Below are 144,179 nucleotides of genomic sequence, written 5' to 3'. Positions count from 1 at the left end.
ATTTCACCTGAGGCAGAAAAGCCTCACCAAAGTGATACTACCTGAAAATGAGAGTGAGCTCTCTGGTGCCAAACGGAGATGTCAGAAGAGGGACACTTGCGATATCAGAGAGATGCTGCCAAAAGAGGGAAAGCTTAAATACAGGTATCATTTTCTTTCCAATGAAAGCTACAAGAAGTATTTTCTCAGCAGGGAGGGAACAGAAAAATAAGGTCAAGTAATTTCTGCCTAAAGCCTTCAGAGCAATGTAGTGGCAGCCTAGAACTGATTAACAGAAAACAAAATCTGGTAGATTCAAGGGCTCTTTACCACTAGGACCAAGCTGACTCAAGTGCTTGTTGTCCTGAACTTGTAACTTTCTTTTTCAGCTTGTAACTGAGAAACTGAGAAGCTGAAAAGCATAAGAGGTCTGTTGGAGATGCATGTTTAGCACTACAAATCCCTCTGACCTTTGAAGAGCAGCTTTTCCTGCTAACTCCTCAGAGAAGTTTTTTTCCCCTCCCTTTTTCAAGGATATGTGGAAAGATGGGAGTTTACCTGCTCCATTTAGACTATAATGCTGGACATTACAAGTTTGAAGGGAATAATTAATACACAAATTGATAAACAAGCTAAACAACATCAGCTGAGCAGACTAGGGATAAAGGGCACAATATCCAAGACTAAAACTCTCCAGCCACTAGTTGATGGTGAAACTTCAGACTACCTCAAAGAGATTCACCCTGGACTTCGCAGCTAAGAGGGAAAGAAGATTACTAGAGATTACTAGGAACATTATGGGATACTCAAGGGGGTACTGTGGGACTATACAAAAACTTTTAAGGAAATCTCCCTGATTGATATATCTGATCAAGATATAGATCTCTAGATGCTTATGCCACCATTAATACCATGTGTGTGTAGGAAATACTATGTTTTTGCAGCCAGAGGGACTATGACACAGTTTTTTATTTGATTGACCTCTGCTTGAGATGCAGCTGATAAATCAGGAGAAAGGGAGTAGGATCTGCTGGTGTGGGTGAGTTGCTCATTTCAAGTGTGTCAGGCTGTGGCTTCTTCAGGGGAAGAACATAAAACCTCACAATGGCCTGAAATGGTTTTGTGCCTGCTGGAAAGGGTAAGGCAAAGAGAACAGTGAAAAGCAGTGGTTGTTGTAGTGGATGGAATGCTGAACAGTTTTGCTTTTAATGAGGATCAGGGATGCTTGGAAGGACACCCAAGTGACAGCATGATGTGGCTGCCCCACCCTCACCCCTTCCTGCCTTACCTCCAATAACATCACTGTGCTTTGGGCCCCAGGGAGTCCAAAACACAGCTTGGTCTTGTGCTGTAAAATGCCACTGGGGATGGGTGTCAGGGCAGCCACCAAATGCACACAGGGACATATACTGGATACTTTGAACAAGAAAAAAAATTAAAAATAACATCTCATGGCATTCAAGGGCCATTTCAGGCTACAGGCTAACAGAAAGGGCATGAGCTCTTCTGGAGAGTGTAGGAAAACACCTGTAAGATATGAAAGATTCCTCACATTAATGCATAAAAATTATTTTTTGTGCAAAAGAATATTATTTCTTTTGTTTTTACAGAAAAACACCAGCTAAACATAAAACCAGATACCAGTTAAATGTAAACCAGCACACCTTGGGATTGCCTTGCTTTATGGTGGAGAACAAGAAACCTTGTAAAGGCAGTGGTAGGTTTTGCATATATTGTGCTTTATTTCTTATCTTTTTTTGCCTTTTCTCAGTTCTGTTGTTTGAAGGACTGTGCTGGAGTTGCTGATGGTGTTCATAAAACTGTCCCCTATTGCCACTGCCTTAGGCAACTCTAACTGAAAACAGCCCTACGGCTCATAGAGTGATCAGCAGTGTATTTATGCACTGTTTAAACAAGAAGCAGGACTAAAAGCTGCCTCTTTTTCCTGCTGCAGGGCTGGCCCAGGCAGGGTGAGCCACACTGTGATAACCCCAAGTGTCGTGTGGGGACACAGCTCTGTGCAATGCTCACATGGATGATTTCCTCCAGGGAGTACCAGCAGCAATGAACATACTCTCTGATCTGTTTCCTTATTTTTTACCCCTTAGAGGGTGTACTGGGTTTGACTAGCCTGGCTTTGGTAGCCAGGGGGCTACAGGGATGGCTTCTGTGAGGAGCTGCTAGAAGCTTCTACCATGTCTGACAGAGTCAGTCCCTGGCAGCTCCGAAGATGGATGTGCTGCTGCTGCAGGCTGGGACACCACAAACAAAGCGGTGGTAACACCTCTGTGATAACACATTTAAGAAGAAAGAAAAAAAAAAAGTTATTGCATTGTTGTAACTGTGGCCAGAGTGGGGTGGGAATATGTGAGAGGAACATCTCTGCAAACACCAAGGTCAGTGGAGAAGGAGGGGCAGGAGGTGCTCCAGGCACCAGAGCTGGGATTCCTCTGCAGCCTGTGGTGCAGACTGTGGTGAGGCAGCTGTGCCCTGCAGCCCATGGAGATCCATGGGGATGCAGAGATCCACCCACAGCCCATGGAGATCCATGGGGATGCAGAGATCCACCCACAGCCCCTGGGGATCCATGGGGATGCAGAGATCCACCCACAGCCTGTGGGGATCCATGGGGATGCAGAGATCCACCCACAGCCCATGGAGATCCATGGGGATGCAGAGATCCACCCACAGCCCATGGAGATCCATGGGGATGCAGAGATCCACCCACAGCCCCTTGGGATCCATGGGGATGCAGAGATCCACCCACAGCCTGTGGGGATCCATGGGGGTGCAGAGATCCACCCACAGCCCCTGGGGATCCATGGGGATGCAGAGATCCACCCACAGCCCATGGAGGAGACCCATGCCACAGCAGGGGGATGCCTGAGAGGAGGCTGTGACCCTGTGGGAGGCCCATGGACAGAGGAGCCCAGGCTGGAGCAGCCTGTCCTTGAAGGACTGCACCCCACGGAAGAGTGACCCCGCTGCAGCAGTTTTGGGAGGATGCTGCCCATGGGATGGACTCACACTGCAGCAGTTCAGAGATGCCTCCCACAGAAGGGAGCCCAGGGTGGAGCAAGGGAACAACTCCTCTCCCTGGGCAGCAAGAGCTACAAGAGGTGATGAAATGACCATAACCCCATTCCCTCTCTCCCTGTGCCCCTGGAGTAGGAGCTAGAGCTGGGAAGGAGGGAGGGGTGGGGGGAAGGTGTTTGTAAGGGTTCATTTCGCTTCTCATTATTCTACTTTGATTTTGTCAGCAATAAGTTTAATTGATAACTCTAATTAAAGCCTATTTTGTCCATTGTGGTATTTGATGAGTGATATCTCCTGGTTCTTAGTGCAACCCATGAACCCTTAAAATTTCTCTCACCTTTTCACTTGTGGAGAGGAGTGAGAGAGTAGCTTTGGTGGGTGCATGGACTCTGGCATTTACAGAGGGTAAAACTTTAACACAGTCTGCCAAGAGAGTGAACTGAGAGAGTGCCTGTGAAATCTCTATGTTCAGCACACATTTGTATGCTGGAGCTAGGTTAATTTGCCTTATCTGACATAACCTTGTAGCAAACTGGACATAAATAGGGAATTAAACATAGCTGTGGGTAAACAGCTTTTTGTGCACAATTGCAGTAATAATTTAGTTATTTCTTTTGATATTTTCTTGTCAGGTTTTCACATTTGTGAGCCATTTAAAATGAAAAGACACACCTAGGGGAATTTGTTACAAACATGCCTCAAGATGCTCTTTAGAATGAATTCTGTAAAAACCTTTCACAGGCAGGAGGTAAATAACATTTTACTGAAACAGGAAATGGCCACAATGAAGACCAACATTAAATGACTGTGGGGAGCAATATAACAATCACTTACTTCTAATTCCTTTTGGTGAACACACAGCCTCCAAGCATGGCATAATTTTGCTTAAAGCACTGGGTTCTGAACTAAAAGAAGCCATTTAAGGGGGGAAAGAAAAAGAAAATAAAAAAGAACTGTCAATCATATTCAAAACTCAGATTAAAAAAAATAATATATATATATATATAATTTAACATCTCAATGTTTTAATACTGTAGGGATGCTTCAAGATCAGGGAGTGAGAGAATATCTGGCTGTGGTATTTAGTGGGGCTTTGTTTTCTTATAGGCTTTGTTTTCACTTTTCATTTTGCCATTGGAAGTCTGAAATCCACTTTCAGAACTGCAGCTTTAGGTGAGTGAAGAAGAAAATTTCAGCCACGAATCTTTAGTAAGTATTACAAGCTTTTCTCTATACCAAGCTAAGGGACAATTTTTATTTTTTTTTTCCTTTTCTTTTTGGTTTTACAAAAGCTCTTAATAGCCCAGGAGCATGGGAAATAAGTCACAGAAAATGCCATTGATACTCCCACTAACACCTATTCTGTAATTTTTGTGTGCACATTATGGAAAATTGGTCTTAATTTTTCCCATTTGTCTAGTTTCCAGACAGAGTAGGAGGGAAAAAAGGCTTTGCAGTGATAGGAGGGAAAAGATAATGAAGTTGAGCAGTTCAGTTCAATCTGATCCCTGTTAGTTTTGGAACTTTCAGTGAATCCATTAAATAAATTGCTTGAGACACTGGAAGGAAAATTGTACATCAGCATCAGAGTACTAATGATTTGTGAGATTTACTCTAAAACACTATCAATGCCATCCTTTTATATAAATTACTTTAAAGCAAAGAGTGTTTTTTTTACATTAAATGGTTTGTACCAAAAAACTGATATGTAATCTTGAGAGTAAGAAAAAGGAGCAGAATTTAAAAAAAAAATGGGGTTAAAGTTTGTGGGCCAGGTTTGGCAAGCTGTGAAGTTCCAGTATTGCAGTGGATGTGGGAACAGCAAAGCTGACTGAAGTCATTGCAGCAAAAATACACATGGAAGGCTGCAAACCAAACCAGCAAGTCCAGCCCTGAACCAGAACAAGGCTGCTTCAGGAATAAAGAGAGGGTCAAACCAGAAATTGTGTGGTCTGAAAGTGGAGAGAGCAAGAATGAGGTGGAGGGGGTAGGATAAAAATAAATGATATCAAAAGGACCAATTGGTCCAGATGTCTCAAGACCACTTGGAACATGTTGTTTGGGCTTGGGCTAACTGCTGCTGGGCTCTTGTTCTAACATAAAGCAAGAGCTGGAAGACAATGGAAATGCAGATAACAAGTGACATGGAGTTCTCCCCTCCCCTGCTCCCAAGGACAGCAGGATACAGTAGTGGCAGCTGGGATCAGGAGTCAGTGAGAGGAGCATGGACATCTGCAATCACCAGCACCACTGGGCCAGACCCTTCCCCAGGGAGCTGGAACCAGTTGTGGCCATGGCCAAGGAATGCAACAGGACTAGAGTTATACCATGTGCCTGAGAGCTACAAGGAGACTTAAAGGCTGCTTTTCTCCATTATCTCCCTCAATTCAATTTCCTCTCCACAAATGAGAATTAATATTTTCTTGGCAGATCCTTCTTAATTCCTTGACTCAACCTGCCAGGCATCAGAGAGAATGTGTATCATCATGGAGAAAAGGGGAATTAATCCTGAAATGCATCTCATCCCAGGGTACTTGGTTTCTTTTTTTTCCCAGCTGTCACTGGGGATCCATCTCTCCCTAATGCACCCTCTTTAAATCACACAGTTGACTGCATAGTAACAACCAACTTTCTATTTTTTTCTTAGGGAGTCACAAAATAATGCCATGTCTAGAGGATCAGGCAGTGACCCCAGGGCAGAGCTGGAGAATTTGCCTTGAGTGTTTAGGAAATCTTCTCTAAAGGCTGATGCAATGAATTCAGAGTAAATTATAACTGGTTTCCTTTTGTCAGCTGCTAGACTCGCAGTGATTCCAGAATGAAGTTATTTCACGTGCTTCAAGAAGTCAGACTGTTCCCAGAAGTAATCTGAGACCCAAAATTTTGCTCAATGAAAAATACTTGGTGCTCAGGCAGAATCAGTGCAGGCAGATATTGGGTAATTCTGCAATGAATGCCAAGGGACATTTTTCATGTTTGTGTTGGAAATGATCCAACTTTAAAATTTTTAAAGTAACTTTAATAATGGGTTTGTTCACCTTTGCCGAGGGGGAATTAAGGCTTCGCTTTAAAAGACTGTTCACTGAAAGTTTGAGTTTTAATGGGTGAGGCCTGATGGGCTTCAGTCAACAAAAAGATTCCTAGACTCTGAGAGTTTAACATCTACAGATTGGGAGTAGCCAGAAGATACAGAAGAGACAAACAGACATTAAGAAACATAACTCCCTGGGGCAGTCAGAAACAGCTGGTTTGGGAAAAGGTTTATAAGAAAACCAAAGAATGAGGGCCAAAATAGCATTGAAGGCAAAGGGACCAATAACTAATAGGAGACTGAATACTAAGAATTGTGTAATATAGAATCAATGAATAAGAATTTGATTAATAAATTAATTAATTATTATTAAATGAATAAGATGATTAAATGAATAAGAATTTCTTTAGTTTATGTATAAATATGTGAAAAGTCTGCTAAATAATATGCATGATGTCATTTCCTGGTCAGGAAAGAACAGTAACAGCTGCTGGCACCAGAGACAGGGAGGAGATGCTGTGTGCATTCTGGTGCTTCTGGGGAGGAAAGACACCCATTTCTGGCTCTCTTCTTGCTCCCTTTTTTTGGCCTGTGGGGCCAGGAAGGGCCAATTAGCTCTGATTGCCAGTTTAACCTGGGTGGCAGGTGCCTTTGGCAGCTGTGAGGGTCAGGGTCAGCTTTTCAGATTTGCAGGTGTTGGGAGATGTGTGGTTTGTGGTCTCACTCATCCTCCTTTGTGAAGGCTGTCCTTAACAAGACCCTCACACTGAGCCACTCCTGGGGCAGAGGCAGGAAAGGAGTGGGGGTCTGAGCCATCCCCAGTTCTCTCCCCAGCCTGCTGGAGGCTCCTTGTCCTGTTTTCTGTGCTGGATCTCCCACTGTGTTCCCCAAAGAGCCAGCTTGGCATATGTGGACAGCTGTTTAGTATCATCCAAAAATGTAAGTTTTTCCTTTTGCCCCCCCTTTTTAGGCTCTTCTTGTCTCCCTCCCCTGATTCTATTGCTTCATTCATTTGGGGTATTTCTTCCAGCAGCAATTGCACATCTCCTCTGGCTCTTGTTTTCCTTGTTCAGTCACAGGAATTCAGACTATTTCCTACACGGCTCAGGTGGAGCCCAGATTCAGTTCAGATGCCTTTCCACTTCCTTTCTGCCCCAGGGAAATTTAAACACCCCCACAGAAAAAGCTTCCTATTCTTTTTATCCTGTATGTAAGAAAAGACCATTTGCTTTATGAGACATGCTATGGCTTTTCTCTCCTCGTATTATGAACTCTTCAGTGAAAAAAACTATTTATTTTCTCTCTCCTATACTCTGAAGTATATTATTGATCCCATCAAAGTTATATATATCAATTACTATGTTTTTCACCCAAAAAGAAATGGGAAAAACCTTAAGGTTGCATGGAAAAGTTTGGTCTGAAATATTTCATTCATCAAAGACATTCTGAGAAAACAGAACTGTTCCAGTGAATTTTTATTGTGGTTTGAAGTGCCAAGGAAATAGACACAGAGCTTGAAGCTTCTGAATCAACTTCTTAAGAAATGTTATTTCTACAGAGACTAAACAGGTATTTCAATTTTAAGCATTTTCAGGGTGACAAGATACAGACATATCAGAGTATCTCCAAAATGTTCTGTCCTTACAAATTAGCAGTATCATTAAATAATGAGGTGCATGGATAGGTTCCATCCTGTGCCCCAAGTAGGGGAATATTAAGTGCTGAAAGGAATGTGATGTGCAATTAGCTCAAACTCTCTTCTTTCTTTCTTGAGTTCCACTTTTTTTTTTTTCCCAGGAGGTCTGAGTTACTCTAAACCACCTGTCAGAGATCTCATTTATTTTTTGAGATGTTGTCCATTGCTGCTTTGTGCATTATTCAGAAAGAGAAAAAATAATGAGTGGATAGATTAAAAAGAAAATAGAAAATTAAATAGAAAAAGAAAATCCTGAATATTTACCCGATTTTCACATCTGATCTTTGACTGAAAAGGCATCTCTCAGAGTGGCATTTCTTCTGGCTCATAGTCAAAGTGAAGGGAAAAAAAATCTCAACTGGATAAAGCTTGTCTGCCTATCACTGCAACCTGAAAACTTAGTTGCTTACTATCACAGACTCGCCAGAACAAAGCAGACACAAATTTTCCACCGTTTTAACTTTGTTTATGAACACTACAAAAATTAACAATGTCATTTTCTTCACTCTAATTCCATGCCCATCTCTCTGAAGGGCAAAACTGAGCACCAGATGTGTGCAGCAGACTTTCTCCTGGCCTGATTTCAAGATGGGATCTTAGAAAGGGATCTGTCCCAGCGCTGCTGTTACTTTGGGGTATTTATTTGGGCTGGGGGGAGATGTGTACCTTTATATCAGCACATCCACCTCTGTTAGGGGACTCATCCTGATCCCAGCAGGATTTGGTTCCCTTGAGCAGAAGTAAAAGCTTGTTGCAGCACACCTACTATTGCAATAAGGACAAAACCCAGCTTTTTTCATACTTCAAAGCAAATTCTCTGCAAGAAACTCTGGGGTTGCTTATGTCAGAGACTGACACAGTACTGAATCTCCAACCCACAGCCTGCTCCTGCTGTAGAGCTACAGCCCTCTGGTGGCACCAAATCACTTATTTTGTGGAGAGCTGCATAATATTATAGGGAAAAACTCACCTTTGGGCTCTGACCAGTCACCTGGTGCTGCCTGGAGGAGTAAGAATATCTCTGGGGGAAGAGTCCAAGAAGCAGGGTGCAAGTCAGCATCCATCTGCGATGCACTACATAGACAAGACCCCCCAGATAAAAATTTCTAGAGCAAATTCAGTGACTGAGTGAAAGGATACTTAAGAAGTGGGAGGGTATTTACCTCACAAAGACTAGGAGAAACCTTAGAAATCATTGTCCTGAAAAAATTATTGGCCCTGGGGACGAGGTTAGTAATGAACCCCTTAACAGTGTTCTGACAGTCAGCAATAAACTCTTCTCTCTGCTAAAGGAGACTGAATGAAACATCCCTCAGTCCTGGGTAGTGTTTGTTTAGCTTGATATTTAAAGTGTTCCAATGACTGAGATCTTGTGATATTTTATTCCCTCTACTTCATTAGAGGAACAATTAGCCTATTTGTCTTCTATTTCATTCATAGCTTATATTGCACAGTTTAAAGTCATTACCCCTTCACCTATTTACTGTGATCATGGAAAAGGAAAAAACACACAAGACTTTTATTTATTTTTTTTTTTCACTGTGCTGGTCTCTTTCATATTTGAATATATGTTCTTTGAGTCTTCCTTAAAGCTAATCAGCACAAATTCATTTCATCTCTCTGATCAATCGTATTCACAGAAAGGTTCTGCTTTGAATGTCTTCACAGCAGTTTTTTCAGATAGGACATGGCTCTTGAGCATCAGTTTTCAAAATGAAGAATTTTAACCTCAATTTCCACCTATGAGATCTCAGCATGAAACACTTGTGACACATTTCATTATCGCGTCCTCTCTGAAGTTTTGTTCTGGACCAGAGGGACAGGAAACCCTGGGCTATAGCATCAGGCTCTGAATAAAGCAAGAATAACTTGAAAAGACAGCAAGGGTGAATGGAGTGCCTCAGCTGGGCTGTACTGGTAGATGAGATCGTTTTGTAACAGCTGAATAGTTGTACCAACAAGCTGTCATATTATTGCTGAGAAAACACTGAACTTGGAGGATTAATTTGAAAACTCTGAGCACACAGCTTGGGGGGATCTATTGGACTCTTACCCTGTCTTAACCCACCAATGTAGAAAAGGTTTTTGCCACGAGAAAAGAAACAGAACTGGAAGTCCCCAGGATAGGGAGGATACAGGAGCTCCAAGGTTGCCCCACAGCAATGGCCAGCAAAATGTGGCCAACCACAGCTGGGACTGGATGAGTTCTTATCAGAAAGATATGGTTCCTTTGGATTTTGGCATTTTTTAATGCATTTTATGAAATTTTATTTAGTTTGAGAAACTTGTGTTGACTTAGGCAAGCAGTAAGGAGTGCAAGCAGGCTCTTGGCACTGCCAAAATATACTCAAGTTGTGCACAAGGGATATAGCCAAGATAGTTTGCAAAGTGGTTTATAGCAACACAAGCAATTAAAAGAGAAACAAATCACCCTCTTGTACCAGAGATTTACTGAGCTGTGCAGCAGCAGGTAAACACCCACTCTGGGGTGATGGTGATGTATCCTATACTGCATTTACACAGCAAAGAGCCAGCCTTCAGATTTCGTTGCTGGAAGGAGTCACACATAAACTGAGGACAAAGAGGGAAAGTGCAAATTGTTTCTCTGTGTTCCTTCTTGTTTATACTGCGGGCATTAGGGTAAAAAGTGTTCTTTATATAAATGTCTTCAATACTCATTGATTTAAATCTAAAAAGGTTTCAAGCAGTTGGTTAGCTGTTTCATTAATATCTATACAGATAATCTTTCAGTCTTTGGGCCATCTCTAAATAGGAGTGAGTGTACAAGATCCCTGGGTAGGTAATTCACCTTTGTGGTCCATTAGATGAGCCAAATAATTCAGTGCATAACAGAAGCAGATTGATTTTTCTGGGGTGGTTTTGATTCTTTAATTTTGAATATAGTAACAGCTGCAGTCTGTCCCAAACTGGTTTTCCTTTTAGGCTACCTTACTCTGATTTGCTGCATTTGTATTCAGTTTTGGGCTCCTTGCTCACAAGAAGGACGTGGAGGGTCTGCAACACAGGTCTGATGAGGAGGACCTGAGGGAGCAAGGAGTGTTTAGCCTGCAGAAAAGGAGGCCTGTGGAAAACCTTATCTCACTCTACAACAATATGAAAGGAGGTTGTAGTGAGGTGGGGTGTGGCTCTTCTCCCGAGTAACAAGTGACAGGATGAGAGAAAATGACCTTAAGTTGTGCTAGGGGAGGGCTAGATTGGATATCAAGCAAAAAAATTTCGCCAGAAGGGTTATCAAACATTGGAACAGGCTTCCCAGGGAAGTGGTGGCATCATCATACCTGGAAATGTTCAAAAATTTGTGGATGTGACACCTGGGGACATGGTTTAGTGGTGAACATGGCAGTGCTGGGTTCTTAGAGGTCTTTTCCAGACTTAACAATTCCATAATTTCTGTGATCTGTGTGTTCACAAGCTGTCTGGAGGCTAGGCTGACTCCTCAAGTCACCTCCATCTCAAAAAGTCACTAACACAGGGCCTGAGTCATGTAAGCTTGTCTTGGCCCTGGTAAAGCTGCATCTATAGCAAGTCAGCAACAGAAACTGCCCAAGTTTGGAAGCAGGGATCTCACCCTAGAGACATGCATGTAACAGCAAAGCATGATATACCAAACCCAGATTTTCCCAGTAGAAGGCATGGGATAATTTTCAATAACAAAAACTGGGACTGCAAAGGTTCCTCTGCAGACAGACCACTCAGTTTAGGGACATGGTGAGGCCCTGAAAAGCCTATCCTTTTACTATCTAAGGACTTCAGGTCAGCTTGGACTCAGTGCTTCTTCCAGCCACCAAGAAAGAGATGCGATAGCACTTCCATGGGCTTTTATTTTACTGAAAGGCTGACTAAAGCCATAAAAACTCTTGCCATGAAAATATACCGCCCACAATCCAGCAGAATCTACTTTCTGATCTCTTCTGGAAGACTAACTTTGTTAAAAGCTCAGCTGCATTGTTGGAGTAAGCAGGCTGGTCCAGCCAAAGAGCTGCAAATGCCGATATGTTTGTGCAGCATGGAGACCAGTGGTTTCACGTTCACTGGTTCATAAAGATCCCAGACATTTCTGAAAGATCTGTCTCTGTTTTGCTGTTTATATAGTTTGGAAGCAGACTGTGGAGCTGCACAGTCTGTGTGCACAGCCTAATTTAATTTTGTGAGAAATCATTTGATATTTCCTCATGGCACTTCCAAATAATCTGAAGCAGAATAAGAAATACGGAGGAAATGTCTAATGATTTTCCCCCTTTAATTCAGATTTAGTAGCAGAGAACCCAGACTTTAGAGTCACCTGAGCTCCAGCTGCTTTCTTCACTTCTGTACTTGCCAGCAGTGACTTGAGCTCTGTTGAGCTTCAAAATACATGTGATTTAAATATTCATTTAAGATATTACCATTAAAAAGGGAAATTGACTTTTATATGAATTATTAACAGACATCTCAAAATTGGAGTATCTGGGTGTTGGGCTTTTTGTCTGGGCAAGTAGATTAGGGAAGAACTGGTCCAAGAAATGGGATTTTTCAAAATGAAAGACAGGAAAAAAAAATACTAGAGGAGATGCATTGAGAGGAAATTAAAGCCTCTCAGGGAATGGCAGCACACAAGACTCCATCACAGTGGAAGTAAAGGAAGAATGGTGGCTCTCCATGGGATAATATGGAAAGTCCACCATGGGATGGCATGGCTTTGGGCTATCCCCAAAGAAAGTGGCTTGCCAAAGAGGCTTTATTAAGCCTGGGGTTTTAGCTCCTCTGCTGCTTGGGTGCTTCTCATGCCAGGTGGAATTAACCTGCAGAAAGGCCTGACATGAAGCCTGAAGTGAAAACCAAATGCCCAAATCTTGCCCATGGAGCTGGAGTAATAGTTATTTTTATATACTATCCCGTTATTCTAAATGATCACAGAACTCAAATAACAGAAATCAAGGCCTGCCATCCACTCACACCAAAATCCTGTCTCAGCAGAAGGCCTCTGTGCACAGCTCTGGGGACACCCCCGTGGGACAAAGCTTTCCCCCCAGCACAGCCATGAAAGGCTTTGAGCTCAGCCTCTAAAACTGCAAAGCACTTGTTTTGTTTTCCACGGATAATGCTTTAATCCAGCGGGTGAAAGCTGGACGTTGCTCTCTTTTATCCTGGCTGTACACAATTGCAATGCTGGAAAAGAAAAGCCCCTCGCCCTTCTGTGCCCGCTGCTCCTCCGAACTGCTGACGCCTGGATGGGCAGCTCCAAGGCGGGGCCATTGGGATTTATTTAGTTCACTGCCGCGGATGCTGCCTTTAGTGCCACAAACCACCCTGGAGACCAGCCCTAATCGTCTGGGGGTGTGATTATGTTCAGCTCTTCCTCCCCAGACCCCCCAGACACAATTCAGATCCAAACTGGAGAGACAGGCAGGCACACAAGAGGGGACCCCGGCACTGCACAGCCCCTCTGAAGCCATGTACAGGAGCAGCTTCCTGCGCGAGGTACGCAAGGAGAAGTACGAGCGCTCGGATGCCTACGATGAGCTGCGAGGCTCCCCGGAATTCGACAGCTTGGCCCAAGCCCGGGGCTTGGAGAACCTGCAGGAGCTCAACGAGCGCTTCGCCAGCTACATCAACCGGGCGCGTGTGCTGGAGCAGCGCAACAGCATCCTGCGCAAGCAGCTGGAGACCTTCCAGCGCATGGATGAGCTGGTGGGCTTGGACGAGGCCTTTGCTGGGCAGATCGAGTTCAACCGCCAGCGGATGCGGGAGCTGGCTTCTGACCGAGCCAAGCTGGAGCGGGAGGAGAAGGATGCCCAGCGCATGCTCGACGAGTACCGCAACAAGTAAGGCTCGAGATCCGTGGAAGATGGGTGGTGTCGTTTCCACAGGGAGTCTCTGTAGTGAGGATGGGTTCGGTGTCACCAGCTCCTTCTTGTGCCTGGGTCATGCCTCTCCAGGTGTATCAGGCTTGTCAGGAGGGGCCCCACGGAGAAAAGTAAGGTATCAGGAGTTAGGGAGCTGCAGCTCTGCCTTTTGTGGTGTCACTGCTCCTAGATGGGAAAATGCCCTCCCCGTTCCACGGCAGCAGCCCTGGCACACGCTGGCTGCAGTTGTTCATTAGCCTTAGGAGAGCTGTGCTCTGAGCTGCAAAGGGGAAGAAACTCATTTGACTACCAGGTGTCTCAAAGCAAGCCTTGTGTCTGAGCAGCCCAGAGTTACACCATGCCAAACATCTCCTGACATGTGCAGGATGCCTCTGAGAAGCTCTTACTTACAGCCACTATAAGTCTGTGCCAGCCACATCTGTGTGACATGAAAAGAAAGAAGATACGTTTTTTCCCTGGTGTGTGAAATTTGCCCTCCTCTTCTTCCTTGCATTCTGTATTTCCATCTCATGCCACTAAAACAATAAGACCAGGCTTCCCCTAACTTCACCTCTTTAGCATCTGTGGCACCATAAATCAAAATGCAGGAGCCTCAGATGCTGATAGAGATGAGTTCCTTCCCTCCAGCAACAGGCAGTTTTGGTCACATGGCTTAATTACACGAGAGTTGGTAAACATTGCTCATAAAAGGGCTGCTCACAGGACAAAAGGATCTAATCCTCCTGTTTCTTATTGGTCAGGGATTTTTTTTTAACCCCCCAAATGTCTGTCTGGCTACTTCACCCATGAGAATTTGCACGCTGCCAAATGAGCAGCCACCTGGGGGCTGTGAGCTACAGCACACCTATAGAAATGCCAAGCCCTGGTCTCTCTTTCTCATCTGACAGGAGAGAGCAGCCCATCCAGGTGCACTGAGGCTTATTGCTGCCAGTTGTCAGATGTCCACAGTGTCCTGACTCAGGCTGGGTAATAAGCACCTGATTAGGCAGGATTGTATTCCAATATTTATGAGCAGGAAATTCAACTATGAGTCAATGCTGTAATTTAACTCTGAACTTGACTCTGGAGCTTGCTCACATGTTTTAATTACACGGTGTCCATGAGTATTTGACTAAACTCAGTACTTAATTTTCTAGCTGCATATTAGTTGAAAATCTGTGTGAATACAGGATACCTCTGTGTGAATACAGGATTGGTAATGTGACATAAAGTAATTTACTTTTATTAGGGCTGCTTTATGCAAACTATAAATAGGCAGGGAGTAATACAGGACATTGAAAAATCCAGAGGAGGAGACAACACTCAGAAAAGGAAAGAAAGATGCTAAAGGGGTAGTTAGTGGCTTCCTAGAAAAAAAGGGATGGTACTTTGTTGTACAATCCTGGGATGCTCACTCAGCAGCTGTAAACAAACGTAAGAAGGAAACTTTGCTTATATCCAAGCCAAAAATTGCAATTCAAAAATTAAAGATACATAGGGCCATGACAATGGAAGGACAGTGGCTGCTTTTTAACCAAATGGCACCAGTTGGTTTATACCAAGAAGTGAATTTTGGTGGGTTTTTTTTTTCTTGGGAGCTGCTGAATTTGACTAGAAGACAGACGTGAAAATTTCTTCAGTGCCTGAAAAACTTGGTCTGGTTTTAAGCTGCAGGTTTTAAAACAAGGCCAGTGCCCTGGTAACTTGTACTCTGCCCTCTTGTTGGCTCTGATTTCAGCTCCTGAAAGTTATAAATAAAGCTCCCCAAACAAAATCTGGGAGGAATAATCTTCTGTGCCCTCTTAGGGGCTGCTGAAACCAGAACCATTCCTGTGCTGAAGACTTACTCTCCTCCCTGAGTCTGCATTCTGTTGGCAACAGGCACTGTGGGTTTCCTGCTTCATCTTGAACCATAAAGCTTTTGGTGCACTAGGATTAAAAAAATCTCTTAGAGGGGAGCATTGTGAATCAATTAATTGACAAATGTCTGTGTCCTTAAGGAAGGCAAAGAATTTTGACACTTAGAACCCATTCTTTCACTCACCTTCACAACTGGAGAAATAGATTTATATCTAAGTAAACCTCTTAAGCTGCATTTATATAAGTAGGCCTTTAAAATTTGGATTTATATAGAGTAGGGCCTAAGAGTACAGGTCTGTACAATTAAATGTTCATATACCATAAAAAAATAGAACTTACATTAAAATTTATTTTAAATTCCCTATGGTCTCATTCATAGCTTTTCTCATTAACATAAACAGTTCAGACTCTGTACCAGGGGAGAATTCTTTATCTTGAAGTTGCAATGCTGGGAATAGTTTGGCTGCATCTCATCTCATAAAAAAAACTAATTATGCTACTTTTATTGACCATCACTGTTATAGCAACATTGCCTCTGGCTGTGGGAAAGGACTGTATTTCCCTCTCCATGATATTGGGAAAGATGCTGGAATCCAGATTTCAGTGGCCTTGACTTCAGAAATTAAAATTGCTAATCAATTGTTTCATTAAAAAATTTGTGAACTGCTAATACAGTGGATTTTGAACATGCAGTATGATTCCCTGGAAGTTGTTGGACACAGTAATTGGCACAGCTCTTCCCAAGATGAGCTGCACGGTGATACTCTGATGAGCTAACACCCAACACGTGTGAGAAAACAAAAGGAAGTGGGGAAACACAATAGCTAGGATATGGGGACTCCACTGGCAAAGCTGCCTTCCAGCCCTGTCTGCAGGGATTGTCTCAGCACTGCTGCTGCTTCTCTGGGGATAGGAAAGACTTTATCCTGCTGCAGATGAGGTGAGGAGCATTTGCCTGCCCTCCACACTCTCCACAAACTGCCAGGACCTTGTCCTGTGGCTGTCAGCTGCTCAGCAGTGGCTTCTTGATAACACAGGTGGAATCTGTTCGTAAATCAGCAGAGCACAGCCCTCTTGGGCTCATCTGAGCACTCAGGGTATGATGCTGAATGACAACTATTAGTGGCCTGCCCATCATCCTTGTAGGAGCTCTGTTTCATAGTCTGTGCTGTCCTTGGCACCCAAATTGCTGCTGTCTGTTGAGAGAAGGTCAGTGAAGTGCATCAGGGAAAGGGAACATGACAAAGGCAGTAGCCAAGAGGAGCAAGAGCTCAGTAGGATTCAACAGAGAGGCACCATTTTTCTCCAGATAAAAGGCTCAGGTTTGACACCAAATTGAGCATCTGGCCATTGTGCTTTGCTGGGATGGATTGTTACTGTCTCCTCTTTGGAGGGCAGCGAGCCCTTGAACTGCAGCAGAGGCAGCGTCAAAAAAAATGGGGTGATGGAAGTCTTTAATCCTCTGGTCTGCTTTCTTTGAGGCTGGCACCTCCATCCCCTCCATTTCCTTTCCCTTATGCAAAAAAAGCCCAAACCCGTTAACATCCCTTTTCTTTCAACACTCCAAAAACATTTGTAGCTGACCTAAAGCTACCTGACTAGGTGAGAAGGTTGATGTTTTGTTGGCTTTTTTTTTTGGTTTTTTTTTTTAATGAAACAAATTAACTTCATGGCTCTTAAGCTCCAGGAAAGTCTGACCACTAACCATCTAATAAAACAATTTTTGGACATGTCTATCTAATTACCAAACATCAAAATCAACTTTGTAGCATAACGGGGCTGCGACTTGTCAGCCATTGCATTTGCAGATACATTTCAGCAGGCACAGGGGCATACTGAGGTCTCTGAAGCATTTCAAAGGGGTTCATAGCACTTTTGCACTGATCTGCTGGAGAAGATTGAACATCACTTGAAAGAAATTCTCCTTCAAAGGATAATCACACAGTACTAACTGTCTCAAGCTGCCAGGTGGATTTACGGCTATGTGGCACAGCACATATTTGGGTTATTTGAGAATGAAGGAAAATGTAGCTGAATATTTTAGTCATTGAAAGCTATTTTGAGTGAGGATCTAGCAATGAGAGAGATCTGAATTACATTAGGGCTGAGGTTTGCACACTGAATCCATAGATGGCTTTTATTGTAACTGTGTGTTTGATTTTCACAGGATGCCACAATTTGCTTCATTCTTGCTCAGCTGTCAGAAACTATCTAAGTTAGGAAAGTGTTTACTGCCAGCTGCACACAAAATAAATTTAAATAGATAGAAAGCTGTTTGGAGGTTAGCTACTTGGTAAAACAGCTGAAACAAAGGCAGTCTCACTTTGAAGCTGAAAAATATTGTATTCTTAGAAGTGGAACTGGTGTTAGTACTGTACGCCAAAAAAGGACATTGTTTTAGTCTTTTCAGCAATTTGTTAGAGTGATAATGAAATAAAACCTTGCCATTTTCACTTGGTTCTTTGCTCCTCATGTAAGAACTGAAAACAGACCAGTGACCAACCCTGCTAATATTATGGGATTTCAGAAGAAGTTATTAAACCAGAGACCAGGTTAAATCCATTTCCTTGCTCTGCCAATTTCTTCCTTTGCGGTCCTGGTCAGTTTTTCAGTGACATCATCCACTCAGCTTTCCAGGATGTGTTGGAAGACATGAGAATAACATTGATTGTTTGTCCTTCAGGAGATGAAAAGGAAGAACTGAGGTTGACATGATCATTGTAACTTGATCCTTGATGTGTTCAGTCCAGGAGCTGCCAAGTTCCCTGCTGACTGGAGCAAATCCCTTTGATGTCACCAGCACATCTGGGCTGGATCAATGATTTCAGAAGACAGACAGGGACTCATGTTCAGTTCTGAATTTTGGTTTGTGTTGGTGTCCATTGCTTTTACTGCAAATGACAGTCCCTTTCCACCAGAGCTGGCTTGTCACCCACCAGAGTGTTTCTTGTAGAAAGTAAGACAATGACAGCTTTTTTATATCTCTGTACCTCTATTTTTTTAGGGGAAATAAAGTGTTAAATTCAAAGGGTTAAGACTGTATTTCTGCAGCTGTTGGAGTTTGATAAGCCCCTTGTTCAGTACTGATGGCAAAGTTTTGTTGCCTTGTATTACGCAGTTGCTTCTGGCTGGTTGTTTTTCAGGGGCTTTTTGTTTGTTTCTTTGTTTGTTTTTTAATGGAGTCTCATTAAACCACATCTACCGTTAAACATTTCATGTGAGGTTTACTTAAGGAAGGGAATTAATTACAATAATCAACAATTAAGTTTTGTACTCCTTGGCTAAAAGGATTTTCTAGAAGATAATTCTATTTACATACAAATGCAGAGCCCTAATTCTTAAAGAATACATGCAGTTTCCTCAAATCAAAGATAAACACATTACACATCCATCTCAGCACCAGGAACATGCACATTAAGAACTTGTGGACATTTTATAAAAGCATAAGGATAGTTGGTGAAATGCAGCTCTCACTAAGGCTTCTCTGTTGTTTTGACCAAGCTAAAATACAAGTTACCATTAGAGGGGACATAAAGCTTGACCCATCTAAGCTTCCTAACGCGGCGTCGCTCCTGCACAGTCGATATGTGAAATCACAATCTTCGTGTTTAATGTGCCTGTCATTAAAGTGCTTACTGAACAGCAGCAGGCATAATAGGTAACCAAGAACAATGTAATTAAATGGTCATGTGCCAATGTAGCAAATCCTCACAGAGTAACCACTGCTGGATGGCTGTCACTGTAGTCCAACACCAATGGAATATGCTTTTATTATTTAGGTAGGTCACATATTCTTGGCCATTCTGTGAAACATCGATAGAAAATGTATGGCATTTCATTGTACTCTGTTACATAAGCTGAAGACAAGAATTTAGGCAATTCTGAAATGACTCTCAGCATCTGGGACCAAAAAATAATTAATGCTAATGCATGAATAAATCTTTTGGGCCCTTTCAAGATTCCTGTTCTCCTTTAGCGTGAAGCACATCTTGTGCATGGCAGAGCAGATAAAAATGCAGTTTGCAGAGGGATGAACTGCTGAACTTTATCTCTTTTTCTCTACTTGCAGGTATAGAAATGAACGTGAATATCAGCAGAGGCTAAAAGAAACCCTGGAGCGCCTTAATAAAGTAAGTCTGGGAAAATGCCAGGGGAAAGGTGCATAATTTTTGTCCTTTGGTTTCATTTACTACAGCGAGCTGCTTTGAGGAATCAGTGGGAAGATAAAATGTCAGAGCAAGGCATTTCTTGTCATTGTGCCCTTCTCCATCCTCCCCCTTCCTAAGCCTCGTGTAAGTGTCTGAGCCTCGGCATGTGCGTACCTTGTCCCCACGCTCTTAAAATAGAGACACTGTATTAAAATACAGCCAGTAGTGACAATCATGCCATGAAAAATTGCTGATTAAGTTCATGTTTTGAAGCCTGGAGTGTCTCAAAGCTCCTTAGTCCCTTGAAGGATATGGTCAGCCCTTCCCAGGACAGACCCTCAGCTTCCCATTAGGTTTCCAAATAAAAGAGAAGTCACAACTCCCCCTCATTTATATCAAACTACACTTTCTTAAACTAATACCATGGGAAAAGCAATAATAAAAATAACATTTCATATACTATAAAGCTCAGAGAAAGATAAAAGTTGGCTGAAGTCTTTTGTAAGTCTCCAGCCCAGGTCTGTAAAACTGAAAAATCCTGATTCATCCTCTCTTGCTGCTAGCCTTCATCTGGGTGAAGAACATATTATTATGTCTTTCCCCAGTTCTACTTTGCACAGGCTATCCTTCATCTTCTGTATTGGGAAACAATTAAAGGTGGATTAAATAGAGATTATTTTTTTATTTCTTTGTTACAAATGGCCGGGCCTGCTCTGCTGGAGCATTGTCATATCAATGATATGCATGTTTTATGTTAAGAAAAGACAGAAAGCACACTTTAGCATTTCTATCTCCAGTGAACTCTTGACATCCTGCATCAGTTCTGTTCTCCAGAACAGCCTGCTCTTGAACACCCTGCAAAAAGCCCTTAAAAAAAATTGTGAAGGTAAATCTTTTGTATAGGGGTTGTTGGAGCTGGTAAGTCTGTATTCACAGATCCTCTCAACCAATCATAGCTAGAGAAAATTTGGTTGATTCACCAGTCCCAGGCACAGCTCACAAAATCTTGAGGCACAAAGGTGTTTTTTATCCCAGGATGTCCCTGGCCACCTCTGTCACAGCAGCTCCTTGCACTAGAGCACCCAGTGCTGGAGGGAATACAGCTGGATTTCTGTACAGGGCCCAAGATGTAGCCTGAAAACCTGCATGTGCAAACTCATTCTTTGTCTGACAGCTGGGAAAATACTGGTTCTGGAGAGATCTAAGGAATTCCTCTTCCACAGTAAACAAAAAACATTGCTCCAGCACATGGATCAGTGTGTTCTGGAATCATCACATGAAGCAGAATGGCTTTGCAGAAGTTGAGTGATTAGCAGATACTGCAAAGTTCAAAAGGAAATGGGCAGACGCTGCACTGTTCTGACACTCAGCTCCACCAAGGAAGCTGGTCTCTTTGAAAGCATGGAATAAAAGCAGAAACATTTTTCCCCTTTGAGGGGACGTTTGGAAAGCCGAAACCTGCTTTTGTTTATCGCCTGCAGAAATATTTGCTTATAGGTATTATCTAAGGTCCTGAGGGCTCTTTTTTGGCTCCCTCCCAGCATGGCCATTGTCCTGCTGATCTTCCTCTCAATAGGAAGGGAGAGGAGTGCAGAAAAGCAGCGGGCATTCCTGATGGCTGGCTCTGAATGTGCTGGGCTGGATGTGTCTGAATCAGCCCCTGGCTCACAAAGCAGAGCCTGCTGGAGAGTTCTCTGCCTGGGAGGCTTAGCAGCACAATCAGACAGCCAACATCTGCACATTTTTGGAGCAGCGCGTGCTGTAGGCATGCAAAGGGAAAAATCCTCTCCTACCAGTCATATGCTGCACCCGCAGATCTCAATGGCTTGTTTGCAACCCGTGATAACGCTCACAGAGGTGTTTTTACAGCTGATAATGGCACATGGGTCATTTGAAAGAGATGCCTTTACACACTCCTTTTTTAATTCTTAGAGTTAAATGCGGAAAGCAGGACTTTCTCGAGGCAAATTGCAAACTGGTGGAGGAACTGGCAAGTTTTATAGAGTTGCAAGGAAGATTCTGTTAAAATCTTTTGAGATGCTTTCTCAAAAATTATATTTTGCAGTCTTAGTTAACACCAAATCTAAAAAAGAAATAATGTATTAAATAGAAAAATAAAACATATCATTACTCTTACATGTTTGTAAAATATATTGCCAAGTTCCATGGAAATGATCCTAAATTCCTGGGTTTGTGTTAAATAACATAACGTAGGAAAAATCTAAATTAGGTCTTTGAAGAGAAATGGAGATTTCATTGGATTTGAAGACCAATGCCACTCATACCTATGTACTCTGAGATCATGATTGCTAGTCAAATAATTTGTTCTTTGAATTAATTGAGTGTTAGGAACTTTTGTCCTCACAAATCCCAAAGTATTATAAACCTATGCAGCAAGATGGTTTTTTCTAAACCTCATCAACTGTCATTTTTATTTCCAGAAATGGCTCCAAATTAACTGTGCAAATATTTGTGGCGTTTGAGAACATACGAAAGAGAGTGCAAATACTTTGGACCCTCCTGGGTTTTTAGGAGGACTTCTTTACTGGGGATCTTAAAGAGGCATCAGGATACCTCAGATCTTGTCATGACACCAGAGAAATCAATGCCTTAGTCTGCTGATGTCATTTGTTTAAGACTCATCCACCCTTTCAAGATTTTAACACCAAAATCTGGTATTTCAAAGGCCCACTGCTTGTCTCCCAGCATTATTTGGACGGTGCCAGTGCCAAACTGTATTGTAAATCACATTAGTGCAGAACATGGTGGATGACACGCCTCCTGTTTGCTGGTTTTAGGATGCTTCTGCATCTCCCAGTCGGCTCTAACGCTGCAGGCAGGCTGGCCTGTGGGGCTGCTGCTGTGGGCTCGGCACTCCAGGCACACCAACCACCCTGCCACATGTTCTCTGCATTGCAGGAAGCTGATGAAGCCCTGCTGTGCAACCTGGAGCTGCAGATCGAGTCGCAGTTCCTGCAGGATGACATTAACGCCACAAAGGACAGATACAAGAAGGTAACTGGCTGAATCTGCCCTCTTCCTTGTAGAGAGATGTGGAACTTTGCCCTTCTCCGTGATCAAAGGGTGGCAAAATAAAGAAAATGTCTTTTGTGTTTTGGTGGGTGCATCCAGCACTGTTTATTTTCAGTGGGCACAGCAGCTGGAGGATGGTTTCCAGCACCCAAACTCACTTCTCAGTGTGCAGTCACTACAGCTGCAGCAGAGTCTTGAATTTGTCAGCCTGGTATCATGGTTTAACTAAAGTGCTGATGAAGCTGTCTTAAATTTCACATCGCTTTCATCACCCAATTTTTTGGGACAGGGCACCCCAGCTGATCAGCAGACATCCACCTGTGGATGTATGATTCCACTGCAGCTGACTTTAATGTGTTGCCTCCTTCCTGGGAGAAGTGTGAGTCTTGGGATGAGGCCACTGTCCCATCTTTGCTGCCTTTGAAAAAGCATTCTTGTGCCTTTTTTTTCAGGCCACATGCAAAGGTATTCGTGATCCTTATTTTGAAAATCTCCTGTGAAACTGGAAATCATGGAATCTTTAATTCTATGAACTGTATAGTCCTTGGACAAAAGTCTGTGATATAGCCCAATATGATGAAACTCTTAGCACTCCTGCACTCAAAAGCAGGTGTAAAATTGCTTTCCAAACCCAAGTCTGAACATGAATTGGACTTTTATATGCTAAAACATTACATGTCTAGAAATAAACCCCAGGAGCACATGGAAATGTCTATCTTACTATGGCATTTTCTAATGAAAATGTTCTTACCTCATCACAGAACCTCATGGAAATCCAGACCTACGTCAATGTCTTGCAGCAGATCATCCAGACAACTCCTCGTGTGTCCCCAATAACCACTGGCATATGTGAGGCAAGTATTGCTGCTGGGAAATACATGCAGCTCTAAGTAAGGAAGAGATAATGTTTATCCCTCAAGCGTCCCAAATCCTTTAACTTCCACACCAAGGCTAGGTGAAAACTGTCAAAACAATGTGCAAGTATTGAATAGTGAATAAAGGAGAAAAGAAATTAACTGTAGCTTTGAAAAACTCTATCAATGAGGAAAGAGAGATTAGCTTTGTCAGGTGCACTCCAGCATACATATTAGCCCCAAAAATGTGTGATACAACACATTGTTGAAGTAGTTCTGCTTCTTCTCTGAGGAGGAGATGGCAGGATACATGAATGTTTGAAGAGAAAGGAAATCTTATCCTGAAAGGGTGAGATGTGGTGAAAATTTAATTCAAATTAATTGATACAGATGAGGTGAAAACTTGATGATTTCCACCAGTATGAGTGGCTATGCCAGGAATGTTCATTACTTGGAGGAAGATATGAACAGGTGTATCTACAAGGTCTAAGCTGTATTTTTACAGCCTTGCCATCTGATATCTCTATTCTTAAAGCCATGCCACCATTCAACAGAATTTGACTCGAGGTTTAGTATGTCCTTTGCTGTTTTCTATTTGTCTTCACCGTTGATTTCCAGTAGTGCAATTTCTTTTGGCTCTTTTTAGGAGTGAACCATACTTTCCTGTACACACATTGTTTTCTTCCAACCAGGAAAAACTGATAGCTGAGAGGAGGATCCCTGTTCTGCAGAGCCAGCTGGAGGAATACAAGAGCATCCTCTGCCAGCTACAGGCACAGAAATACAAGCTGCAGACAGAGGTATTGTAATCACTAGCTGTACACACAACCATGCTGCTCATTGACTGCTTTTTTTATATGGTTGCATGGTAAAACATCTAACATGGCTTTAACACGGTTACGTTAACTTGGTGGACTTGGAGGTGTGTTTTCCTTTTAGATTTCCATCTTTTTCTTCAGCTGCTTCATTCCCATTCTCTCAATGGAACAAAATGTCAGGTTTAGAAGGCCAGGGAGGGCTGTAGGTATTGTAGGTGCAATGAAGCTGTCTTTGCTTACCAGAGTGGCTGATGAGGGAAGTTTTGGTTTCCATGATGCAAGTGGATTCCTGCAGGACAGAATCAGCAGGATATCGTGGATGGAAAAGTCTCACAGGGCTCCTATGACTTTCTTACTTGCTGAGCTCTGGCTGGAAATTGGCTCCATGAAAAGTGATGGGGAACCCTCAGGGCTCTGCCCAATCCTTTCTATCACTGCCACATCCAGTGCTGAACTTGCTGTGGGAAGGACTGGACGGGTTTGGGGAGGAAAACTGAGAGGGCTGCTGAGCTACATTTGGCTTTCTGCCTTCATCCAGGTCACTGCTGAGCATTAAGCCAGCACCTCTCCTGTGCTTGGACACTACCAGCAGGAAAAACCACATGCTTTTTGCCGAGCCCTGATTTGCAGAAAGTGTCTGGCCAAGACTTTGACTAGTTGTCCTTGCCCACCTCCCAGCCAAACCTGCCCTAAATCAACCTTCTGTCTCCAGCCAGTGCCTGCAAACATGAGTGCAGTGCAGGGCCAAGGGTGACAGGAGGTGGATGAGCAGCTGAAGGCTGCAGTAGATAGAAACCAGATCTGAATAGTTGCCAATGGCATCTCTTCCTCTACAGAGGTGAATATATTTTAGCAGATGGGGTGGAGAATGACCCCAAATATAGCTTCCTTTGTGCCTCTAGTTGTCCATCCGGGTGAGAAGAAAAAAATATTGACAAAAACATCTTTTGGTGGGATTTTGAGCTCCTTTGGACAGCCATAGCAGCAGCTCATAACTTCCTGAGCATAACTTCTTTCATTAGGGGCAGGACAGTGTATTTTCCTTGATCTCTTTCTCATGTCTGATGCTCTGGTGGAAAGGACACACACACTCTGAGATGGACAAGAATCAATAGGGAGATGAGATAGTGAATCAATACAGAGAAAAAGGGGAGGAAATCAGCTGTCTGCTGGCAGATGGAGAGAGGCAGCCTTTGGGGAATTAATCGTGCTGCTTTCAAAATCAAATCTTCCCACCCCGTCTAGAAAGAGATTATTCATTCATTCATTCATTGATCATTCATTCATTCATTCTTGTGCTTTGAGATTAGAAGAGTGAAAAAGCTTTGTGTGGAGGTCAGTAACACAGTTGCTTGTGATGGTGAAGGCTGGTCTGATGACAGGTGTCATAGAATTTCTTTGCTGTCCTGTTTCTGGACCTGATAGCCATGTGCCTAAGAGGTCATGAGCACTGAGCAGAAAAGAGTCTTAATCCACTTGTACACTACAACATCACCAAACTAATGCCAAGGGACAACACTCCTATATTTAGGCTCTTATTTTTTTTTTTAATCTTGTCTGAAGCATATAGAGATAAATCAATTATAAAATAATTCATTAGTCACTTATTGCCCCTTTAACTTTTAGTGAGTTCATCTCTCTGAAATGTAGTAAAAAAAAATAAAAAAGATTAAGTAAGTATAATAATTAGCTAAAATAGCAGAAGAAAGTGAGAGCAGAGTTACAAGGTGAAATATCTTACCTGAAACTCAGCCCTTATTTTTGGAAGGCGACTTTTGCCACCTCCTGGTCGATGTGTTCCTTGGTTTTATCACTGAAGTAAAAAGGCTGAGGAATTGAATTCAAAAGAAGAGTTCTTTAGTTAAAATGAGAACTTAGGTGTAATTTTCCCTGTCTGCAGACCACAGAGAAGGAGGAGTGGGTATTTCTTGAGCTCATCTTCCCAGTTAAGAACTTCTACTGTCCTTGATGTTTTTTGAATGATTGAACAAAGGTAGTGAAATTGCTTCTGTATTTCAGCAGTGCAGCATCACATTGTAATAAAGCATCACTTGCCTTTCATTATGCTTAAAATATGGGGATGGTGAATTTTTCAAAGCTGCTTCTTTCACCACCAATTTTATTTACCAGACAACCATGCTGGAGCAAGCAATTAAAAACACCCAGGAGAGTTATGACGATGAAATTCAGCTTTACAATGAGCAGATTGAAAACCTTAGGAAGGGGATAGAGGAGGCTGAGAGGATCTTGGAGAAGTACACCACTGACTGCCGCCAGCTGGTGATCTACCAGCAGTCCCTGGAGAATGAGCTGGAACGGTACAAACGGATCATCGAGAATGAGGACAGCCGGTAAGGCTGGATGGCTGGGCACTCACAAAGGGAACAGTGGCCTCTTTCATTTTGAAAAATGTGTGTTTAAGGGCATTTGGTTCACTCAAAGCTATAGCATTCTCACACCTTTCACTGGTTGATATCCAGGGACAGAAATCTAAATTGATGCAAAATCTGGTCAAACTTCTGCCAAGGAAAGGGTCAGAGCCATTTTGGGCTTCTCCTGTCCGTGCAGTCTCTTTTCTATGTGCTGTCCTGGCATCAGTGTGCAGAGGTCAGGAGCACACAAAAGCAATCTGAACATCCTTTCCTCAGACTGGGTGTTGGTGACACTTGCTCGACATTACCAGCAGGTTGATTTTTGAACGGTGCAGACAAAACAAATGTCCTGCAAAGCAAAACATTCTTCACAGCAAAGCCATTCTTCAGGCATGGGGAGAAAGAGGAAAAATAGAAGAAATTGGTAGGGATTTGAGTCGTGCTTAAACCTACAGAGGAGTACTGTCTCCCTCTAATGTCAACCATCAGCCACAGTGGAGAAAAGGATCTTTCACAACAGCAGAGCCAGACCCCTGAGCACCCAAACTACTGCTGCAGGCTGTGCAGAAGGTGCAGGGGAAGAACACTCCCTAAATACTCCATCCTATATGTGGGGAAGGGGAATTTAATTAATTTTCAGAGTCTTACTTTGGACACTGAGTTCTAGTTAAAAGTATCTCAACAGGGTAATTCTCAGTGCCAAAAAATATATCAACACAGGGTCTCTGAGAGGACAAAATATCTCAAATTCCAGCAGAGCAGACTGGGGAGGCCAAAGATACAATAACTGTTTTGCAATAGGCCTGCCTTTCAATTTTAATTTTTAACCCTTAATACTACTGACTCCTCAAGTGTTTTCCAAGGAAGAATGCTCCAAATTTCCTATTTTACCAGCCAGCATGGTAAAAATGGATTCACAGTTCTTGCTGACCTCTGGTAGTCTTGGATTGACTGTTTGCCCATCTAAAACCTTCCCATCTTTTCAAAGTGCCATGCTAAATGCAAAGCTGTTGCTGCATGTTGTAATTGCTGGTGTACTTTACCTAATGGAGTATCCCATGTCTCCTGCTGGCAGAAACCAGCCTCACTCCTGTAAAGGTGCTGTGGCTGTCTTAACTTTCCCCAGACAAGAAACAGCTTCCTGTCATGCTTTTTGACTCCTCACCATAGAGAAGTACATTTCTTTAACCTCTGTGCTTCGTTTTGCACAATTTCACTTGCTTTCACTGAAAACGGTGGGGAGACAACTGATGGATGCACGTGTTCTCCACAGGTTAAACTCTGCTATAGCAGGAACCCCAGTCACACTCTTCACACAGATATACCGACCTGCCCAGCCTCAGGCTTCGAGGGGAAGAGGTAAAGCTGTGGTGTGTCTTTTCTGTGTCTGTCAAGAGAAGCATCATTGTATTTTAAGCTGTTTGTGCCACTAGTCATGACAGCCTGACTACTGTCTTGTAAATGCAAGACAGGTTACCTCAGCTGGCCTTGAGACAAGCTGTCAAAGGCCAAAACCACCAGCAAAAGCATTTCTTTGCTAATTTCTACAGTCAGTACTCAGGCCAATCAAGAGTAAAATCAAAAGGCACCTGAAATGGTGGGGAGAGCTGCAGGTTTTGTGCTGACTCATTCTGAATTTTTTGTTTGCGCTTCAGTGATGTGCAAAGAGCCCCAAGGTGTGTTGGGTGCCACAGGCAGGCAGAGGGTCCTTTTTGAGGCTTGTTTTCCTATGAATGATGTCTCCTCTATGCTGTGTGTTGGCTTGTTGGAATGGGGATACTTCTAAACCTGGTACCAGGGAAATGGCCAGGGCTAAATGAGCAAGACTTCTCTTGACAAAAGAGTTGGTATGATAGGTTTTGACATATGGGATGACTTATATCCAAGGCTCACTGGGGTTTTACTAATGACAAACTGCCTTGAGAAAGGAGACAAACCATCGCATGAGGGATGTTCTTGGAATGCAGCTGTAATTTTTCTAACTGCTGTGTGAACTGTAGCAGTTTTATACTAAATGGTTCCATAATGCCCGAGGCCAGATCCTCAGCAGCTGTAAATAACTGCTGTTGTGCAAAGTGGTGTTTTATACCTGCTGAGGATTTGGCCTGTCTCTAGACACACCACTGATTTCACCTGCTTGACGGGCAGGGTATTTCATGTGTGTTATTGTACTGTGGCAGGGGACAAAACAGCTGCCTTGGGGAAAGTATCTTAATATCTGTCTGTCCCCATGTTCTTCTTCTCAAACCCTGCCTCCTCTGCTCTAGCTGCTCATGCCATGGAGATCATAGCCTGCCTGTGCTCCTCCTGCTGCTAGGCAGTCATGGGATCCGTGGCTACTGATTGTGCAGGAGGTCAGAATCAGCCTGTGGGCAGGGGGTTCTAAGAGCTCAGTGACAGTGTCTGAGTGAAGCCATTGTGGGTGGGTGGCTTCTCAGCTCTGTGGCCACCAGCCACTGCTGCTCCCTCCTGACATGACTCTCAGCATCTGTCCATACTCCAGATTGTCAGGAGTGGAGATGCCTGGCTTGCTTTCAGCCCCCTTGGATACAAAGGCTCTCCACCTGCAGCAGTGAGGGCAAGAGGCAGCTCTGGCATTTGCAGTGACTGTACTCAAGCACTGTTTGTTGTCTCTTTTACTTTGATTTTTCTTCAGATATCACCCAGGCCATGCAAGACATCGCCAGTGTAAAGCCCAGACAAAAAGCCCTGACAAAGAAAATTGCCAGGAAAAAGGAGCTGATGTCAAGAGACATAACCGACAGTCACTCGCCTGAAAGAATGTACGAAAGAACTCTGGAAGGTTTTGACCAAGATCAGATGGAGTTTAGGCACGAAGGCTCAGTCAGGTGTGAACCTGAGCAGGAAGGACCAGAATTTGATGAGAAAGAAATGGGCCCAGAGGACGTACCTGACGGAGCCCAGATAAGCAAAGCCTTTGATAAATTGTGTAACATTGTGAGGGAGAAAATAAGAGTCTACAAGAGACCAGAGGCTAAGCCTGATGCCCATCCCAAAGGGCGTTACGTACTGGTGACAGGGGAGGAAGGCCGTGAAGAACCGTGCATCTTGGCCCCCTCTATCCCGCCTGGGGGAGGGATCACAGTTTCCACTGGCAACGGGAAGGTGATGAATGGTGGTGACGTGGAGCCCATACCAGAGCTGCCAGAGCCTGCTGAACCATCTGAAAAAGAGAAAGGGGAAATCTGTGAAAGGAGAGAAGAGTTTGAAATCCCAGATAAACAGAGAGAGGAGGGGAAAGAAGACGTGCTTGAATGGGGGAAAAAAGCAAGAGGAAAAATTGAGCAAATTGCAAAGTACCCGGACATCTCTGAGCCTGAGCCAGCTCCTTCCCCCGGTCTGATAAGCCCAACTGAGCCAGGACTCCTTCGAGAGGCAGAATATGAGCGAGAAGATAAGCAGGGCCTTTTGTTCAGGGAGGCAGCCTTACCTGGCTCTATGAGCTATGAGAAGGTGGAGGTGGTGGAGTCCATTGAGAAGTTTTCAGATGACAGAATTCAGACGTACGAAGAGACAGCAATGATTGTCGAGACAATGATAGAGAAAACAAGCAAGAAGAAACCAGGTGACAAAGGCTCCTAAGTGACACATACCCTCTGATAGTCGACTTGTCTGGCATAGTTATTAAATGACTGTGTTTTTTTCCTGACCGAATGATACAGTAGTGAGATTTTTGCTGTTTGGTATGGAACAGATTGAAACCTTGATGGCAATTCTGTCTGATGTAGGCTCACCTTTGGTGCAACAACCATTAGCACTCTCCAGGGCACATCCTATGCAACTGATTTTCATGATTAAGACACATGGAAAGTAATTATTATGACAGAGCTGCCTGGCTTTCCACAGTATCCGGGACAAATTTGCATATTCCTCTACTGCTCCCATAACTGCTGTACGACCCCCCATCTTTGAGACAGCTGCAAATGTCAACTTGTCACATCTGGTTCATTTAATAAAAGTTTTGCCTTCTACTGAAGATTGTCACTGTGGGTTTATTTTGCCTCTAACATTGACTCACAGTTGCTACTTGTAAACATCACATGAGTGGTGTGCGGGAGTTTTCCAGGGAAGGGCTGGATACCTCTTAAATAACCTGTTCCAAATATCTCCCCCTTTCAGTGACTTTAAATAGCAATGAGCTTGGCAGACCTTTCTTTTTGGAAATAAAGACAAATTTCCTGTATTCAAAATATGTTCTTACTGCAGATCTTCTCAGAATAAAATTCCCTGAGATATCCCTTATAAAAGCTACTATTTGTCCTTCCCCAACACAACTAATTTACTTATGGATGCCAACGAGCATTTTGAGCAGACTGCAGCCAAAGACTGTGTGTTTAGGTATTTTCTTAAGTATTTCTTTGGACTGCAGAGTTTAATACTGCCACAGGACCCTGTCTCACTCCTGTTACTTGCAGTCACACAGAGCTCCACAGGATTGTTGGAATAAGCAGTGCCTTTCCACCTCCCCATGCCTGGGGAAGCAAAAAGCAGCACTTGCAGCAGCAACAGCTTCTTGCAGCACCCAGAAACCTTCAACTCAAGAAAACAAACAAACAAAAACACAAAGAAAAAATCAGGGGAAGGAAATCTTTCTCTTGTATGTGTGTAAATAGTGAGCTCAACTTCCAAGTGCTCATACACCAGTCAGGCCTCAGCTTGACTCCAGGCACAAAAATGATCCCACTAAAGCCCAAGACTTACTGAAGGGCATTACTAGATTAGTCTCGACACATTTCTTGTCCAATCCCAGTTCTCTAAGTTTTCATTTCAGCTTCCAGCATTGCTGTGCCTTTTCTTTCTGCCTGTTAACTCCTGTCAGCTGCAGCAAGGCAGGGCTAGAAGCCATTTGAGCTGACAAGCCTGAGCTTCAGGGCTAACCTCTTCATTAAATGCAGATTCTCAATGAAGTGTTTAAGTGTTAAAGTTTTACGGTGAAATAGTTGCAAGCATCTATTCAAGAAGAGACTGGAATGATTCTCAGGTTACTTCAGGCACATTCTCACTTCTGAGGCAACCAGAACTATATCAGGAGGTTCCCTGCCAGACTGTACAGCTGCAGACATGGCAGGACATTATAAAATGAAATGTACTTTCTGCCATGGGAACACAGGAGCTAAAATGTACTGAAAAGGTATGGATGGGAAGTAGAGATGAAAAAGGAAACGGGGTTTAATGTGGTGGATCAAAGTGCTCCAAACAGCAGAGGAAAAAAATCTGCTACAGCATTTCTTTGGGACCACAGCTGCTTATGAGCTGCAGTGCAAAACTGTCACAGTCTCAACTCCTGAGCATCCTCCTGCCAATGCAGCTCAGCCCCTGCACTGCTGCTGCCTTTGCAGAGCTGACCTTGGAGCCAATGGCTTCAAACCATGTAAATAATGCCATGCAAATTAAAAAAAAAAGCTCCTCCCAGCCTGTGGCTTGGATCTTGTATGTGCCAGATTTTCAGAGAGTTAACATAAAGCACTTTACTCTTTATCTCCTGCTATCAACTCTTTTGGAGTACCTTTATCTTCTCTGTGTCCAGTTTATGCAGGATACACATTTCTTTACCAGTGTAAAAAGCAGAGAAGTAGGAAGTCATCCTAGTGAGAGCAGCATCTTACCTCCCGTGTACCCTCGGATAAGCAATGATGATAGGACCTGCTAGTTTGTAACAGCTCTTTATTTTACTGATATTATAAAACATCATCACAGGGCTCACCTGTTTTGCATCATGAGCTTAATTTTCCCTTTTATTATAAATACTGACAAATTAAGTTTATTTTCCATCAGCAATACCATAAAAACTCAGTCTAACTGGACATATTTTTCAGTGATCCCTTGAAGTGAAAATCCCCAAGGATTTGAAGTAGATCTCTGTATTGTATATAAATGTAGTTTTATATATATAATTATATCAAAATTCACTATTTCTGTATATTACTCATTATTTTGATTTTTCAATTACTAAATTATGCCAGCATTATGAAAATATGGACAGCCATCTAGTTATTTTGCTGCTTTATAAGATATTTAATAATTGAACAGACAATTGCAAAATTACATGAATGCAATGGAAAGTCATGTACATGTTCATTTAAGAATTCCACATGGACTTTTCTTATTCCAAAACTTTTTCACATTTTTAGAAGTCCAGTAAAAACTTTCAGTAACCTCTTTCTTTGATCACATACACACAGAAAGTTACGATGTATGTGTATTATACCTTACATACCATATGTAATTCTAGACATATTTATATGCAAATATATGTAATGTACTCTGAATATATATATTGTATGTTATATATATAAAATTATATATATATATAAAATATATATAATTTTTATATATATAATTTTATATATATATATATATACAGGTGTATGCATAAATATATGTATGGTAAATTTTTCTGATGGGATTGCTGCACACAGTGAGAAACCTGTGAGTAGTGTGAGGCTGCTTGGCTTGGGTTTAGAGTGTAATTTGCATCGATTTTGAGCAGGTTGAGCTGTTTGTTTTTCATCTGGAAAAGGAAAGAACAGGCCTCTCATGGAAAAATAAAAGATGGATAGTCTCTTGAATTAACATTATTCTTATACATTCTTAAGTGAAACATGTCCACCACAGAACCTTTGGGTTATGTTTTTAATTTGTTAGATAAATATTTACTTACTGATTGCGTTTCTACTACTGTGCACCAGATCAACCAGAACAACTCTTATTAAAACATCTTAGATTAATACTCTGCATATTAAAAATACATAATAAAATTCTGAAACTAGTTACTGCTAAAATGTAGATCTTGGATCCGGAAAAGATCTGAAATACCTGCTTAAAATTACCATTTGAGTAGGTTCACTGATGGGCTTTAGTGCAAGTGCCTAAATATTTGCAGAATCAAGACCCTTTATTTCTCCAAGGTTAAATTTGGTATCTCACACCTGAGAACATGGAATGGTTGCTTCCATCAGTAATTCCCACCTGGGAGAATGTTATGTTTTGCAGCAATAGCCAGAGCATACTCTGAGGGTGAGAGAGATGGACTTTAACTCACGTCCGAAAAGTCAAGGTGGGACCGACTTTAAACAGCAAAGAACAATGACTGCCAAGAAATCTTCCCAAATATACTACATTTTATTTTTCAAGAAGGCCAACTTTGCATTACACTTTAATAACTTCAGCATATTTTTCTCCTTAAATATATTTGTATAACATAATACCAGCAAATATATAGCTTTAAAAAAAGAAATAAATTAAAAATTGCTTTGGGACTGAACCTGCGTGCTTCAAATTTCCCCCACAGCACTTTACTGGCAGCTGGGTTGTGAACCCCAGAAAACAGGTGTCTGTGGTTGGTAATGCTGACATAGCCTCATTTTACAGTGCTGGAGAATATCTCAGTAGAGAGACCAGCAGATGCACACAAGCTGCCAGAAATCCTCATCCCTATGTGCTTGTTCTGTTCTAAGATGGTAAATTGATTTAAATTGTCAAAATTACAAAACAAAGGAAAAAAAACCACCCAACAACAAAAATCCCCCAAAAACACACAGGAAAAGAACCCCCAAAACAACCAAACTAAAAAAACTCCAGTAAAACTGGGACTTGTGCTTCTAGAAGGCCCTGACCCGGTTTGCAAATCACTTCTCCCTGCCACCCAGCTTTGGCATCACTTTGCCTTCCTTATTGCATATCTGCTGATCCATCCTGTAGCTGAAGTATGTAGTGTAACTGTAGTATGAAATAAAACTCTCAAAATAATTCTATTTCTGCAAATTGGATTAGTGAATTTCCCTTACCTCTGGATTATTTCTTTTTGTGGGGTCTAGTGCTACTTTGGTTGAACCCAATGGAGAAAGTCCCACTGAAGTCAGCGATGCAGAAAGAGCATGTTCAAAGACCTCTCCAGACAACCTCTCGGTGATTCCCTCTCTCACAGTAATTTTTTTAAAATGTGCTCATTATCACCAACTTCCAGTGTTAAAATTCACTCTTCTTTTAATACAAACATTTTCCACAGAAATATGAAGGGAAAAGCCATTAACTTCTTTGCAGGTTATTACCTATTTGTCTGACACAAAAGAAAAATCATAATTTACAGTCACAAACTGTACATAGTATTTGGTAGGAGTATATTTTGTGGTTTAGAGATTAAAAAATGGACTGCTTCAGTGGCAATTAAAATAATTATAGACAAGACATAAGACTTTAAAATCAAGAAAGGGTGATAATTTGTCTACAGAGACAATCATTGTAATACGTCTAACACAGAGGTTTGGATAGTAGAACGGTGAGTAGAGGGGTCTGGGGAAGGAACGACACCGTCATGCAACACAGCACTAGTTCTTGCTCAGTATACTCTTCAGGCTTCTCTCCACTGCTTCATCTAACTCTTCTTCCAGCTCTTCCTTCTTGGACATGGCCAGTTTGGACTGATAATCTTTTACGATTTGGTCTATATACGGTGCACTCTGAGTCCCGTGCAGCATCAGTGTCCACTCCTTCAGCACACCCCGCTGGGGCTGGCTGCCAACAAACCCAATCTCCAGAGCCCAGGTGCCTCGGGGGTCTTCTCCCCAAGTGTGAGTCGTCATGAAAGGCCATTTGTCAAAACCCACCTTGGAGTCATCATCCCTGGGGCGCCGGCTCAGCAAAATGGACTTTGTTCCCATTGGTGAGGTCATGTTGATGTTGAGGTCTCCTCGCCGAGTGGAATTCACAGTTATGACTGCCTGAACGTGTTCAAGGTACCGGACAAAGTTCTCCTTCCCCTCACACGCATCAGTTGTCAGTGTGAGGAACAGTTTGCCACTTGGTGGTATCTTTCTGTGGGTCAAAAGACAATTAAGTAATTAAAACAGTACAATATGGCTTATGCTAAAACTACTGGGTTCTAGTGCCTTGCAGAAAAACACTGTATTATCTTCTTTATTCATACATGAAGAGGTAAGGAAATAATAGTTGCAAACTTAGCCAGAAAGTGAATGTTCTCCTTTTAGAAAATTATACCAAAACTTTAATTTGAAAATAATTATGAAATATACACCTACACAAAGAGACAAGTAATACAATTTTAGAAGCACATACTGCTCTTTAAGGACTAACATTAATGGTTGTCTTTACTTACTTACCTTTACTTTACTCCTATATTGGGTAATTTAATAATAATATGCATGTTCAGTAAAAGAACCATGAGTAGTCAGTCGTGTCAGCTTCCTTAAATGACAGCAGCAAATGGCTCTCTACTGTTGGAGGAACCAATTGCACAGAATTTCAGTGCAGTCACATTAAAGCCTATCTCCTTGTTCTGCTTTGGAAGCTGCCACAAATGTGGGACCTTAGAGTCGGCTCATTTGGAAAATACTTTTCCATGAAGATTTCCACCCTCAAACAGCTCCTGTACATGAGCACACACACCAAGGAAAGAAGTTGCACGCGTTTATTAAGTTGCCGAAGTGCTGTCTGGCCTGGGAGCTGAGGATGTAAAGTGCCTTCTAAACCCGTTGGGGTCAGGATGCAACTTCAATTACCCACTGCCTCAGAAACTGGCTGGCAAAATACATAGAAAGTGTAAAAAATGCTCTACATCTTCACCACCAGTGTTCTGCAAGCAGTGTGACATTTTCCTCTGTCTAAAAGAAATAATAGAAAGACAAGAATTACAGCAATCATTAAAAAAGGGACCAAGTCTCAAAAGACTCCAGCCACCTTGTAATTATCTTGTCTTCCAGTGGATTCTCCCTGACCTCAGCTGTACAGTTAAATTGAGTCTTTTGAAGGGCATTGACTACACTGTGGTAATGAATACCTTCTTTTCAAAAGAAATCAGTACCAGCTTTTTCTGTCTGTTAATGAAATACTGTGTTCTTTAGAGACCAGTGAAAGCATTTCACTCAAGCCTAGCTTCCAGGAATTCTTTTTTTTCTTGAGATGAGCTCCAGAAATTACACTTGGTACATCATTAAGTGTCTCAGGACAGTCTCTGTCCCTTTAATACTCCATAGAGTATTACCTTCTTGGAAGTACCTGCAGAGCAAAACATCATTCAGATCCAGGTCCTCAAGGCATTTGAACACTTTCCTTAAACTGAAAAAAACTGTGCTTTTTCACAATAACATAAATATTGTACAGCTAAAATATTTGAGCATCTAATATAATACCCTTGAGATACTTAATGTGCTGAAGCACGAGAAAAATGCACTACATGCAGACAGAGGTGAAGGATTGTAATTTCACAGTTGCCACGTGCTTGCGGTTTCTCTGCATGGGAAACCTCAATCTCAACTCAATCAGAACTCATGTTGTCTCACAGCCTTTTCATACAGTGGACAAAGCTTTGTCAAACACTACTTCATTCCCAGATATGTGGTAAGTGTTTTATCTCCTCCAGTTAATGAGGAGGGACATCATAGTGTGAGTCTTTTCTTCCTGTCAAGGCTAAAGCCCAAAAAAACAAGAGCAATGTGTTCCCACTACTTCTGCCCTGCAGAAGTTCTCTCAGCTCTCTAAAAACATGAGAAAAGGCTTCCTCTATTTTCCCCTTTCCTATTAATTAGGATCTAATAGTCTCTGCTCCACTAGATTAATGACTGTAGTCCAGGTGAATTTTCCTAAAGAAACAAAAAGAACCAGGGGTGGTGGAAAAAAAACACACACAAAGGAGCAGAAGAGAAAACGGATTTTCCACAGCCTTACCATGTGCCACTGCACATGTGTGGCAGAGTGTGTGTGTGTGTGGGTATATATATACACACATATATATATATAGTGTATCCATGGCATAGATGTCCTGTGGGAGATTATATTTAGTATATCCATTTTTGCATGTGTAGTACCTAGTGAGAGATGAGCAGGGGGAGCTCCTGTTTGCTCCTGTTCCTCAGCTAATGTACTACAATGTCTTAAAACTTTGTATTTCCCTAAACCAGCCAGAACTCTTGCCAGGAAAAGTTCCTATTGCTAACAAATGGTTTTATTTTAATTACTGATTGCTTTCAGCACACAGTATATTATGTCTGTTAGTTATTTCCTGGCCTTCTGCTTAATTGACAATGCTGCTCTGAAACACACCTCCATATCAACTACTCACCTTCATAAATCTATATTAAATGCATATTTTGTGTATACAAATATCTATACTTAAATAAGAATATAGAGAATATATATAGAAAATGTTGCTTCAGCAAACCAAACTGAAAGAATAACCCAATTATCCACAGCAGACATGCAGAGTAGAAGTGCAGAGTTTTCAATTCCAAGGAATCTCTGGAGATGATGGGACTTAGCTATCTTTTTTTATTTTTACAATGCAATTCAAAAAACGTACATGTTGCACTTCATAATGCTTATTATCTCCTGCCAGTGATATTTTCATTGGGGAACACAAATATTACAGCAGTGCTGTTAATATATAGCTGTGTCAGGCAATTGACAGGGGGGCACCCTTACAGCCTACAGAAAGAAATGTTCTCTCCTCCTCTAGGATGATCCCCTTTGCAATAAATGGAGCTGCCCTAAGATAGATGAGATTATTATCCAGTTAATTATTACTAAACTAGAGATATTTTAAAAATAGCTTTGGCATTCTCATTTGGTTTTTTACCTGTGAGTATGCATAGGACAGATAAATTAAAACTCAGAGCTCAGCTGTAGGATCTTGAATCATGCAAATTCAATCTGCAAGGCTGGGGAAAAACTCACTCTTTTCCTGGCTGAGTTTTGTGCTAGGATGGCATCCTGGTTTATTTTCTTTTTTCCAACAAACATCCTAGTTTGTTTTCTTTTTCTATTTTCCAAGTAATAATATTGCCTTCAAAAATGGCAGTGAAATGTCAAAATTCAAATGGTATAGATATAATCTAGGTCATTATTAGGTTAGTATTTCAATTACTTAAATTAAACTAAAGCTGTTGTTGTCAATTAGTATTAATTCATTCACTTGTTGACTCATTCACTTTAGCACATAAATGAAAATCAGAAAATAATCTGACTACCTACCCTGCAATTAGAGATCTGAAGAGCTTAAAGCAAGTGCAATTAAATGTTGTAGTGGTCAAACCATATCACCGGTACCTGCAGATGATTGTTTCAGTCTTCTGGAGATAAAATTGTCTGCTGAAGAATCTCACAATGAGATATGACCTGGCTGATAGATATTTCATGTGGCAGCAGTTTATATAATTTACAGTGCCAGTCTCCCAGATTTCATCTGGGGATAGGCTCTTTATTTACAGAAACTTTAGCACAAATATACCTGTGAGTGCCCAGGAGAAATGGATGTTGTTATTAACACTACTGGCACTAGCAGTGAGGGTACAGATGTGCTATAGAATGTACTGCTCGCCAGGAACTGAAAGATTATATAATTTCATCAAGCATTGTTGATAAAAAATGTTTTATCTACTTAATACTGGTAATGTTAGGGTTTCTTAGGAAAAAAAAACCCTCATTAAATTTCTTTAACTGTCTATGTCAACATAATTGTATGCTTGCAGTCTCCCAGATGCCTGGGAGAAGCCAAATACCATCCACTAGAATATTCACTTACTCAGGTTCCTGTATTGACCCCCCAACACAATGGAATCTCTCAGGAACAGTCTTCCAGTCTTTTGCCATCTTAACCATTGCTCCTGCATCTAGGACACCGTAGCCAAACAAATGGTTGAACTCCAGCCCAACGCCATTCCTCCGCCACCTGTGAACCTCATCGTGGAGCTGGTTCCTCTTGGAGGTGAGCACTGTCAGATGCTGCATGTCTCTCCATGTCAGATGTGAGCTATGGAAGAGCAACATGAGAAACAAACATTACTGTGTTTCCAAGCAGATCTCAAAAAAAAATAAAAAAATAAAAAAAATCTGTTTGGGTAAAGCTTTGGGTAAAATTTGCTTCTGTGAATAACACTGAAATTGTAACTACACATATATCAATAATAAAGCTTCTATTGATCTCAGTGGGAACAAGAATAGGTTTGAATTATATAGTACTTTTCCAAATATGTTCTCCAAAATTGCAAAATCATTTCTGATTAAAAAACACTTATTTTAACTAGACATTATAGATCCAACATGCAATTCTTAAACTGATAAAATGATTAAGAGATTATACCAGATACTGAGAGAAATATAAAAAATTCAAAGATGATAAAAATATTTCACCTAGCTTTCCTCTTGGATCTTGCCCCCTTTTTCTTGCCTGCTCCTCCTGCTTTTCCCTTGGACCTTCCAAGATCCACCCTGAGAAGCCCTAATCTGATGAAGCTGATGAGCTCTAGTGACCCAGCTGTTAGTAATGTCAGGATTCTGTGAATATGGATATATGGGCTGTGGGTGGCTGCAGCTTTGCAGTATAGTACAGGAGAGGTTTTTCACCCATGTTGTATTAGCATGGATGGATGCATTCACGTAATATTTGCCTAGCTGCAATGGTTAGCTTTCATCATCTTCTCTTGTCTTCCTAGATGTACAGTGATTATGATAACAGGAGGGGCACTTATTATTCTAAAAAGCTTTAGAACTGACATTCTAATTCTACATAACTACAACTATTCCAGTTGTTTTATGATGAACTCTTTCAACATCACAATATGTCTGATTCAAACTATCAGCCTAAAAGGATCTGCTTTTTAGCTTTCTGTGCCCCAAGAAATAAGCATGTGTGCATGCTGAATGTACACCAGAGTAGCCAATTACCGTTGTTCCCCCAAGGTGACACAAGAGAGCTGAAAAGAAGATACCACTTGCATCATTCTTATTGAAATCTTCTAAGAGGTTGCTACGTATCTTAAAGCTGTACTTTCTATTTCATAGATTGGTCTGGCTTGAGAGACATGTCAGTCCTATATTGTGTATGAGCTGGCAGACATAATGCAGGCAAGAACAGGCTTCATGAAAGATCATCAGTGATTCCTGGGAAGGCTCATCCAGCATAGCTCTGCAAAATACAATTCAATACAGCCAGAAGGATACAGGAGACACTGACAGTTCCTTCTCTCTCTTGCCGCCTTCTCAGCAAAGCCTAGAAATTCTAGTGCAAGCCAGGGGTATTAAGTCTAATTCCTATTCATGATAATTTGGCAGAATAATTCCAGTCTTTTTGGGTAGCTCAGATGAAGAAGAATGATAATTATTACTGAGATATTTAGGTTCCAGTCCAGTTTAAACATTCAGTGGTCAGAAAATTCATTAAACATTTATATTTTTGTTTGCCATATAAATATTTTACATAGTGGCTGTCCCACTGAATGAATTTGATAGTAGAAGGAATGATCATCCCAAGCTAAACATTTGACATATATTTTACATGTATAAAACCTGGAAAATGAGACTTGGACCAAGTCATGTTCTGAGCATGATAGTCATTGCTCTGCTAAGGTAAACTTGGCCTCCTCTCACAAATCTCCTTTATTCTGCACTGCTGAAGGAAACTGCACACAGTACTCACTTCATGCTGTGGTTACAGCAACTGAAACTCTGCAACAATACAAATGTTGCCTCAGTTCATGTAAAGTAAAGAGGTGGTGTAAGTTATTGTAAGGAAAACTTTTGCTAATCAGTTGAGAAGAAGATAATGACTCCAAGATATTAAAAAGGTTCCAGTGCCAGAAATACCATAGAGATGGTAAATAGACAATGGATATTTATTCCTTTGTGTAACAGAGCAATTACACAGCACAGGAGAAAGCTACCAGCAATGGGTTAAGAAAACATTCCACACCACCATTGCCAAAAAAATATTGAGGAACTGAATGTTACTGGATGACCTAGGTGCCAAATAGAGACAATTTGAAAAAGAGTTAGATAACTTCAAGGAAGATCACTCTGCCTGTGGCTTTTAAACAGGAGAGACCCACTGCTGTCTCTACAAATCACGGATCGACAAAGCTCTTGAAAGATCATTCTTAATCCCCATTCTCTGTCCTCTTCCTAAGCATCTGTCATTGCAGACATTGCCATTGTCACAAGATGAACTCCTGCCTCATATTACAGCGTCATTCTTATGTTTTTGTAGGCTGGGCATTTCACAGAGGACATGTGGAGAAATTAAATAATCTCCTCCTCCAAACAGTGCTAGAGAGGTCTAATCCCTGGATGCAAAGGATGGGGAGGACACAGAGAGAGCCAGACAGCCAAAACAGACCTGCCATGCAACTTTGGCAAGGCTGTTGCTCCATCTGCAAGCCACCACGCATGTCACTACTGCACGAGGTGGCTCTCGGGCTCGTTACTGCAGCCTCGTGCCACAGCCAGCCAGCTGAAATGATGAACACCATTAAACAAACCACAGGTCCTCTCCTCTCTAGAGCTCATGAGGAATTTCTCAACAGCATACTTAGCCTCCAGGGCCAGGGCGAACACTCCGGCTGCTTCAGGGGCGGCTGCAGACGTGCCCGAATGACGCAGGGTGCAGTTGCCATACAAATCTGTTGTAGCCTGCAATGATATTAGATGTAATTAATGAAACCAGCTATCCCATCTTCGTTGCAGCTACAGACTTGGAAAAATACAGAATGTGGAGTTTGTGCCCTTGCTCTTTAATTGTTTGTGCCCATGATCTGTCTTTGTTTTTGGAAGAGTGCATCAATTTAAAACCGCAGTGAGACTCATTTAGAGCATATATTAAAGAGCAAGTTATCACGAAATAAACCAGGGCTCATTATTACTTAAACCACATCTATTTCTTATAAAAACAGTTTAACCAAAAGCCTTAAATTCCTTTCTGATTATCAAAAAGATTTGAAACTAGAATTGTTAACACTATTGAGCTTTTTAACATTTGTCCAACTCTGAGACCAGCAGCAGCACCAGGCTGCTGTCTTCTGTGCAGATTAGTCACTAGCAGAGACCAGAAGAAAACCTTTGAAATGCATTTTATGGCAATAATTACAAAGATGCCACAGATCATTTTAGCTGGTACTATCACAGAGCTGATAAGAAGAGAGAAACCAGAAAGTGTTCTGTCTGCTACTGCATGTGGGCATTTAGGATTGCACAATATGTCTTGGGGGGTTTGAGACAGAGCCATGGAAAATGTACAATAGCTTTTGGCAGAAAACTAACCTTGAGTCAGTACAGCTGCATTTTCCACTCTGTAAACTGAATTAAGTCCTGGCTAGTCTGGAGGTGCTGAAGAGCTGAAGAGCAGTGATCACTACAGTGGAAGAGAATCCCAAATACAACCGAACAGAACCTGCCTGTTTTCCAGATGTAGGTAAAGCCCTGCAGCAACAGCAGGCTCTGGTGAGCTGAACCCCCATACGTCCTCTGTGGGTGACTAATTCTGCTCTGTGCTGCTTGTACAGCAGAAGTCTGCCAGTACAAGTAAATATTATCTCAGATGTTAACTTAGATTTTTACAGAGACCTTTTGTCACACTGTCCTCCAGAAAGAGGGCAACTGAACTTAATAATCTGGTTTCTGATAAAGGAAAGCACCAACTTTCCTCTGAAGCTCTAAAAGATGTAAGATCATTGCTGTTCTCTGTAAAAAATCCCACATCTTCTCAGCTGACAGTTTTGGCACCATCACATACTGCAAATGAGAAAATATTCATCTCAACGAAGAACCATCTGCTGCTCCAAAGTACACAGAGCTGCAATAGGTCATGCAGATAGACATACATCATGCACAAAGACAGCAACAACAGCACAATAGTATCAGGACTCACCACGCCAGCCTCCGGATTTCTCTTCCTGCCGTTACTAAAGGTGGAGGCTAAGGTTGAAGAGCAGCTTTCATCATACAGAGCTGTCCGTCCATCGTTTATGGCAGAATTGATGGAGATTGTCCACATGCTCGATGCATAGCCATCACAGTTACAGTCATCATAGCTGCCTCCATCTCCAGAGGCCCAGACATAGATGCTGCCTTTTCCACCCCGGCCCTGTGAGAGGGGAAAATCGACCCTCTAGAGTTAAACAGCAAATAGGAGATAGCAGCAACTTAAAACTTCTGAAGTGCTCAGGCCTGAACAACAGGCCCAAGCCAAAGCTGGCTTAGATGAATCCTGAAAATCATGTAACAGATACTGTGTTAGCCATTTAACAGAAGAACCTTGCATAAAGACTGACCAAACCACTTTAACGTGAAACCATCTGCTATAAGAACTTTTACAGAACCTTGCGTAATTATCAGCAAGATATGCTAATAAATGGATCATTTTAAGAAACCTTCCCAGCTGACATCACCAGAGGTTTCTTTACAAGAAACCCCTACCCCCACAGTGGGCTGGGAACTGGCCTGGTCCCAGCTGGTCAGGCAGTGTGCTTTAAAAGCTGGAACCCCCCCATTTGCAGTGGCTTTGGAGACCTCACTTAACGAGTGAACTCACTTCTTGGACCTCCCAATTCCCTGGGAAGTTCTCCAAATCGCCACCACAACACAACCAGCGACTGCAGGCTCTGGATAATGGTAAATACTTGGGCAATTGGTGATGTGTGTCTCTCAATCACGATTCTCCCTCTCCCATATAGTACTAATTAGGTGCATTATCTTGCTTATTATTTTTGTTGCTGAAGCCAAGCGCACAGTAAGTTTATTGTTTTATTAAATGTATCATTTTGCATCTGTGTTGCCTTAGTAGTAAAATAAGACCATCTTTTATTGGTGTCTGTGTCCCTTAAATTGCCCCCATCAATTGGCAAAACAACTGCACATCTAATTGTAAAGCTGAGCATCTATAAAGGAGAAAACTGGTACAAACTAAACATATATGAACCTTCAGCTGAAATGGACACACCTATGCAGGTTATTAAATCCAGGTAACTGGCAGCCAAAGCCAGCTCTGCAACCCTGTGTACACAGTGCACTTCCATTTATCTCCTGGTTTGCTTCACACCCTGAAGGCAGCTGTGGCAGATGCTAAGACATTTTATGTATGCATTAGCATTTATGTCATGGTCTAAGTGCCATGAAGAAAACTGCTTTTTTAAAAGGTCATCTCACAGGCTGGGTTTTTAAGATTCAGTTAGGTTCAGACAACAGCTAAAAAGCTCTACCAGCACCTTTTACTCTCAAGAAATTTCTTTTTCCAAAGATATGATTGGCTCAGAGATGCTTTTCAGACAAACCAGCTTCTACTTCTAAGGATAAACTAAAGTTATGAGGCCATACAAATAATCTACAGAAAAACAGCCCAGCAGTTATGCTGAGATGGACAGGAGTGACTGAAGCTGAAGGGCCCCTATAAAGGCTTGCCATTAATTAAATGAAAGAAATCCATACCCTCTCCCCAGCTTCCAGAGAGGCAGGCAGTGGGAAGGCATCAACTCAGCCCCTTCTAATTCCATAATCAGAAAGAGGTAGGAGCTGCCTGAAAGAGTCAGACCTGAGAACTCCAACTCTCAAGGAAAGATCAGTGCTATGGAACTCAAAGCTCAGATCTCCAACTGATTCCAGCACAGCCACTATTTCTCTCTGTGTTTAGTTCAAGTAATCCAACATTTACTTCCAAGAGCACCTGAAGTCTGCAAGGCTGGAATTTAACACACTGTTTAGATGCACTGAGCAAAAGATTAAAAAATTTCTTCTGGTCTTCTCATTGCCCAGCATGAAATGGAGGTTAATGAATATACAAACTTAGTAACCTGCAGTGGCATTTTAATAGGGAACCTTTTCAGTCAGGATTTTAAATCAAATCTGAGTTCCCAGCAGTAGCTTCTATTTTTCATTGCACCCCACTGAACAGAGCAACCTCATTATTTCAAGCACGTTAGTGAGTTGCATTATAATCCACTGAATTGCACAGCAGGATTGCTGACACTGGGATATGTAACATCTCAGGACAGAGATTTTCATAATAAAGATAATGACTATGAAAAAGCTCACTGAAATCCATCTAAGAACTTCCACAAAGACTCAGTATCACTCGAGTTTTAAGGGAGGATGATACTGTTGCAAAAATACATACTTTTAAGAACAAAATCATGGTAACAATTTATTTTAAAAAAACAAAAAAAATCACTAGAACAAGAAACGTTTTTTTCTTTGATTTTTTTCCATATCCCATCTTGTTCTCTGACTGCCATTAGTTTACAGGGCCCAAACCTGGTCTTTGGACTGCCTTCAAATCCCAATCTTGCCACCACCATGCCCACTTACACCACCACACCACTTTGCAACCCTCTACCTGCTCTGGACAGCCTCTGTCCCAAAAAAGCAGGTGGCTGTCCAACACAGAAAGCAGGTGGCTGCTGCTGGCAGGAAGAGGATGCTTGTCATGTATGGAGCCATTCTTAAACAATCTCCCTTCTTGTCATTTGAAAGGGGAAGGAAACACTTCAATTTCACGTGAGAAATTCAGTGAAGTGCTAGCAGAAGTTAACCTGTGCTGTGGCCAGCACAGAGAAAAAGACTCAGCCCTGCTCAGCAGGACTGCTCTGTGCTGCCAAGTGTTTTACCCCACAGATTTGTGGGATTTGTGGCAGAATGGCAGAAAATGCATGTAACAGATTGTTAGTCTGAAGGAAGGGGAATTCACAGAGGAACTGAAACTCTGGGATGGGTTTTATGCCTGCAATTACTGTTACTTGAGAATGGCCTCAGGATATCGCTTTCATGGGAGTCGCATTACAAGTGGGTCTTAGTGTTAAAACCTGTAATTAATCTCTTAATACTCCAATTTCAATTGCCTTTCCTTCCTAGCCAGGACTGGAAAGATGAGCAAACACTGCTGGAATAAACTGACAGCAGCCCAACTGTGTTATCTGCAATGATGCTGAGGACTTGTTGCTTACATGTCCCACAGCCAGACCCCACAGTGGGACTGCCTGCACAGGCAAACTGCTTAGTGGCTGTTCTCAGGCATCATGTCAGGAAGAAATACACAGCTTCAGGAGAAGTGCATTTTCAATTCTCTGGATGGCAGAGAAACAGATAATTAAATTTTAAAAATTAATAAAATAATAATAAAATAATTTTAAGTAATAAAACTGATCTAGTCCTGATCTAGTGGGTGGCATCCCTGCTCATGGCACAGCAGGGGGTTAGAGCTAGATGGCCTTTAAGGTCCCTTCCTACTCAAGCCACTCCATAATTCTATGATAAAGCAGAAAAAGAATCCAGCTGGGTTAACTAAATATGATATTTAAAGCGATCTGAAAGCTCCAATTTGCATCTCAATCTTATGTAAACCTGAAAAATGTTACTAGTGGGACTCAGGCTGCTGTACATTTGGAACAAAATCGGGATTGAAGCAGGTAGTAACATACACTATAACCACCAGAGGGAGCGTGAAGGAAGAGTCAGGAAGAACACAGCACCAGCAAGATTGTAAAATACATTTTAAAGTGTATCTTTCCTCCAGAATCCTGAAGAAACCTGCTCATTTCCTCCAAAAATGATGCACAGGCTGGCATTCCCCCTTCTGAGCCATCTGAAGATATATCTCACTCAGAGCTGAAAATGGATCTTGGTGCATTTAGTACCAGCCCAAGAGAGGCCCAGTTCTCAATTCAAGTCAAACCAGAATTAAATTTTGAGCAAGGCTATATGTTTAGTAATGCACAGACAGTTCCTGTGAAGCTCCCTTTGAGAAAACAGCAGGTTTTCTATTCCCACTGTCCTCAGTGGGAAGCTGCACTACGAGGAAAAAATCCCTGAGAGATATTCTTACCCCTTTTCTCATCTTCCACAAGTGCACAGTCCCAGAGAGATGTCTTTACTGAACTACCATGCAGAAGTGAGCTGGCAGAAGACTTCAGCCTTTCTCACTTTATGTAACTTCAGGCATATCTGAAACTATGCTTTTCCCCCTTGTTTTCTTCATTCATCATGCCTGCTGGGCTAGTACCTGAGCCAGTGTTTCCTGAAGCTTTGACTGGAACACACCTTCCAGAGAAAAATGTGTATATTTGACAAATAAATCTCCTCCAGCTTCCCTGACCTTTCTCATCAAGGCTGGCAAGTTCCCATGAGTAACAGTCCAGCCTCTAACTCAGCAAGGCCCCTGCAATGGCTCCTCCAGTTTTCCCACTGTCACCCAGCCTGATGAGGGATGGAAGGAACCTAACAGTCTTCAGAGCATATTTTTCATATGGACTAGTGCTTCAGCTGTAGATCAGGAATAACAGATTCCAACCAATACAAATTAAAAACAAAGAACAGGCTCCTGCCCTGAAAAGCAAAGTAACAGGGAAGGACAGAATCAGTGATGCCTTTTCCTGGTCTTAAAAAATTAAGACCCACAGTTAAGAGATAAGGGGTTTTACCTCAGTATTTAAAAAAGGATCCTTATTAAAATACTGAGGTAAAAACCCCCTTATCCCTTAACCATGTCTGGCTCTCAATTTTTAAGACCAGAAAAAGGCATCATCAGGACACGAGGAGGCAGGTAGGAGTGGGGTAAGAAGAAAAGAAAGCAGCACCTGACTGTGAGGAGGTATTTTTTTAGGTGCAGTGAAAAGGTAATTCAGGATAAGGATAGCTAAATGGTCTGCTGATGTTTGTGGACTGTTTCATTCCTATGGAAGCAAATGCAGATGGGGAACATTTGAAAAAAATGTGAAAAAATTATAGAACTGAAAATTTCTTTATGGAACAAATTCAAAGCACGAATTGTTGTATAAGCATCTTTCTTTCTGCTTGACATATGATAGCTGTTTTGTAATTCTTCCTCCTAGGAAAACAGAAGTGTTTCAGCACTTTCTATATAATTTAATAGCAATTTGTGTGCCTGCTATGTCAAGAGATAAACTGGTTTTCCAGGAAAAGCAAAAAACACTACAGTTTCTTCTCATCTTTTTTCAGGGGTCCTACTGAGTTATGAGCAGGACACAGTTTCTGTCCTCTATTAATTTTGACTACATTTTCCTCTGAAAAGAGGATTCCTTTCTCTTCTTGACTGAATTATTTGAAAATCCTCACACATTTTGTAATTAAAACCCACATCCCTCAGTAATGATTGCTAATTATTGCAGAAAGTATAGTTTGCAGCCTAGGCAGGTAAAATGAAATCACAGTTGTACTCCCTGGCTGGGACACACCAAGGCAAGGACAGTCTGGAAGTGCTGTGGGACCATTTTTCCACTGTTGTGAGCTGGTGGGGAATATCAGACTGGGTTCCCAAGACCTCCCTCCAGATTACACAGAGATCTTATTCTGCCCTAGTCTCCCCAACCTTCCAGTTCACCAGCAATCTGGCTATGCAGCTATAAGCCAGCTGGAGGCAGCGAGTCCTTGGCATCCCTGAACTGCTGCCCATCTTTTGTACTGCCAGGGTTTTCTGGAGCCTGCCTGCAGGTTCCTGCATCCCTGACATCCCTCACTCCCCTGGCTCCTCCAGCTGCCAGGATGATTTGCCTAGAGCAATCTGGTAGTCTGTGACTTCTTGGATCCCTCTGCTCCTTTCCTATACTGATGACTTGGGCACTGTTAAAAACCTAAAGCAAAATCTAGGCAGAAACACATTTCTGACAGCCAGCCAAGCAATCTTGATCTAACCTCAGAGATACCCCAGAGAAAGCTTAAGCAGGAAACATATTTTGGATTGCCAAAATTTGCCACCCCACAGGTTCAGGGGGACAGCTGCCTTGTGTGAGCTGAATGCCTTTGCACTTCTCCTGCATCCAGATCCTTCCAAAAGCCTGGAGATGCTGAACTGTAACCCTGGCAAAGCCCAGCACAGCCACAAGCCATGCAGTTCAGCTCAGAAGAAACAGCAGTGGGGTTATCCTCTCAAGCTCACCACCAATGAAGGCCCTGTCCCTTCCCTGCTGGCCTGTCTAACCTTGCTGTATCCCACAGTGGAAGAGGAAAGGCTGTGTTGGAAGGAGCAAGAAATTAGTTCAACTCTTGGCTACTGTGCAGAGGACAAAACTGTCACTTGGAACCACATTTGAGCCATGCTCCTCCTGTTTGTGTCCCTTTCATATTTTCCTGTCTTAAATAACTGTCTGTCCAGTTTGTCCTAGCAGACTTCTGAAATTATTTGGGTCAAGGAATAACCACCGAACTCCAAGACTGCTGCATATGAGACTCTCAAAAAACCTAAGCTGTGTAATTTGTAAATCCTAATAAAAGGCTTTCTGTAGCTTATTTTAGAATTGATCACAGAAGAGTACTGAACTCACATCCACCAACCCACAATTAGTTGCATAATTGTTAATACCTCCTTTGGCTAAAAATAATGTTTGAGCCATTTTCTACATCTAAATTGCTACTTAAATTGGATGGACTTCTCTTAGCCAAGAGAAATGGATGTAAAATTATACTTTTGGTGAAGAGAGGCAGGTTTCAGTGAGAGTTCAGTTTAGCAGGGCAGTGATGAGGGAAAATCTTTGAAAATGCTGAGGGAAAATCTTTTAATTAGCCATTTCTTTTTTGCTGGATGCTGGGCTGTGTACTACAAGTGATAATATAACAATTCCACAGGCTTAATTCTAGTATCAATAATATTTGCAAAAAAAATCAATCTCACCCTCTTCTCATTATCTCTGAGCTAGATTATCACTGAGAAAGACTCTAAACACCCACTTTACTCTTTACCAGTGACAATGCTGGTTTCCCTTCCCAGCATTCCCAAGCGGTGTGATGAACTCTGGCCTCAAAGATTCACCTGTGCCCCTGGAAGCACTGTGCAAAGGCTCCCAGTTTGCAGCATCAGCCTTGCTGGGAAGCTAAACTGTGTATCTGCTGAGCTGTGGCAGAGAGATTAGGCAAAAAATACTCCTGGGGGCAGAGTGAGACAAAAAATCAGCGTTTTCAGGCTTCATTGTTGTCTTGCCTCCTTAGAAAACATCCCTGTCAGATGACCAGAGTTCAGAATTCCAAGCAGATACAACATGTGTGGGGTTTTAATAAGGTCTGATTTTATCTTAGATGATTAAGACAAGGCATGGAATTATAATGCATATTTCAGACACAGTGGGAATATGATACTAAAGGACTCCCAAGTTATAAAGCAGCTTGCTGGGCTTCCTCCGAAATGGAGTAATCAGATGGTTGCATATCATAAATTTACCTGTCCTCCCTTAGCTGTTGAACACTAAAATGATATTAGAGGTATCTAGCTGTATATACTTTGTTAACATGATATTTTCAAAGACAATAACACAATTTCTGTGCACTTGGAAAAGAGGCAAATAAGAAATATTTCCTTTTGTTTTTTACATTGTCCTTTCTTCCTTCATTGGTGAGTCCAATTACAAAGCCATGATGTGACTACAAATTCTTAATACTGCTCTCCTAGTAATTTGTACTTGGGCATTGTTTTCTTAGGTAGAACTGTAATAGGGAAGCAATAATGTTTTCACCAGCACAAGCACAAATGGCTCATATCTTATATATTCTGGCTGAGACGGTGAAGTCTCAAGGAATTAATTCAGTCCATGAGCAACCCCTCACAACCTCCTAATATAAAAGCTCATATCGTAAAAATGCAATAGATAGGAGACCAGTTTATTTGATTACTTCTTCTTGTTGCCTTAAATTCCAGCAACTGAAGCTGGAAAGAACTGGACTAACAAAATGACAAATAAGAAATGTTTACTGGACACTACACTAAAGACAGGATCTACCATAAAATATAAGTGGAATTAGTCCTTGATCTAAGTTGCCTTTTCCTGTTTAAAATGACAGCTGATACAATTCTGGATACAAGATACTAGAGGACAAAAAGTCTCTATTTAACAGAGATGTGTTTTTACAAGATTTCCACCTATCATCTCTACCTCCCTCTCCAAGCCTTCCAGCCCCCAAAGAGGGTAAGCACAGCTGAGACAAGGGATATGTAAATCACACAGCATTGCTTTGCCCAGTCATACTATATGTACAAAGTTCCTCATTATACAAAATGTTCCTCATTAGGCAAGTACTGTATACATACAAGTTTCAGCCTAATCCTTAAAAACCAGAAGTTTTTTAAAGTGCTTTCCAATTACATCTCAAATATGTCTTTTCTAGCAGCTGAAAGCTGCATTAGGTAAGTTTTCACCTGTGCTGGTAATTGCCAAATACTTGTGGACCTTTGTGTGTATGAAATTCTTTTCAATCCCCATTCCCAAATTTTTCCTAATTGAACTGTGTGTGTGTGAGCTCATTTACCTTTGCAGTGCAACCACCACTACTCAGCGACCCAGTCATGCTGCTGACTACTGTCCCTGAACTACAGCCATGAGATAACACAGTGAAGCCAGATCACATTTCAAAAACAAGAGTGGGATTGTGTCCTAGTAACCAAAAGCAGCTTGAGTACCCTTCCCAATAACTTCTGAATACAAGGGTTATGCTGACACCCAGTTCAGGCACACACCATCCCTTTTGTGCCCAGCCTTAGATATACTGCTAGTAAAGGAGCCCATAAAGGAGATGCCAGTGTGATGGCAGATTGTGTTGCCCTTAATTATGTTATTTAGTGCTGCCTCTATTCAAGCTATTTACCTTCCAAGTGAACAGCACACCAAAATGAAGGTGTGATTAAGACAAAGGCAAGAATGCATTTAACATATTCCAAGAAGGGGTAATGGAAGAGGAAAGGTAGGAAAATAGATCAGAGAATAGCTTGGGTCAGAAGGGACCTTTTAAAGGCCAACTCCACTCTGCACTGAGCAGGGACATCTTCAGCTAGAAGAATATCTATCAGAAATAGAGGACATGTTGGCCTTAGCCCGCCTTGTTATAGCTGGGTGGCTTCAAGACATAAAAACAGACATATAAACATGAAGTTCCACAGTTTCTGCAGTTTTTATCATACTGTCATTATCAGGTGGCTAGTTACCCCCACATCTCAGCAGCTCTGGAAGGAGGAATTCTAAAGTATATGAGAGTGAAATGGAGATTGTGGGAAGGATGAAACACATGGCAGTGAGTTCCTCTTTGAGCTGGGGCTCCCAAGTGTGGTGGCAGGAAGGCAAATGTTACCTGTGTTTGTCAACTCAATTAAATGCATATTCTGTGTAAGAATTCTGTATCACTCCTACTTACTGGTTTTTATTTTATTACATTAGAAGCAAAGATATTAATCTTGCTCCATGCAAGAGCTCTTATATTGCCTTCTAGGACATTTGGTAGTATTGCTTTTAGTTTAAGAACACATTTTTATTCTCAGCATGTTGTTTCCACCCTGCCAATATTTCAGCTTCATCATTAATTCATGAACCATAACTCTGGTGAGAATCAGCTCTAGGCTGATAAAAAGAATTCCTACATTTCTTTGTCTCTCAGTTTACAAAAGATGCTTTTTAATAAGACAGGAGGGTTATATTGAAAAATAATCATAAACTAGATTTACATTTTTACAGTCAATAGAGAATGTGATGCATATATTATAGACCTAAAATAGGTAAAAGGGTATCATATCAAAGGCTTGTTAGTCTTCCTTTACATCCAGCCAACTCTGTAGTGGGTTTTTCAGAGTGCCATGGAGAATACCCAGCATCCACTGACAGCTTGAATATATCTCTAGAAAATCTGTCTCTCAAAAAAAAAACAGATCAGAACAAACTATACCCAAAAAAATCATTATATCAGGAAACGTAATGAGCAAAAGAAGGGTAGATAAAGCCATGATCACAACACAAAGGGAGTTATTTGGGGAGGAACTGTCTCATCTTCTGTCCACACATTGCGAGGAGACAGCTGGGATACTGCCACTACAAGATTAAGTGTAATTGCCCTGGGACAACAATTTTTTTTTAGGTAGAATCCAGTACCATTCCTCCTAATTCTGCAATGGCTGACAGAACTGGTTTAATAATGCAGGCTCTCCTGTTAATTCTGTGTCTCCTGATAAGAGACACATGTTTCCTGATGAGAGCAACCCCTGCCAGAGCACAGCTCACTGTCACTGTTCTCTCTCTTTCCTGAGCCTTCAACCCAAGTGATCTCAGGGCCCTTTCTGATCTTAATACTGCAAATTATTTCTTGAAGAGAATCACAAACACTCCTGAGGGCACAGTATTGAAAAGCCCAACACTCTCCAACCAAGCAATAAAACAGAAAAGAAAAACCTCTATTCCAATGTTTAACATTCAAAGAGGAGGTTAATTCCAGTGTACCTCCACAAATTAAAGCATAGGGCAATATGACAGCAAGTTGATTCAAAGGTATTTTATATACCAAATTGCAAAAAGTCCCCATGATTATGATTTAAAATCTGCTTCTCTTGAAGGGTAAAATAACTCTAGTTCAGTTATCATTCCTCCACCTTTTTTTCCAACTTTTAGACAAGTTCTCCATCGGAGGAGGGCAACACAAAAATTACACGGAAACTTTTCTGTGTTCAGAGTTTATATCTGCTATTACCAACACTAGTGGAAGATAGATCAGACAACTGTAACACATGAAGGTATTGCTAAAACTGTGACACACCTAAGAAACATTCTCCTCAAGACCAAAATGTTTAATGGGATCTTTATGGAAACACTAAATAAATGAAAATCTCATGAAGAAACACAGCCTGTGTAAGGTGACTTCAGAGGGGGTCTGAACTCATCAGAGGTTTGTATAGTTTATACTACAAAACTGAGCAGACTCAGAAGGAATTTGTGACAAGTCTTCCAGTGTTATTGCAGTACATTGCCAATTTTATGGGTGGAAGCATGAAGATGACTATAATCCCTCTGTTACAGGCAAAACATCTGAGGCTCAGCATTTGAGAAAGCTTTAGATGCTTCACTACTTGTCACAGTGGTAGATTTAATTATCATGTCACAAAACATGGTAAACTGAATGTTCTGCTTACAGTGAGCTGATGATGAAGAGTGGGAGACTTTGGCACAAGTAAAAGGAAGAAATAATTTGGATGGAAAGGTAAGGAATTGTGGAGCTCCCACATAAAACCATCCCAGATGTTCTGGGTAATTTCAGATCTCATCAATACAGAAATCCATCTATAATCAGCCAAGGAGAGGAGATTTATTCCCTACAGCACCAGGAAGCAGCCATGGCTGTCTTGGCTGGGTAACACTGAAGAGTTGGACACAAAGCCATGCAAGGTTGGTTTGTTTGAGCTAATTTATTTTATTTTTGAGTTGCAGCACACACATTTCCCCCAACTGTTTTATAGTGCAGGTTAAACAGATTACAGGATGATATTCAGTGTCTTTTACAAAGATCACAGACTGTTCCTAGAAGGAGCTGGAATCATGGGAATAAACAAGGAGGCTCCTGGATGATATTAGCCCATGGACAGCTGAACTGTTGCAGCTCAATCACAGCTATAATAATGACCATACCTGAGTGACCCGGGAGACACTCCATAGCCAAAACAGGAATTAAACTGATAACACACCAAAGCAGATACTGCAGTGTCAGTAGCTCAGCTGGCATGTTTCAACCTGGGGAATATTTACAGGTTCAGGCTCCTCCATTTTGACTACAATGGCCTATGAAAAGCAGCTATAAGGTGACTAGAGATAAACACAGTATGCTGAGACTATACAATAAAATCAACACCAAAACATTGCAGAGAACCTTGAAATCGAAGAACCTTGAAATATGTTGAAAGTTGGATAATTTGTGCAACTGCATTGTGTTCCCAGGTCACTGGTTTCAGCACAAGCATGTACACACTAATCTGCCCCAGAACCCAGATATTAAAACTGTTACCTTATTCACACCATCTGCCATTGCTTGCAGCGTTAACTCTCTAGGTCCATCCACAGTCTTCCCATTATCAGTTGGTCCCCAGCTGGCACTATATATATCTATGACTTGAGGCATATGACTGATGGAGGAAGCCTCGATGATGTCTGTCATAAACGGCTGGTCGAGCATTCGAATACCTGTAGTTTTAATCAACATAAGCATGAAATATGCATTACCCAGCACAAAATGTAATCTCAGCACCTGCAGAAGGCCCCCAGTTACAGGTATTTTAAGTAACTGGCAGTTTCACCCATTCAGTAATTCTGTATTTGACATTCCCATTTCACCAGGGTGTGCTTACCCAGCGGTAATAGCAGCAAACCTAGCCACCATGGCAGCATGGCCCAGAAAGACAAAGAACTTTATTGTTAGCTTTCTAATTACACTGTATTTTCCATCTACTCCTTGAGAACACTTTAAAAATACCAGAATCCAGCAATCTCAGAAGTTCAGTGTTTAAATAATATGAATGGCATTGAAAATAATATTTTTTAAGCTAGCAAAAAAGAGTAACCCTCCTCATCTAACTTACATTCAGTCTTGTGTTCACATTGTCATTAGTTTTTCAAGTAATTTTTCTATTTATTTTGGTGCAATTCCAGAATTTAATCAGAGGAGGGAAACAAGCTACATAGCAATTTCCTGGAAAAATATCATTCTGTCAACATGCAGACGCAATAGCAAAATATGGCCAGCATGTGGACAAAAAACCAGACTAAACCCCACTTCCTTAAACCCATACTGCAGTAGAAATTAAGAGTTTAAATTATGCAATCTCAGGACATGTCAACTTCATAAAACCTCCAAGTGTTGACTCTAAGTGAGCCAGAGTGCAACAGACAGCAGTGGAAGCCCCACACATAGGACAATTTCACCCACAACCTGTCACTTGGCCTCTGGATGAGACCTGAGTAACCAGGGATTCATTCCAAGCTTAATTTGTATCCCTGAGTGGAAGTTCAGCTTTTCCCAGTGGTTTAGGACACAGATGGGACAGAAATCGGTGGCACAGTGCCAAACAGTGTGAATGACAATAAGGATCCTGATTTAGAAGCCAGAGGCTTTACTATATTCAATAGAAAACCAGTGTGTCAAATATAAGGCTGGAAAAAAGGTGGCATAAATTTCAAATAGAAATCAGACCAAGGCTGGATGCTCTTGATGGGCTAACTCGAGCTAGAAATGATGAAGTCAAACTCAATGGGTGAGAAACTGCTTCCCATACTTATAAAATGCAGATCTGCACAGAAACCACTGTCCCAGTTTAAAAGACAGGTGTTGGCCAAGGAAGGTGGGAACCCTTCCTGGAATGGAAAGATGATGCCCTCCCCTCCAAATTATTGTAACTTTGAATGGGGCTTCCAGGCAAAAATTATGGGAAAAAGAGTAACAGTTCTTTACTAGAACATATATGTGTCACAAGACAGAGAAACACCACCAAGCAATACTAGTAGCTGCCCACTCGTTAAGCGATCTTTTTTCTTCAGCCATGACCACAAGTGGCTGGGAGCACTGGTGGCTCAGGTGGGGCAGAGGGGCTGCAGTGACTCCCCCAGCTTTGAGGGGTGCTCTGGTGTGAGCCCTGAGCCTCCCCAGGGCTTGATGGAGACCCCACCACAAGAGAGAAGGCTGGAGGTTCGTTTCCTCGGGCGCTCACACACGATGCGGTATCCTGGCGGGTTCCAGTCAAACAACCAGTGTGGAGTCTCTCTCCAGAGGGAGGGAGGAGGGAGAGGGCCCGGAAGGTCTCTCCTGGAGGGGGCAGATGCTGAAAGCTCCCAGTCAACTGGCAGCTCCTGCAAGCAGCAGGCTCACCGATGGGCAGCAAGGAGAATTCTGCAGCAGCACCAAGCCCTCGGAGAAGCAGCAGAGGAGCACCCAAAACCATCTCCCCTCCATGGCGGGCAAAAAAATCCGTCCCCCCTCTCTCTGAACCATTTAAATGGCATGTCAAGGCATGTGGCTACTGCTTTTGTCTCTTGATCACTGTCCATTCACCATCTCCCTGACAACAAATGGGAGGAAATTCCCTAAGAAACCCAGCACCGTACAACCACAAAATTAATTATTGACTCTGAGGAAAGTGGGGGAACAGGAGGAGCCAAACCATCTTCAAGGGAAAAAAGAGGTACAAGGAAAAAAAACCAAGTGATGCACTAGATCCTTGGCAATCAACTTCCCTCTCATTCTGTAGTCATGGGCTCCAAACCATGACAGCAGCAGAGCCTCAACTTTCATGGACTTCCACTGCCATGGACCACACAGAAGTGCTGCCAGTGCACATTGTCCTCAGGCAGGGGAGGCTGGCTGGCACTTCCAAAAACTTGAGGGAATTGTACTACAAAGTGCACAAACACAGAAGATTATTTGTAGGCTGCTGATCATCAAAAAGTTCTTCACACCTCTTGATTTTTAAGCAACCAGCTTGAAGTTGCAGAGTTGTATGAACAATACAGTCCAGACAAAACCCCATGCCTCAATTCAGATTTCTTGAAGAGTAACTCTTGAAAGAATGTAAATTTTGTGGAATGTCCCATCCCTGAAGGAGATGCTACCCTTACTGAAGGAAAGAGACATTCATTAGACCTGCCCAGCCAGTTATTAACTCTCAGTGATATTTCTTGGGTAAGAGCTTAGCAAACATTGCTTGGTGCCCTTCTCTGTCGGAGATCCACCTTTCAGACCTGTAGGTGCCAGGTGAAATGTATCCCTCCTCACATTCTCCTGACACTACAATAAAACAGGGACAGGCCAAGCAAAGCAGAGCTGTCCATGAACACACACTGTGGACCATCTCCAAGAAGCAATGGGTACATCTATGCTGATGTTCCAGTGTGGATCAGGGAAAGTAAAGTGAAATTCATAAGCATCTATCTCTGCCTACTGTGCCTCAGTTCTCATCTTGGAACAGAAGAGTGGGAAAACTGTATTTCTTCAGATTCAACTAAACTGACACATGGTGCTAAGAGCCTAATTAGCTCCAAGCACTGTATTCACTATATATGTGCAGAGAAGAGCTCGTTAGAAGTAAAAATACCCAACACACCCAAGGTGTGGATGCTGGGTGCCAGGTACCACCTGTTTCATGCTCTGCATCTGCTCCTACCACTCCACATCACTGTTAAAACAGAGGAAACCTGCAACCACTGAGATTTACTGCACTGCAGGTCCTGCACTGTGAGAGCCTGATGAGTAAGAGCAGCATGAGATTTACCACTTCAAATGTTTTTTAAGTGCAGCAGGAATTTATACTTTATCTCCTGTAAAATGAGATTTGCTACAAATGATTCTACAGCTATGCAGGGAAGAAGCACTGAAAATCGGTATATGAACAGGGGTTGGCATATGAAGGAGCAGAGCTGCTCTTTGGCACTGTTATTAAAGAGCCTACACAAGGCCCTTGACTGAAAATGCAAAGCCATGGAGAAATTCCTCTCTCCAACTAACTGAAAAAAATAATAAATACATGGTCCAGCTCCAATCTGCAGCCCTGTGCTGGGCAACACTCTCTGTCTCTGCAGGAGGAGTTCTGCCTGAAGCACAGCGGACCATTTACACCTTGGATTGCCACCATACCTGCCACTTTGGAGTTGTACGCAACTCCCACGCCGCAGATGTTGTTGTTGGCAGCAGCAGACACCTCTCCTGCACACCTTGTCCCGTGGCTGTGAAAAGGAAGGCAGAGAGACCAGATGAATCCCAGCTAAGGCACGTGCTGAGCTAAGCTGGATCACTGTGAGCTTGTTTTGCCTCACTCAGCTCCCAGTGCTGCAGAGGAAAACCATTCCACGGAAAATTGTTGTGTGCTGAATACTGGGATGAGTTCATTCCCTCCTGAAGCAGGCAATATCCAGTTTCCCCTCTGCAGGATGAGTGATGCTTCCTCTGAGGTTAACATGTATCCTTACACTGCATTTAATTGTAAAGTTATTCAGGCCTTCTTGTTTTAGCTTGTGAGACAGGCTCTGTCTCATTACCAACTCTTAGTAGAAACAGCCCCTGACAGAACAGTGTAAATAAAAGATCAATATTAATTCCTTTATTTTTGTGGCTTGACAGTGTGACACCCATTACTTTGAACCTCATGGAACAAAGCCTGGCTTGCCTTTTTGCTTCTTGAACATGTACAAAGGGCATATCCCTGCCCACAAAATATATGCTACAGGAAGAGGTGGGTGCAATACCAAGCTGGAATAGCAGAAGGGAGACACAATGGTCACTGTACCCTTCAACAGCAGAGCTGCGGCATTGCTGGCCAGGCCCAAAGCTGTAGGAATTAAGGCACGTGCATCCCTCGTATCCAGTGCCTAATTCCCATAAGAACTGACAAGGTGCTCCAGCTCACACAGCTACTGCTTCCTGCTCATGTGGGAAAAGTCTCTGCTCTGACACAGAGGTCCAAGTTTGGGCTGACATGTGGTATTTCAATAATACCTGATATCTGTGAAGTGCTTTACAGCTCTAAACAGAGACTCCTTAACTGGCAGTGGCTCCTGCAGGAAGGTAGATTGCATTTTCCTTTTTTCATAATTCATCATAGAAATTAAACTCAAGAGAAGAGAAATACAGACAACATAACCTAGTTTTTAAAAAATAGCATAGCAGCAGGGAAACTACTGAAACCTGTTCTCCTGTCAGGGGTATTTTTAGGCTAAGATGTTGAATCAACATACAAATCCATCCTACTGCTCACATCAATCCACTCTGCACACTGAAACTGGTGTTGATGCTGCCAGCATGCTAAGGATTCATGCAAATCAAAATGCTGTATTATAAAAAAAAAGGTTATACTGAGTATCAGCTACCCTGGGAGGCAGCAAAACTGTTTTAATCACCTTTTTCTCTCTCTTTCCCTTTAAGGGTTTCTGGCAAAGATAACTGTAACATTAATTAAAAGGTAGGAAGCAACACATACTTTTTCCTGCTCTACTTGGGAGAATATATTTTTAGAGGCAGTTCCATAACGAAAGACGACTGAAGATCTCATCTGCTTCTTTTTACAAAGGGGGCAGAGGAGACAGCAATACAGATTTCTTATTCAGCTGCTACAGAAATTGCTATCAACAATCAAGCAACAAGGTTTTCTCTCATGTTCTTGCTCAAAGGAAGTGTGACAGAAACACAATATTCATTGCTAGGCATAGCTATCTATGCTAGGCATTCATTATCTAGTCACCTATGGGCCAACTACAAGCCACAGAGAAGAATAAATGGCTTTGTTCAAAATTGGCTTGGCTAATTCTGGGGTGCAAAACATCAGTGATGCTGCCAGATTACAGTGAGAAAAAGGATTATTAGGACCTTCCCAACAAAAAAGTTTTACCAGAAGGTCCTCTCCCTGTCCTGGCCTCTCCAGAGCAGCAGCTCACACAATGGAGATTGTAAACAGCAGCTCAGCATTTCAGTATTGTGCAGCTGACTAGAGAGGAAAAAAAAAACCCACTTATGATTTAGTGGAAATGCATTTGGTTGAATTATTAATGGCAAATAGCAGACTTTTCCAACTCAGCCCTATTTGCTGTTCATGTATCATTGATAAACCCTTTGTGGTTTCTATGAAGTGACTCATGTCACAGGAACAAATCACAGCCTTTCTCTATGGTGCTCACCTCTTCCCTATTTCAATATTTAAAGCAAGGGGATAGAACATAAAAATATTTTCATCTGTGAACAAGCTACTTCAAAGGTAAACCATATATTAGCAAGTAGAGCAAGTCTTACATAAACTTTATGTAAGTGAAAACATTTTACACGAACACACGTGAAAAAGGTGGGAGAAGTGGGTTTAGTTGAAAAACAGTTTTGCATACTGAATTGAAAAAAAATAATTGTACTAGCTATGAAAATTTCACTCTGGTTTGTCTTTGAAAACAATTCTGTTTAGAAATCCACTGCCAATGGTACTGTGCGTGCCTCCCTATTGACATATTTTTGAAAGTGTCAGAGGTGGCACAGATTTTTATTGAGGCTCCTTTTCATCTGCTTTGAAATGCTTCTGCAGACAGCAAAGGGCAAGACCCATCCATCCTATCTTCAGCTGTTTGCAGGGGAGGGCTGTGCAGAGCTGCAGTCTCAATAGCTGGGACCATCTTGACCACTTTGCCTTTCCTGACCACTTCAGCTGCCTGCATTGGGCAGCAATTAAACATGCAGAGCTCAGATGGTCACTTTCGTGGGGCAAATGCAATCCCCTTTTTATTCACGTGACGTTGTCAGTTTCTAAGTATTTGAGTGTTCACAGAAGGGGAAGCATTCTCCTACTTTGGTTTGGATCCACAGTTATTAAAAGATTCTTATGTCTGAAGAATATAGGCTTCCAAGATAGCAAATAAATTTTGCCCTGCTAACTCATTAGCTGAGTGAGAGAATATACATAATACAAAGGCCATGGGAGTGGGGATAATTACTGGTTATTTAGATCAGGGCAGAAATTTGTAATCTCATTGGTATGAGAGCCCAAGTTGTGCTTTCTGCATGCTCAGAACATGAAATCAGAGGGTAGTACGAGGCCAAGCAATCACTGATTCCTGTGGCTACCTCTTCACTGCAGAATGTGGTACATGCCAAGTTACTGAATGTGGTTCAGCAGAGGAAATTCAAAATCAGTCAGTTCCCAGTGTGGTTCTTAAAAATCACTGAGTTCTGTGGAGCTGCCTCTTGCTTTGGGAACGGGGCTTGATTCAGGTTCTTTCACTGCTCCCACTGCTCCTCAGGCTAAAACACAGCTCTGTTTGACATTGCACCAAGTGTACATTCTCCTGCTGGCCCCCCAGGCTGCAGATCTGAACACAGTCAATATGAGAATAAACCCCTCGGCTGCCAAGCCATCTATGGGCCTCTGCCCTTAGCTGCAGCTGAACTGCCTGAAAGCAATTTCCTGCCTGAGGCACCACCCTGCATGGTTTTGTGGGCCAGTGGCTATTAGATGGAAAGGCCAAAGTGATTCCAGCAGTCTTACAAAGAACCAAATGGAAGGGGAATCTGTTGCTTACAAGCAGAGCAGCTGTGATTAATGAAATACTCCATGCAAAAACCTCTCCTATTTATTCTTAAAGTCTAATGAACACATTGCCCATGCAGCTGGCAGCTCACAAAAGCCCCTTGGTGATCAGTCCTCTGCTTCTTGTTCAACAAATCATTTGAATTGCTCACATAGAAACGTATTCTTTATGGAAAAAGGGATATTACGCTATCCTATTTTGAGTCTGATCCTTCTGCATGCATAAAATTCAATGGGAGATACATCACTGGCTGTGCAAAATGGAGCCTTTATTTCAGGTTTCTCTCAATAGATTTTCCATGTAATCATGCCCTATCCAGAAGCACCTGTGTAGCTGCATGTAGGGACAGACAGACTGTCAGAGGCAGTTGTTACCTACCAGTAACACTGATTCAGGAGTCAGAAGCCATGGCAAGAGCTTATATAGGAGTATGTCAGCTCAATTAACAGAATAGCAAAGAAACACATGGAGAAAAATAGTCCCAACCACTCCTGGACAGCTGGATATGGTGTGCTTGTTGGCATCTTAACCTGCAGAAAACTAAGAATCTTGCATCTTAAAGCCTTCTTATATTGTGAAGGCAGGAAAGGGATGCTCCACTGAATGTATTGCTCCCATGATTTACCTTGCAAGACAGAAAATTCTCTACCTTGCAAAAGAAATCTCAAGGTTCATTAGTATCATGGAGTGGCTTGGGTTGGAAGGGACCCTAAAGATCATCTAGCTCCAATCTCCCTGCCATGGGCAGGGATTCCACCCATGAGATCAGGCCCCATCCAAACTGGCCCTGAATACGTCCAGGAATGGAGCATCCCATTATGACAAAGGTTCATTGACAAACACTTATACTTCCCAAGTATTAATTTTATTTTTTCTGAAAAGGAAGATCAGTAAAGGAAATCTGCAAAGCAATTTCTCCGTTGTTTTCCTCCTCCTGTTACTGACCTGAACTCCCCATTCCCCCAAGAAACAGAAGAAAGTGTTGCAGCTCTCTGACAACCTGAATCATGCTGTTCTCAATTATTACAGATTGGGTCACAGATAATAGTGCTGCTCACCTCAATTCTTCCCTGAAGTGCTTGAAATTAGTCAGGGGCACCTGGGACCAGAGACAATAAGCCCTGCCACATCTGGAATGTTTAAGATCTGTTCAAAGAGACTTTGGAATATAACTCTCCCTCCAGGGAGAGTTTACTTTGCAGAACACAGAAGGATGGCAAACTGGGTCCCACTATAAAATACTTGATAGCAGCAGAATCAGTGTTAATGGGACTTGGCAGAACATACTTAATTTTATGAAGTTCCACGCTGAAAACAACAAAAGCTCCCATTACATACTACAGCTAAATTTAATTTTCTTCCTCTCTAGAGCTAAGTGATATCTGTCTCCTAAAAAGTTTCTTTGCATAAACAAAGCAAGAAAGTCAGCAGACCTTCTTCACAAATTAGAGCCCTAGTCTTTCTCTGACTTTCCATTCACTAACTGAACTCATACTACTTTAAAATTCATACTGCTTTGAAAGTCAGATGTCCTTTCCCAAAATGAAGCAGAAATCTCATTAAGATCTTGCTTTGGCAGAAAAATTGCAGGACTACAAACAAGGACATCACAGTTCCTAACTCTGTTTAATCCATTCCAGGAGGCCTGTGTCTGAGGTGGAACCACAGCTGCCTCTTTGCTGTGTCACTCTGACAGAACTACAATTGATTTCTTCAGAAATAAAAAAAACAAACCAAAAAAACCCATCCTAACCAGGAGGCCATCCAGCCATCCTGAGTTAGAGATGAAAAACACATCAAATAGGCCTCAAATATTTTTTGAGAAGCATTCCATCTGAGCCCTGAAATCTTTAAAAAGTTTTCAAATCTTCAGCATTACTGGCAACTTCTGTCTAGGGGACGTTTGGAAATTTCATTGAAAATACCTTGAAATAATTTTTGCAAATGCAAGCTAGAGCCTGCCATGGGACAGATACAGAACCCAGGACATATTTTGTAAAAAACTGTCATAACATGTTTCCATTCTATGGGAAAAAAAAACAACAACAACAACAACAACAAAAAAGCCAATGAGTTTAGGGAAACAAAAAGTCACACATTCTACAATCTCAAGCCTTTTCTTTTGGTCCATCCTTATTTATTCCATATCTTGAGAACCAGTGCTCCTCCTACTGAAAACTGGTAAAGTTCAGAGCTAAGTTCAGAGCACACTGAAGAAGGAATGGGTCTTGTGCAATCACTGTGTATTCAGGAGAAATAACAAGCACAGCTTCACTGTTGATTCCAAATTTATAAACACAACAGAACAGATTCCACAGTATGTGGACTTGAACTTCTCCAGCAGCTAGAAAAATGCTATCCATGTACACTGTCCTTAAACCAAGGTGATTCAGAACTTAATGTAAGATCTAATTGTTTTTAAGCTGCTCATTCTACACCATGCTGCTGTTTTGACTTCTTTGGCTTCCATAGGATGAAAAGACTTTCTTCCCCAAAGTCTTTCCTCTCTCCAGCTTACTCCCTTTAAATTTAGGCAGCAGATGGGAAGCCAGTTTATACAGGTTTGGATTACTGGACTGTTCTAGTACAGCTGGCAAAAAGGTGTGTAGCCATCACTTATCCAAACAATCTAAAAATATACTTTTCTGGAGCAGCAACTTCATTTATAAACCATAAACCTAAAAAAATGATGTTGTAAGTAACCTCTACTTTTCAAACAGTAGTGAGACTGCAGTGTCTGTTCTGTGATGATTGAACTTAGCAGAAAATAGATATTTCACAAAGATGCAGAATTTCTTCCACAAACCAAAGTGAAGGGCAGGCTGCCCAAAATCCATTTACCTGTTAAACCAGTCATCTGTATAGCGGGGATAGGGGAAGGGATCATTGCTGCTGAAGTCATAACTGGCTTTGGCATTCTGCAAAACACAAGGAACACAGAAAATCAGCTGAAGAACAGACATGCAGGGCAAAGTGAAATACAAATTGAATAAGAAGCTGAGAATCAATAGCAAACTTTGCCCTCTTCATCCTGCGAGATGTATCTGGACAGAAACCAGTCCCTATTGTGTTGTGCCATTTCCCATTTTCCACACCAGCAAGCCTGGGGACCAATGTTTTCTGGCATGCAAAGCCTCCTGTACATTAGTGTAGTTAATTGTGGGTTAATTGTGAGGTGGTGTGAGAGCGCAGGTCACTACTGAGGGACTGTTCAACACAGGTGTATTCAGGTATCAAACTACTTGGTGTGGCAAAAAAAAGGTTAAACCCTGTTTTCCAAACAGTGGTAGGAGGGACAAGATACAAAGGCCTTCCACAAAAGAAGTGTTTTTGAAAACCTCATTTGTGGTACTACGACAGCCAGATTTTGAAAAGCATTTCAATGCCTAAGAATGTAAATTTCTCAAAATTAAAAAAAAAAAACTGTGAAAACTGCATTAATGGCCAGCACATATGCCTGAAAATCTCTTTGCATATTTTCTCATTCCTTTAGCTGTCTGAACAGCTTCACAAATGTGGCTTTCAGGCACTTCTCAAAGTGTCATCCCATGTCTCTGCTTTCCATATAAATCTAATTCATTCCTGATTTGTCCTATCAGCAGTTAAGGGCACTCAGCAACTTTTTGATCTGAAGCAAATAGAAAGTTTCAGAAAGTCAAGTGCCATCTTCTTTTTTCTCTCTTAATGAAAAAAATAAGGGGTGACTGAAAATTAGGCTTTTAAAAATATTTAGCAGTTTCCTCTCAAGTGTACGTTCATTGAGTTTATGTTTTAATAACCATCATGCTCAAGGAACAGAATTATGTTAATTCTTAATTAATGTGTACTTGTATTCCTTTTAAGATTTCGCTGAGCATGCTATTGAAGATAATTTGAGACTTGTGCATGAATAGCTTTGCTCCTAAAAACATTCCCTTTCATCTGATTCTCAGTTCCTGGGATACAGGAATAGACAGTCCACTGGTAGCACCCAAGTCCTTGGGGTTTGGATTCAAACCCTTAAACTCCCAAAACCTTGTTATTAAGAATGAGATGAGGACAACACTGTCCTTGATACCTGGAGGGCAAAACAAAGTATCTTTCAAGTTATTGTACAGTGGGTTTTTTTGGTGGTCATTTCAAAGCCTGGTTGCTTATGTTCAGCACAGACATAAATATTTTGCAGCATTTGAACGGAGCAGGGATTTTCTGAATGGCTCTCAAATGGCTTGATGCTGTCCTGGAGCTCAGAGCTGAATCCCTTTCTGAGATCCTAACACATCTCCACACTAAGGCCCTGATTTTCAGCCTGAAGATGCCTTCCAATCACGTCAGCTATGGCCACAAATTCTCAGTGCTTCTAAGTCTTTGTGGCCAGGTGTTAATGTGATTAATTTGCTTCTTTTAATTACCTCAACTGCTTACACAGCACTTTGAATGGCAAAGGTTTACATGAGCTAAGAGCAAACAGAACATTTATTTTCAGCCAGGGAAAAAAGAGGAATTTGACAGTTGTCTATAATTCATGAGTAGTACAGAGAAGGTGGACAAGGAGTTATTTTTTACTACTTCTCATAATTCAAGAAATTGAAATTACTGACGGGTAGACTTAAAAGCAGCAGAAAACAAGAAGAACTTTTCCACGGAACATGTAATGAGTTACAAAATTCACTGTCATGTAGATACCACACAGACATATTGCCAACTTCATATTCACTCAGAACTTCTGCTTCCACTCTAAAAATATTGTACAAATGAGAATTTAAACTCAGTCATGTGTCAATTGTGTTCTATTTTCCCATCTGGAAGAAATGCAGCCCTGCTTACACACCCTAAGCTCAAAGGGGGCCTGGTGAGGCTGACTTTTCAGGACATCATCAAATATGCAAGCACCTTGTACTTGCTATCAACCACTCTTGACTCTAGAATTCCCTTGTGCAAAAATTAAGGCTGGAAAGCCCTTCTAGCTGTGCTGACGTGCCCCCCTGTTCATAGCAGTGACAGACAAAGGGATTTTGTGTGTCTTTTGATGAATGATTCAGACACCCTACAGCAAACTGCAGCCCTGCTGCAGGCTCCAGGTAACTCAGCTTATGGGAAGATGCCTTTAGGCAGGCTGTAGACCAAGTTGTGCAGCCACATCCTGTAGCTCTCATTAGCTTCATTTTGGATCACGGCACTCAAAGGAAAAAGATAACTAATGGACTGGGAGCCATCCACAAATGGCAAAATTAAGAAATCTTGGAAAGAAAACAACTGCTAACTAAGCAATTTATCTTCATTAGGGTTTTTGAGAAAAGACTGAGTTTCAGCATTGTGAAGCAGTGAAATGGGTAATTAAACACCAGAAACAAGTACAAATGGCCTGCTTAAAGTTCCTAATTTAAAGATCAAATCCACAAATACCTAAGCCCAGCTTTTGTTAATTTTTATTTTTTTTTAAGCTTAAGTAAGAAATTAAATCACTTTCAAAATTGTACCACAAAGGAAATTGCTTCAGTAGATAGCTTAAATATTTCATTTTGTGTTTTGCGAAGTGAATATTAAAATCTGTGGTTTGCCACTGTCCTCCATAGGCTGGAGTCCCCAGCAGGCAGCAAGAGGGTATTTATTGCTAACATGGAGGATTAATCAGAATAGGAACCTGTGAAGCTGCAATTAAAACCAGTGCAGATGAGGACCCACAACAGCACATTGAAATGGGAACTCTTTGCTTTCCCACTCAGGTGATTCAGCGCTCAATTTTCTTGTCAAGCAAGTCTACTGGCAGTTCCTTCTCTTAGACTTGAAGTGTTTAACACTTGACTTTCAATATCTAAGGTATTTGCCAGGTTTTTAACCTCAGGGAGACCTTGAGCCACCAACCTCAGACACTGGTCTGGCCTTAGACCAGTCATGGGCACAGGGCGTTACAGTGAGGTGAATCTAATCCCCCCAATTCAATCAAAACCAGCTCATTGCTGCAGAGTGATTTGATGTTTATTAGCCACTAGCTATACACAATTACTTAAAAATAACACCTATTATAAAATAAAAATGCTACTACAGAGAGGAATGGTATTGCTTTTTAAGGAGTATCTATATTTTTGCTTTCTAGCCTCTAAGCCAAATAAAATACAAACAGTATCAGATCCCAGGATGAGACCCTTTCAATCATTTATTAAGTAATGGCTTGTATACGATGACACAAATACATTACTTCTGCCTCTGTATAAAATTCTGCTTTCCTTAAAAAAAAAAAGCTTAGAGTAGAATTTCCCAAAGAATTGTCTTGTACCTTTTAAAACACATGCAGTAAAATCTTCCATGGAAAAAAGTCATTATGCAAAATATGACACTAACAATAAATCAGTTGTCCCATGTGTTGTTCAGCACTGTAATAAAATTATGTACCTTGAATAATGCAGTAAGCCCATAAATTTTTGTATGACTTCACAAGCTTCTGCAGCATAATTCACATATACTTCTCTTTTTCTCTGTAGGTCAAGAAACATGCCTATGCTGACCTGCTAGTCCAAGAGACAATTAAAGATACATCCCACTGGTCACAGGCTGATTCTCTTCACGACATTAAAGACCTGGACTAGATCTGAGGAAGATAAACCTTTTGTTTGCTTGATTTCTTTACTGATCCAAAGAGCAAGCAAAGCCATGAACTCCAATTACAACGTATAACATCTCAGGGATACTGTACTAAAATAACACGTGGTGGCAAAATGAAATTCAGTTTTGTACACATAGGCTTAAGTAAATGTTACATGCTCACCAGAAGGCGAAAAAGGAGGCAACATGTTTAACCTAGAAGAGGTGCTGCAAGGCTTGAAGGTCATTTACAAAAAACAGAGGCACTGCTGCTAAGTCAGCCATTGTACAATAAGCCCTCTCCTCTCTGCCATGGGAAGCACATTTTTATTTTGGTTTGGTTTGTGGGGTTTTTAAAATGGAAATGAAAAAACTCTGTAAATTTTTTAATATCTCTGCCTCTACCTGAACTAATGTACATGTCCTATATCTCTATCCAGCTAATTCAGAGCTGGTTTGAAGACCATGTAAACACCAAGAATATATCCACAAAGTAATGGGTTTTGTTCAGAAATATTAACTTTAAAGAGCAAATTCACAACTGGTGAAATCTGCCATGTCTCTCCAGAAACAGCAGCCTTTTACGCAGTTCTTACAGATACATCACTAAAGTAAAAATACTGACCCAGACAACACTAGCCAAATCTTGAATAATAAATAAGATGTCAGCACGCTTCTCTGCTGTTCTTCTGTTCTAAACAGCTAGGCAATAATAAATCAGAGTGTCATTTGAAACTGATGGAGCTGTGTCCTGGGTACAGAATAGTACCTGAGGTGCCTGTAAGCCCTCTTGGTATTCCAGTTCCAGGTATTCAGTAGAGGCCACAGAATGAGCAAGTGAACAGCTCACCATAGTAGGGATTTAATTTTGTAGTTATTACTGAAAAAAACTTCAATTTCCTCAACAACCACCAAGCATCTGGGATTAGGTCAAAGACAAAACTAGTGGAATTACAGTCAAAAGAACATAAACTGACTGCAAACAAGTTGCTACTGCTTAATTTACAACAATTAAAACAGCTGAGATTACAAGAAGTAAGAATTCTAATAATCCAGCTTCAGAGTTCGTAGGAAGACAAGTTGGCTGTTCCCCACCTCTTATCTAACAACTTATTTTGCAAAGTTAAAAGTTTTTCAGTTCTTCGGTTTAAAAGCAAACAACAAAGAGGCAACTGAAAATGAACATGGAGTCCCTAACATTTGCATTTATCTTCATTAAGGTAGCATTATTTTTAAAGGTACAGTTATGAAGAAAAATAGCTTTGCTGAGGTCATATCACATTGTATTTTTTCTATATTAAACAGATTTCTTTGACAAGTAATTGATGATCCTCTCTACACATCACTTAGCACTACAATGTCACACAATCACTTATTTTACTTTTACTGCAGTAATGGCTTTCCTATTTCCCCTGCAGATAAAATGAGAAAACCAACATTAGTTATACTGCTGGCTGGTACTCTCCAGCATGTGAATATCTTTAAAAAAAAAAAAAAGGATGCAGTAAACACACTTTTTGTTTCACACAGGGTAAAGCACACGGGCAGTACAGCAGTGCTGTATACCACCCAGGTAGACTAAGCACAGATATTTCCCAGCTCCAAAGAACTGGAAAGAAATCAGAAATTAATTCTTAGTTACCAAGATTGTCAGGTGTTTTCCCAGCAAACAAAATGAAAGTCCAAATGCATCCAGCTAAATGCCATCTAACCCTGTGGCTGTTTGCTAATGCTTAGCTCAGAGATGTATAGTCAAACAGGACCAGAAAAATGGGAATCACAAAGACTCAGAGAAAATGTTAGGTTGTGCAGAAGTTTTAAGAGGTAGAGAATTCTTTTTTCCAATCAATTTTTTAAAATATAACCAGTTTATTGAAATAGCCTCCATTACTTTCCCCTGCATCTTTACTTGATATAGGAAAAAAGAGCAAGAAATTCAGGCAGGCATGAGAATTTACTAGAAAGAAGCAGCAAAATGAGCTTCTGTTTATAACAAGGGCACTGCTTTATGATCCACCTCTTGGCATTTTTAGCCTGCTCTACAATTTTCGGGTTGATGGGGAGAAAACCTGAAGCATCACCTGCTGCTAATTGCTCAGAGCCAGAGCTCTGAAGGCAAAAGAAAGTTAACCTACAGAACTGAAAATTTCTGCTCAGCCAAACATTCCTTAATTTTCAGAGGGTGAGCACAAGAACCTTTAAGCTGTACCTACAACACACCAAGGAGTTATGTTCATAGGAAGCCATAAGGCTAAGGCAATAAAATTAGTAAAATAAAAATAAATTAAGCAAGTAGTTGCTGTTAAAGATTTTCAAGTAGCAAATTTAAACCCTCGGATTATGGAATGAACTCCTTGGTTTCTTTAATTCAGGGGGAAATGAAAAGGGGAAAAAAAGGGCATATAAATTGTTAGAGAGATATGTGCCCTTGGACTATTTTATTATACTAGGAAATACAAATTGTGCAATGACTTCTACCAAAAAAACTCTGAACACACTTTTCATCTCGTTTTAGCGTTCCATTTTATTAAAAACTTGGCCCACATTCCCTTTCCAATGGATAGTTTTCCCCTTCAGATACTTTGATTATGCATTAGTTTGACCAACTTAAGTTGAGAAACGAATAGAGGTATAAAGCTGGCAGCAGAGAAATGAGGTCCAAGTCCATTATTGTTAGTTATGTCGCTGTAAGAAACAGTTGACAAGTCTGTCACTACATCAAATATGTGCTTGCTGAGCACTGAGCTGCAGTAAAGGTTGTGTTTGCAATGTTTTGATGGCAGCCAGCACTTAGAGCTTCTTGGAGGGATAAACAGGAAGAGAAAGGGAGCAAAACCATCTTGCTCTTGCCAATGAGCCAAATATCTAGCAAAATCTGCCATGGGCTCTTCTCATCAAACACAGCAAGATCCAGACCACACCCAGCATCAAGGTCTCTTAAGCAGCACATGGGGGATGAGGGAGAATTTTTTTCCATCACTGTAAGAAAATCCATAGCTCAGAGGCTGCAATACAAACTCAGCAGTCCTTCAAGTCCAGTCATTTGGCACAACATGGTCTGGCAAGGAGTGGTCACTCGTGCTGGGAGAGCCAGCCCTTCCCTGCTGCAGCGCGTGATCACCAGGCACCCACACTGCAGAGTCCATAAAAACTGACCATTATCAGCAATGCTCACAGCAAAGGGCAGGAATACTGGACTTGTGGGTGCAAAGACACTCAGAAAAACATGGCAGGTTGATAAAGATGACCATTTCTAAAGGCTACAACAACATGTGGTTACAGAACAGCCAAACTGTAGCTTTGCAAAGAGGGAAATCAAAGCAGCTTAGGTGCTTTGGGGGGTGACCTACGACAGAGACGTGCTCCATGTGGGTTATGGAGAGGGGAGGACAGGGAAAGCTAGCCTGGTGATGCAGAGGAACTGAAAGTGAAAGCAGAGAAGACAGGAACCTGGTTGGGTATTTTCCTTCTTATGAAAAGCTTCTCAGCTGACAAGAGAACTGTTAACAACCACACAGCTGGTGCTTCACCTAAACTGCATGAATATGGAAAACAAATGAACACATAAAAGTGACATTGTAGATTAAGCAAAAGGAGGTGAAAATTTCAGAGAAGAAACTCAAAAAACATAATGCAAACTATTAGCTACACTTCTTCTGTCACAAAAAGCAAATACAGTTTGATTTACAATCCTTAGAGTCAAAAGGTCTTGAAGACCCACTGTGTGTTATTCCAGTTGTAAGCTGATCTCATTAGCATCCCACGGGAGAGTTATAATGTGACTAATACCTGTCAAAACATGCTGGCCTCTCAGGGATTTTAATGCATCAATTTAGATGCTTTGGCATTAATTAAAGTTTCCACTGCTTATTCCATATGGAATCAGCTAAATCCAAAATCACAGAGAGAAAAGGTGGAATCTCCAGAATGTGCTCATGTAAATCCACACATTCTAAATTTTTCAAGTATTTAGTATTTTAAATGGTACATGATCATTCCAGGTTCTTCTGTTAAAGACTTGTATATTTGATTATAGCTAATGTTTTCACAGTAATTTACTGGATGTTTAAATTTAAGAAGTGTCCTAGACATCATCAGATGACTGACAGAAAGATTCACAGCTACATCTGTCAGACATGGTATCACGGTTGACTAATTCTGCAAATGAGTTTAGTGCCACTGAATTAAAGTGATTTAGCTTCTCACAAGAAGGAATTCTAAAAAACATGTGCTAGCATTGAAATTATGAAGTCCTTGAACACAGCACAGTCTTCATACTCACCTCTGTACATATTTAAAGCGAGATTCACCTCATTTAACAAAAGTCAGAACACTATTTGCCTGAAAAACATTTCCAACAATTCCCAATCTACATCAATGCTTACAAGTAAGGACAGCACAGGGAATATGTGACTGAGGTATCTACTACCATATACATTTAAGTTTCACCAAACAACAACTATACAGTACTGGAAGTAGCCAAAATTTCTCCAAATACAAGCTCCTGTTCCACGGGAAAACATGTTATCCCAGGCAGTCATGTTTCCACAGCCCTGAGTATCATTTTTTGCCCTGCTGAAGTCTGTGCCTCTTACTGTAATACTTTTAAAAAAAAAGGCAATGCACAGTAGAACAAATATTAAAAATCTGCTATTTATATGATCTGCCAAATTGCTGATTTTAACACAAAAACTACCACTGACTTCAATGTGGCCTGCATTTTACTATGTATTATGTACTGCTATTCTGTTCCCCACTTAGAGATGTTCATTACGCGCACTGCTTCTGCTGGGAATGAAACAGAAATTATGAACATTATATTTAAATCAAAGCAATCTGAAATAAGGCAGGTGTCTAAAAATATCTTAACTACCTACATAGCTGCCAAGAAGTAAAATATTAATAAGGAGAGCGTAAATGCATACAACTATAATCAAACAATGCAAAGCAAACAACCATGCCAAGATGAAGTGCCAGGATGGAAAAGACTGAATTAATTTCAAATTAACCACGTTAATTTACGGGTATAGTGAATTCCAGGTCTCCTACACTCTTCCACTTTGCAAGACTGGCTAATCCAGAGGGCTTGGCCAAAGCTGTCATCTTAAAACCAGCAAGTCCAGTAGTTAAGAGTGGGTTTGTGACTTTCTTGGCCAAAATCACCACTGGGCCTAAAAAACTCCCCCTAAATGCCATCAAATTTTGATGAAGCTTTGTGAGGGAATACTGGAATACTGTTCTCCACATGCACCATCTAATTCACACTTCCCTGGTGGTAACTACAGCACGAATTTTAATTAAATTGCATCTAAATGTTGGTGGATATTCAGGGATTTACACTCTGGTTAGGGTCTTAAACAGTATCAGCAGCTAAATAACTATTCTCTGAGAAACAGAAAACAAAGGCTTTCAAAGGGAAAAATCTAGAAAAAAATTGTTTGGGCCATTTTCAACGCAAAGTATATTAATTTCATTTTGGGGAAAGGAAAGCTCTTTTCTTCAATTTGTTGGGATTTGGTTTTAAAATTATGTGGTGTTCACTGCCTCCAGGGGACCATGTGTCTGACCCTCTTCTCCCAAGTGCACCATGCACCAGAGTGGGATTTTGTTGCTGCTTTGATTTTAATTTAGCACATTCTGGATGTCAAATATTTAAAATTAGGTTGAACTGATCCAAAATAAAAATATTTCACTTTCATTTTTCCCATGGACACTTTAATTTTATAAAAAAGGTTTACTTGGAGAAACCCTAGAGAGAAGCACAAGCCAATTCCAAAAGCACCAGCCAGAACTGATGCAGAAATGTCATCTGCTCTTCCATCCTTATGCATTTCTCATTTCAACAATCTTAATTTACTTTCCACAGATGATGTTTTAAGTGAAAATTAATACTAGCGCTTTATGATTAAAGCGATTAGCCACCTTGCACTTTCTCAGTGTGCAACTGATTAAGTGCATTGATTATAGAGAAAAATAAACCCTGCAGACAATGAGTGGTTGTTAGCTTGCAAAGTGAGTATCTTTGGCACCATCTCACATTCACTGCACACCAGGCATGCATTTAACTTGAAAATTATCCTTTTCAGGTGGTTTTAATATAGAATAAAGCTGGAAACATTTTGCAGTTTACATTGATCTGAAAATAATCTCGGGCAAATGCAACTACAACATGTGAGTACCTTTTGATTCCAAAGGAGGAGTGTTTTGAGGCTATTTTATAGCCAGTATAAATCAGTGCATCCCCCTGAGACACCAACATCAGCGGAGTGGTGCCAACTCCAGCTGCATGGATGGTACTAAGCACCAAGCCCCAGGTCTTGCCAAGCATGCAGGGTCCAGATCTCTCAAAATGGGCTTTAGCAAAGCCATTCACATAACAACTTCCAGTGGGAGAAATCCAGTTTTCAGCTGTAAACATAGCTCTGTGACACAGATCATTTCTCCTTAAGGCTATTCCTCCCTCACAAGTCACAGCCTCCTTTGCAGGAAAAGCCTCTTTTTGTGGCTTCTGGCCATATGAAATAATCCAGAGGAGAAATAGCCTTTAAAGTCTTTTTGTGGTTCCATCTTTTTAATTGCGTTGAAAGACTTTACAATTAGAGAAAATTTTTACCTCTCATTAAATAGGAAGACCCTGACACCTCCTTTAGAAAGGCTTCTCTTCCCCATTAGCAGTGCTCATGTAAAGCAGCAATAAGATACAGAGCACAGGAACTGTACAGTCATCTTATTTAGACTTTAATACACAAGCACCAATGACATGAACCTGTAATAACAGTTGGTGTTGGGAGCAGGGAAGGACTGTTTGTAGGAGCCCATTATGTTTGCCAAGATTTGAAGCATTTTCTGTTTGTGACTAATTCAGGACACCCCTCCAGGTACACTGAGAACCTTACATGCCTGGCTGATATGATCAGAGAAAGCATCATCTCTTTTTTAGCCTTTAATTATGTTCTAAGAAAAAAAAAAAAGAGCCAAACCAGATTGCACAGAACACAGAAATGAGCCCAGAGGCTGATGCTGCACAGAATAACAGAAAAAATAGCCATGTCTGAAAGAGAGAATTTCATTCTTTCCCCAGTAACTTCTAATTTTTGCCAATGAAACTTTATTGTCATGCATGTCCTGAGTAACCATACTCTAAATGCTAAAATCAGCCCCTGGGCTGCCAGAAGCCACCTGAGCAGCATAAACAGCCCAACAGAAGGCCACCAGTTTTGACTGCTAAGGCATCAGTCAGCCTCACATTTAAACACTTGATCCATCTTTCCATTCTGGCAAAAGAGAGGCTTCATTCTGTCTCACCAATTTCTTGAAGCAGATTGTGGCAGAAATTTCAACAGCCTTCATCCATCAGTGTTCTAACTGAATTTTCAGTGCTAGCAGAAGGATGTATTGTGAATTTATCCCAGGGTCTGGTTGGTAATTTTTAGGTTTTATGTTAGTGTTTATTTCAGAAAACCTATTAGCAAGAACCGAATTACAAAGCAACATCAAAAAACCCAAAAGATGCCAACCAAGCCCAAATCTAATTAGTGATGTGCTGAAACAAGTTTATTCTGTTCTTTATTTTTTGATAATAAATGTTTTTTTTAACATTTCAATTAAAAACAGATGCTAGCAATGATGGACATAGCACACAGAGTTTGCCCATAAAATAGTTTTAATGTATCAGAAGCAAAGGTTTATTGAAATGAAGTGTCTAGTGAATGTGCTCAATAACCCTTTGAAATGCAGTGTAACTGTCTCAGGGTCTTTTGAAAACCATGCCATGGGAATCAGATCTCATAAAGCTGCCTGAAATCATTCCCTGACACAAGGTATGAACCTGACTCTACTATGGTTTGTGTTTATGATCCCTGAGGATTCCCTGGGTTCACATTAAGTGCAGAGACACTGGGAGCTTTTCAATGCCTTCAGAATGTTTCCAACAAATTCTGCTCCTGGAAGGGTAACATTTTTCTCCCCACCAGCTACACGTGGACTCTATTGGATTCAGGAAAAAGGTCAGCTGGGATTTCGGGGTAGGGGGGTGGTGGGTCACCAAGGCCAAAGCAGTGTGGATCAATAAATGTCAGTGGGGCTTTGTCAGCTCTACAAAATCCCATAACTTGGCCCCAGAGATTTTTAGTGGAGATACTGATGGTTTGTACTGGTAAATCATTGTGATTAGGCTCATGGCTGCCAGAACAGTTTTTGCTGGTCCTTTTTGTGGTGTGCAGGGAGGCCAAACCATACTCAGAAATTCATGGTAATGAAGGAAAATCAGACTTTCAAAAGTGAGAAGATCCTTCCTGCTGTTGCTACGCTTTGCTGCACATATTGCAGTGTGAAATTTATTGCCTGTACTATTTCTTATTCCTTTTGTGGCTGTAAAGATTATTCAATGATGTTTTTGTTCCTTTAGCAAACAATGGCAAATGCAGCTCAGAACAGAAGTGGAACATTTCCCTGCTTCACTGCTTACGTGATAAGATAATTATTCCAAAAATATGCTCCCACTCTCAGGAAGGCGGGGGGAGCCGTTATGGTATTGGCTGGAGACAAGTTATCAAAAGTTATGAGAGAGACTGCTTTGTGTTTGGAGAGGCTGACAAAGTGGAAAGAGAAGACAGGTAAGACCATCTGCTGCTCACACCTGAATGAGAAATGGTAGATGACAGAAAATTTTGAGTAACCCTGAGGTAAATCCAAGAAGTCTTCCCTCCTTCCATACACAGGGCCTTTCCTGTGTTTTCTGGTTGAGTGACAGCTGCACCACAAGGACTCACTCGTAGTACAGAGAAAAGAGAGAGGAGGTTTGGGGAAGGCCAGCAATGAAGCACTGCTCAGGTTGATGCCTGTTTGCACATGTTACATCTGTGCAATTCTAAAGAGCTCAAAATCTTTCAAACTGCTATTTTTTACTAAGAATTGCTGCTTGATTTCATTCTGTAGGTATGAATACTTTGTGAAAATGTTACCTACTCACAAAGTCACCCCCAGCTTTTATACACTGTTTGTCTTGCTCTCTCTCTCCCGAAGTTTTTTGAAACAAACTTTCAGCTTCAGGCAGAGTTCAGATGCTGAAACCAGGAATATTTTACTCCTGGCCTGAGTCTCTTGGCAGGATGCTGATTTTTCTGACTATTGCTAATCAGGGACAAACCCACTTACAGGAGATGATCAGCTCCCCACTGCTCTAAGTGGGATAATGCTGCTACACTGACCTTCACCAGCAGTCAGTGGCCAAGGATAAAACACCACAATAAAAAACTGATATCAGAGAGAGCTCAGCTGATGTTTCTGTTTGTGGTACAAAAAATCTCCAATTGCTTGGATTTTTCTTTAAAATAGTTTGCTGTGTCCATCCCCAACAGCTTTTTTCCCCTTTTCATTAGACATATCTCAGATGCAGCCCCTGTAACCTGGCTTTTCTTTCTCACTCAGATGCTGTATCTTGGAGAAGTCAGTCCTGAAAATTGCTGGGTTTATATGTACATTATGATTTGAAAGCCAACCATGGTGTACATTAGGCCCCAGCTTTTTAATTATCAGTTCATAATGAAGGGCTCTCTTTGCAGTGAAAAAAATAATTTCCTGAAGGTTTCCAAGGTTCCCTGCAGGGTTTCCAAGGCTTGGAAGAAAATATAGATCATTTGACAATGAGTCTCTCTGCATTCACAGTGTAGAATGGAAAATTCCAGCTTTGCCTTAACCCCCTGATCCCAGAAAAGCAAGTAGCTATGCTGCAGCAAACCGGGAGGCAATGCTGGCAGAGCAGGCCTCCCACACTGTGAGCAGGCACATGTCTTTCCATGTATATAAAGAGCATTAAAGCCAGAAATGGATGATTCAAACAGCAAATCCTAAAAAACTACAAAGAAAAATATGGATGGAAGTGCACTCCATGTGATAAGTCAAAGTTCAGCTGTCTTAAGAGAAAATACAAAGTTTTCTTCTTTACGAAGATCTTCCTCTTCCCTGACCCTGTGTATCATCTAAGTGCTAACCTCCATTAAACTACTCAAGTAAGAAAACCAGAAAGTCAAAATCATAAAAGCCAAGTTAAACTGAGGAACCAATGCCAAAGTTTTACACTTGAAAATGCTCAGCTGCCAAACCTACCACCTTTGAGAGACTTTCTAATTGTTCCCAATTTTCCAAGCAAGATGTACAGACGCTGCCAGGGTATGCAGGCCTTATTAAAATTGAGAAGCTTTGTATTTCCTAAAAATAAACAACAGAACTTCAGAGAAAGCTTCCCCAAAGTGCAGATTGGGTGAAACACCAAGAATGTGGTACAGGAGTTGTACAAAGATGACTCTAATTGCGATGCCAGCCTGAAGGGGGTTAATAACTCACTCCTTGAGAGACTCGTTTCCTTGCATTTTTACATCTAAACTGATCTTTTCTTCAGCAGAATTTAAGTCTTCATCTTTAGTTCATGCCTAAATTACTACCTGCTGGGCAAAAGGCCCCCATGGCCTCTGAGACAGCAGATACTGCCAGAGCAGGAGCTCCTGGGACTCAAGGAGGCCCGTGCTGCCTTGCAGGGAGAGGCAAAGCACAGGTAAAGCAAGCCCTGCACTCACTCTGCTGTGGTTGGGCAAGGGAGGTGCTGGCAGGTTTTAGCAGCAGGAGAAGGAATCAACCTTGAACTTTACCAGCCACCTCTCAGATACAGCCCTGGGACAGCCTAGGACCACAGAGCTCACGTGGTAAGTCCTATTTTTGAATTTCAGTATTAAAGCTTGGAGGTCTTCTCTCCTTCAAGGTCTTTTGGATGGGATTTCTGCTGCTCCTTTAATGACTGTCTCACCAACCAACCATTTGCTTCTGCATTTCGTATTAGCCAGCTGATCTTCTCTTTCCCCTCCACAGCCTGATCACTGCTACACTACAGAACATCTCCTCGCTTGGACAAAGCCAGTCCTGCACAAATCTTTTCAGATCTTTGTTTCAAAGTCAGTCTCCTCACAAGTCTTCCATGACTGTCATTAAAGATTTGATGACCCCATGTCCAGACAGCTTTTCTTTCCAATTTTCATCCCAATATCTCTTAACTCTCAGATTTCTCTCCAGCTCCATTATTTCAGGATTTCTACCATTATGTCTGCGCATCATGTCCTTCTCTGCATCATTTTCCATTAATTTCCACAATTCCACTATTGCCACTCTAAAAACAATATATTTCTGCTAAACCTGACAAATATTTATCCATCAGACAGAAAATATTTTAGAATTAAAAGAGAAAACAGTGTATTACAGCAGAACCTAGTTTTGGTATCTGGGCATGATCCTAGATTCAGTGTTAACAACAGAACTGTTATATCAGGTATATTGTGCAGACTTTTTGCTTGTCTATTTGAAACATTAATTTTAGAAACAGAATATTCCCACATACTTTGTCCACACTTGCTGCTGGAAAGTGAATGTAGAGCATGTGCTCTGCCCACATCACATGCTTGAACATACACAGACCACAATTCCTGCAAAGAAAAAGGGTGCCCTTTACAAATTTCTTCATTTCTATCAATTTATGGGAACATCCTCCTGAGTTATTTCACTAGGGAGAGAATTCTACAGTCAGGGCACAGGGTTTAATTAGCTGCTATTAAGCCAGTTGGTAAGGAGTGAAGCTGGCTAATCTGCATTCTGTGGTCAGCTGTTTCCCAAATTCCTTCTCCAAAGCCTTCTATATCCACTTATTATATACCAAATGTGCTTTGCTACTTGCAACACAAATAGGTTTTCAGCCTGTGTGTTATTATTTTCCAAACTGCAGATATGTAAAAATAACTGTTCTCATTTCGGAGCTGTTCGATCCAAGCGGCTGGCATTTTTTTGCAAAATCTCCAGCTCTCCTTGTTCCTCTTTTCATTTAATTGCAATTGCAAACTAAACCACATTGCTCAGCTGAAGCAGCACAGGCTTCCCTCAGGAAAGGGCCTAAAGGCTTCTTGAGATAGGAGTGCTAGTGGAGGGTTGGAGTGAGACAAAGAGTTAAGAAATGCAAAAACACTCTAATCCAAAGGTCTGAATCCTGAGGTAGACTTGAGGAACAATTAATTTGCAAAGCATGTGCTGAGAATACACAATCTGCCCTGCATATGCTTTGAAGCACTGGATCAAAACACCTGTAATAAAGGATTTAAATTGTTCCTGGAGGTTTGAAAGGCTAATACATGCCTTGCCACAGCTCACAGCTCCGTGGCCCTCCAAGTGATAGGGGCATTCTGTATCTTAATAGCAGGACTTAGAGCCAATTCACAGGTTACTCATTTCTGTCCTAAATCCAATATTGCAAGCTGCAGCTTATTTTATGTGACACACGACTGTCATTCCTCCACAAAGAGCCTTGTCACATTTCCATTCCTTGCACAGGCAGTCCCATTTTCAGTCTGCTTCTTTCAATGGGAAATGCACCATCACTAAGATCAGGAGTCCAGCTGTACTGCTGTTCTACTCCCTACTCAAAATTTTGCAGCAGAGGGTCTATAATAATAAGAAAAAATCCACATCTTACAGAAAAGGTCAGCATGAACTTACGTAGTTTGATGCAAGATCTGGATGCAGATAATCAATTCCTGCAGTAAGACAATGACAGAACAGAAAACAAAGGTTAAGAGTTTCAAAGAAGATTTTCTAATGGTCACAGAACAAGATTCCTTCACAACCAGAGGAAAATAATCATGGCAGGTAATGCAATTGATTGAAGTGAGATTCCAGTTTTGAAATGTGGACTTTTCAATCATTTATGTCAAAATCCAGATGCCATTTGAAAAAGTGAGCTGAATGACAAAGTTTACTGTTTTGTAGACTAGATCATATTTATTTATAAGGATTAGTTTAAATCACAATTTATCTTTGTTTTTTTGACAAAACATGAGTTTTGCCATCTCAAAGCATAACAAAACTAATAAGATTGGTAAGCACTGGATCAGGACAGGATAGAAAGCCAAGTATTTTTAACAACTGCAAACTAAGGAGAAAATTACCTAGAGTAGACTTGGGGTGATCACTAAGGCAAACATTTCAGATTATATGCATGAAAGAGAACTTTTAATATTGGATTAAACCATTTTAGCAAGTATCTGTGAATAGGCTCCACATTTTGGTAGCATGCTAAAGATTCTAACAGAGCACTGGTGTGTAATATAGTCTATTGCATGGCATCTTTCTACAGGTGGCAAATGTACAAATCCCAGTGGGTGGTGTAACAGAGGTAGCAGACCTACACTCAGCTTGGATAAGATGACCTATTACATAGCCAGTTAAAACATACAAAGTAATGGCCACCGATCTCATACTACATTTTCATCATCACCACTTGTTTTTCCAACCACCTCCCCATTACATGCTCTGTTTTATTTGCAAGGAGATATGCCATATTATCATAGTTATTCTGATGGAAAGATTACTTCTCATTTTGTAGAGACCTTAGCACTAGATTTGCACTAGGAGACCCGATTACTGATCCAAATGGTAGATGGACAATAAAAACCTCTATGAAGAACCCTGCTATTCAGGCTGTGTTTTTTAGAGTTACTAGAAACAAATTCTAGGGCAAATTCCTCCCTTCTCTAAAAGCTCTATCTGATGGACCATCAGTTTTATCGACGCAAAGCGGTTTGCCATCGTTCCCATCACAGTCATGCCTTGCTAATCTGAAAGCCAAGTCCTGCCTCTGTGAGATCAGTGAAATTGTGACACAAGAGACCATCTCTCAGATGAGACTGATCTTTCACCAATACACAAATCAGGTTTCTCAAGGCCTCACCCAACCTGGCCCTGAATGCTGGCCACAACCTCCCTTGCCAACCTGTTACAGCATCTCACCACCCTGATAGCAAAGAATTTCTTCCTAATATCCACATGTCTGAGTTTACTTTCTTACTTGCACAACACCTTGCCAAAGGAATAAGCAGGTGAGGAACAGAAATAAGTGAAGACAGATCTCGGTTGACCCTAGAAAACATATGTGGATACAGACGTTTTATTTATTTTTAATATTATTCAGCTCCATTAAATGAAAATATTCAAATTTTTTTCAAAAAAAGAATAGTGAGAGAGTGCATGGAATTCCTGTACTTCAGCAAGACCCCATAAGTAGAAGAGCTGTAACTTCAGCTGTACCTTTTATCTTCATCTTTCCTGAACTTAGTCTGAAACTAGTAACATATCTAATATGCAGATCTTCATTGACAATCAGCATGAAAGTTTAATCATTTCAGCTATCAAGGGTGACTTTGAAAATAATGTAATCAAAAAAACATTTTTTTAAATATTTTTTGCACAGCAACTTCATCTTCCAGTCAGTGCCTACAGAAGTAAAGGGGAGTTTTTCCTTAGGTTTGATGGCCATTACAGTGTGCCCTGGAATATATCAAAGTGATAATTGCAAACTACTTCAATGTTTGGATACCCATTCTTCAGTATATTTCTGTATATTTGTATCTGAGTATCTTTGTATATTTTCCCTGAAGATCTCAAAGAATTTATGGAGGCTGGTAGTCTCCCCATTACAAGCAATCAATGACTATTTCTTAATCTTTATTTTTAACTTCAATTACATGAACAAAAGTCTACTTAAAAGTATTAAATTAGCACTCAGTCTTCACTTACCATCATCCATAATTCCTATGGTTACTCCCTTCCCTGTGTATCCCAGCTCCCATGCTTCAGCTACATTAAGGTCAAGTCCAGGAGTCCCATCTGCTTGACCAGTGTTAATCTAATACATCAGTAAAAAAAAAAAAAAAAAAGCTTTTTTTACTTGACTGACATATTTCCACAGCCACTGTTTTTTTTTTTTTTTCCTTTATGTCTCTGCATGAATCTTTGGTACAGAAATATATTCCATATGTTTTCAGAGTACACATCTGTCCATAATCATATCTACTGCAATAATGCAGCTGTAAAAAAAAAAACCAAAACAAACAAACAAACAAAAAAAAAAACCTGTAAAAAAACCAACACTGGAAAAATTAAATTTTTTGAAGTTTATAAGATTTGGTTAAACACTGAATCTTTTGGACCCCAAAAAAGGACTTTTCTACTTAACATGTCGGCCAGTGGGTCAAACCTGCAAAAAAGTTAGAGCAGGTGATTTTACAAAGGACTTTTTTATGAGCAAGAAATTATTTCTTCTTGAAAGCAGGGATCTACTGTATAGCTTCCTATATTTTTGTTACTTTTATCACTGCAACATTTTGATTAACTACCAGAAAATAAGTGAATTAATTCTCATTTTAGTTTGGCTTGTCAAGGATAAAATCCCATCCATGCTAATTTGCCCCCAGTTCATTACAAAAAAAAACCTGCAGCCATACTGGATGGATTCATGAAACTTAAGAAATGGATTAAAAGGAAGAAACATTACTCTTAAGAAAAAATACCCTTCTTACATTAATAAGGCAGTACTGCATTTACTGAGTATTTCATCATAAATATGCTGCAACAGTAAAACTGACCAGAATTACTTTATCAACTTTTTAAATAAAAAAATAATTTCACTTCGAAGTAAAACTTTTCTTTCATGACTAAAAACTTCTCCCTATAAAAATATGACACAGAAAAACTGAAACAATTTAGCAAAATATGAATCTCCTTTGACATTAGCTTAAGCTCATTCAAATTCGTCAGTTTTCAGCTGTTCTGTTTTTGACAAAAGAAATTATACTCAAATTTCCATAAGAAAAGAAAAGCTTTAAATTTGCTAGCAAATACATTATGACCTTTTTTAATAATCCCATAACAATATTTTACCTGGCAACATCTCAAAGACATGATTCATATGCAGTTCTAGAGGTCACATCAGCACACCAGCAACGCCCACAAGACATCAATACAGCTCTCTTTCAAGCCTTCTAAGGATCTTTCCATTGACTGAAATGAAATTTATCTCTTGAAATGTGCTGGATCTTCCCAATATAAAAGGGGTACAATTAAAACCAACACAACAGAGCCTTGGATCCATTCCCAAGTCTTGCTTTTGGAAAGAACTGTTGGAAAACACTGCAACCGGACAGAATGGCTTGAATGACAATTATTTAGTTATGATAACTGTGATTTTCTCTCAAAACTTACCAGGTACCACTGCTTTGTAAATAAAGGATCATTCATGTTGATGTCAATGTCATTGATGTCTCTATATCCTCGCTTCCTCCTGATGAAGCCCTCCTGTTGCACAGCTTTCCTCACCTGGAAGGGTTAATTTTTACATCTTTAGCTCAGCATCCTTGACACACATAAAAAGCATTTTTTAGACTTCTTTTAAGGAGAGATAAGGGTTACAAACACACACTAGTTGTGTTTGTGTCATTCATTTGCAACTTCTAAAATAGGGACTGATTCCAGTCAGAATTTACAAAGAGGCAGAAAGCTCCAGGACTACTGCAACAGCTGTGAGGGGAAGAGACTCCCCCAGAGTGTCCTCTCTGGAGAAAAACTCAGCTTGAACATGTTTTAGACATCAAACAATCAGAATAAGAGCGAGCCCCTCTACAGGAATCATTATTGTCATGAGTCTTCTTGCCATAGTTTTTCATTGCCACCAAAATAGAAGCTAAAATTATTTAACTAATTCCAAATATGTCACAGCTCCAAGCTGTAGACATTTGACAAAATGAGGAAGCAGATCTCAACCACATTTCTACTTTTTCAGGTTTTTCTCCAGGGCATTACCAGATCATTAGAAAAGCTTTCCTGCCTGAGAGGGACCAATGTGATTATTTATGCCTCAACGTTATACATGAGGCACAGGGTTCCTTTGGGGCTTGCAGCACTCACGCTCCATCTGCCGAGCTGACGCTGACAGAGCGCCCGGGGTTCTTGCAGTAACGCTGTCCCTGTTCTCTGTTCTTTCTCTGTCTCTCTTTTTTATCCCCTCTCTGCTCTCCTCTCTATCCCCCTTTGGTAGGAACACCTACCCTTCTTTATTAGTAAAACAGTTCCCAGGTATAATATCACTGTGTTTGTGCTTTGTTTTCATCTGAGAAGTTCAACAACAGAATTCACAGAATGACTAGGCTGGAAGATCATCCAAGGTCATCGAGTCCAACCCATGCCCTAACACCTCAACTAGACCATGGCACCTATTGCCACATCCAGTCTTTTTCTAAACACCTCCAGGGATGGTGACTCCACCACCTCCCCAGGCAGACCATTCCAATACTTTGTTATTTCTTCCATAAAAAGCTTTTTCCTGATATCCAACTTATATTTCCCTTGGCACATCTTGAAATTGTATCTTCTCGTTCTGTCAGTTGCTGCCTGGAGAAAGAGACCGACCCCAACTGGCTACAATCACCTTTCAAGGAGCTATAGAGAGTGATGAGGTCAACCTTGAGTCTCCTTTTCTCCAGGCTAAACCACCCCAGCTCCCTCAGCTGTTCCTCACAGAGCTTGTGTTCCAAGCTCAAGCATCTCAACGTCCTTCAGATCTATCAAAAAAATCCCCCTGACTCCCCTTTTTACAATGGGATGGGACACTGCCAAAGAAATTTTCTGGGAGAAAAAAATCCAGTTCTGTGAGCCTTAATCATACTTCTGAGGCTCTCAAAACTGTCTTGTAGAGTGATCTACTTTCACGGATTATCCTTGCAATAAATAAGCGATAAATAACTATACCGGCAAGAAAAACTATATGGCAAAAAAACCACTAAACTGACCACACTGGCTGAAGATAGGATATGAAAATACAGGTTATAAACCACAAGTTGTCACAGTTTTTTAGAAATCCTTTCCTTTGTGCACTGCAAATCCACAAGACATTTAAGGAAGCACTGTAGAATATAAGAAAAGTTAAACACACAAATATGTTTGGAGGCAAGAACTTCAAATGTCAGACCATAATCACCTTATTTGTACCCATGTAAAAGAGCATTCCTGAAGGAGACTACTCAGTGGCTCTAACTGGAACTGTAACATGTCCTAACAAATTCACAGACCTTGCAAAAGGTGCTGTCAGCTTTGGCATACTCATTTCGTACTCTTCAGCCTAACACCTGGAAACAAGATAGCATGAAGAGTACCAACATTTAATTGTAAAAAAAAAAAAGACGAAAAAAAGAAGAAAATCTAGCCTTCTTGATCAAAGAGCAATGTTTAAAACCATTAAGGACATGTTTATGTGCAGCAAGAAGGCTGTTAAGACCCCCTAACATTTACTTAGGTGTGCTCTTGAAAAGAATCCATGGTTATTAAATAAATCTAATAACTCAGAGAACCACTTCTGCATGTGTGACTTTGGCATTTCAGATTAAAAATGCATACATATGAGTTACACTGCTGTGTCATAGCAACTTTATACATACGGTGTCAGTCAAAATCAACAGAGGAGAAATTCATCCAAAGGTTCAATCAGATCTTAAGACAGTTGAATCATTCTTGGAGGCGTCTTTCTGTCTCAGTTAATTAAAGCTTGAGCATAAAAGACAGTGCTCAGTGAGGTGTCTAAGACAGAGATGAAACTGGGATCTAATTGATGGGGGGTAAAAGCTTTTTTTCCTTACAGCTATATTGTTTGATTAGAACCCCAAAAACCTTATACCAACTCACAATGAGCAGGATGGGGCACAGCATGGCCTGAAAAGGCAGTGTCAATGGTTTCTAACAATATACTTGTAGGAATTTTAACTCCTTAACTAAAGGCACCAAATGCTAAAATACTGAATTTGCGTTCATTTATAAGTGTGTTCCTAATACTTGTGCAGGTTCATTAAAAGTGGAACTGATTGAAAGTAAAGAAAAAACCTAACATGAAATAAGCTGGTAAGAGGACAGTGACTAAGCAGGACCCATAGAAGGTGTACTTTGTGGCACCAGGTCGCTGTACACAGTAGAGAAAGGTATAAGCACAGTGTTTGACAGCTCTGAGATAAAGCTCAGTGATGCCATGGAGACAGAGCAATCACCTGTCACTCTGCCTCCCCCCTCCCCAGTCTCACCCCTGCCTCTCTGCTTGCCACTGCAAACCCCGAGCTGTCACCACAGAACATAATTAGGAACAGAAGACAAGTCTCATGCAGAGGGATGCCAGAGAAAAAGATTTCAGGTGTTTGTGCTCCCACGTAAGCTTGCTGGCTCTGCAGGACCTGCCTGTATTTAGGCACTGAATTAGGATTAACTACAAAAGGATTTCTACTAATTAAAAAGCAATGCTGGCTTGTCTTTTAAGACAACAGAGAGGAAGAGGGGAAGCAATTTTCAGAAATAGCACAGGCTGTTTTTCCTCCTCAGTATCATCTTGTTTGTCTGATTTGTTCCATCTTCACAATACAACGTAATGTATTTTTTGTACAACATTATAATTTCCTGGGACAAGGAAATACACTCCTCAAAGATGCATAATCTTAACTGAACTGAAACCACTCTGTGGGCTGTTTTCTGAATGTTTCACTTGGAGAAAGGGCATACAGGATGTCACCACCCACAGACAGAACAGTCTCAGAAACTCTGGCACCTCTTTTTCACCACTAAAACAAAGCGGGTTTCCTCATACTTGCAAATGACAGTAAGTCATACAATTGAAGCCAGAAAAGATTAGGCATTTCTGTCAGAAAAACACTTGAAATTTTTGGAAAAGGTCTAGGCAGCTTTTTCCATGAGCTACAAATTGCCTCAGTCAGTTGCCTTGTAGTGTGATCTTAACCAGCACAAAGAAAGAACTTGCCTTTATCCTCACAAAGTTGTGTTTAGAAAGCAGTGAGCCCAAGAACAGTTACAATGGTAACATCCATGTACTCCAGAAAAAAAGCTCCCCAAAGAACAAACTTGGAAAATGATAATGCAAATCCAGTGATCTGAGTGGAAAACTCCCCATTTAGGGCTGCACACAGCTGGCTCAGCAAAATCCTTGTCTTCTTGCCAACTGAGTACCTACATTAGAAAAATGCTTTTTTCTTTTTTTTTTTTGTTTCCCAAGAAGGAAATTTCTGCTTTCATATCTAGTCTAGATCAGGAGAGGGACTGCATCTGATTCTGCTATTTCATGGTTTTCTTCTGAAAGAAGAGTAGGCCTCCCCCAGACACCAGTAATACAAAGGCATTAAGTACCACATCAAGGTTTCAAAAACACTTGCAGGAGAGAACCTGCATGTCCAACGGTAGAAAAGTACTGGAAAACATTCTCATCTTGTAACATCCAAAATCCCATCTGCTTGTGTGACATTCAGACCTGGAACCCAGCCCTCAATCCCACGCAAAATGCAACCTCATACCAGCTTTTAAATCTTTGTTTCTCCAACTGAAGCAGAAAAAGCAGCATCCATAGGACTCAGGCTTTTGATAACAGTCACTAAATGATTCAAGCCTGTGAAGTATGATATTTATTAGAACCTAGTGAAACAATAAGATTTTCTTACAGAAATAGCATGAATTTTAACATCTCAAAATTAGGCTTATTTATCTACAATAACAGCCTTTTGTTTATTTCATTCTTAAATAATTTATTCCTTTTTCATTCAGATACAAGTTTAAGTACAGATCAGAACCTGAGCATCTACTTTTATTAGCATAGGACTAAATGATGAAAAAGTTACTAGCTGTGCTGCGAGCAGAATGAAGGTCATGTATCAAAGGTAGCCCACAGATGGCTTTCTTTACAATGAAAAAAGGGTTTCAAGTATTGATTTTTACTATACTTGTGCTTATGCAAGGTGCATACAGTAATATGGATGATAATAAACCAGCAGGATACTGGATGCAAAACCAATTAACAAAATAATCAATTGACTGCAGTACTGCTCTGGAAGGGCCAGGAATTGCAGCACTCTACTGTGCTCTCTGCTCCCAGGAATGCCAAGACAATCAAGTTCCCCATTTTAAAGGAACAGGGTTAATTGCACTGATGAGATCCTGCAGTTAAATGAGTCTGTTATATCGAACATAAATGACAGATTTACTAAATTATACCAGTGGGTGTACAAAAGTGGAACAGTACCCACAACTTGAACCTCAAATACCAAGAACTTCAAAGCAGGAGAATTTGAATCAAATTCCAGAGGAAGAAGGCAGTCCCAACTTGCCTATTTGATGATATCAAATAGGCAAGTTGGAGGATTTGGGGGGAAAAAACCAGCCAAACAGTAAACACAGCAGTGAGCTGATCGATCAGGGGAAGTAATGGTTCTTTTTTCTCTAAAGCCTCAGGATCAATACAGGTCTGCTCCTGAAGGTGAAGTGAAAAGTGGAAACTGATAGCCTGTATTATGAAGAGGTCAGACTGGTGGTTGGACTCAGGCCCTATAAATTGTACTAAAGATTAACATCCCTTGAAGGTGGTTTGGAACAGGGTGTCCAGATGCACAAAGGCATCACCAAATAAACCACCTTCTGACAGTGGAAAGCTGTACTGACTGTTGGCAACATTAAGTTCTGATATCCAAAGAAACATGGTGGCAACAAAAGAGAGGGAGAAAAAGTTCAATTGAGCCAGTGATCTGCATACCCAACCTGTTGGAAAACATACCAGCTTAAAAATTTTTATGTCAAGTGGTTTTGTTTTGCCTTTGCCTGGGGAAAAAGAATTTTAGGTTTCCTTCCAGGGCACTGTTGCTCTAGGTGAGGTCTGATGAACTTGATATCTTAACAGACTACTACTAGCCTGAAAGATAAAGAGCCATCAGTGGCCATCTATGAACATCTACCCCAGACTGCCTGTGGCAGAGCCAGAGACATCTCCTCTGGAAAAGACTGATAAGAAAATTAAAGAATGAGAACTAATTAACATCAAAAGTGAAGGAATCCAGATCCAATAGGAGACCAAATACTAAGAACTGTGCAACTTGAGACCAATGAACACTGACCCAATTAGTTTCTATGAGTTTTGACTGTATAAAAGATCTGAAAAATCTAGTAAATGCCACGTGTCATGGAATGATTCTCTCTGCACACCCAGGCTATGTGTGGATGAGATGATTTCTGTGGTACATCCTGGCCGGATAAATAACATAGTGCCTTGACTCTCCTAACATTAAAAATGACGTTGGAGGGGTTTGGTTTTTCCTGCAGTTTCGGCAATAAACCCTTTAGAAAGTTATGAGAATGGGACAGCATGTACATACAGGAGCTTTTAGGGGTATTATCCATAAATGACATCCCTCTGCTGCTAAAGCCAATACAGAGTTAGTGGGTGTATATTTTCCACCTCCGATTTCTAAGTTTACTTAGACAAAGACATTTAATTTTACTATCCACTCCATATCATAAGAGGTATATATATAAGAGAAATACAATGTCAGAGACAACCACCCACCTCAGGTTCTACATTTTTGTAAAAGCCACAAAGTAACCAAGTTTTGCATGACTCTCCACAAAATAAAAAGAATAACATTGAAGCTCCTCAACACAAAGCTCCACCTAGCAAAATGGAAGTACAGATCTACTTGAACTGCAACAAGACGAACCATGCAAAACGGAATCACTTTTAAATGGTGATGGGGACAGCCCATTTCTGTACGTGAAGCGATAAGCAGGGGTGGAGAAGTGGCTAAACGCCATTCAGACAGCATATTGGGTTTGGATGGCCTGGTGTTGGTAGGAGTGGCTTCTCTGAGAAGCTGATAGAAGCTTCCACCATGTCTGGCAGAGACAAGCCCTGGCAGCTCCAAAGATACACTTGCCACTGGCAAACCTGGGACAATTACAAGTGGTGGTAACACCTCTGTGATAGCACATTTAAGAAGAAAGAAAAAGAAAAGAAGTTATTGTGCAGTTGTGATTGCCAGAGGAGAGTGGGGAGACAATATGTGAGAGGAACAGCTCTGCAAACACCAAGGTCAGTGGAGAAGGAGGGGCAGGAGGTGCTCCAGGCACCAGAGCTGGGATTCCTCTGAAACCTGTGGTGATGACCATGGTGAGGCAGCTGTGCCCTGCAGCCTGTGGGGATCCATGGGGGTGCAGAGATCCACCCACAGCCCATGGAGATCCATGGGGATGCAGAGATCCACCCACAGCCCCTGGAGATCCATGGGGATGCAGAGATCCACCCACAGCCCATGGAGGAGACCCATGCCACAGCAGGGGGATGCCTGAGAGGAGGCTGTGACCCTGTGGGAGGCCCATGGACAGAGGAGCCCAGGCTGGAGCAGCCTGTCCTTGAAGGACTGCACCCCACGGAAGAGTGACCCCGCTGCAGCAGTTTTGGGAGGATGCTGCCCATGGGATGGACTCACACTGCAGCAGTTTGCAGGGAACCATTGCTCCTGGGATGGACTCACACTGGAGGTTTGTGGAGAACTGTCTCCTGTGGTGGCCCCACAGTGGCACAGGGGAACAACTCCTCTCCCTGAGCAATGGAAGAAACCACGGATGATGAACTGACCACAACCCCATTCCCTCTCACCCTGTGCCACTGGACTAGGAGGTAGAGCGGGGAAGGAGGGAGGGGTTTCTAAGGGTTCATTTTTCATAATCCTGCTCTGATTTTGCTAGTGTAATAAATTTAATTCATATCTCTAATTACAGCCTGTTTTGCCCATGATGTTTGATGAGTGATCTCCCCCAGTCCTTATCTCAACACATGAACCCTCCATTATGTTTTTCTCTCCCCTGTTCAGAGGAGTGAGAGAAAGGCTTTGTCAGGTGCCTGGCAGCTGACCAGGGTCAACCCATTACAGGAAATTGATGCTTTTTGTTGTGACAGAGTCAGATCCATCTGCCTGATTTCAAACTTTCTGAGCCTGTTTTGTGGCCCAGACAGCACAAACAGGGATATCAGGGGGGCTTGTAAGTGTCATTGACCATCCAGTTCTTACTAATAAAATGAGAACTGCTCCTCTCAAGCAAACTAATGACTTTCAAAGGCTCTCATGGATCTCTCCATACCTAGCAACAAGTCCCTGTTGCTAAACGTAGGTGTTTCTGGAGGATTATTCATAACAACTTCTCCAAGTGTCTCTTCTAGTTATATCCATTAATCCCCAGGGAGTGTTTTGTATAGGGACTTACCCTATAGCAAAAATGTAGCAGCTGTTACAGCATAAATCCTCTGTTAGAGCACAAATCCTTAGAAACTTGGAAGTTTATCAACACAACTTTCCCCACTACTTCTAAGCAAAGGACAGATGAAGAATTTACTTTTTTTTTTTTTTCAATTTCAAAGATTTCATAAAAGGAAAAATGCATCTCTTTCCATAAAATACTCATATCACTCTTGGTTTATGTATTTTTAAATGGTTATTTTCACCATGGCAAGCACAGACAGCATGAGAATAGCTTTGATTTCTAGGAAAAGTAACATTCCCTGTAAAATAGCTTTTTCCTTGTCCATGTTTAGCCATCCCTCTACCTTGCTTTTACTTTTTTTGTTTTGTTACTAGTTGAAACAATGTCACTGGATATCAAGGACCTGCTGGGTTTTTTTTATTATTACCCTTGGATATTCTGGACGAGTTCTAGTTTTACCCTTTCTGTAACCAGCCCCATTTGCCTGACCAAACAAGTCTAAGCCTACACAGACCATCAGCAGATACTAAAATCTCTGGACACTCATGCTGTCCTCAGTGATCCCTCCTGGCACACCTCATTTTTACTTGACTTTTTACTTTTGTTTTGCTTGTGTTCCTTGAACTTTTTCTCCATCCCTCTAAATGTGACACATTGCAATGTGTCACACTTGTGGGTGAACAAAACAGGAACCAAACACTGTAGAAAAAACTCTAACAAAAGACTTACTGATTGCATTCCACATTAAAACTTGGCATAGCTGGGACTGCTTATTAACTTCTCTGCAAAAATCACAGAAAATCATAACACTAGAGGTACAGCCATTTAGGAAACCACCCCAGAAGTTCATCATCAATCAGACAACAGTAAAATATGAAGCTGAGCAGCCTGAGTTCAAAGGTTTCACACAGGAAAATAACCTTTCTTGATGAAAACACAACTTAAAGGACTCCAGTTTCAACCAAGTTAATATGTTTTTTTAAAAAAAAATACACAAAAATTACCTTCCTTCTGCCTTTTTTTATGACCTTTTGTTTTCCTGATATTAGTTCAGTTCTTGGTAAATAAGGAGCTTTTGAAAATAAAAGAAGGGGAAAGGAAATCAATATTTTTGTCCATTTAGCAGGCCTCTCACAGTTCAGTGACATTCAGGAAGCAGAGAGTAGAGACAAGGAATCAATGTGTAAGAGGAGACTGCAGATCATATTCAACCTGCTCAGCTAAGCAATCAATAGCTCCTCTAGCTTCTACTTTGAAATGCAAGTGAGCTGGTCAAGCTGCAACGTAAAATCAATGCTGAGCATGGATGGTTTACAATGGAAAATGCCAATTTGGTAAAACAGAAATTTTCATAGGATCATGCCCTCTTTGACAAGATTTTTTTTTTGCCCCAGGATAGAATTTATTAAGGGGAAACACTTAGACAGAGGAAAAAGCCCTGCACATCTTGATATGCAGTGCACTGCCTCAAGAACAAGCAAATTGGTTCATATATCTACTTTCTCTTCAGTGTGGCAGGAGAGGCATATCAGGATCTACACTATCACAGGTGATGGCTATTCTCAGAAATCTGGTTCTGGGTATTTTTTACACTGCTTAGATGAGCATGGGAGCAAGAGCACTTCTGAAATCTTAAGAAGTTTCCCAAAGAATGAAAAACTGCTTCTTATTCTATGTAACACCAAAAAAGACAAAATAAATTTTATTTTCTTCAGTGCCTTATTGCAAGATAGCACAACAGTCACTTCAGTTACAAAATCAAAGATCTCTGTAAGAAAGAAATTCCCTGGAGTTGGGCTATAACTATATATTAGTCCTTCCAGTCGACATGCAGAGACTGCAAACCACAGGGACACACTATCAGCAGCTTATAGGTAAATTTTGCACTTTGCTGTCTCACCAGTTACATGGGTCAAAGAAATCATCAGCCTTTCCAAATCAATCAGAATAATCACCCCTCAGTGTGGGTATAAACAGCACGCCTGGTGACAGAAAAGAAAATTGGGCCTTGTGTATATAAGTCATTATCAATTCTACCTAGCTGCAAAATTAGGAAAACTGTGACTTGCAGAAACTTTATCTTACATTCCTTTGCCAAACAATGCAGATATGACTTTCTTAAAACATTATGCTTAGAAAAAAAAACCCCTGCATTCTCCTTCTTCTTCAACAGTAAAAATCTTTTTGTGGAGTGATTTTTACTTATTACAAAGAACACCATCAATCTTTGAGGCGATAACCAGAGTAGGTCTAAGTTACATGTACACCCTCTCTGTGGTATAAAAAGGGTTTTAGTTTAAATGGGAAACAGGCCCAGATCACATTTAAGATTGCAAACCTTTTGGCTGTATCTGTGCAATACAAAGAAGAGAGATGATCATATGATGCTGAATCTTCTAATTTAATTATTCTTCTCTGTCATCAATACACTTGTAACTTTGGACCATTTTTATACCCTTGGGCAGTCATCCAGCAATGGACTTCCCTCCTACTGCACAACTCACTGGTCCTATTAGGAGATATGTACTCCACAATCCACCTTTATATAACCTCCTTTTCAGGATTCCATTAGTACAGTAGCTGCATCCACACAAGTTATGAATACCTGATACATCCCAAGAGAACAGGAGTGCTCACAGGCTAAAGATTTCTCTAACTCTGTTGGTTTTAAGTTAATTTATTTCACAAAGCAAGTCTTCAGATACGTGGGGACTGTGAGAAAATACCACTTGGAGAAAAATCTGACTAATTTGGTTTGTATGGGAAGACTCAATTGAAAGGTAATGTTATTCTTGTTGAAATGTCCCTTTGACTCACCCTAACACAGAAGAGACTTCTTGTAAATGTGTGAATACTTGTGCTAATGCTCAAACACTTTTGGAGTCATAAAGCACCACTTGTAGCAGCTTCACCTCTAACTTCATGCATTTCCTTTGTAAAGATGCATATTTGCTTTACAGACATTAAGTTTCAGTGTATTCCATATGGACAGATTAGAAGGGCTTTGCAATATACCCGTGGAGGTAAAGTTTAGGGAAACTGAGTCAGCTGGAAGAAATCTTAAAACTAAGTCTGCAGCACATGCTGAAAATACACCCCCTGGTCTCCAAAGTGATTCTGCACTTAAAAGCCAGCTTCTGACCTTTGCTATAACTCATCATACTTCCACTTCATTCTCCACAGCCTCCTTCCCACTCAAATTTCATCTAAATAGCTCATCACTCACCTTGAACCATCTGCTTGGAAAGTTGTAATACGCATTTTCTCTCACAGTATTACTGGCACTGCATACCCTCATTTCCACATTGCAGGAAATCCACCCTAATGTCCCACTCACTGAAGAGCTGCCTGTTGCCCTGTCCTTTATGTCATTTACTTTGCTCTTCACCTGTACTCCACTTCTAAAGTGCTCCTGAGTCAAAAACCCAGACATTTTTATAGAGCTGACCCCCAAACCAAATGACATCACTCCATCATGGTAACCATGGCAGGACCTGTGGGAAACTTCCCTTGTGCTGTGGAGCTTAGAGTAAAAGTTTACTTCAGCTTCCTCTGCTCCTTCTGAGCAGTTGGGCCCCACTGGATCCAGAGGTAGTGAAATACTTTTACACAAAATTGTTGCCAGAATCTCAGCTGAAGAGCAGTTTTCCAGAATAAAAATGGTATCACAGCCCTGGGAGGGAAGGCAGGGAGTCTAGTGTCAGTGATGCTGTCCTACATGCAGTGAGTGAACTAAGCTGAAAATCAATTAATTAATTGAAAATTTAATTAATTTAGATTTAAATTAATTAAAGAAAGTATGAATTAGAGAATTATTTAAAACCAGCTGTGGGTCCTCAAACCTGGAGTCAAGAGGTGACAGTGAAGTAAAGGTTGGCTCCACCATGCAGAATCCAGGCTTTCTCAAAAAACTGGTTTCAGAAAGCGCACCAAGTGCCTTTTGATTGCATTTCCTGGCAGCAACCCTCAGAGTGCCCTGCAGAATGCAATTCTTCTCTCTTGTAACCTCTTCTGCACCATCTTTGCTCAACATAGTTTTTCCTTTCCCTGCTTCTCCTGCTCTGTGAGCAAATGATGCAGTTTGAAGCTGAGAAGGGGTATTTTGGCTACCATGAAAGGGAGCACCTCTGCACAGACAGAAGGACACCACAGACAGCCACACTCCCCTCTCCAGCAGCTCCTGCAGGCCCTGCTCTGACTCGGGTCCTCCCTGCACAGGTTGCTAGGAGGGATCACAGCCCACTGCTGTCAACACCTCCTAGCTAGGTGGCAGTGACAGCTGCAGAAGATCCATTTAGCTTTAATAAAGAACAAAGGTTATTTTTACAAAGCTGCCTGCCTGGAGTGATCTAGCAACAATTGCCAAAGAAGTCTAACCTTATTCTAGTATCTCAAAGCTGTAATAATTAAACTTCAATGTTCATACGAATGGTAGTGGTATACTAGTGAGCTTTTCTTGACCATCTGTAACACATTCAGAGCTCTGCTGCTGTTGCAGCGGAAATGAGATAAAGAATTGCAAAGCACTGATTTTCCTAAAGTGTTGTCTAGTGGATAGTATATGGGCTGCACAATGTCTTCTCTGAGGAAATTTCATAACTAGAAGCCAGACACAAAACAGAAGCCAGTCAGTCTTTTGACAGAGGGAAAACTGCAATTATGCTGCTGCTGACATTCACGTGTCTGCTCACGCAACCAAAAGCAGAGCACTTGTTCACAGCTACTTTATTACAATAATACACAAGACAGAAAAGACATGGGAGCTTGCTCCCATCCATGCCTTTTCCAGCCCAGTAGGAAGCTACTGATGATTTATATTGACTGAGTTGTGCAGGTTGCAATTGCAGTTTTTCAGTGCCTAGATTCAGAGGTTTATGGATCCCCATCAAAAACCACATTAATAAAATCAGCAGAGGTTTATGTATCACTGCTGTACAGCACTGGGTTAGTAGAGTATAGCTGCCAGGGACAGGCCATCTGCCACAGAGAAAGCATCAAAACAGAATCATTTCCAGAGAACAATTTCTGTAATAAGAGGAAAGGTAGGAAAAAATGACAAGTAAGGGATTGGCTTACAAAAAGGAAAGAAACAGACAGAGTCCTACTGACCTGGCCTTTATCCAAACTAATTTTCGTTTTGATACCTTCAGAGGACGGTGCTTGACCCTTGTCAAGACATGCACATCAGAATCCTATCATTTAATTGTCAAATGTTCTCTTTCAGTTCCAGCCTTGGAGCTTGCAGAGTACAGTTCCAGAGTTTGCTGCTGTCCCCCACCAAGGCAGGGATACCCACATCAGGGCACTTTTCCCACCTTGTCCCAGAATCTGGCTGCCATCAATTGGCAGAACAGTACCGTTCTGCACCTGAACTCCTGAACTGTCCCATGCTCATCCTGAGCAGTGCATTGAACTCATATCCCCCCAGCAAAAGCCTACAGCTCTTTTCTTGAAAAGAAAGGCATCAGATGATGAGTGATTTGCAAAGAGATCACATCCTGTGTGAAACCGTAGGCAGGAGAGCTAGCACAGTGCATGGTGAGATCAAAAGTGTGGGGAGAGACACACAGAGCTGGTCCAAGCATAGCAGCCCACAGAGAAGGAAAAACCTGTGAAACTGAGACAGGTAATATGCTCAGAGTTTATCCCAGAGGAACCTCCCCTCAGTGGCAACACAGACACAGAGCAGTACAAGGCATCCCCAGCCCTGGAAATGTTCAAAGCCAGGTTGGATGGGGCTTTGAGCAACCTGGTCTTCTGGAAGGTGTCCCTGCCCAGCAAGGGGTTTGGAACTAGATGGTTTTAAGGTCTCTTTTAACCCAAACCATCCTTTGATACTAAGGCACAGAAGTGTGGTCTGAATATTCTTCACATGTTTTCTCAACACTCACCTCAGCAGAGAGGCTTTTTACATCCTTGCCCATGTTTTCCAGCAGCCTGTCCCACAGACTGCTGGCCAACCCTCTCTCTAAAGCACATCTCCACAATTAAATTTTTTTTCAAAAAATCTTAGAGGTAAAGGGGTTTCTGCCTTGATTTCAAGGGACCAGGCCATCCAAGTGGTTAGGAATTGTCACAAGCTCTATTTATCCACTGCCTAGAGCAATGAAAAATGGTTCCTGAAGAATACAAAACTAATTATCAATTGCAGTTACATGTGCACCAGCAGGGATATTGGTACCAGAATTTTTGCTAGGTCCCACTGGGTCAGAGCAGAGGCTGGTTTAAATGAAGTGATAATTTTATCATTCTGCTGAAAATTCTTTGAACCATTGTTGCTTTTTTTGGCCAGAAGTGAGGAAGTATCTTTTCAGTTCAGTTATTAGCATAAAATAATTAGACTTTGGGGTATATTTTGCTCCCAGTGCACATACGTAACTTGCATTAATATTAATAGGGACTTCTCTATTCACACTCATTGAAAGGAGCCCATACCTCAAAGGACTGAGAAAAGCAAAAGCATATTTAGAGTTCAGCCTATCACAAACTCCTGTAAACTGCTCTCTTCATAGTATCCTTTCTCTTCCAAGTTTATTTCCAGTGAGACAAATGTTTAGCAGATCATGGAAGAAAATAATTTGCTCAGGATTCCCTCTGCAGGCAATCAAAAATGTGCATGCAAATTCTATGGAAATTTCTCAGTGTCCAGACTTTGAGACCAAATTCATGTTACAGATTCCACAGAATAAAAATTTAACAGAAGAGCCCTCTCTCACGAAAATGTATTTCCTTCATATGAGAAGTGATGAATCTCTGATTAATACTAACAATGCCTGCTGCACACCCATTTAGGGGCTCTTCATATTTCCAAAAAGCCAGAATTAATTTGTGTTATGGCAAGCACTCAAGAAGTATCTTCCCACAGCAACAAAAGGGAGATTTGGGAAAATAAACTACTACAGCAGAAGGATTCACTTCATGGCAATCTGAAGAGAAGCCTAGCCTGGCATCAGGATATAAAGTCCCATGCTTTAGTCTTGGGCCTGAAGAAGTTTAAAACATCCAGTGCTAAATGACAGGATCACAGACACGGCAACTCATCACCAATGCCATGACATCAGAGATTATGTCTTTTGCTCTGGAGCCTTCCTTTAAGGGCAAGGTGAGCTGTACCTACAAATGACCATCACCAAGGAAAAATGATAAACAACAAAGCAGTGCCAACAACACAGCAGAATTATATAAGGGATGAAACTGCCAATCTTGATTCAATACTTCATTTTATGAGACTGAGGGTCTCATAATAAGAATAGTGTTCTGGAAAACAGGGAAACCTGAACAAAAACACCCGGAGAAAACCTCTGGGGTCCATGAAAAGGAGTGAAAATTTCCCTCATCTCTTCTGGGTAGGGTCCCTCATCATTACTCACTTTCCTTTCAGGGAGGGTCAACCCAGCTACAATTGTCAGTCTCTCTTGTTTCATCATACTCCATTTCACCATGGACTGAATTACAAATGAGATCTGGGTAATGTTCTAGCTTAGAAAGAACTTTTAAAAATGCAGTCATATTCCCTATCCCAACACCAGCTGCCACTAAAAAAAAAAAAAAAAATAAAATGGTGAGAATGGTGTTAGAGGAACAAACAGTCAGGATGAAGGAGGCAGGAATACATAAACTCAGGAACACCAGAGCAAATAATAATCAGGTGAACCTCTACAGTGGAACAACAGTGTACATTTGGTATTAGCTTCTTGGCAAAGATTCAGTTTTCCAGAAGTGCAAAGACATAGGTTCCGCCTCCTCTTGTCCAAGGGTAAATATACTCTATTCATTTCAGTGAGATTACTTCAGATTTTCACTGCTGCAAACTGGAGAAATTTCTGTCTTTTGTTTTTAACACCATCCTTCTAAGAAAAAGCACTATTCAAAGCCTCCCTCTGGTTGAACTCAAACTTCACAGGTCCCAGCAGGTGATGAAAACTATCCAGGGCAATTTTTCTTCCCTTTATATTAATTCCCAAAGCAGGCAATATTTAGAGAGGCTGAAAGCATAAGCATATACCTTACATGAGCATGTAGCTGAGGTCATGGCTTGGCCAAGAATGAAGGAAGCAGATGTTTATTTTATTTGTTTTATTTCTTGAGATTTCATGGACACACAGTCCTTGAAAGCTACTTTATTGCTCAGAAATCTTATCTGAGGGTCCTTATATAAAATAGGGCTGAAAAGGAAAAAAACCACTTTATCTGTTGTCAACCTTCACAAGAATAAAAATAAAGGCAGAACTGGAAAAAGTTCTCTCCTATTCCCCCCTCATATGTTTCCCCTCAATTTAACTCAGGACTTGGCAAAAAAACCCATATAAATCTCAAGAAAATTATTCATCATGTCATTCATCAAAATCATTAGCTTCCCTAGTCAGGCTGGGCAGGCAGCTGCTGTTTTAATCAAGCAAAACATATTAAAAGAGGTTTCAAATCACTTCACAAAGGGGACAAAAACTATTTATCATTTCATTTTCCATATCCATCAGACTGTAATGCACTCACAGACAACAGAACCTGGGCCTGGAGGCAGTGCTGCAGTGTGGGATCAGACCTAAAAAGATTCCTCGTCCTGATGATGCTCCTGGCAGTTGGGGCAGGAAGAGTGCAAGGAGCTAAATAATAGCTTCCTACCTGCTGAGATCCAGGAGCCCTCCAATTTCCATAAGTAAATATTATAATAAAAACCTGCAACACCTATGTAACTCTTAATTGCTAAGAAATCACTGATGCATCTATCTGACATATCATCCCTTCCCCAGTCAACCACCACAAGTTTGGGGTCAGTAGTACAGTCTAATATAGGTCTAAGGTAGTAAAAAAGACACACAATTCCCCAAATTTCTGCTGCTTTTCATCTGAAAATACAAAGACAAGGGGCTGTTGGATTTTACCTTCTGGGAAACATTGCACCTGTACATTTTAGATATATTAATTAAAACACATTCAGTCAAATAACTTGTGCATAGCTTATGCAGAAAGTGAGTTGTTCTCTGGACAGCAAAGAATGAAAATAAGTTAAAAAATGCTATTTATGTTAATGTCCCCTGAGCATGAAGTCTACTCCCTCAAATCTCTATTAACACTAGAGAGGTTTTCTCCATCTGCTGCTGCTTTTACCTAGGATAAGGAAATACCTGGGAAAAGCTGGAATGAGCCTTGGGGAGGAAAGGACAGGAACAGAGGCAGGACCACTAGTAGAGGAATATACCCAAGGACAAATGCCTCCATACAATTGTGTTGTTATTTTATGCTTAGGTAGCTTCTAGCACAGTAATTTCTCCTGTGTCTACAGATCATGCATGTGGAAACACTAGACAACTAATTACAGTTTAAGGTTACTGGCCTTTGTCTAAGTCTTTTGGGCTTCAGAGGATCTGCTCTAATCTCTTGGGTTTCATTTTTCTCCCACTGTTCTCATCTCAGTTTTCTTATTGCCCAGGTGTTGTAAAGACTATAAATGGCTGTAATCCAACTCCTCTTTTTTTTTTCCAAACAGTAGATTGGGCATCTCAGATCTACTCCTAATTTTGCTCTGATTTGCTGTATGACCTTTTGGAAAATTTAAGGTCCTCTTCCTCCCACATTTATTTCCAGCATTAGTGAAATACACACAAACCATATTTGAAATGTGCGTTGAAACCTGTAATTAAATATTTCATTAAATACTATAAAAGACTACAAATTAGTTTAGATGGACAGATCATTTCAGTGGGAGAGCTGCAAGTATTAAATCACCAAAGTAGTCCTTTTCTCACTTTTGTCTATTTTGTAGGCAGACAAAGTATTTGGGAAGATTCATTTGACTTTCTGGCTCCCACTGAATTATTCATTGTTTGCAAGTCAAGTAGGTAATTCACCTTGTACACCCTTCTCAAGTGCAGTGTTAATAAGAAAACCACGCTGAGTTGATTTTTCTGACAAACAACATTTTCATGTAAACAGCTGTCCTTAAAGAAATACATCCTCTCACTATGCAAAAATGTTCAGTATTCCACAGCGAATGACAGGACACCAATAGGCATTAGATCGATTCTGATGCCTAAAAGCAATGTTCTTTTTCATACTTTTCCATCTCAATCTGGAATTTGCATTTCTTTCATACATTTAAACTTTCTTCCAAACCCTGCTGACACATGAAAGTGAAAACATTTTATCATTAAAATCCAAATTCCACTGACATAGCATATGGCAACTCTGAAATGAAACAAAAAAAAAATTCTCCCTATGGCAAGTTGCTCACTCAATACAAAGTTTTCTTTCTTAGGGATAACTACCCAAACCAAATAATTTATATCCCCTTTTCCAGGTTTTTCACCAGCTAGCTTCCAGGATCTAAATAAACCCAAAAACAACCTATCAACTTGTATCTCATCTTCTCAAGTTAAGTGGTAGGCTTTTTCAGTTTGCAGTGAATTACAGACTATGAGTAAATGCTTCACTCAGCTTGCATCATCTCCTCAGAATGGGTTCAAGAAGATGCTAATTCTGCTCTAACTGAATGAAATTGCAGCCACCTTAGATGTTTTTAGGAAAGGCAGAGTGAGCTGAGCTCCCCTGGATTTGTTTGTGAGAAGCTCTAGTCCCTCACAGTGGCACTCCTGCAAGTTTGTTCTTGGCCATCTAGAACCAATTAAGATGACCAGTGGAGTTACCCAGGAGAATGCTGGCTGGAGGAGTCCTGGCTGATCATCAGATGCTTCTTTTAGAGGTTGTCTTCCACTAGCTATTTTTCCCTGAAACATGCATGAAACACACTTCTCACATTCTAGAAACTGGAGTCAGACCGACAGAAGTCTGGGGTTAGGATGTTCATTTGGAAAGAATAATGAAACTGAAGAAAACAGTCAAAAATTACCATGAAGCAAAATCTAGAAGATTACAACCAGAAACTCCGAAACAAAATGAAACTTCTTTTTTTTACTAAATAAAATAACTTGGTGTTATAAAATATTTTTTCCTGATGAAGTATTTCAAATATGAAAATGTAGATTCTACTTCCTTGTGACTCACTATCAACAATATGAATTGAAGTCTTAAAGATATTTTTTTCTTTAATTATATCAGTAATTATAGTTAGTTGACTGTCCAATGGAAAAATTTTCGTAAATTTTCCTTATAACATGCCCTGAACAACTTGGGGAAGGGCCCTTGAGAGTTATGAAATATGTATATAGTTAGAGCTGGAAACAGGGAAATAAGTTTAATAAGAATATTTCCCTTCCTCTTTTCAGAAAATAAACAGTCCAATAGCAATCAAGGGTATTATTCCAAGAGAAGCTCATGTTCCAAAAGAAGTAAAACATATTCCAATGAATGTTTTCCCAGGAGAGCATCGCAACTGGAGACGTGAAAACAGAGCAAGCACTGCACAATTATATTAGTATATCCTGGCCTAAGACATTCAGCATTTTTGTCTAAATTCTGCCAGGGATACTTGTTGGCCCAAGGGAGCAGGTCCAGGAGATAAGTGAAGGTTTTACAACACAAGTTCAGCTTGTTTTGAGTTGGAAAAAAAGAGCAGCTAGAAAGGTACTTAAAAAGTTTACAGAAGCTATCTCACATTTTTAAGTCACTGTGCCATTACTGACTACACTGTGGTTTTTCCAAAGCATGAAGTAGCTACAGCCAACAGCTCCTCAAACTCCTTGTTTTGCTGGGAGAAAATGCCTCCAGACATAATAGCCCTGACTTTGGTGGAACCACAGGGAGGACAAAAGCAATCCAAAAGCTCTGCAGGGCAAGGCTGGCTGAGCGCCAGGGAAAGCAACAGCCAAACAGAGATGATGGGCTCAACACTGAGTTTATCATATTTGCTGGATGACAAAGCCAAGTTAGATGGCAACAAATGTAATCAATCCCTCAGACTCCAAGACAAAACACAGGGTACCTCCTCACTGCAGTGGCTTATTTTATTTTTCAGGTTCTTGATTTGGACACATCCAGTGTATCCCTACCTCCTCCAAAGAAAAGGAATAGGAGTGTGAAGAACTGGCAAGGAAGAGGAGAACCAGGCATTAATGGACCGTAACACTGCAGTGTTACATAACCTAGAGCCTGGCAGTAATCAGCTCAGTGACATTGCTGTGAGACCAGGAGCATAATAATTAGATCTGGCAATTCTGGCTCTTCTGTGAAGACTTTGTGTCTGCAAAGCTCATGGATCCCTTACCATGTATTCCCCTGTATGAAAGCATAACGCTCAGAATCAAATAAGATAAAGAGCATGAAGACAGGACGATTTACACTGATGACATTTTAAATCTGTACCCAAAATAAGAGAGTATTTCTTTTCAGCACTCAGAGAGTAGACAGCTTGCCATGTACACAAAGCTGTATTTTCACAGAGATGTGGTCATTCAGCTATCATTCCTTGTAAGCAAAATCATAATATTTAATGGAGTCCATTTATAATGGTATGGAACTGATACTATACAAATAATTAGAGAAAATATGTACCATAGAGACGTTTAATATTTCTTAGTCTTTCCATGGTGTTTTGTTCTACCCAGGCCTGTTCTCTCCCTCAATATGGAAGATCCCAAGGCCAAGAAGAATTTATTCAACTTCACCAAGCCATGACATATATTAGCATTTTAATTACTATTGGCTATTTTGAGCTGTTAGAGGCTGAAAAAGCCATATTCCAATGCAGCATCAAGTAACTACTGCAGCAAACTGCTCAGAAATAATTTAGATCTAAACCTTTCATTTATTTCCATTGTATCTCCAAATACTGCAATCAACTTTCAGTGACCTTTGTAAAACTCCTTTTTGTATTCATGGAGCACATCATGCATACAAACAGCGAAGTACATTAAATGGCATGAGTGGATGCACTACATAATACATTTATTGTGTGATGCAGTAGCATATGCCATTAAAGAGATTCTTTTAAGTTAAGTCTCTTAGGAGAAAGGGGATGGGGTTTTTAAAGTCACAGCCCTGTGACACAAGCCCTGGCACACCATGCATAGATACCCCAAAAAACTACACCAAAATTTTATTCCAGTCTTATATTGTTATTGATTTAACTGTATACCTCCAGTTGCACCACCTTTTATTTATTGCCAATGTCATATACATGAAATGGTTCTGGTAAATAACTGTACACACAACAAACTCCATCAGCTGTTTTAACAGCTGATTTTCTGACATCAAGAAAGAATAGCAATAAACTTACAAATTTATTTTGCTTCATTCTAGATTCTACCATCTCACAGTCTGGCTACCATATACTATCAGATACAATATTTTACTACTTTTATAATCTTCCCAAGTTGTATGTTGAACAATATATTTCAAATCTTTTGAAAAGCAGTTTTCCAGCCTCTATATTAGAGATCTGCCCAAAAGAAAACAGAGCCCAAAATGTTTGTTGCATTGTTCCTGAGGATTTCTTATCACACAATATACTTGTACAGGAGAAAAGGAAGTATAGCTGAATACACACACCTCCTAAACTAGAATCAAAGCCAACCTTGAAGACAGAGGTACACATGGCTGTCTGAATTCTGTCACAGCTCTAATGTTGGTGACTTTGTAACTTTTGAACCCCCACATATTTTGCACTCATCAAGCACCCACAGTATGCCTATGGATTGCTGGACCCAGTGAATGCTGAGACATCACAACCTTCAGTGACTGTTAGCTTAGCAAATCAAAGCACTGCATTCCCTTTCCAAAACCAAACCAAACTTGTCCTAAACCAAAGCAAAATTCCGCATCACAGTGGGTTCCATGTTAATGCAAAGCCACTGGCTCACTCTGTCCATTCTTCTCTACATCCTGCTAAAAACTCCCTAAACCATATAGTCTCACCACTGCCACTGCTTGTATTGCAATACTCAACAGACCTCTGTGAAGATCCAAGGCTGGAAATTGCACAGACAAATAATAAAAGCAAGGCCTGCTCTACAAAACAGAGACTGTCTGCATCAGGCAGGAAACAAGAGGGAAACAGGAAAAGGCAGAGGGAGGCAGGGGAGTGACATTGCAGTCAGGAGAAAAGACATCAACAATAAAGCAGAAACATAACTAATGCAAATTCAGCAATTTGCAGGCAGCAGAACAGAGGCTGAATGCAGCCAGCAATCACAACAGGTTTTTGTAAAAGTACTTAACTTCCTCATGGTTACAAGTTGTTTTGAGAAAAAAGGCTAATTCTACTACCTCACCCCAAGTATCACGTTCAGAAATATGAAAATGATGCAAAATACATGATATGAAGCAGCTTCAAGGGGTCACCTGAACCATCCCAGAGCCACACAGAGAAATCAGCCACATCCTACTCAGCCTACAAGCTGTCTAACACCTTGTCTTAAACCACCAACCATGCAGACTCCCCAGATCCTGGTGGCACCAGGACTACAGTACACCACTGCTTTTATTTTTGGAAAATTCTACATTAATCTGCACAGTGCTGCCTTTGCCCATGAGTCTATTACCCTGCAGTACATTAATTTATATTTTTTTCTAGTAGAAACACTTCTAGCTTACCCTGAATTCTCAGTTATAAAGTATTTTCATGAAAGACACTGTTTGAGTTTGATGTCATTTTGATAGTCTGTTATTTTACTTTGTGCAGCTGATGGTGTTTTTCCTATAACATAGATATAAAAGATTTCCAGCATTCTTTATAGCTGATCAATTTTTTTTCTCCATCCTTCTAGTTACAAATAGAAATAATAGATCAGTTAAGATTAGCTTTTACATTGTGCTGTACATCATTTTCTCCAGTAGCAAACTGTTTGAAATATCTAATATTCCATACTCAATGGTGGCATGATATTTTACTTTAGAACTGTACTGCACACCACAAATACAATATACGTAAGCAGTCCAAAGATGAGCCAGTGCTGCCACACTAAATCCGAGGAATTTAAACTTAGAAACTGTGAAATTCTTCAGCACACGCTCAACACCCTCACACTGCAGTGAAGAGGACTTCCATGTCAATCTCAGTGACAGCTTAAGTATCTGAATAACTCTAGGCCTCATTATTCTTCATTATCAGAGAGTCTTTTTTATGATGACAGAAACTGATCATATAATAATAGTGATACCTGAATTAAAGAGCAGCTAGGTGCTTTACAGCTGGAACCCCCACTGGGCAACTACACAGAACACAGCTGGGCAGGGCTTTCCATGAGCAGTTAAATCCAGCAACCCTCTCAGGGCAGGAACAGAGTCTACAAAGGGCAGGGACAACCACAATAGGACTCCCTCAGATTTAGTTTTCAACAGGCAGTCACAGGGAATTCATCACTGTCTGCACTGACAACCACCATGCTGTGTATATAGTACAGTCACAAACCAAACTTGATACCTCACTGAATTTCTGATACATTTCTTTTGATGTTATCACAGAAGCAATTTCATGACCTAAATACTAGTTTATTCCCTGCATTCTGGAGGCAGAGGAGTACCCCCTTACTTATATAAGCAATACAAAAAGGGCAGAATAGTGGGAAAACCTTTTTCCTCTCTTAACAGATACTTAAATCTCCTCTTTGCAGCCCTGATGATTTCTTGTTTGGAATGACACAGGTCATACAACATAGGCAGCATATTTCCTGCAATTACTTATCTGCTGCCTGTGTGACCCTTTGTCTTTCCATGTCTCAAGTGCAGGCTGAATTCTGCCTTCCCAGAAACTGACTCTGTGTCTGACCTTTTTTTTTTTTTTAACACTGTGCTGTAATCTCTGCTGCTTTTTCCTTCTTGTGTTGTCAGAAAAAAACACTCATAAACCTCTATATTTCAATAACCATCCACCAACATCTGCAAAGGGTCCAATTATCATAAAAGAAAAATTATCATAAAAGAAAAATGACCATTTAAGCATTAAATCTTCTCAGCAATAAGACACATACAAGATCAATTACCAGATGACATACAGGTGACTAAAGCTCCCTCAAAAAAAATGTCTTTTTTTTTTTTCTTTAAATGCTGGCCAGTTGGCTTCATAATGAATTAGAAACACAAAAACTTCAAAACCAGCCCTGAGCTGTGTTGGGAAACAAAATAAATACAGTTCAAGATGGCATCAACCTGAAAAAGGTAACAAGTACCAGAAGAGGCCTCCCTCTGTGAACTGGTACAGACTGTTGGAAACTCTTCCTCAAACACACTGGATAAAAGGTAAAATAACTTAAGCCAGAAATGATAACCCAAGGATCCATTCATGGAGGTCACTGACTGCTTTGTGCACAACATGCTTCATTTCACCAGGATGACTGAGACAAAAATCTCTTCAGTACATGTTTGCAGTGCAGCTTCAATGAATACTGTGTAGGTTTGAGGTTGGTTTGGGGTTTTTTTCAGCATTGGAAAGAAGACATTTCCTCTCAAGAGTTTTCCTTGGCTGTTCAATATTCATTACAGATACTTAAGCAGAGCTTTTACTACCTAAGATTCCATTTCATATCAAAAAGGTAACACCAGTGCAGGTGTAACGCTGCCCTGTAGTCTTATAAAATTATGGCAGCTCCAAACTTCTCCTGAACATAATCCTACCAGAATGCCAGCGCCATGACAACAGATATTACAGCAAAATGCTAAATAGATTTCACTGGGAAGTCTGTCAGCCTCCACCATATGAAGTATGTATTTACATAAAAGAGACAAAAACATGAAGGGCTTTTTGTCCTGCCATTCTCCCATCTCTCTGTCGTACCACACACAGTCCTCGCCGCCCGGCAGAGAACTGGGTGATGAACCTGAAGCCTCCATCTAAGATTTGAGAGGGGATGGAAAGTCTTGGGCATTACATTCATTTATATAATGATTAGCTCCACAGAATTTGAAAATTTTGTATGAATCTGGGATCACTGGGTAAGCTGCACAGAAGCAGTGCAGTTTTTTTCCCGCTACCCACAGTAGAGGGAAACAGCAGGATTACAACAGGGAATGGGTCAAGTGATGGCTCTTTCTTCTCCTGCTGCCCCTTTTTCTTTCAGGAGCAAACCAGCTTTCTTCTCAGATGGAGGAAGTATCTTGGGATACCTTCCAAGCTTTTAACAGAAACTTTCCAGGCAACCTAAGTCACTAGTACAGGTCAGGAATCTGAGAAATCAAGAAGTGGGGCATGGAGCAGGAAGAAAAATGCCAAAAATTGCCACTTAAAAAACCCCAAATGTTAATTGCTCTTATTGCTTTGCTCCAGGGACATAATATTATTTGCCTCTAGTAACAGAAAGCTGGAGAAACAAGTTAGACCTCCACAGCAAATACAAAGGTCTGAACAATGGAAAAGCTCCCATGGTCCTAGCCCTTGCATCCCCAGATCACTGCACTCCACACTGGCTGGAGAACTAGGGTGAACTGAGGAAAACAGGGTTTTCTTGATTTTATCAGGAAGATTTTAATTTTTGCAAAGGGCTGACACCTAAGAGAGTAAGACAAAAGGTTCCACCTTTAGCCCAGCTCAAACATGTAATTAATGCTGCTGGAAAAGGCCCTGAAGATTGACCTATATTGCGCTGCCATTGCTAAAGGCTGCTGTGCTTCTTTTCAAGCTGCCATCCATCCCTCTTTTTCCCTGTTAAAGGTGAGCCATGGATGAAATATTAAGCTCTGGCAGCGCTGGACAACCCCTGCCTGAGGGGGCAGAGGGCACTTCTGCCTTCAGAGGTTGCAAGGGTCCAATCACAAATGAGCCCATCACACTAAGGGGACACGTAAAGGATCTCAGGCGAGGAAATATATGAAAGATTTTGATGTATTCAATTAAAAACTTAGATTCCCTGCACTTACAGCCCCCTTCTTCTCCTTGTCCCATGAGACAAGCAGTTTGGGAGTACTGTTAACCATGGGCACCTGGCTAACTGTTCCTGGAAGAAGCTCTGCATCCACCCTCCTCAGATGCCTGCATCAGCACAGCCAAGTCTCCCTTCCTAATCCCCTTCTGAAATGTAACAACTGCCATCGCTGGGATGTTTCTTTGCAAAGAAGTCATCATCTAAGTGCCAAATTCACCCTCAGTGGAAGATTTTCATTTAACCTTTCCTCCCTCCACACATACATATTTATTCTCCCAATAGCAACACAGATCCACTAACATAGAGATATCAGTAATGGGACTTAGCTCTTCTCTGAATATTATAGCTTCTTTCCTGAGCAGGACTAATCTTGGCAGCTGTCTGACAAGAGAGACTGTGTGGGAGGAAAATGTTTTTATCTAAAAGTTGAAAAAACCCAAAATAATCTTTGAGAGAACAAACTATGTTTCAACCCTTCTCCTTCAGTGGAAGACTATTTACTAACAGAAAATATCCACCAACAGCGAAGAATACAGAAGTATTGGTCAGAAAGGTAACAAAATAACCATGCAATTTTTCTTTCCCTTTATTTATGTGGCCACTTTTCAAAATGTTTACATAACAATGAGGCCACAGCTGTATTTATAATACTGGAAAACAGAAGGTAAGTCAGCTTTGAAAATAACAATTAAGCTGTATTGGTTTTGGTAGCAATGGGGCTGCAGGGGGGCTTCTGTGAGAAGCTGCTAGAAGCTTCCACCGTGTCTGGCAGTAACAAGCCCTGGCAGCTCCAGAGATACACTTGCCACTGGCGAGCCTGGGACAATTACAAATGGAGGTAACACCTCTGTGACAGCACATTTAAGAAGAAAGGAAAAAACAAAAAGTTATTGTGCAGTTGTGATTGCCAGAGGAGAGTGGGGAGACAATATGTGAGAGGAACAGCTCTGCAAACACCAAGGTCAGTGGAGAAGGAGGGGCAGGAGGTGCTCCAGGCACCAGAGCTGGGATTCCTCTGAAACCTGTGGTGATGACCATGGTGAGGCAGCTGTGCCCTGCAGCCCATGGAGATCCATGGGGATGCAGAGATCCACCCACAGCCCCTGGAGATCCATGGGGATGCAGAGATCCACCCACAGCCCCTGGGGATCCATGGGGATGCAGAGATCCACCCACAGCCCCTGGGGATCCATGGGGATGCAGAGATCCACCCACAGCCCATGGAGGAGACCCATGCCACAGCAGGGGGGTGCCTGAGAGGAGGCTGTGACCCTGTGGGAGGCCCATGGAGTGAGGAGCCCAGGCTGGAGCAGTCTGTCCTTGAAGGACTGCACCCCACAGAAGAGTGACCCCGCTGCAGCAGTTTTGGGAGGATGCTGCCCATGGGATGGACTCACACTGCAGCAGTTTGCAGGGAACCATTGCTCCTGGGATGGACTCACACTGGAGGTTTGTGGAGAACTGTCTCCTGTGGTGGCCCCACAGTGGCACAGGGGAACAACTCCTCTCCCTGAGCAATGGAAGAAACCACGGATGATGAACTGACCACAACCCCATTCCCTCTCACCCTGTGCCACTGGACTAGGAGGTAGAGCGGGGAAGGAGGGAGGGGTTTCTAAGGGTTCATTTTTCATAATCCTGCTCTGATTTTGCTAGTGTAATAAATTTAATTCATATCTCTAATTACAGCCTGTTTTGCCCATGATGTTTGATGAGTGATCTCCCCCAGTCCTTATCTCAACACATGAACCCTCCATTATGTTTTTCTCTCCCCTGTCCCACTGGGGACAGAGTGAATTGGCAGGCACCTGGCATCCAGCCAGCATCAGCCCATGACAGAACCAAATCCCATGGTTTGGTTTTGTTTTAGCTGTGGTGGAGCAGGAGAGGACTCTATTTCCCATCCTGCCTCTACCTTACTAACCAACAAGGCAATATGAAGTATCTCCATATTTCTGATTCTCTTTTTCAGGGCAATCACATACCACTGGTCCTCATTATTAAAAGCAAAGTTTGCTCTTACAGAAGCTGTATTTCCCCTTGCTCACAAGGAAGGCTCCCCTTGCTCTGAGACTGTGATGTGCACTTTAGGCAGCTGCACATTTTAATGTCACTCTGGATACCTTGTCCCCAGTCTCTCCAGCCAACACATGCTCCTCCATGTCTCACTCAGCTCCTGGGCTCCTCCAAACCCAGATCACTCAACCTTCTCACTGACTCTGGTTTTTTGCTCCAGCCTGTCTCACTTATTCTCTCTTCACATTTACACTGATGTCTGGTCCCATACTACTGTGGCTCCTCACAGCTTTCTGTGTCCATGGGTCATGGCAAGGGCTACTTTCATGTCTGCAGCCCCTTAAATGAAGTCTTCCAGGTCAAAAAAGCCTAATGGCTGACCTTTTGGTCTGAGACATTTTTGCTATAAACAGATAAAGGCACAAAAAAATGCAGTTTCACATGAAGAATCCTGGAGATGTTGCTGCTATGTCTTAGCTCATTAAGAATTCCAGCTTAAAGATGTAAAAGTGGTAAAGGGAATCCCTCCCCATAATTCATTTGGCACCAAGGGTATATAAGCTAAAAGAACAGAAGCACACTGGAAATCACAGAAATTTGCAACTGACGCAGAAGAGTCAAAGCAAACCTCTCCTGGAAGCTTCTCCATACCTCAGATAATGTAATTTAAATAACAAAACAGTCTCCATTTGAAGCAGTTCAGCTCACTGTGGAATTTGCCACCTTGACAGAAAGGATGCCTGACAGGACAGTACTGACAGCAAAAGCCACGGTGCCTCATGCACCTGCACTTTTTTTCTTGAACAGTTCCACAGGACAGCACACTATGTGACAACACTACATGTACATTCTTCATCCACTGCCAGAACTGCTTCAGGCTTCAGTGATATGAATCTATTAAAAAATGTTAAAACCATTGTATTTGAGATGGTTCTTCAAAACAAAGATTAGTTCTCGCTGGATTTCAAGGAATTAAATAATGTTCCCTTCCCACCCCCTTGACTGCAGTGTTGTTTATCACTTAGCTGCTGTAATGTTTTTAGCATAGGTCCAAATTATTTTGGTTCAAACATAAAAGTAAATTTTGCACAACAAAGCATTTTTGAGCATTTTAAAAGACATGGAGATCATGGAAATGATGCAGTAACCTGTTTGCATACTGCTGTGTCATCTATCTTAGACTTCTAAAAAACTGACATGAATCCTCAAGGGACTTACTTGATTAAAAAACATTAATTAATTGAGTTAACATCTGTGCTGTTTTTCAGCTAGTAACTAAAATTAGCTAGGCATTGTAACATCCTTTAAAGTGAAAAGTATACAGAGTAAGTGCAGCCCACTTTCTCATATTTGGGTAGGGCCAAGCAACTTTTTGCAACAGCATTTACCATAACAGTTCCTGAGAGATTTTTATAGCCCTGTGGTTGAAGGTTTTTCTTCCTGGCTAGCCTGAAATCAGGAACATTTTATTCTTGGCTTCATGCATTAACATATTAACCATGACAGTGCTGACATTTGTTGCTAAGTAAAATTGATCATAAATGGTCCAGAAAGCTGCCATTACATTTAGAAATTACTTTTAGAGTTTGAAATTAAGTACTGTCAACACAACTCATGTTTCCATTTTTACACAAAATGACAGGAATTTTTATGGCTTCACATAGAAAAGAAACTTCACATAGAAAGAAGAAGGGAGATAAAAATAATGATTTTAATTGCTCTCAAACTGTATTACATAGAGCAACTGACCTATACAGGATCATAAGAGCTCAAGGACTATTCAACAGGACAGGCTAGATGAGAAAATGCCATGTTATATGTGGAAATGAAACACTGCTTCATCCCCCTTCCACTTTCCAGTGCAAACCACAAAGTCAGAATTCACCCAGGGTCATTCTTTTCCTCACGTGGGAAATACTCTCAGTTACTTAAACACAGCTTTATTCCCTGAAGTCAAAGGAGGGAGCCAGTGGTATGCAGTACCATGATGAGGTGGAGATTATCAGGAAAAATGAGATTTCACTGCATGTGACAGAAGCAAATTGAGAGTATAGAAACTGCAAATAACAGATGACTACAAAAGGGAACATCTCTGAACGAGAAGGTAGATTCACTTAAGCTGTTCTTAACAGCAGTGCAGACACTTAGTCTAGAGGTATCAGTGCAAGAGCCAGTCTGGAATTAGTCCAAGAGTGCTCAGACATGTAATATTAGGCTGCAGGGAGAACTGGTGGTTTCATACAAATATCACAGGTATTTGTAAAATTTTCAGAGACTTACAGAAATATTTATTTTCAAAGAGCATATGGAATGACTCTGTACAGTGACTGTACCCAGCCACTACTTTCCAACATTCTGACTTAATTGTGTGCTTTTTCTTTTAAATTTTCTCATGCATTTTCTCATAAATGACTTTACAAGATTGGGTGGTTCACAGACAGAAAAAACATCTCAGGACATTTGGTTTAGTACCTACTAATTTTAGATTTTTCCCAGTAATTTACTCTCTGATCCCTGCTTAGTAAACAAAACAACAGAAGCCTCAGAATTTCTGTTCAAGGCAGGTTGGATGTCTCTGCCTCATAACCCCTCACCTGTATCTGGTTTCCCTTTAGAGAAGGGGACCAGAAAGAGGTGCCCTAGAGCTATCAGCATCTTGGGACAGAGTAATGGGGCAAGCAGCACCTGGAACCTGTGTGGTTCCCTCACAAGGCTCTCAACTGCAGAAGTGACCAGCCACGGGCATCCTAGCTCAACCTGGGCCTGGAATCACTTGAAATTTCTGCAGAAACAGGAAAATTAAGCTGGGAATTCATCAGTCCTTGCTTGCTCTGGTGTCACAACAGCACTTATGATCTTATTTAACCTATTTTCCTCTTCTTCCTACTCAAGTGTTTCATTGTCATGGGTGTTGCAATAACACAAATCTGGCAAACGCATTCTGTCTGGAATAAATACTCTCTTCACAGAGTACTGGAATAAATAAAAACTCTCTTCACAGTGCAGTGAATTGAAATCTTACTGAGTGATTAAAATACAATCTATTTGCTGTCATGATACCATTCCTCAGACCAACCTACCTTCTTTGGGCAGTAAATACATTTTTTTGCTACCTGGTCCAACTTCAGCCCAGTATTAAGCTGGTGCAAAAACTCTGCATATAAGGAAAAATAATTTGTCAGTGCCAGCTCATAGCCTTCCACAGAAGGGGCCTTTCTCTCCTGTTTGAAAGGTTTATGCTTCTGGAAACTGAGCACAGTAGACTGCAATCAAGAGCCTCTAAAAGAACTACTCAAGTTTGACACTCCTCTAGTAACTGGTGTTTATTCTATTCCCTGAGAAGAAGGGCATCTGTGGTGATTGCTGAGAAAGTGCTGCCGTCCATACCACAATTCAGGGCTGAATAACCCATGGGTAGCAAGATTCACAGAGTGGACAAACAGGAGATGTACCTCAGATGGCTTCTTCCCACATTACAGAGTGCACAGAGATGCCCTGGAGACTACAGCATCACTGAGTCTTACTGGAGAGAGGATACACCTCAGAGAATGTATGACTAACAGTGAAATAAAAATAAAAGCTGAGGCTGTTTGGGAAGTGTGTGCATACAGAAGCCACCAAGTTTGAAACATGATGGGGGAAAAAAACCCATAATCATAGCCATAGATTTGATCATCACCCTGATCTCAAAAAAACTGTCTGTGTCACAAAGAAAACATAACAGCTGCACATAATGATGAAACACTTACCCTGGAGTCCTTTTCCAGACGAAGCTTGTGTTGAAGGCTGCGTCTTCTCCTGGCTTTAGCAAGACCATTGTGATAAAAAAAGTATCCAGATTCTAAAAAAGGGAGCTGAGGAAGAGAGAAGAAAAAAAAAAACAAAAAACATGAAGCTATTGGCTGTAAATAAGGATGACAAAAAAACTTTTACTTGTGAAGTGATTCTGGAATCTACAATAAGATTTGTGAGGAGTTATACCAAAGAGCCCAAATCACTCTTGAGAATGCCACTCCTAAGTTATTTTTGAAAAGTGCACCCAGCAGCATTAAAGTTGTTTGCTACAGGCTTACAGTGCGTAACTCCACTTGTATACACTTGGTACTCTTTCCACCCTACATTTAAGGTCAACAGTGTCACTATTTCTGATGGGCACCCCAAATCACAAGAGGAAGCATTCCCTATTTCCTGAAAAAGACAGAATAAAAGAACAAAATTAATTACAAAATATTTGAAACTCCAGAGAGCATCCCTCACTAAGAGGGCCTAACATAAATGCTTTGCTAAACTTCTGTAACATACCCAAACTGACACCATAAGATGGAAGGCAGGAAGAAGAGAGATTTCCACTTTCAGAAACATAAGATACTTGGAATTTCTTCTGTGCACCCCAAAATGGAACATACAAAGCATATTAAGAAAACAGGCAGCTCAGTGTTCACATGGGAACAGTGTTCTGCACCTTTAATGTTCAAGACATTTACGGAGCAAGCAAACACCTCTGGAAGGCTTCCCATTATTAAATGCATTTTTCTCCTCAGGACTGGCAGAGAGCAACTGGAAAGCTACTAGACAATTATCTTTTAAAAGGCTAAAAGACATAATGTTAGGAGAAGAGCATCCCACTTCCAGCACCTGATTAGGAAGCTCCACCTCAAGCTCAAATGAGTCCTTCTTTCCCAATTTGAACTTAATAACGACATTCCAATTGAACATTTAAATCTAAGCAAGTAACTGCACATTTTTAAACTAAGCTTGTTCTTGCAAAAGTTGAAAAAAATGGTTGGGAACATTAATACTGTGAATATTTCAACTTCAAAGGTTCAACTACACTACATGTAAAACACCTTTTTAAAAGAGATATTCTAGAACAGCTATGACAGCCTGTTCCTCTACTTTTTATTATCTATACTTCATGACAACATAAACATCTTAGCAGGAGTTCAAAGTTCTTTACTGAAATACCAAGTTTGATGTCTGGATAGAAACAATGTTAAGAAAACCTGAGCTGAATACAGGTAGAAGCATCATGCTGCCAAAAAACAGATTCTGTTCCTGTATACAGGTATATGCAGTGCACAAATATAAATTATGTTCCATGAAATTATGTCCAATTTCAGTCAATCTATCACTTCCACAAACGTATTTTACTATACATGGGAAGCAGTGTGGAAATAGAACATAGCAAATTCTGAATGTTTAAAATCTGGTCATTCCAAAAATGAGTATTCAAGTTTGAGTTTTCTTTTTCTTTAAAGTAACTTTTAATGTTAATTGAAACATTTACTATCACTGAAATGAAAGCATTTAATTTTCATGTTAAAGTTCCATTCTGTAGGATACATAAATGTGAAGTAACTTAAAAAAAAAATCAAAATTATTCTGTTCTGATAAAAAGACCTCTTTTAAAGTATTTATAAAAGGTTAAAGAGATTTCATCAAAATCATTATGGTTCCCTGGAGCTGATCTGCATGGCTGACTGGAGAGCTTTTCTGGGCGAATAATCAGGATATTTAACTTCAGCTTCATACACCTGTGAAAAATACAACAGCTGAGGTAGAAGGAGAAAGAAGGCTATGAAAGCTCACAGTAGAGGCCACAAAAGTCTCCTGCACTTTGTATATACCCTGAGTCAGAGCTCTGAAAGCTCAAATTCTGCCTGGGTTTAGGTAATTGTTTTAAAAAGCAGATTCACATTTAAACTTGTATCTGACATCTTTATCAACCGGGTGATCAGGTATTTACATAATCCAGAGTTTAGTAGTAGATCTGGCTCTCCAGGAAAAGGGCCTTCCCCCGCATTGGATACATTACTTTATGCCTCAAAAACATGCAGGGGGGGAAAAAATCTAAATAGGCAGATTAGTTACAGCTTGAAATCCATCCTGGTGTGCTATCCATTACCATCCTTTGCTGTCTGTGGCCCAATTAAACTTTGAATTCTCTCTGTGAAATCAGGCTTGCTTTTCTTCCTTTTATTTCAGTATCAACCACTGAAATCAAATCCAGTCAAATATTCATCTTGATGTTCTTCCATTAAGGATTAGTCTAAGCAATTTTGAAGATGTCTGGAAATATATAACAGATATTTGTTGTTTATTTTACATATAAGGTTAGTTTCTAGTACCTCTTAGCATGAAACATCATTGTATACAGTAACCTCTTAAAGTTGGTGTATTCAAGTTTGACCATAAGAAATTACAGTTAATACAACAATGACCAGATTTATGCACAAGGTCACAAATAAGATTGACCAAGATTATTCCACTCTTTCCACAGTATTATCCCAGTAATCTTCGAGGAACTCGGATATTTTACGATTCAGATGTTTTTTTCACGCAGGATCAATTAAACCTAGAGGAGGACACCCAGGAAGGCAGCTCAGTGAAGCAATAGCTGAAAGATTATGTGATGCAGCACTGTGGGTTGTGAGCAATTATTAGCAGAAACAAAGCAATTTTCAGGAAGAACCCAAACTACGCAGTAAATCCTCGAAATCAATGAACATACGTGTGGGAGAAATCAGACACCAGGGAAAGGGCCAAAAATGTCAAGCTTTGGTGAGGATTTTGCACTGAGATCTGTGAATACCACAAAAAAAAAATGACTGGAACTTCCAATTCTGAGGGACTCCTGCTACCAGGCCAGTAACTTCTTGGCTGCAACCAAATGGAGAGCACAGGTAGCTCACAGCAGGATTTGCATTCCCACTATCAGCCACTCCAGGAAGGCTGTTTTGATTTGGAGCTACAGCAAAGGAGCAAATAGTGAAATGAACAGTGCAAATAATGGAGTGAAATGAAAACAGATCTGTTAAAGACTCCAAAATGTTATCAGCAGTATCTGCTCTGTAATGTTGAAGTGGTAAGGCTGGAATTTTTATGGAGTAAAATTCCTATTCTGGCAGCAGCAGGCTCAGCATGTACCACGGAACAATAATGCACTCAGCCTGGTGGCTCAGGTTCTTTTTGCAAGACAAAAGCAAAGCTTCCTGCCCTCAAAAAAAATTAGCAATTAAGATAACTAATTACTGGAAAGCACTTTAACATTCAAGTGAGGAGGATTATTTAGGATAAGAAATGGGCCTACTTACTGCCTTGATGTATAAGTATTGTCCATTACAAGGCACGGCTTTCAGAATCTCAGGAATTATAAGCACTTCATTACTCACAATATTTGTATAAAAGTACTGGTGAAAAATACATACAAGCAAAGCCAGAATCACAAATACAAAACAGCAAGTAGAGCAAAACATTTTATATCCACCTGTCTCCTCCTTTTCTACATATTTGCAGCCTCCTTGTGGTTTTTAGTAACATTTTCTGAAGCAAAGATGAAATGTGTTTAACCCTTTTCCTGAAGGATGTGGACCAGAAAATAACTTTTAAAAATTCAGTGATCAACTAAATTCAGGAAAGACTTTCAATGGAAGAGGCTTAACTGAAAACAAAATAGACTTGATGATCTTAGGGTCTTTTCCAAACTTAACAATCCATGATTCTATGAAAACAGCTAGTATGTACCATTTGGTATAGAAAGAAGCAGGAAAAGTTTCATATTACCCACAGTTTTAGCACCAATTCAACTGAGATATCTTAGCTGCTTCTCAAGCTACTGCTGAACCACAGAAGTTGAAGTGTAATTATTATTGAAATAAAAATAAGTAAGTTAAATTTGTGGTTCTCCAACTTTCTGCATTCTCCTCCTTACAGTCTCTCCCCAGAAAGGAAAGGGAGTGACTCTGAGCTGTCCTAGATGCCACTGCTGGGAAGAAGGGCTGTAAACACTACAGTTCTCCCCTGCCAGGCCCAGGCATTCCCCAGCACTGAAAGGGAGAAAAAGACAGTCCACTGCTGAGCCCTCAACTGCTCTGAGAAAGAAAAATCAGGTAATAAAGCAGTCTGTTCCTCAGAGACACCTGATCTAGGATGGGGCAGCACACACAGTTCCCTCAGAGCTGATGGCTCCCATCCCACCTTGTCTACTTGACAGAGAAAATCAAACTGCCCTTCTTTCTTGCCTTGAACAATATGCACAGTGACACCAGTTGCAGTTCTGCCCGTCACAAAGCAAAGGAAATCAATATCAACTGCAAAGCAGTGCAGAAGTTTAAAGAAAAGCCACAGAAAGACTAAAATCAGACACTGTTCCTCATTCTAAAACTGCAGCAACTGAGACCACCTTGGGCAGAACTGACACTGAAAACAAGCATCAGCATCACCTGACCAGAAAAGCCAAGGTATTATGAAGCAGCAATAAATTCTTCAGAAAGTACCAATATCAAATAAAGAAGCCAGTGGCATCAATACTTTATCTGGCTCTCAGGGAGAGGTCCAGTATTCACAGCCTGTCACTAGTTTTAAGAGGTAATATACAATGCAAAAATAAAGAACATTGGTTCCAAGGCTTATCTTTAATATAAATTTTACTGGCTCCTTATCTTTAACATCGTGTTTTACTGGCTCAGTACAGAGCTCTACATATATTATGGTGCCCACAAAAAGCTTAAGAACAACCTGGATTGCCCTTTCTTGTTTTAATGGGAACTATCTCTGCCCAGCCTTCCCATACTGCCTTTCACACTGTTTCACATAATGCAGAATCCCTACAGCACATGGCTGGCTTTTGTGCATCATTTCCAATTATTTCTCCCCAGTACTGTAATATTCTAAAACTAGTTTACTTTAATCTTTTGTTAAGGTTCCTCTTCCAAGTTACTAATTGGGACAACAGTCTGCAACAACTTTCTTTTGAGCAAAATCATTTATAAATACAAGCAAAGAGCAATTCATAGCAAGTTACTGTCTTTTCTGGTCACTAAAATCAGCATAAATGGATCTGTCAGTGAATGGGATTCACAGAAATCCCTCATTCAGCCAGGCTGACAAAGACCCTCCCCAGAGCTCCTTGCCTGCCTTAGTATGGATATGTGGCCATGGATGTGAGAGTTCAAACAAACACTGGGGCTAAAGGAAAAGAAATATACCCATCCCCTGAATAATAATTTAATTTTTTTCTTTTTTAAGAAGTATGACACAAAACATCTCTCCCCACAGAGTCCAAGCACTGCTCAAGCATGACTCCTGACTTTCACAAGGAACCATAAATTGGCACAGGTGAGCTCTTTCATCCCATTACTGCTCAGTAATTACACCATCAGAAAATATGACCTAAATCCAGTACGTATTTGGAGCCTTCACAGGCCCTACAGGCCTCACACCTTCAGTTACCATTGTAAGTGAAGCACAAAAGTACCTCGCAGCAGAAATTAGAAACCTTTTCATCCCAGTTTCACCAAATGCACTGAGGATGCTTATAAATATTCAATATGAATTTTTAAACTCTTTAACTTTACCTCACCCCAATTAGCATTAGAAATCATTTTGCCTTTAAATACATAGATGGGAGCCAAGTCTGAAGTCAAAAGCACTCACTCACTTTAGGGACAAGGGCCCTGTAAGAGAGGAGCCAGCTAGAAACACAGGCAGCCTCGGGCACGGAAATGACACAGAACAAAGCACAAACACGAAAGGATTAATTTAAACATCGGTAGAGAAATGTGAAATAGCACAGAGGACTAAAGCTGCACCAGAGATCATCCAACATGAAATCCAGTCTACTGTGTCCCCATGGCCCCTGGCAAGGATTTGACATGTCCTCCTTTATGTGATATAATTACTGTGAAGGCTCAAAATAAGGATCTCAGGTGAAGCCAGGGTTCTGCACAAGCTCCAAACAGCCCGAAACACTGGCACAGCCAGGCCCAGGTCTAAGTGCTATGATTCAGTCTTCCTGGCTCAGTTCTCACTGTACCTGTGTCTTTGCCACCTGCCTCCACTAAAGTCTAATCTGCTTCTCTTGGCCAATCTGGCAGGAGGTGTTCTACTCATAGCTTCAACACTCATAAAAGGTACATTTCATATTAAAACATCATCAGATCATCCTTGTGAAATCAATTCATCAACACAAAGTGAAACATTCTCTTACAAATTAATTTATAAATGCCTGACTTAGACATTTTCATGTGCTGTCTGTTTCATATAAATATCCAACCAGCTCTTAAAGGAATCAGCGACGGGTGGTATAAGAAGGGACCAAGACTAAGCAGAGATATAAAAGTCAATTGTAATATTGTAAATAAATTGTGTATTTGTATTTATTATTTAACAAACAATATTTTAAACAAATATTGGAAATATTAACATGATAACAAGGCCACCTGTTACTGTTATTCAGAATAGTGTTTATCCTGTAAGAACACAGAGCAACCCTGCTTAAAAAGTTCTATTACGTCTTCTCAAGCCAGAGGAAGTAGTTTCCAATGGCTTCTGAGAGGTTTTCTCACCACCACAGCAAAATATCTTTTCCTCTAGAAACAGTGTAAAGTCAAAAGCGATGTCCAAAGACTTTGTAGAATATATCCCTTTGGATTTTATTTTATCCAAAAGGATGAAACAAAGCCTTCTGCCTAGTCCCTCTTGCATGCAGCAAGAACAAGGTTAAACAGTCTCCTCAACAGCTGGACATGAGGTGTTTAATAAAAACCTGGAAGTAAATGAAAGAAACTGAACCAGCTGTGGATTGCTATTACACTTACATGTCCAGTATTTCCACATGGAATTCATCTGAATGCCCTGTACAATTCATGGCAAAAGAAAAAGAGGCCCTTTCAAGGCATGATTCACCTCACTTATATGAGGTGGCCATGTTAAAATACAAGCTGAGCTGAGCCCCAGGAGCTCTTTCACTCTGCAGTCTTTAAGAGAAGCACTGCTGCTCAGGTAGATCAATTCTGATACTAAATGGCTGGTGTCAATTTCCCATCACTTTTGTTGTTACATTACCCCACCCAGTGCTTCCAAGCACTTACAAAACATTGCCCCATTGATTTGGTTACAAGTTTGTGATATTTGGAATTTGACCTGCAATTGAATGAATCACACAGGTGTAAGGTTTTACTGTACCTGTATCACTGCTAAGCCTGTCACTGAAGAGCACCTGAAATGCAAGCACATAAAGCCAGACAAGTCATCAGTGACATTACTCTGGATTTACTGATAGTTTTATCAGTGAATTGGAGAAGCCATTTGACGCTTTAAAAATGGTTATTCTAGTTTATGGGAATGGATCTGGGAGTTTAGAGAGTTTTATCCATTACTCCCCAGTAACTGTAAACACCATTATCAATTCTACCAGATGCCCTGTTGAAAGCAGCATGCTTCCCAGATTTCAAGGAGAATGTTGCTGCTTATACAACCAGCCCTCAAGTTGGATTGAGTTAATCCAGACTGTCATTACCTGGAGTAGGTGATTATTATTGTTTGGCTGAGAGGCTGAAGTGAAGGCTGAGCAATCATCATTTTGCCCTCTTACATAAATATTGTGTGTGTTTGTGTGTGTGCAAGAAGAGCACCTCAGTCAAGCCCTGGGCACCAGAAGACATTCTGGAGTTCAGCACCAAAAAAATCACTGGGAGCATCTACCAATTGTGTTGTCATTTTTAGAAGCAACAATCAACCACTGGGAAAAGGAGACAACCTCTCCAATCATTCAGTTACACAACTCCATAACAACCACACAAACAACAGATAAACATCCACATCATTTAGAATAATTAAGTAAATATGATTTCACCAGAAGGGGAATCAATTACATTTTCTTAAAGCAGGTATGCGTAACACAAAATGATTTTTTACACAAATTGGGAGAATTTTACCATCCCATTAAAACAAAACCAATACCACCACCCCCTAAAAATAAAACAAGACAATAACAAAGGACCAAAAATAAAGAGAATAAACATATCCTCCCCCTCAAAACAAACAAAAATGAGAAAAGAAGACAAGTAGAAATCAGACTCCAGACATTCTTTACAGACAGTTGGTCAGTACTTGACCCGGTTAATTAACCATAACTCATTTAGCCTGAGGCAGTCAGTGCTGAAAGAATAAAGGAGGGGAAAAGGATGGTAATCCAGAATCGGCTTTGCCAGTTCTACATTCTATTAACAGAGGTGAATAAAATTTTGGCTCTAAGTGCCTGTCTCCTGCTTGGAGCAATGGAGCTCCTCAGGGTATCCTGTCACTTTTTTGATGTTCTGCTGTGTTTTCAAAGCATTTCTCAAGATGCTAATATTCTGTAAAAGTTTTCACACCTCAAACAATCTTCTCTCCAAAATCATTCAACCCATGACCATTTCCTTTGCTATTTTCCTCTGCTCTTGCTTCACATAGTAGCAGCTCTGCTCTAGGACAGAACCAGAACTAAATCTCCAAAGACATGAGTTTCAGTATCTTCTTATATTAGGAGAATCTTAAGCAATTAGAGCTGTAATTCTTGTTTCAGTTGCCTCCCATGTAAAATGGCATACTCTTAGTTTAGTTATTTTATTTATTGATAGGATCAATTTAATTAATGTTTGCATAGCACTACAGACTGTGATATGAAACTCTTAACTGTAAAATGCCAAGTGCCACTGCAAACATATATTAATGGGTATATATACACATGTAATATATCTGTGTGCAATCAGGCACCTCTTTAGCAACAAATATTTGTTAAATGTTGTAATATATTTAAGCAATATAAGATGGAATTCTCTTTTATCAGTACATCTTCCTTAGAGAAAACTCTTAAAAAATATTTTGCTTCAGTTAGAGTCTGCAAATTTAAATGGCCACCGTATACTTCTGAGATAGATCAATATTGCTGACAGCTATTAGCACTGCTCACAAAAGGCCACTTTGCCTCACTCCTGATTTACAGCCCATCTCTCCTTTTAAGCATGTAACCAAACAGGCTGACTGGCACACAGCAGCCTGCTGCCACTTCAGCTCCAGAAACACAGAAATAAAAGCCATGAGCTAAAGTCTGCTATTTAAAAAACAACATTAAGATGCAGTGTGCCCCAGGCAAAAATTACCCATAGTTAAACCTCCCAGATGAAGAAGGGGCAAGACACTTCTAAGCACTGGGCAAGACACTTCTAAACACTGAGATCCTGATTTTCAGTAGGGCACTTTGGGATTATTTTTAAGTCTATGTTCACATAAAGTGGCTACATAAACATGTGTGCATGTGCTCAGCTCATGCAGCATCTAAAAGCACAGTGAGGAACTCAAGCTTGAATGAAGCAGAGCTTTAAGAGCAAGTCAGAGCAAAATTAGTTGGTTACTGACAAGAGCTACTCAAGAAGGCACAGAAGTTACTTTAATGCAAAGATGCTAGCTCTTACCGACACTTGAAGAAGATCTGACCTTTCTTGCAATTCAAAACTTTTACTCTTTCCTTTTTACTCCGTGTCTGTTTAATGCTAGGCTGCCAAGCAAAAGCTGATAGACAGAAAGTGCTTCACAGAGAGGTTTCTGTTATTACACCATGCTGAAAAAGTCTTCCAGCTGCTAGAGAAGCAGTCAGTTCCTTGAGAAAAACATGTGCTTTATGGGAGAGAAGCCGATGGGTAACAATTAGAAACAAAACTGTGACATTAAATGACAGAAGGGTCACACTGTTTCTTCTTTTTTTTTTCTTTTTTAACATAAGGTAGTAGGCTTGTGAAAAGCAGGAGAAGGAAGCTTAAAGAAAAACATTCTCAGCAGAGCCAAGGAAAAGAGAACACTTTGGAACACTGTCATTCTCCTTATTTTTGTAAAGTTTCTTGATTCTGCTAGGAGAAGTCACAAATGTTAATCCTCATTATTACAAGATCAGGTCAGAGGCAAATCCTTTACTCACACCACCACAACCTGCAGAGAGCTCCTGTTGGCTCTTGACACAACAGCATAATGGTCACTTCACAACAAGGAGCAACTGCTCTGAGTGGGGTCAAGAGTTCTGTGGTAGACAAAAGAAAAAGGATGACTTAAACCTAGCAATAATGATGAGAAAGGAAGGCAAACAGCAACACCACCTCTTACCCTTCCTCCCAAGACCTCCCTCACTGACCTGCCAGGCATCTGTGAAATAAGTCTTTTACTGCCAATTAATAAATGATGGAAGTTTATTGATGGCAGAAATTGTTTTCAGTCCAGCATGTGCTTATATGTTATCCTGCTCCTGTGGCATTAGTCAAGCAGGGAAAATGTAGAGTTTTAATTAATCACTCAGCATTTCATCCTTTAGAGCCTGCAAACCTGGTTTCTCTAGCAAGGTACAATATATTTAATATGAATAATATATGTTCAGTTAGAAGGGGAAAAAAGTGATTTTACAGAATCATACTGGGTGTTTTAATCTCTATCAAAAGAAAGAGAAAAAAAATCCACTTACTTTTCTGACATGGCTCTCTTCTGAACTATATCTTCATTGTAGGAGAAATTGAATGGTTTTACCGTTAAGAGATGAAAAGTACCTTTGCCTGCGAAATTTGGGGGTTTTAATGGCAATATAAAAATCAAAAGATGGAAATGCTGTCGAGATGATGATGTAATCCAGGACCATCATTCCATCAATGTTAGCAGCCAATTCTTCCAAATCTTCAAATGTGTTCCAGTTCTGATTTTTGCTACTTCACCCAAATTCTGAACTGACAGTTCCACCTACAGCTGGCTCAAAATAACTTCTAAATAGCTAAATTCAATTGAAACACAGTTCTAAAATTAATCAATACAGGGAAGCATGAAGTCCCCTTGGGACTAATGGGAATTCAACAGTCATGGTTATAGCTAATTCACCATATCTTGGCTGCAGCTAAAAGCCTTAAAAAGAAGCTTTTGCTGCACTTGGTGTTGCACAGTGGGTGACAGAGACAGTACTCACCCACAAAGTAGATTTCAGAATCACATTCCTCCGTTTCACTGGCTTTTCATAAAGAATGAATAGGTAGAAAGAAGGATCCTCTGTCATCAAGAAAGGAGAGGCTGTATTACACCTCTTTTACTACCCATATAAGGAGAATATTTACCTCTTTGGTTCTAGTTTGGTATCCAACAATCATCTGAAACAGCAAATTTCTCTACTTAATAATAATAATAATAATAGTTAAATATATATTTGCTGGGTTTCAGGTTTTCACAGATTTGTTCTTTGGAGAAAGCCGCTCTGACATATTACCATTTAATTCATCTGGTAAGCAAATAATCTAGTTCAGTCATGAGTATCTGGGACACATTTGCCAACAGGTTTGATGTAAACACTGAGGTCACTATTTCCATTTGCATTCTGTGGACAAAGTAGTTAAGAATGTAACATTTCCACAGAAGTTTTGTTTGAGAAGGTAAATAATACAGGACAACATCCCAGTTCACTCCTTGCGAAAGAGCTATCGCTACTCTATTTAGTTATTTATAATCACAGTGTATAAATGGAGAGAGTGGCCAAGCTCATTATTTCTTTTTTAAGTCCTTGCTGAACACAGCCAGTGCAGCTGAGTTACACTGCTGGGCTACTGTCATAAATCTGTGACCAAACTGTGTTTCACACCGCATGATAAACAGTGTGTCACAGCCACACAGAACTTCACACAGTACACAGCGAATTCAGCTCTCTGGGACGGTGCTTTCTGTCACAAAACACGGCCTGAGCCTGCTGAGCTGAAATTAAATCTTCATTTCAGTAGCATAGGGTTTGCTTTTCCAATGAACTTATGAGAGTTAAATGCAGAGCTCGCCTTGATTTACAACAGCAACACACTAGACTTTGACAAATACTTGAGCAGTTCAGCTTCCTCCCGCCAGAGGCATGGATGGATAGAAGTGTTGGGCTGCTCACTGCAATATTTATAGCCACCATGCAGCAGCATCCTGTAGAGACCTGACCCATTTAATTATCTGGAAAAGTTGAAAGAAAAAAAAAAAAAAGAACAGGGGTTCTGATGACTGGGATAACATTGCAGGACAGAGGTAAATTTTACATCTATTAACACCACTGAATTTGCTATTACTGCTCACACAAACTACCCACCCACTCTGTGGACTGGAACTGCACAAAAGGGTTTCCCAGCTATGTTTTAATAAGAACTGGCAGACTTTATCATTCATTTTAACAATTTGGCATGATTTCCAGCTCACCGAATTTTCCACGGGCATGGACATTTCTCAGAATTTACTAATGGAAATTACCCACCAGATAAATTCTACCTACGTTTTGGCAACTACTTTATAACGGCTTTATTACAAGCATTTGAAACTTGAGTTGCATGTATCAATTTTTATTGAACAACTCCATAGACGGATGAGGTTAAGAGTCACATGCAAACTTCTGTTTAGCTACACTAAGCAGTAACTTTTGCCAGCATAACTATTCCAGGTAGTCTAGAAGCTCTTATGTTGTTGTTGCTTTTGTTTGGTTTTGTTTGTTTGCTTTTTTGAAATCTGTTACTGGCCTTACTGTTAAAAGCTCCAGCAGAAATTCAATTTCTACTAATATTGTTCTGACTTGGAATGAGTTAAACATGTCAGTACTCCTACACTGATAGTAACAGCACTGCCACTGGGTTTGTTTCTCCATTTTAACCACATCAGTATAGTTAGAGCAGTAAAAGTCTTCCTAAGAGTTGGTTGGGTCTTGTATCTTTTCACCTGTCACGTTTTGTGAAGAAGACAGAAGGCTATCTTTCACCTTCACACAACAGTTGGATTTTCAAAAAGATAACACAAAACCAAACACCTTTGTCCCTTTCTGAAGGAGCCAAGCAGCAGAGTCAGTCTCTGGGACCAATTGCCCGCTAATAAACAAATGATGAGGATGCCACAGGATCTCAGAAGGAAACATTTCTATCTGGGAGTGGATTGATAATTCTTTTTGGTCTAGGACTTCAATCTGGATTTGAACTCCCAAACTACAAACAAACTGCCCTCCCTCATTTGCAGTACCCTAAACCATCTGGGCCTGGTTGGGCATGACAGTGGGATCTGTCCATCTGGCCTGATGCAAAAACCCAGGCCTTCAAAGCAGGGGACTCCTGCAATAAGCAGCTATCCTTTAGCTGCACAGCTCTGCAGATGAAGGTCAGGGACAGATTCAACTCTGGGTATGTTAACAGCTACAGATGTCCACATTCCCTGTCAATAATGGCCTCAGACTGCTTTCAGCATCTGGAAAGCCTACCTAGAGGAATGAGAGCTTTAAGTAGGATCACAGACAGAGCTACAGCATATGGGATCCCAAAGGTCAAACACACAGAGGCAATTCATCCATCTGTATGTTGCAGAGCCCAGGAATAGTCCAAAAGAGTCATCTTCAAGAAAGTTCTCTGGGCAGAAGGAAGGAGAGCCCAGACTGACAGGCACTGTGGGCTAGCTGACAGGAGACAGGCTAGTACACAGCACATTCAGTCCTGGTATGCTGGGACCATCCACTTCTTAGATGTTTTCTCCTTGACACTGGCAAAATTAAATATAATGTAAATTAAAACAAATAACTTCCCATTCCCCATTGGGCTGCAGCATCAAAAATAAACAGGTGAAAAAAGAACTGCACTTGTGATGCTGTTTCTAGGTGTCTACCACACATTCTATGTCACAAATGGGTCCAAACAATATGGAATAAATAAAATTATAAATGCAGGCAGCTTCATAAACAGCCAGAATCCCATACCTCTCTGTTTACTGAGCTGTAGTTCAGGAAGAAAACAAAAAATCTCTAAAGGCAAGGTTTAATCTGCATGTTTTGCCAAGAAACAACTACACCACATACTCAAAACAGTAATGAAGTAATTATAGTGGGGATCTACAGTAGGGGAGACTGACCTTATGGTTTTACACTCAAACAAGTGTAAAATATGACAAGGTGATTATTTTACAGCTCAAAAAGAGCACTCACCACCAGCCAACAGTCTGAGTCTCTGGTAGAGAAAGAGCTGGCTTGGGGATGTGCTTGAGCCTGTGATTTACAAATCTTCTTGTTAATTTACAGCTTTCATTTGCATAATTGATTACATTTAAGTAACAGGGATTTTTTGTTTGCTCTAAGTTAGCCAGTGTTTGCTCCTGGAGCCGCTTATGCATCCAAGGCAGAACACAAAGTATAATTAATTAATAAATAAATAGCAAGGCAAACACCTATTTTCCAGATTTAGAGGTTGATCTGCACGGGGCAGGGGCATTTTGAGGTTTTAGTATGTGCATCCTGGGATGAAATGTTCCAGATCCCTGACAGAAATCCCAGCAAAGCATTCCCAAGGCTGCAAACTCATTATTCTTCCTCTTGGTCTGCCTTCTACACCACATCAACTCCCACCTCACAGGCTTCCTGCCCAAATGCAGGGAAGTGGGCTGCTGCAGTAAGAAATATAGCTTCTTTATCTGCTAAGATTTGCTTCTGATAAGTCTGTATTTATGCAATGTAAAGGAAAAAAAAAAAAACAACCAAGAAAACCTGAATGCTCACAGTGTTTCATCAAGAAATTACTGGTTGGTTCCACAAAGCCTGGTCCTCAACCAGCAGCCTCCTGAGCAAAAAACAGGATGCAAAGAAGACACAGCTGTGAGAGGTAGACTGAGTTTTGCAAAATTTAGAGGGATAAGGGATCAGGTGATACATCAAGGAAAACATAGACCAGCTTTAGGCAACCTAAACATAAAATTCTCCATGTTTTCAAATCTATGGTTATTTTACAATACAAGGCCATTGAATGCTAATTGTTTAAAACCCTTCACCTCAATGCCACTAGAAGCAGAATATTTAGCCTTTTAGTTATGGTGGCATTTTGTAGATTGTCTCAGTCTTGCTGTTGTTGATGAAATGGAAAGAGATGCCTAAACTCTGATCTCCAAATAGAAGACCTTTCTAAATGCATCTTCCAACTCTCCTTGTTAGGAATTAATTGAGAATTGCAAGGCAAGGTCAGAAAGCAGCTTTTTTCAGTCTGCATTAAGAAATGTATTCTGGTGACAGCCATGCCAGGAGGCAAATAAATCAAACGGGGGAAAAAAACCCTAACTGAAACCAAAAACTTGCTCTTTTTGCAGTTCTTACAATATTAGGGGGGCATTCTCACAACTCCTGAATGCTCAAAGATGGTAAGACCAACCATTTTAAGAAAAAAGTATGTTTTATCACAGCATCTGTTTCACCAGAAATACAAAGAATCAATTTTAGCAGGTAAAAATTGATTGAAAAATTGCAAATATTAAAAAAAAAAAATCAAAGAGCACAACCAGCATTACAAAGATGTATCTAGGATTCATTCAGGGAAGATTAAAAAACTGACTACTGTTTTTGACACATTAGGATCCTAGACCTAAACAAAAGCACCTGTTTATGTAAGCACCAAGCCCTTCTTAATCAATTCATCAAGCACTGAATTTAAAGCACACATTTAGCCTACCTGATGTCTTGTAGTGGTTTCAGAATGATGGTAGGAAGCATAGCCAAAGAATCAATTAGAAATCGCATCATGCAGTCCATAATATTAATCTTAAAGTCAATGCTTTCTCATGCATTTCTACAGAAATCTGCTGTTAAGTAAACGTAATATGCACTTGCTCAAAGATTGCTTGTTATTGGGGAAGAAAACATGTGCACTCAAAATACATAATTTAAAAAACAGCTCCCATAAAGTCATGTTAAAAGAGATCTGTGATACCCTAACAGGCATAAAGAAATCTTTCTCATACACATCTTAAAATATACACAATTAAAAAAGAGAAATCTGCTCTTGTGTTCCTACTGGGAAAGTCCCTGCACTGAAATAAAGGTGATTATTTGCAGACCATGGCTGTTCTCCAATACGGGCAAAGTTAACTGGATTTGCTTTAAGTAAATAACTCAATATATCATCCAAACAGCATGTGTCATTGAAGCACCTAAAAGATCACTTTTCTCTGTAATGTAATTTGGGGGGGGGGGTGCTAGTATTTTTTGAATATTTCATTGGACAGCATATCTACACACAGTAGTTTCCCTCGAGAGTTTCCCACTAACAGCTCTGTGTGTCTCTACACACGGCCACGTTCAGCCTCCTGCACTGTCGATATCGCCATGAAAGCTGAGTCTGCAGACTGTAGGCTGCTAGACAAGCCTGATGATAGCAAAACACAGAGGAGATTCCTCAGCAGTACTGAGGAGCCGCTGGATAAATGGCACAAGCTTCTATTAGCGGCCAATTACCACCACCCAAACCCCATTAAGGACAGAGATTGCTATCAACCTCTCACGGATTATCCTCCAACACATCCAGGAAAGTGTCAAAACCCACCAACTTTTCCTCTTGCCTGAAATTACTGCCTTGCAGAAAGCTGGGTGCTATTTCCTCCTACAGTCGGGGAGGAAGGTTGGGGAGCTTCCTAGCTTTTATGGGATCGGGATAGTATAACCCAGAAAACTTGAGACAGCATGTGCTGAGTACAGGACCCACTGCAGCCACCTGCTGCCCCACACCACGAGCAGACCCACACATAACATGGCTCTGCTGGGCTTCATTCCTAGAGACACTCGTGTCCTGGAAAGCAGGTACTCCCTCCTCCTGCACACCCGAGGGACTTCCCTGCAGCCCTCTCCTCACAAGGCTGATCTCCATGAAGAAGCTGTATGTCTCCTAATGGGGCTGAGGCATCCTGGGGACAACCACGGAAGAGGGGAGAGGATTCTAATAGCCCAGAAGTTGCATTTCTCCATCCTACAAAATCCTCTCTCTCTCCCTGTCTCCTCCCCACTTGGACCACAGGATCATTTGAAAGCACCTAGCAAAAGTCCTAAGAAATTGAGCTATGCAGGAGCATACCCTTCTGTCCTCATAAGGCCTTATCAGTCAGATAACTCCAGGACGGGAGGAAGGGAGCACAGTCAGGAAGAGACTAGAAGAGGAAAACTGTTGACAAAAAAAAAAACTATCTAAATATCATACAACAAAACCTAATCTCCACAATGAATCCTTTCCCAAATGTATCAGCAGCCCACTTCTGTTGCTATCACCACAAGGCTGTGAGCCTAAAACAAAAGCATCTTATCAGAGCAGGAATTAGCTGTGGTCACAGCAACAATGATCTTGTCCTCGTTTCTCTAACAAGCTCCCACTGGAGTTGAAACGAGGCAACCTAAGGGAGGGAGTCTCACTCGATATGCTTTTTTTAATTTTTACTTTTAAATCGAGGTTTAAAGCCATTTCACTCATTCAAGTTCAGGGTGCTATTATCATTCATTTCCTTGGATGTAGGACCAGGCTGTTATTGCATAACTGCCAGGAAAAGGAAAAAAGACAAGCAGCAGTAACGCTCACAGCCCGCTTTCCTTTCGCACTTCTCCAAGCAAGTCTGCCAGGAGCTGTATTGACCAGGGCGCTCTATCCGCCTCTCCCCGTTTTCACCCCAGGTCTTATGGTACCCTAAAATATTTAGGGGTCGGATTATTATTTGAATGGGAGAGATTTCTAGCAGAGGTGGACACTCTAGGAGCCGGGAGGGGACCTGCCACTCTGGCTATGTGTGCTTTCCTAGGACCTCAGGAGTGAAAACAACCTCCAATGGCACTTGAAGTTTCCCAACTTATATTCATTAGTGGAAAGGATTCACTGCTTATCATGGGGTCATGCTAGTTCTCTAGGAGAATAACAGGGATATTAAGAAATCCACCAGCATCAAAAATTGAGTGTCAAAACCCCAATGAAATCTTCTATTTAAATTGTGTGCGGGCTTCTCCATGGAGATGAGGTTTTTCCTTTTTCCCGCAGGTGCTCCGATCCGTTCCACTCGCGCTCAGGGAGCCCCAGGCGGCAGCCCCAGCCCCGCAGGATGGGAGCTCCTCCATGGCAGGATGTTTACATAGTAAGTCAAAAGGCACCGAGTTACCATGTGGGAAACTCCGCTCTCTCCCTCCAGTCCAAGATAACCACCCTGCTGGGTCAATGCCGAGCAGCACTTGCAATGGCTCTTGGCGCCGCTATCCCCCAAGCCCCTCGGGAAGCGGGGATGAAGGCGGGCACAGCGGGGCACCGTCCCTTCCCTGAGGTGAGCGGCGGGCAGAGCCGCCCCACGCCGGCGGCACGACACCGCCCTGAGCCCAGCCTGAAGGGCACCGCAGCGCTCCGGCCCTGCGCGGGGGGCTTACCTTCCGCACCCCGCCGAAGCCGTGCTCCGCCGCCACCCGCTCGGCCTCCGCCTGGCCCCCGTCGTGCAGCTCCACCAAGAAATGGTTGGTGTAGACGGCTTCGCGGGCCGGGGCGCCGAGGAAGTGCAGGAGGAGGAGGAGGAGGGAGCCCCGAAGCAGCGGCGGCCCCGGCGGCATGGCCCCGCGCTGCGCGCCCGCGGAGGCAGCCCGCCGGGCGGGCGGGCCAGAGGGGAAGCGCCCAAAAGATGGGAGGGGAGGAGGGCGGAAAAAAAAAAAAAAAATTAAAAAAAATTAAAACAAACGAGCCCGGCAGAGGCGAGAGGAGAGCAGCGCGCAGAGCACCGGCCGGGCGGTGCGGATGCGTGCTCCGCGGCGGCCGAGGGGCAGCACCAGCCCAGGGGAAGGGGGGGGACGCGCCGCGCTGCCAATCATGGGGGGGAGGATCGCCCCGGCCCGCGGCTCCCGGAACGCTCCGCACGCCTCCCCAACACCCCACCCACGCCTCGCTCCCACCTTCCACAGTCCTGCCCCTACAAAGCCGCACCCCCCGAGTGCAGCGCGCAGCTGCCCCCTCCTACCTCCAGCCCGGCCGTGCCGAGCCCCTCCGGCTGCGCTTCCCCGGGGGCTGAGGGGGAAGGTCGCTGAGGGGGGCAGGCACCCCGGAGCTGGAGCCCATACGCGGGTGGCTGTAGAGACAAGGAGAACGAAAGACTTTGGCAAGAAGCTCACCGCCGGGGCCGGCACCCGGCTTCTCTCTTCGACCCAGCGAGCACAAAATACCTGGAGTTCCCCCCAGACCTCCCGTTCTAGCCAGAACCCTGCGCCAGCTGCTCACAGGGCCATCAGCCACCTGTCCTTTATTCCTCTTTATACAAAAGCAAAGGGACAGGGAGGTGGTCAAGCAGTGATAGGGCAAAGCCAGAGGAAATCCTCAGCTTCAGGGCTCCTCACCCTGCCCTGACTCCCAGTCTGTAGTGGCAGGATGCTCAGGAACACACAGGTGCCCGGGCTCCCTCAGCCATCCCCAGGCATGACTGGCAGGAAAGTACCTGGGCCTTCCCTGCCCTGAGACAGCCAAGGATTGAGAGTGTTCCATGCACTGGTGGGATTGCAGAGGTAGCAGCGCCTAAAAAGAATGGGAGCTCGGTTCTGTAATCTGCCATCTGCAAAACTATGATTGGAAAGGAGCAGTACAGATTATGCAAGTTTATGGCAAAGTATAGTTCAGCTTTCTCCCACGGATACATCTGTTAATTTGTCATACCAAAGGTTAATCCTTTGATGGATCCCTAAATGATCCCCTGGGAAAGACTTGGGACACAGAAAGCACAATCATCTTTAAAACAAACAAAATTATAGATTTACTGTAAACTGCCCAGCAAATGGTCAAATGAAGTACAGATGTTAAATAAATCAGGGAAAACAAAGGAAAACATCAAAAATCACAAACAAGGCTCTTCTTCCATTATCCTAAAATGCTTTAGAAAACAGCAGAGGAGCTGACCACATAATTGTGAATCCAAATGAGCATTGGTTTGTCATGACAAATTATTGATTTCCTTCCTCTGGATAAAAGAAATCCCTATTCAATCAGAAAGGAAATGGCAACTTGAAGCCTAATCCAAAGCCTGGTTACATCAACAGAAGTGTTGTAAATGAATGACTGATGTTGAAAAAACATCAAACATGAGGGAAAGGTAAAACATGAGAAATGGCACAGTAGAGAAAGAAAACAGCTTTGAAGTCTCATTAAGAGATAAGTATTAATGTTGGTAGAATTCAGCTTTTAGATGCTTGTTCTAAGAAGAGATAGTTATTAAAAACAGCTCTATATATTATTTCTTTAAACCAAGTTGTTTGTTTTCACCAATAGTCAGCAACACCTCTCCTTACAATATCTTTCCATTATTAAAGCATTTCCAGGTAACTTGGGGCCTGTGAGCTCCTGGGTCAGAAACACCCACTGGTGACTGCTTGGCATGGAGGTCCTACTGGTTCCCATCCACAGCTGTTCCTTGGTATCAGAAACAAAAGGAAAATAAAAGTAAGGGAAAGGCATTTTAGGTATGTAGGTTTTTCTTTCCCCAGAGCTCTTCCCTCAGTTGACACACCTCTTTTTATTCTATTCATAGAAAGGGGAACATCAATAACAAAGAGAGTGGAGCAGCCCTCCTGGCTCCCTCTAAACAGCAAGGCAAGATCCTGCACACATTCAGAACTGAGGACCATAACACAGGTCTGGGTGAGGGATGTGACTAAATAATTTGGTGTGCATGCTCTGACAGCCCCAGCTGCCACCTGTCAGTGCTGCTCTGCAAGCTGGTGCCATTGAAGGGACATTGCCAGCAAGGGAGCAGCCACTGTCCGTAGCTCGTAATCCTTGCAATGACAAGCTTTGATGGCTTTGTCTATGTGATGTTAAAAAAATAATAAAAATTTTAAAATGGATTAGTTTAGGAAAGACTGGTTTAAGAAGTACAGTCTAAACACCAAGAAAAGAAAACATCAAAAGCAGCAATTTAAAGAAAAATAGTCATTGTGTTGATGACTACAGAAGTTTAAGACTAGACAGTACCACTGGGATTTCTAACCTAGTACTTTATGTTAAGTGTAGGGCTTATTGGCATTAATTCTTGCATCTGGTCTGTAGTCCTTTTTTTTTCCTTAGCATACAAACGTTGAATTAACAGTCAAGACTGATCTATTACAGCCACTACTGGGGAAATGTTTCAATGACTGCTTACAGTCATTTGTAAAAAGTTATATCTCTGCCTCCCTTTAAAATGCTGATCAGTCCTACATTGACTTCTAGGTTTTGTTCTTATTATGAATTTTTTCATGGAACTGCTGTACTATTATTTTCTCCAGATGAGTTTTAAGATTGTGATGATAAAGACATACAGTTAGCACTCCCTTGAATGTCTTCCTGTAAGGCATATTTCCCATCCCTTCAACCATTCCCATAAATATTTTTATTCCTTGAATTGTGAACTGTAGCTGCATCAGATGTTTTTAAAGCAGAGGTCAGGCCAGTGTTAAACTGATGTTACATCACAACTCTAGTCTTACTGGGTACCCAGTCTTTCACCAGCTGAGGATTTCATTCAGCCTCAGTGCTGCTGAGCCTCCCTGATGTGCAGGAATGCTAATGCTGACTCGCAGATCTCTCATCCTCCCTGAGCCCTCTTCAGGCCTGCCGCTCTTTCGGACAGGTATCCTGCATGGCCAACAGTGTTTGTACCTAGATATTGATTACTCTGCTTGGTCAAAATACACATAATTTACCTGCATGGAGCTTTCCCAGCAATACAGATCACTCAGCACTAATCTCTTTCATGCTTTATGGCTTTCTTCTTTAACCTACTCACTTTATTAGTAAGGGGTTTATATTGATGTACTGGATTAGCAAGATTTTGCAGCGATAATTTCTTGGCCTCAGTCCTTTGGAAACTCTGCAGAATCAAATCAACTCCAGCAATGATTCCCAGTTTGTAATTATATTTAAGGACCTAGCATTTAATCAGTTTTTAGTCTATGTCATAAAGGCCATTTTGATTTTTGTGTCCTATTTATTTACTGACATGTCACACAATATTAAGGGTCTCCCAGACACAAGCGATGTCATAGATACAATGGATCAAAAAAACTATAATTTTTTTCAATTTCATCAGGTAGTTCAATAAAAGAGACTTAAGGTTCCCCCATAAATTATGGCTTGTCTAACAGAAGGCAAATAAACAACAATTCTAGCTTTTCCAGTGAAAACTACAACAGTGCTCTAAAAAATGAAATTAGTTTAAAAATTCCAGTTCCCAAATGGATTGCTGACTACATTTTTAAACAACCATTAAATTTCTACAATTATTTTACAACACTTAAATGGCTTTCACTATGAGGTCAATGAAGTACTAACTTTAAAGGAGGTGTTTCTTTTCCTGGGGGCTGCACAGGATGGTGCCATGCCAAGAGACCAGTATGTCAGAGGAAGTTGCAAGAACTCATTTCTTTGCTGTGGAAACAAACAGAATCCTAAGTCCAAGATTTACATTGCTTTCATCTTTAATCATTCATCCTAGCAGATGCATGAGCAGTAGTGCTCTGAAGAGCTGGAAACAGAATATTGCAATAATTGAATTTTGTGTTATGAGAGAACAAAACACATAAGCATCCTCTGGCACAACTCCGAGTCTCCCTTAAACCTTTCTGAAGCTGTGAAGTGAGCATATATGCTTTCAGTGGACTCTGGAGCAGGCTCAAAGGTAATACCTACATTTAGAGGAACAGAAATGGGATTAAAAAGGCTTGAGAAGAGATTTCCAAAGAAAGGAATTGGATGCATAGTTTAAAAGGCCACAGTTGAAAGCGAGACTGTTTCATCTGACAATTTTATTTAGGACAGGGAATAATCAGACCTATATGAGTAAAAGCAAGAACTAGAGAATATAGAAGAATATAAAATTTATATTGTCTGTGTACCAGGAACACAAGACAACATGCATAACTGAATGTACAGAATGAAGAGAATGGAGTGAAAGGCTATGAGGAAATGCCATAGGAGCTGAAAAATTCCCTGCTTAGTTGGCCACTACAGCTACAGGGTCAAAGTCTCTTAAGGATTCTAGAAGCTCTCTAACAGTATATCTGTCTGTTAGCATTGCTGTGGATCATCTTATGACAGTGTATAAATCAAGTTTTAATTGGTTTGTTTTAATAATGAAGCATAGGTATGAGCAAAGCAAAGCAGAAACCACAGTAAATGAGTTCAGACAGCACAGCTACGATCCACTTTGGGCTGATTTGGTAATCAGCCATGACTGTCTTAAAGAGGATTTTCATCAAACACATCTAGGCCATTTTAGTACAATGATGGAAAGATGGATGTATGAGTTACTGCAGCAAAGCCAAGCATGATGAAGCCAAGCAACAGTAGCGTTTCTGTGTGGAGGCTCCAGACCAAAGAGCTTGGGATACATTTATCTTAGATGACTTCAAGATCATTTTCCCTATTTAAAAATACTTCCCTGACCATTTTCATTGTTTTATCCTATCGAAATACTTTATTACTGTTACAAATATATTAACAATGGCAGCATTATTTATAGGCAAAAGCTCCTGATCTGTTGCATGTTACGTTAAATTCTGTTACTGAAGAGAGAGGGCTACAGCAGGGACTCCTTCTATATCTAAGATCTATATCTAAGCCCAGGAAGGTTAGCAGTTACCAGACACAGGAATTATGACCAAGGATAAAATATTTTGCACCATTACCACGTTAAACTGCATGGATCTTTCAAAGTTAAAAGACATTTGGAAACCTGGGAGCCTATTCCACAGCTGCTAGTTACATAAATTTTAGGTTGCAGGCAGAATCTTTTCAATACACTTTTATCTATGCAAGTGTTTTACTGCCAAGTGTCAGAGTGAACATGTACTAATTTAGTGACATGGTAATGCAGAGAGTAAAGAGTGTAGTTTTCAGCATCCATTGCCTGCAGACCAGCAGGGCTGAGCGAAGAAAACAGGAGAAGGAAGGGTGTAACCACCTCTTAAAGCAGTTTGGGTTTTCTCTGACTTATTACTCCCACACATAAGGACCAGAGGGGCTGTTAAGCAACATGGTACCTGACAGGGAGGTGAAAACTATTGAGATAACCAGTGAGCGTAATCTCCTACACTTAACGAGGGTACAATCCAAAATCACCAGAGAGAAACAGCTTACAGATAAAATATACATTTACTAAAGAGAAAAAAAAGCCCTTGAAAGAAGGGTTTGAGGTTAGGTCCGTGCTGAAAGCCTCAAGAGACTATGGCATGTACATGTCTGTTTGTTAATTAGGACTATGATTATCCATGCACAGAAGTTGTTTCCTGAATCTGACTCTTAGCTACTGCTTTATGTGCACGTAGACAAATATTCAGCTTAGGCAGCTATGGCAAAGAAGTATTAAAAGTAATGAAAATATGTGGTTCATTTATTTTAAAAGGATATGCTTGCCACTTTTGCCAGACTTGTTTGCTTTTTTCTGCTCCTGAGTCTTTGATGAAGACGGTCTGTCTGGAAAAATAATGCCTGTGCAAATGATCTTAGAGAATTAGAATTTCTCAGCAGAGCCAGTCTGGAGCAGATGGTCTCAGTGACATTTTAGAAGATAACAATGGGTGAGAGAAAGCTTCTAAGCAAGACCTGGAAATACTAACATTAAAAAAAAACCAAAACAAAACCAAAAGCCAACAGACATAAGGAAAAGTGTACAAGAAATCCAAGGTAAAAAGATGTCTGTTGACCATGAGAATAATTGGGCAAAGCAAAATGACTGGATATGTGGAGTCAGGGACAGAAAAAAAAGATTGAAAGTGGAATTCAAAACAAAACATCAAAAGATCCAGAAACTTGATCTCCAAGAAGTCCACCCACACAGGTGATGAAAGTTTCATCAATTACTAACCAATCTAACTTTGCTTCCAGAAGCTCCCAACTGCGTCTCACGTTATTTACAGAAAGGCTGAGAAATAGAATGCAGTAATTACATTTTGTTCAACTTTCTGAGCCCTTGCAACTGATCATCTCCTGGACAGAGAGGAATCAGTGACAGCATACAGGTGGGGCATAAATGATAATAATTCTTCAACTTCGGTAGAACACTAATAGTGAACATTTGGCTCAAGCAACAAAACAAAACAGCTGTCCCCAAAAATGCAATTTATTGCAATCATAACTCAGATGTGGTGTTGACAGTTCCATGACAATTTTTCAGGGTGTTTGATTAGTAATAAAAAATGTTGAAAAATCTTGTATTTACTGTTTCCTTTTCATTTTAGACTTCATTCATTCATTCAAACATGTTATGCTCCCCACAGAAGGTTTGATAAATTTTAACTTAGCAGTTAGCAGTCATCTATATGCAACTTGGTATGTTTATAGTTTTTTTTTTTTTTTTATTTCCATGCATTAAAATCTCAGGCTTTGCTTCCAACCAAAAATAACAACTCAGAAGAAAATCCATAATCCATTTTTTAGAATTTGACTTTAAAGAAAAACCAAGAGGAATGATCACAGAAAATTAGCTTATAAAGGTAAGACTGAAAATAAAACAAGTAGTCCCCATCTGAGCTAAAAGCTTTCTATGAACAGACTTAATTTTGTGTTCATAAATTAGAGATGTGGCACCATATATCCAGATAAATATAGGTTTCTTTCAAGTTTAACTTTGAGATTTCAAGTTTCTGAAAGGCAAATTAAACTCTTCCACTACTAACTTTGCTCTACTTGTTGACAGGAAAAAAAACATATCACGACTTCTTTGTAGAAATATAATTTTGCTGGCACTTACAAAGTCTCAGTATTTTCTATTGTAAATTAAAGCTTTGCAGCCCATTGAGAAGTACAGGCAAATCCAAGTAAATTATCTCCACCATCTCTACTGGGCAGCTTTGATCAACTTTCTCGAAATTCAGCTGCCAAGTACTGCCAGAGTTAAGGTGTTTGGTTAATGACTGAGGTGAATTAGCCTGTGATCTTCCTAGTACTGATTTCACACACCTGCAGTTCACCTCCCACCCTGGAAAAGACTACAGACCAGCAGCTTTTCCTTCATGTCAGCAGGAATTAAAAGAAAATCCACAAAATAGCTTAAAGCATCACACCAAAATTTCAGTTTTAAGTTACTAGATGTTTTCCCCTGTTGAGATTCATTTTCTTCAGGATCTCTGCATAGCCACCTCTCCAGTTTTTTCATATTTGGATGCCTCATTCCCAGCCTCTGCCTCAAAAGCTTTTCCTAGAAACCAGTAGTGTTTTTGCACCCCTGGTAGGGACTGAATCTGGAATGCAGGCACAACCTAAAAGCTGTGAAAAAAGCACAGAGGAAACTGCAGACAGAGACACTGGCTTGGGAGTCAGGAGAGTCAGTGTGCCATGTACTGGCATGGTAAGATTGAGGTTGGGCTGCCACCACCCCCCACCCCAGCTCTCTGTCACCAGCTGTGCCACAAAAAGCTGTTTGCTAGAGGTTAGCAATGGGAAAGGCAAAGGGAGAAATGAAAATTCGGCTTTTTCCCTCCATCTCTCATCTGATGTAATCATTACTGAGACTGGACAAGGAAACTTAATTCCACTCAGAGGTTATGAAGTGCTTATGCAGTAGAGAATAGCAATAAACAACCTTTTGTAAAGAAAAATGGAGAATTTTCTAAAAGCCAGGCCATACAAAGCCCACTGAAATTCAGTGGGAGAAGGATAACAAAGCTGTTTATTCTTTGAAATTCACCTCTGGCAGAAATAATTTTGTCTGGATTTTTAGCATGAAAACAAACACATCTATTCCTTCACCTTTGTTTCTGTAGTGCTGTCCTTTTCCAAATCATTAAGAAGTGTATGCATATTGTCATGCTAAGCAGTGTCATGTTTTCCTAAACAATTCACCAAAAAGCTACTACACAGTCTGAATTTAAAAAGCAAATTTTCAGTAAGGAAAAAAAAGAAAAAAATATGAAGAAGTAAATCACTAGGAAAAAAAAAACATTACTTGGCCCCTAAATACCTCTCCTATCATCATTCTGTTCACAAAGAAATGCATTACCTGCTACTATTTCTTCTGTGAGATAACTATAATGAACACAACAAAAGCATGTGCAGGCTGTGCTCAAGAATTAATTTCAAAACTACTACAACAACCTGGTGTATGGCTACATCTTTATTTCACCTGCAGTAAATAAAGAAGCCTTAAGGAACAGATGAGAATGCAAGTCTTCATTAAACACCTTAATATGGGAAAACTGAAATTTATTTTACTGTGGGGTTTGGGTGTCGTTTTGGTTTTGTTTTTACTTTGCTACATGACCAAATTTCAAAAAGTGAGAACCCATTTTCCATCACAACCACCATGCTGGCTTCAAGGTGGGGGGCCTTTCAAGAGACTTCTCAATAGTTTATAGTTCCTTGCAATCCTTATCTCTTGATGGGAGTAGAGCTGCATCAGTGACTAAAAGGAAATAAAAGTCTGTTTTTTAAGACAGGTTTGCCTTTGTATATCTTACCCACTATTTATGATAAGACACTGGTCTTGGCAGAGCCATGGATCACTATTTTTAAAAAAGGAATGAGAGGGAGTATCTGGTTCTCTAAATGTAGATTGCTGTTTTTCCCAAAGGCTTGTTTTGGCAGGTTCTTTTAGTCATATCCTGTTCAGGTTACTCTCAGGAGCCATCTCTTTGAGACATGGTGATACCTTCCATGAAGAAATTTAGCAGAAAGATCACCAACATCATGAAGGGCTCCAAGAGACAAAAATAGTCTCAGTGGGAAATATATCCATTCTGTCTTCTTATGGAAGTACATAATGTAGAACTGTCCTAATAATTTTTTGTTCTGAAAGGGTCACAGTATTTCTTTGCAGGTATTGAATACCTCTTTGTATGACCAGAAAATACAAAAGTAAAAAGAAATCTGGAAAAGAAAAAGGAACAACCAGAAAAATGAGCACTGGAAAAGGAAAACCTGAAATGTTCTATTTCCTATGCAACAATCATGGGTTTTATCAAATCATTGTATCTTTGTATAGACTCCTCTGTGTGATCACTGCCAAAATGTGGGACAAAGTACATCCTTATATTAAACTGATATAGGCTGAACAACACTGAAAAAAGGAATTTTTTTAAAATTATTTTTAATAAGGA

The 144,179-nt window shown here is 41.0% G+C and overlaps 2 protein-coding genes across 3 annotated transcripts; one reads left to right on the top strand and one right to left on the bottom strand.

Moving 5' to 3' along the window:
• The first annotated feature begins 6,813 nt into the window (after nt 1-6,813).
• BFSP1 (beaded filament structural protein 1) lies at nt 6,814-30,670 on the top strand. 2 transcript variants are annotated; one of them, XM_088053244.1, is made up of 8 exons: nt 6,814-6,985; nt 19,518-19,578; nt 22,516-22,611; nt 23,391-23,483; nt 24,176-24,283; nt 26,432-26,652; nt 27,947-28,032; nt 29,330-30,670. In XM_088053244.1, coding segments are annotated over exons 1-8 (1,614 nt in total). In that variant the 5' UTR covers nt 6,814-6,983; the 3' UTR covers nt 30,277-30,670. The 2 variants fall into 2 exon arrangements, with proteins under 2 accessions (XP_087909370.1, XP_005525480.1); XM_005525423.2 differs by lacking the exon at nt 6,814-6,985 and adding an exon at nt 12,935-13,567.
• Nucleotides 30,671-33,797: 3,127 nt separating this feature from the next.
• On the bottom strand, nt 33,798-134,907 carry PCSK2 (proprotein convertase subtilisin/kexin type 2). Its single transcript, XM_005525503.3, has 12 exons — nt 134,505-134,907; nt 116,269-116,373; nt 84,894-85,007; nt 83,430-83,538; nt 81,354-81,391; nt 65,103-65,179; nt 58,837-58,925; nt 55,222-55,397; nt 43,346-43,561; nt 42,011-42,111; nt 39,230-39,457; nt 33,798-35,508 (listed from the first exon to the last, which is right to left on the bottom strand). Exons 1-12 carry the CDS (start codon nt 134,679-134,681, stop codon nt 35,022-35,024), a joined length of 1,917 nt encoding a protein of 638 aa, XP_005525560.1. The 5' UTR covers nt 134,682-134,907; the 3' UTR covers nt 33,798-35,021.
• Between the last annotated feature and the right edge of the window lie 9,272 nt (nt 134,908-144,179).

The sequence above is a fragment of the Pseudopodoces humilis genome, chromosome 3 (assembly GCF_049639895.1).
Source record: "Pseudopodoces humilis isolate 2021_Gansu_Grassland_sample_001 chromosome 3, ASM4963989v1, whole genome shotgun sequence".
In the NCBI taxonomy this organism is placed as follows: domain Eukaryota; kingdom Metazoa; phylum Chordata; class Aves; order Passeriformes; family Paridae; genus Pseudopodoces; species Pseudopodoces humilis.
Note: the sequence above shows the minus strand (reverse complement) of the source record. Positions and strands in the feature narration are given on the sequence as shown.

Excerpts from the sequence above, each read along its gene's own strand:
- BFSP1 (XM_005525423.2), top strand. The coding sequence starts at position 13,197 with ATGTACAGGAGCAGCTTCCTGCGCGAGGTACGCAAGGAGAAGTACGAG. Across the intron at positions 13,568-19,517 it reads CTCGACGAGTACCGCAACAA|GTATAGAAATGAACGTGAAT; the intron begins GTAAGGCTCGAG and ends CTCTACTTGCAG. Across the intron at positions 24,284-26,431 it reads AATACAAGCTGCAGACAGAG|ACAACCATGCTGGAGCAAGC; the intron begins GTATTGTAATCA and ends TTTATTTACCAG.
- PCSK2 (XM_005525503.3), bottom strand. The coding sequence starts at position 134,681 with ATGCCGCCGGGGCCGCCGCTGCTTCGGGGCTCCCTCCTCCTCCTCCTC. Across the intron at positions 83,539-84,893 it reads TTACAAAGCAGTGGTACCTG|ATTAACACTGGTCAAGCAGA; the intron begins GTAAGTTTTGAG and ends CTGATGTATTAG. Across the intron at positions 55,398-58,836 it reads GTACAACTCCAAAGTGGCAG|GTATTCGAATGCTCGACCAG; the intron begins GTATGGTGGCAA and ends TTAAAACTACAG.